The sequence below is a fragment of the Doryrhamphus excisus genome, chromosome 12, assembly GCF_030265055.1.
Source record: "Doryrhamphus excisus isolate RoL2022-K1 chromosome 12, RoL_Dexc_1.0, whole genome shotgun sequence".
NCBI lineage: Eukaryota > Metazoa > Chordata > Actinopteri > Syngnathiformes > Syngnathidae > Doryrhamphus > Doryrhamphus excisus.
This window is the reverse complement of record NC_080477.1, coordinates 8,161,533-8,305,711: the sequence shown is the minus strand read 5'-3', so window position 1 is coordinate 8,305,711 and position 144,179 is coordinate 8,161,533. Positions and strand designations below refer to the sequence as shown.

Below are 144,179 nucleotides of genomic sequence, written 5' to 3'. Positions count from 1 at the left end.
TCCTTATTCTATCAGCACCATTCTCCTCTACCCTGGCCTCATACTTTTGCTTCCTCTCCCAGGAGTCCCCTGTCGCTTTCGGTGCTCCCAGTGGTTTATCTCGGCACAAACAACTTGAAAGTGTCTGTAAAAAATGGACCAAGTTAAATATAAAAACTTTGGAGGATCTATTTTGTTATATAGCCGGTTCAGTGATAAAGTATTTTGCCTAAAGATGTGTTTATTTTTAATCCCAGGCAAGTAAAAGAAGTGTGTACATTCATGTACCACAGTGATGCTCAATTATTTTCTGTCATGCGCCCCCCCCCACAATTTTAAATATAATAAAAATATAGAAACTGATAATATTTATTCATTTATCTGTACTTTATGGACTGAACTAGAAACTGAAACAGAGAGCATAACATTGACCCCCCCCCCACACACACAATTTGAGAAGTACAGATTGACTTGATAAAGCCACAATGAAGTCCACATTCGCCAAATACCTTATGACTGCCTCCCCAGGCTCAATCCTCGCCTACTTTTTCAGTTGACCTCTGGGTAGTCCCGACATGGGAGGATCCAATATTTTCCCCATTTGAGTCTACACAAAGTCTGGGTCTCTCATCACAGAACTGGCTCCCTGACAGCTCATCCATTCAGTCCAGCCCCGCTAGGCTTTGCCCCAGTGCTGACTGCTTTAACTGGGCCTCCATAACAAACCTCTTTGCTGTGGTGACTGTGGGAAGTGTGGGAGCATGAGGCGGAAAGTTGAGCAGGCTGTATGGCACAATAGCCTCAAGGGCTGTACAACGGTTGGAGTGGAGGGGGTGGAGATGGCAGGGCAAAGAGGGTAGGAGAAAGAAAATGAAGTAAGGCAGAATGAAGAGAGATGTTACAGTCAATAAGCAACCTAATACAGCAGGGGTAGGCAGACCAGGCATTTCTCTTCCAAGTCCCCTGTGCTTTGCACAAAGAACAATTTTTCAAGCTAAGAGAAGGATTTGGGTTAGATGTAGAGGCCCATGAGAGTCAATGTGGCATTTGCACTGTGCATTGGGTTTTCACTAAAAGAAATGGGACTTGTTTTTTTCACCATTACAAAATGGCAAAGCTAAATATAACCTATGATAAAATTGGGAAAATACAAAAGATTCGATAAATATCCCATTATGAGGAAGTCAGAGTGCCGCTGTTATTGTTTAGTGGGATACATCAGACTCAAGAGACATTAACGCACCTTATCCGAGAGGAGTGTCACCGTGAGACACTCTTTTAATCACTTAGACCTAGTTACTGAAAAAGTCAACCAAAATAGCCTGGTGTTTCTCCCCTTCTTATTCCCTTACGTCTGAGTGGGTGCACCGTTACTGAATAACCTCCTCCACACTCAGATGGTGGCCAGCTTCCACTACAGACGGAGGGAAAATTGGAATGGGTAGAAAAGTTAAAGAAATAGGACAAGATAGGCCCGCAGCAAATAAAACAGGCATGGAAATCAATTTCATAATCCAATTATCAGTTTAGCCTGACCCCTGTGCACTCAATATTACTATGCTCAATCCAAATATTAAATGTGCTTCACCTACAGTACATACTAATTAGTAGTCCTATGTAAAAAATAAAAAAAAGATAAAATCACTAAAAATGAAGTTGCAGTGTGTTTTGTTAGGTTGCACAGTAAAGAACAACAACAATCTAATCTAAGTCCTTCCTCATCCAATTCTATGTTGGCTCAGGAGCCATCCATAGTATAATGCAGGCCATATCTTCACCATTCATATTCCTATATAATATCGTAGTTGAATAGCTGGTATAATGACTGATTTTACAGTTTGCCGCCCACTACATTAAAATGATTTTACCTATTGCTTTTAAGTGCCCTTCATTCATTATTCATTATCTACACTGCTCACCTTCCAAAGCGTAGCAGGGAACTGGAGACAATCTGAGATGATAATTGTGGAAGAGGCAGTTAAAAGCCGTGACAGGTCGGCACATCAATGTTAGAGGTGACATAACGACAACTTCGGTGGCTTTGAGTGGTTTCAAGTCACATATTTAGTAAACTGACATTTTGAAATAATGAGAAGAAGCACCACAGGAGTTGACCATAGAGTCAAATATGTATATTTGTACCTCACATGACTATGCAAGCGGGGTAAAGACATCTTACCTACAGTTTATTCCCAAATATTGCAACTGTTTATTTTCAACAAGTTGTTACTGATGTGTACTTAATAATTATAATTTTCAAAATATTGGAAAAGTGTGCTTTACAAATGTTATTAATAAATAGTATCAAGTGTTTTTAGTGAGTTAGCCTATTTGAAGACAGCAGGGAATCCACTGGAGTAAATGTATATACTATAGATCACTGAAACTGTCTTTTGAGAGCACATAAGCATTATTTACATCATTTAAAGTTAAACATTTTGTGTATTAGTCACCTCAGTGTTTGGTGTAATTGTATGGAAACAGTTACAATAACTTTTGTTGTCTTTTCATGTTTGGCAAATATTCAAGTTGACACTGTCTGTTTAAATAAACATCTGTGAGATTTATATCTTTTGTATGTTGTTTATTGATTATTTACCACAGGTTGAAGTAGGGCGATATATCGATAATTTTAAAATAGCAATATATATGTTAACCATGGGCGGCACGGCGGACGAGTGGTTAGCGCGCAGACCTCACAGCTTGGAGACCAGGGTTCAATTCCATCCTCGGCCATCTCTGTGTGGAGTTTGCATGTTCTCCCCGTGCATGCGTGGGTTTTCTCCGGGTACTCCGGTTTCCTCCCACATTCCAAAAACATGCTAGGTTAATTGGCGACTCCAAATTGCCCATAGGTATGAATGTGAGTGTGAATGGTTGTTTGTCTATATGTGCCCTGTGATTGGCTGGCGACCAGTCCAGGGTGTACCCTGCCTCTCGCCCAAAGACAGCTGGGATAGGCTCCAGCACCCCCGCAACCCTCGTGAGGAAAAAGCGATAGAAAATGAATGAATGAATGAATGTTAACCATGATGCCAAAAACAAGCATATCGTTCATATCGATATAGACTGGATTTCATGTGGAGATGTCATGTTTCAATATGCCGCCGCACGAGTGCAAGCTAGTGAAGGCAGCTCCGTATTTTCTGCTGCGGACCCAGAGCCTCCCCTACCAACAGGAAAGACCAAAACAGTCTGTGGCGGTTCTGGCTTGAATGACGCCCTGGGCGGATCAACGCTGTCCCAACCCCTGGGCAATTGCCCCATACCTAGATGATGTTGATCTATTCTATTTGGACACTTTTAGTAAAAAATGTTGGCAACATTAGTGAGCAGCTACTTCTAAAGACGAGTGAAATTAAACCTAAAGTTGTGTAAAATGAGTATTCGCTAATCTTTTGTGAGGTGAACTGATGTGTTTTCAATTACTGTTTTTTTTCCCAGTTGGGGGCAAGAGGACGCAATTGTGTGGGTTGTGTCAGATGGTTACATTTCTATCATTAAAATTGATCTAATTCTTTTAAGTGTGTTAGAGAAAGCATATTCCACAGGCGTAGGTCAAAACAATACAACTGAGCATTGTAATAATACTCAAAGTAATTGTTAGTTTCCACTGAGACTGCTCGTATTCAATGTCAGAACCTCCCAGACATTAAAGCTTTTAACCCCTGTACAGCTTCTACACATTTTACTCCAGAAGCTGTTCCATTTAGCCGCACACATGGCATTAGAAGGAAACTGTGGAGTTTTCTTTTCAGCTTGTACACATTGAACTCAGGACAGAGGATGTTCCATTTAGTTGCACACATTACACATAGAAGGGAAATGTAGAGCTTCTATTGAGCCCCTGAACATTTTACTCTGGACAGAAGATGTTACACCGCACACATTAGATTTAGACGGAAACTTTAGAGCTTCTTTCCAAAACACATCTTAGAGGGAAACTGCACTTCTTCAGGAATTTTGCCCATCATTCACAATCCTTATATGAAAAATGAATATTTATATATTTATTTCCCTTTTCTTTGCATTAAAACACGAGAAAACAAGGTAATATAACTTACCTTACAATGCACGTCATTGGGATGCACTTATTTCCACTCCAATGAAGCCCTCCAAAAAAAGCACAACAACATTCCATCATTTCATATACATGCTGTGATCATGAATTAACACATACAGTGATGATAACATGCAATAGTTGCAGTATCTGCTGTATTTTGATTATTTAAAACACTACTGAAACTTCTTTCCTCTTCTCTTTTCAGCACAAATGTCCATACAGTGACCGCATTACTGCAGATGCTACGCCGATCCGCCTGTCGACCTCACGCTTCCTCCTTCCCTCACTCCTGAACAAGACCTTGAGATACTTGAACTCCTCCACCTGGGGCAAGACCTCATTCCCAACCCGGAGAGAGCATTCCACCCTTTTCCGACAGAGAACCATGGCCTCTGATTTGGAGGTGCTGAGTCTCAATGCAGAAGCTTCACACTCGTCCCGGTAAACACTGAAGGTCACAGCCCGAAGAGGCCATCAGGAGAACATCGTCTGCAAATAGCAGAGATGATATACAAAGGCCCCTGAACCAGACTCCCTCGATGCCTTGGCTGTGAATTGTGAACAGAATCGATGACGAAGCGAAGCCTTGGCAGAGGCCAACGTTCACCAGAAATAGGCTGAACTGCTGGTAATGTGAACCAAGCTCCTGCTCCATTTGTACAAAGACCGAATGGCATGTAGTATCATGCCACCAATCCCGTACTCCCACAGCACCCCCCCCCCAAAGGATGCAGCGAGGGACACACACGAATGCCTTTTCCAAGCCCACAAAACACATGTAGACCGGTTGGGCAAACTCCCATGCACCCTCCAGCACCCATCGCACATTCCTTGACCAAGACCATGAAAACCACGCCTATAAACAGTTTGCAGGTGACACGTGCCTCTAATAAAAGCAATGCAAATTCTCATTACAAATTTGAAGTAAATATTATGAATAATAAACATATTTTTCATAGGGTGAGGAGCTCAGTCATCCGGGAGAGGCTCAGAGTAGACCCGCTTCTCATTCACATCGAGAGGAATCATTTGAGGTGGCTCGGGCATCTAGTCTGGATGCCTCCCGGACGGCTGCCTGGTGAGGTGTTCTGGGCATGCCCAGCCGGGAAAAATGCCGGAGCAGACCTAGGACACGCTGAAGGGATTATGTCTCATAGCTGACCTGGGAACATCTTGGTGTCCTCCCGGTGGAGCTGGAGGTGGTGGCCGAGGACCGGGAAGTCTGGCCTTCCCTACTGAGACTGCTTCCCCCGCGACCCGGACCCAGATAAAATGGATGGATAGATGGAACATGTTTTTCATCTTATATGACGAAATTGATAACATTGATAAACATTTAAATTCCATTGCTTTCAGGCCTTTCCAATGTTGTAATAATTTTCAATGCCATGTGTCCTCATTGGAGTCACGCTAGAGCTGACATCTGCCGAGAAGTGAGGTACACCCTGGACTGGTCACCTGTCAATTCACATTCTCAATCTCACTGACATACCTTTCATAGAGCAAGCAGAGTCTGAGGACACAAACGTAGACAGGTCCATTACAGTGGCTGAGGTATTGGAATTAGTTCAAAAACTCCTCAGTTGCAAAGGTCGCCCTGAATTCCTCGAAACTCTGGATGCTGTAGCACCATCTAGCAAACTTTGGTGGTGGGCCCCCTTTTCAGCTTCTGGGATGAAACTTCTGGGATTTGTACCTACAAATCCGAGGTCACGGTTCTCAGTCGGAAAAGGGTGGCTTGCACCCTCCTGTTTGGGAGTGAGGTCTTTGCCCCTGGTGGAGGACTTCAATCATCTCAGGGTCTTGTTCACGGGTGAGGTTGGAGCGCAAGGTCAACAGGCGGATTGGTGCAACGTGTGCAGTAATGCGGAATCTGGAAGACAAAGCTCTCAATTTCTCGGTTGTCGTTCCCACCTTCACCTATGGTCATGAGCTTTGGGTCATGTCCGAAATGACTAACACCGACTCATCTGAGGTAACTGAGGGTTTGTGTTGCAATGTCACAATTTGTCACCAATATGCCCAACATGCATGTTTCGGAATGTGAATGATACACCTCGCTTCTCCAGAGTTTTTGTTTTTGATTTAGTTAATGCAATGTATTTTTCTTCACAGAGGAAATGGTTCTATGAGTCGAAATGCCAGTTAAGATGAAAAGCAACTGACTTTTTCAAGGCAAATGTCTGTAATATTCTTCAGTCACCTTAGCTGAACCGATGCATCATATTTCTCAGTTATAAAACTGAAGCTGGCGAGACTTCCAGTGTATATATAGTGCATATCCAATGCACAGTTTACATTTTAGGACATCCTCAGTTGTCAGAGTCAGGTGTCAGATGTTGTATGAAAAAGCAATAGGTCTCAGGGATAAATCTGTCAAGTTCATGGAATTGCAGCATCATGTATCAGTTTAAAAGGCATCAGGTGCCAGGAAAAGGGTTGTTGATGGTATTCTTAGTCTCGGTCAAACTCAACCATTAACTGTCAGACAAAATGGTGTTATACAATGCAACTATATTGCAACAACACCTGGGCAATATTTACATTATTTGGAATAAGTAGCAGGTGCACACACAGTGGTGTTCTGTGAATAGTGACAGCATACATAGTTTCTGTTTGTTGCTCTGAAGTCTGGGGGGGGGGTTGTTTTACAAATTTGCACTGTTGCATCTTAAAGTTTTAACATTGTTTTAAGTCTGAAATTTACATGGATTTATCAGAAGTTGCTATATTTATTATTATCCCGCTATATGTGGGCTGTGTATATGTATAAGGGAGCTGTAGGACTTATAATTTCATAATTTTTTAATGATCTATTTGAAGTTGGTGCAGACAAAAAAAAAACACACACAGGCGGTGATGAGCCGTATTGAGCTCTTGTGAAACAAGTTTAAGATTGCAAAATCTTAGGACCAATTTACCTTTTGCACATTTGGATCTTAATGGGGTTTTAAGTAGAGCTACAATGTGCAAAAGCAAGAAGAAGGGGTAGCAAAAAACACTTTGAAAAAGTAATTTATTGAAAACAACAATTCAAGTGAAATGGGCTGTTCATCAGCTGATCAAAGGTTTAAGCTTGCTTGCCGATTGCTCAGAAAATTACAAAAATTCTCCCGACCAGTGGTGAAGATAGCTTCATGAAGGGCATCAACTGTCTGGATCTGATGGCCATTTTTATAAATCTGCAATAAGCAAGAGGCAGTAAACTAATTCAGGGTTACTGATTAGAAATGGAAGAGGAGTAGGATTAAATAAGCTTTGCTTCTCTCTACTCATTTTTTGAGATGCGGACCTGTAAATGTTCAAATGACCTGTGAATTGTTTCGGTGAAAATTGTGTGAGTGTTCAAAATAAATTAAACCAAACCAAACTTCCCTTGCCATCCACCCCCAAATGTTCCCATGGGATTTAAATTAGGGGAGCAGACAAGATGGTCAAAAGAGTGATGTTATTCTCCCTGAAAAAGTCCTTGGTCAAGGAGCATTGTGAACTGCAGTGTTGTCCTGTTGAAAAACCCAGCTGTTACCACACAGACGAGTGCCCTCAGTCATGATTGACGACCCTGCACAACCTGAAGCTCCACTGAAGTTCCACTAAATGAAAAAGCACCCCAGATCATAATGGACCCCCTCCACTGTGCCGGGTTGGAAACATCTCGGGTAGGATCTCCTTGTCATGCCAGTAACATTGGAAGCCATCTGGACCGTCGAGGTTACATTTATTCTAATCAGAGAGTACAACTTTTTTCCACCTTTCGATGTCGCACGTTTGATGCTCCCGGGCAAAGTCCAAATGGCCAGTTTTTTGGCGTTCAAGGAGACAAGGTCTTTGAATTTGTTTTGAGTTTTTTAAACCCTTTTCCCACATGGGCTGTCAAATGGTTATTGGGCTGCAGTATGCACCAGTAAGGGCCTTAATTTGGGTCAAGGACCACCCTGTGTCTTCATGGACAGCCAATCGGATTCTATGGCTCAGCACGGTTGTCATTTTTTTAGGTCTACCACTTGACTTTTTTGTTCAGTGCTCAGGATCATTCCAAAAATATAGAATGACTGTCCTATTGCGACCAACCTTGCTCATGCAGCTCCGCCATCCGACTACGTTCAAAAAAAGAAATCTTCTGAGATTTTGCCATCAGGAGGGATTGACTGTGTGAATGCCTGACAGAAAAATAATTAATTTGCATATTATGACATCACCAGGCTCAGTAATGGTCATATCCCTGTCTGCACGCTACCCAACAAGGTCGTCTACTTGCATGTCTCATGCAAACATATCCATCATCATCATTATCATCATAAATTAGACTGGGACCTTGAACACCACTGCTGCCTTCTCCGCTTTGGAAGTGGATTTCCTGCCGCCTATTGTTCCACGACTATCCCTATTTCTGTGTCTTTTTCAATCTACATACACAAGAAAAAAATCAAGTCTATAAAAACAGTCTGCAGTCTACTCATTATAAATCCCACCTGCAGTGAATTGTGCGCACAAGAACTCCACCCCAATGCCATCCCACTACTCCCCCCACGATCATCTAGAAATAGTCAATGCTAAATGGCTCATGGATATGGTGATGCTCGTAAGGATCATTTCTTGGGATTGTCAGTAAGGAAAAGATGGAGATTGTGACGCCAAAGAAGAAGACGAAGATTGCAGATTGTGAAATAGAGGTGGTTATTCCTTTAACCTCCATAAAAAGTTTATTTTGGAGGGCCGAGTACAAAAAATAAGTATCAAATAAATGAGTATTTCATAAAAGAAACAAATAGTTTTGGAATGACAATATTTGGACAGTCAATTTAATAATATCAACTCCACCATGGGGACATGTTTTGCATCTTAGTCTTCACTATGGATGAGCCAGATATTCATTATAAACGAGTTACAGAACATTACGGAAAATTCATTTTGGCCGGACATGAGTATGAAACAAGAACATATCGTCATTATCCGTGTTTATAGAAAATGCTTATTATGTATTGACTCTTCACGCTCTGTGATTGGCAAGTCACACACAGCGACCGCCTCTCCCCTGATGCCCTGCAGCCACAAAGTACCTGAGCGGTGCTTCACAAGGTGCAATTGGGAAGTTCAAAACAGCACAGCGTTTGCCATAATGCCTCCACTTTATTAGGTTTTCCTCAGTTTGTCGCTGTTTTGGTTCACTATATATCTAAAGTTACTTGGTAAACTTGTTCCGTAACACGCTGTGCAGCGCTGCCTGTAATGACAAGTTCAGGTTCTTCTTATCATTGTCTGAGTCAAGTCTCCCTGCGAGGATGGCAGCAATGATGCCAGCTTTTGTGAAAGCTTGGACAACAGTTAAAGTAGATAAATTCGCCGAAGCATCTACGATCCATTCACACATGGTGGCATAACTTGCTCGACGCTGCCCCTGTGTTCCCCGTCTTTCATCTGCTATTCACAACTTGCCCTGTTTACTTTAGTATGAAAAGTGTTTTAGCCCAAGTAAATCTTGGAGTGCTAAGGGGTTAATGATGACAAACTGACAGTGAAGTGGCTCATTATTCTCATGTTGTTCTTCTGGTTCTAAAATACCATTCTCGATGAACGTTGTGGCCATTCTGAAGTCCAACAAGCACATCAACTACCCCGAGAGCTATCGCCTAATGTCACTTCTGCTTGTCCACTTTGAGCTGTTTGGGGAGAATAATCTTGAACAAGGTAGAACATGTACCAAATGAGCAAGCAGGATTTAGCAAAGATGCAATCCTCACACCATGCAATTATTTTTTAATGCTACCTAAATTGTAATCAGCTTGAAGACAACTTCCTCTGTACACCACTTCAACAACAACAAAATGATACAGATCTGATGGAGCCTCCCCTCACTTTGGGGTGAGGGTTGACCACTTTCTTACCTTCAGCCACCGATTTAAAAACTTATAAAGATCTCAGACACAATTTACCAGTTGCACAGACTTAAACACAAGGCAAAATTTTTAAAAATGTAAAAAATAAATCCTTAACACAACTTTAGAATCATGTTGTGAAAAAACTAAACTCAACAAAATTTCAAAATGACTGATTAAACAAGACTGGAAAGTTTGCTTTTCTAGGAAACTACAGAAGCCCAGGAGGAACAGAAAGAAGTAAAGTAAAAACACAATAAAAACAGATACAACTAAATTAACAAAAATAACAAATTGAGATATAATTTACAAATACTTATTGATGAAAAAATTTCCATGGAAAGAATAAAGAAAATGCATTTTGTACCTGTTACATTTCTAACATATAATGGTTAGCTTTATACTAGTTGTCCCAGATCCCTGCCCTTCTCCCTGAGGGTGATAATAAAAAAGCTGAGAATAAAAAATCTTTCTGGAAATACACTATAAGAATTCAGTTTCTCTTTTTTTAGTTTCTTCGTGTTCACTAAAGTGCCAAGCAAGGAGGATTGCGTCACTTTCCTCTCAGTCAGTTCCAGGCATTGACAGGAGATCAATAAGACATGCTGCTCTCCTCATACTGCGTTTGGGGATCTTGTCAGGCTGGAGTGATGAATAGCTAGAGAACAAGCTTGGCACCGGAGGAAAATGAGCTGGACAAGGAACACGGAGGTCAGCCAGGTTAATGATGTTGGCTGTGATTATTTGCAGGTGAGAATGATCTGAGATTAATCATTTAGGAGCAAGGCTTGAATGACAGGAGGTGAGAAATGGCAGTCATCAAACTGGTGGAAGCAATCATGAGCGTGGAGGACATCGAGCTAGCCAAAAAACAATGGTGTAAACTGCATGATCACCAAAAATAGCCGGTACTCAGAAGGATGGCTTTTGAAAAATGGGTGGGATTTAATGAGTTAATACTGTATAAGACCACTACACAGCATCCCACTTCACTTCATAGGTCCCTGCAGGGGTTACAGGTGCTCATACATTGTCAATTTAATGTATTCATTAAAATAATTTGGAAAATGTGCCTAGAAATGTATTTCTTTGTAATTGTATATATTGAATGTTTTGAAAGCCGCTACTAGGGATGAGTGAGTACCCCCCATCTGTATCTGTTCACCCATCTAAATTATCTATATCCGTATCCCTACTCATATTGGGCCGGGCATAAACTGGAAGTGGGTGTGGTTTAACTGGAAATGGAGCAAAAAGCTGTACATTTTAATTCTGAAATTGATTTGGATTGACACATGATATATGATGCAGAGTGTTTGATCCAGCTACTGTGCAGGTGTACCTAATGTAGTGGCCAGTCAATCGCCGACTGTTACCACTGTCTGTGTAAATTAACAAAATACTTATATTGTAAGTAGCATGCCTGTTGTATGATGACAAAAATACATTTCAATGAAAAAAGCGGTCATGCTACCCTTGGTAACCAATAGGGATAAGCTGGATACTCGTGGCAAACAAATGCATTTTTGTCGGAAATGAGTATAAGACGAGTTCATTTTGTCATTATCTGTATTTATGTTGAAAGAAAATGCTCATTATGTATTCACGCTTCACGCTCTTTGATTGGACAGGCACACACAGCGACCGCCTCTCCCTAGACGATGGCAGCCACAGAGGAGCTGAGCGGTGCCTCATTCACGTACACGGTGCAATTGGCAAGTTAGAAACGGCTCATGTTGCATTGGTCACACCGCCTCCATCTCTATTTCGGTTTGTATCCAAAAGTTACTTGGTAGACTTGTCTCGTAACATATGCAGTGCATTGTGTTACGCCAGTCACTTATGTACACTGCAGGCAAACTAAGTCGCATATCCTCAAACTCTGCTGTCCATTTCCTCCTGCTCAGATTGAATTTGTTACATCCGCACATCAGTGCTGTGTACTGACTGTTCTGAAAGGATTGCTGTTGTTAAGAAGTCTACATCAGGAGGGTAGTAACCCAGAATACCAACATGCGAGTATGAGATTTAAATTCAACATCTAGCCATTCTATTAAGTTGTAGTGCTGAGCTGCTCCGCCGCACACATACAAAAATGTATGCAGAAAGTGATGTTTAGAGCTGCACTCCCAGTAGCCGACATCTCATGCCAATGTGCTGATATCTGTTTTGAATCTACATTAATAAATAGCATTTCAGAACATAATAATACATTCTGTTTTATGAAACACAGAGAAGACAGATGCAAATATATAGAGTCATGGTGGGGTGTCACTTGTTTCATATAAAATACGCGGCATTACGTTTTTCCCAGGCATACAGGCCCTGGGTGAATGTACAGCACCTTAATTAATGGGCTTAGTGAAGGATAACACATTTGTTTCCTGTGTTGCTGTTCCAAGGTGAACCCTTGCTCAGTGCTAGATGTTTACTGCAATAAAGTGGCACTTGCTCCTGGCAGAAGTCCAATGAACAGCTGGATACAAAACAATGAGGTGTGATGACAAATAAAAAAAAAAAAACACTTCCCAGTAAAAGAAAAAAGAAAAAGGGGATCCAGTTACTGTGGCAATGGCCAAACATGAAACTGTTGATTGTTAAAAAAAATTGTTACCATTTTTTGTTATAAAATTGTTGATCATATTAAAAGGCCCCACTTTTGATGAATAGGTATGAATTCACATGTATTATTATTGGGTTTTAATTTATGTTTTAATATTGTGCTTCTTCTTCAACTTAAAAAGATTGTTTCTTTTTTTGCAGTACCGTCTTGGTTTTTTGTGTACTCAAACCTCCCAAAGACACGACCATTATATTGTTTAGAGCAGGAATTCTCAATCTGAGGTAAATTCATTTGTTTATTTCCACGTCGTGGTGCCCTCAGTAATACATAAAATTCACTAGTCAGGGCTTTTGTAATTAGTTTTACAAATATACACTGACATATTGCTCAACTAACATCTAGCATGTGTTCTTAAATTGCTGATGTGAGGAATGGAATGAAGAAAATACCAACCTTTGTCACTTGAACATCAGGGGTGTTAATTCACCACCAGAAATGTACCACAGGATAGCAGCTGTATGAATACAAATCCTTGATTATTATCAATACCATCTGATGTTTCTATTTAGGGCTAAAATTAATTTGCTTTATTATATCACTGTTATTTATTAATACACAACATTGTAGTCAAAAGAGGGGGAAAAAACAACTTCAACCCATCACACTCTGACTATGTAACAGCGATTCTCTTATAGTTTATTTATATTCTACCCCTGTCCTTTCCCCTTGTGACCCACACAGGTAAGTGGAACCTATCAATAAATAAACACTAATATCGGCCGCTATTTGTCAGAAGGCCAGATACATTAAGATTATTGTGTATAAATGACACTACATAGGTTGTGTCATGATCTACTTGCAGAATCTACAACTCACCAAAAAAATAAACGGAATCATTGTAGCCACCCGTCACCTCTTCCACTTTAACCATACTCTAGTGGGCTTAAAATCAACAGGCCATCTGTGGTTCGATGGAAAGCAGCAATAATTCTCCACTCCAGATGTGACCCTACAGCAGCTTGGCAGGACAAGGGCAGTTATCCATGTGGGAGGGATCAGGGGGAAGGTTATGGGCTGGGACAACTGGGCCTGTGTAGAAACAAAATCAAGAGTGGTTCAGGGAATGACTACACTGCTGCATTTAGGTGCGATGTGGCAACATGATAAGCACTCTGAGGCGGCGCAATTTGGTTTAGAAAAACAAACTATGGGGACAAAGATGGGAAGGCAGATGGAGTTGAAGCCTGAGCTGGGACTGCCATATGTGAGAGGCAGCTGATGTGTGAAGCATTATACCGTGCAGTCACCCTCTCCACTCACTGCTGTGTCTGAGGGCACCTTGGCCCCCTCGAAGCAACATAGATAAACACTATCTGTACCTCCTTGTTTATAGCCTTTCATTAGTTAGAGTGGGGATAAGGGGGGTTCGGGAAAGGGGCTTCATGTACCCCCGGCACTCCCACCAAAATGAATTAGAATGTTTTATGCGAGGCTGGGTGTTAAGGTGATATTTAGTTGTAGAGCTTCCAGGATTTTCAATGACTGATTCAATAGCTTTCAGAATACTAGTGAATCATGTCATGTCTATCAATCTGCCTTATTAAAATTCACGCATTCTTCCACATGACTTTCCCATTCAACATCCCCTGAATAATTGAATGATACACAGTGATACCTTCACTTGTGCATGCAGGTCAAGGGTCAATGAGCTTACCCAACAAATGTGTTCCATTAATTAGTATTATTGCAGATAGTGGGCGTACAACGGAAGATTCTGTGTTGCTTCTTTGGACTGGGCCCAGTGGTGCCACATGGGTGAAGGCTTAACAACCAGGCGCTTGCCTGCGAGCCCTTCCCTTGGGCCTTGCTACCACGTCTGGACGAGGTGCGGTCCCTGCTCTTGTTTTTATTCCTACAGTATCACATCCATAGCGGGGTTCAGGGGAAGTAAAGAACTGATGACAGAAAAAAGGAAGGGGGGAAAAAGAAATGAAACCAGTGAAAACTAATGACAGTGACTAGACACTAGACCAGGGGTCTCAAACACGCGGCCCGCGGGCCAAATGTGGCCCACAGGACACTAGTTTGAGGCCCCCGCCTAATGTTAGTGCGGCCCGCGCAAGTTTGATATGGATGCTGTATGGTATCATGTACCCAGAAAAAAATATTACATTTGTTTAATGTTCATGTTAAAGGTTAAATAACTGTTAATAGTTATCCTCCCTATCTGCGTGGAAGTGGTAAGTTTTTGGCTATTTAAGTTTAAAGGAAATAACTTAAAGGCTACCGTTTAGGTCGCTAGCTCTCTAGTTTGCCAGTTAGCATGTGTCTCAAGACCCTGCAGTTGCGCAATATGTTGTAAATAAAAAGAGTATAAATGTGACTATAGTCGTGTTTTGTCATGTCTACAGGGCTCTAATAATGCTTTGTTAATTTTAATCTGTAAAAAAATAATTTGTCTACCCACAACCAAAGTTTTTATTATTTGCCGTTTTATTATTATTATTATTATATTTATTTATTACTGATTGATTGATTTTCTTTATTCTTGATGTGTTTATTTATTTTTCATCTTATTTTGTGCAGAAAGATATTTGAGAACAGTGGAATGTTTTATCAGAGCTTTTATTGTAGAAAATCAGAACCAAAGCACTGAAAAAGTTTATATATTTTTCTGAAAAATATGAGGGCAAACAGGACCGTGGTAGAGACCAATGCGTCATATCTAATGTCTACATAACATGGGTGAAACACTGTGAAGACCAAAACACTAGGCAAGAAGTTGTCACCAGAGAAGGCTGACAAAAATGCTGCTTTAGTGCGCAGGATTTATTTATTTTTTTAAAATCTGTGTAGAATACAATGAAATCGCAAGACTATCAAGGCAATTGGAAGTGAAGTGTGTTTCCTGGCGTAAGAAAGCTTGGTCTCAGTTGTAGGTCATTGGTCCTCCAATAAGACAATGAGCCAAAACACACAGACAAAAACACCCAAGAATGCCTAAGATGAAACCTTGGATTAATCTGAAGTGCCCTTCGATTGAACTGTTGAAAAAGATGAAACAGGAAATCTGGCACCCATCAAACCGAAAGAGCTGGAGCAGTTTGCTCATGAGGGGTGGGACAAAATACCTGTTGACAGGTTCAGGAGTCTCATTGAGAGTTGCATGGAGTGTTGGCGTTAGTAACCCTGTTATCGTTTTCCAGTAATGGGAACGAGTGGGTAGCTTGCCAAAATTATTGAAGTGAAAACTCCACCAGAAAAACAACAAGACGGCTCCACTAATCTCTCATCTCTGTGTCAGTGCTGCATGTCTTCACAGGCCATATCAGCTCCCCCACCCCTCCCTTGAGTAATGTCCATTGGTGTATGCTGAAAGAAGTTTGGGATGTCTCACAACGCTCGGTTTCAGAAGGCGTGGTAAAACTTCCCCTTTGTGATGTCACAGAGGACTTCTTTATATGGGTGTGGCTGTAAGCCAGATAAGCTCTTGACATTAAAATGCTATCATTGAGAGACGTGTTGAAGTAACCTCTTTTCTTGAGAAACTGTAGACTTTCCGGTCTCTACTCCCGGATCGGATTCAGGATCCAACATATTTGGCTGTATATGAAAAGCGGACATTTTAAGAAGATGTTATACAGAGTTTTACAGTTCCACCTCTATAACGTTAATCAACTCCTATAAAGTTAGGGGCACAAACCAGAAGTCCTTCTATGCACTCATGAGTGTGACCAACCACAGCAGAGTGGGTGTGCTTGGAGGCAGGCCCTGAGTGGAATACATTAAAATAAGCCGTTTTCGTAGGAAGTACAAAATCGAAAAAAATACAGCTTACGTGCAGATTCTGGAAGAACTAGAAAGTTTTCTGTGCTGGTTATTGTGTGTAGCTGCTCTATGGGGGTCCACAACTCAATATAAAGGGCTGAAAAATTAGCACAATGGGTCCTCTTTAATATAAAGTTGGTTGGTTGTTACAACCCGGATGTTGGATTTTACTTTACTTTTTAGTTTTATGTTACAGTTTCCCCTCTGTAGGGTTGTATGCCTCAGAGACCCTTATAGCAGGAGCTCTATATATGTTGGTATAAGTCATTTTCTGATCATTGGCAGAATCAATGCCGGTAAAAAATATCAGCTAACCCTAGTATGTATAAATCCTTAACATTTTTGACTGCGCTCAAATATGTGCAAGACTAGAATCAGCCCTGTACACAACGCTTCCTCAATCTCCACCAATCACACCATGTACATTCAAGTAGTATTTTGCCCAACACTTCTTACACGAATAAATATTGAACTATATAATTGTTTATTTCCAAAACAGTACACTTCCAGAGGATGTTTATTTTTGAAAACGTCATGTGTGAGTGCTGCTTGAGCTTGGCCAAATGCAGGCAGTTATGCAGTGAATGCAGACGAATGGAGGGAGGAAAAGGAGCCTCCAGCAGCCCAGGAATGGTGCCTGGAGGTTGACCAGAGTGTTGAGGTGTTCTGTCTATAGCACATCCAGCAAGGCTCCAGGGGAGATGGGGAAGTGCAGTGAGGGAAGGGGCTTGATGTGTGGAGCCTAGCCATAATAGCAAGGTGTTCCACCAGTTAGTGCGTGTAGCATGGCCAGAATGTCGGCCATTTCTTTTGGTCTGCCGACTGAGTTGGACTGACAGATAGAAAATGAAAGAAAAAAACCCTCACCGGATTGTAATGTTAATCCCGGTTTCCATTGATACTCAGGAGTCAAATTTTGTCCAGGCTATTTGATTGTTTTAAAGTCTTTTGAGTCACAATTCGAAAGCAATGTCTAGTTGAGCAGCTCAATACAAATACACATATAGAGCAGCTGCACAGAAAGCATAGAAAGCTTTCTAGATCTTCCAAAATCTGTAGCTGTATTTCTTTGGATTCCGTGCTTCCAGTGAAAACGGTCCGTTTTAAATTTATTCCACTCCATGGCCCGCCTCCAGGCCCACCCACTCCACTGTGGTTGGTCACACTTCCAAGTGCTCAGGAGGACTTGGACCCAACCCAACTTTATAGGAGTTGACAATAAATGGCGATTTACCTTTTTTAAACGTCCGCTTTTAATACAGCCATATGTGTTGTTTCCCGAATCAGATCTGGAAGTAGAGACTGGACAGTCCAAGTTTCTCAAGAAAATAAGTTACTTCAAGACGTCTCTAAATGGTAAGTAGCTTTAGCATTTTAGCAGTAGGTTTTCTACAGCATCGGTAACATATATTGGCTAGTCTAGCTGCATATTGGCCCATGTTCACAAACAGTCCAGTGTGAAATGCTGTTGACAGATTAAAATATTAAAATTTTCTTTTGCTGGTACAGAATCAGGAACTCCAACCACTTGTGCCTGATGGTGGCATCTTTAGGAATTGCAAAAAATGTAGCTTTCCCTTACACCTGGAAAAAAAATACTTCCTGGGAGACATTCCTAACACGGCAAATAGAAAAGCAGAGGTTGGGAGAGGGCAGAGAGCCTATCTGGCCTATAGCCCATATGAGGAAGCCCGGCAATCTGCGACATCACAAATCGCCAGTGTTAGCACATCCTCTGAAACCGAGCGTCCAGACCCATCCCAAATGTCTTTCAGGGCTCACTTCCAAATGCGAAAACCTCATTATCTGAAACTTTGGCACCGTTTAACTCGAGAATACAACATTCTAACTATAAGTAATCTGTAAGACTTATTTCAATTTCTCTTTGGCTCTCAACGAAAGTGGTCGCATCTTTCCCCTCTCCTCCCTATCCCTTATCTTCCCTGCTTGACTTGCTTCTTATGTCTTGTCTAGTCTCGTCTTATACTTTTTCAAGTCTCTCTGCACTGCTCTCCAAAAACCTAAATAATGGAATTGATCAACTGGTCTCTCCACACAATTGACACAATCTTCTCGACGAGAAGCTCAGGTTCGGGGGAACCTGCCTGCCCTGACGGAACATACACCGCCGGGTACGTGATGGACAGTTCGGGAGCGTGGAAGGTCATGAGCCTGGCGATTCTTTCAAAGGAGGACATCAACGACATCTACCTATTCGGAACCATGATAACAGGTCTGTTTCACATTGGATTGGGCACTTTCCTGGTGTATCGCAAAATTCGTATGATGAAGGCAGCGGATCAAGTTGGCCCACAGCTGCCCATCGTGAATGATTTGGTGGGCAAAGCCGTTCACACTCTGACTGTGACAAGTCATCACAAGATTTCGGCATTGCAAAAGCAGTTGGATCAATTGGGAGGCCAGAATGGACAGGAGGGTGGTCCGGTCTATTGCAATGTGGATGCCTGAACCAACCCAACAATATTCTTAATCTGGATTTCGGCGTCCCCACCACGGCTAACCAAGGTCGTGTTGTGAAAACAACTTCTCCCAAGAGATTGCTGCAGCGGGACGCTCTGACCCGCCTTTATTTCTTCATGGACACCTGTTGTTTCTCTTCTCTTGGCCCACCACAGACTTCTCCATGGCAACTGCTATGTATCGCAATGACTGCGAACTGAGCTCCAGGTTGGGCGGGGGAAGCGTCGCAGGCACTCACCACCATACATTGTATATGTATGGACAGATGATTATTAGACTATTTCGCTTGAACTTCTGAATAAGTGACAAGAATAAAGGGCTACATTATCATCATCGTCATTATTTTATTATTATGATCTGTGTGAAGTTGGTGATTCATGCAAACATGTAATGATGAAGGAAATAATCTGTCAGTTTTGTTCCCTGTATTTTTCTCAAAAGACACAGTCTTCAGAAAGTTCAAAACTTAAAGCAAAGTTTTCCAAGTGACTTTACTTTATCTCACCAGTCAAATTAGACGAGAGCAGACAGGGGGGAAAAAATTCTGGCAGTGATGAACAAGTTTAAGATTACAATGTGCATACTGCAGCATATTGAGAGGTGTCTAATATTTGACTACAGCCATACAGGCTGGAGTGTCCGATGCAGGACCAATCAATTCGGCAGTCAATCAGTTCATGTTACCACTGTAACTGAAGGCAAACAACATTATTCTATTGTAAGTAGTACACCTGTTTAATGATGACTTCATGCAATAAGACAAAAATACATTCATTCATTTTCTACCGCTTATCCTCACGAGGGTTGCGGGGGGTGCCGGAGCCTATCCCAGCTGTCTTCGGGCGAGACGCGGGGTACACCCTGGACTGGTCACCAGCCAATAACAGGGCACATATAGACAAACAACCATTCACACTCACATTCATACCTATGGACAATTTGGAGTCGTCAATTAACCTAGCATGTTTTTGGAATGTGGGAGGAAACCGGAGTACCCCGAGAAAACCCACGCATGCACGGGGACAACATACAAACTCCACACAGAGATGGCCGAGGGTGGGATTGAACTCTGGTGTCCTAGCTGTGAGGTCTGCGCGCTAACCACTCGCACAGCCCGCACAAAAATACATATCAAGGAAAATAGTGCTCATGCTCCTCCTGATGCATAAGCAACTGACACACAAGCCTGGCCGAGCCTCTATGTGAATGAGGCGCCGCTCAGCTCCTCTGTGACTGCCGCTTGCAGAGTCCGTCTCAGGAGCGGTGGTCGCTGTGTGTGACTGGCCAATTACAGAGCATGAAAAGTTAATACATAATGAGCATTTTCTTTAAACACGGATACGGATGATGAATGATGAAATGTATCCGTTTCACACTGGAATCTGGCAAAAATACATTATGGATCCTCATGAATCCATCATGGATTCTCGAGTTTGTTGAGGCTGCACAGCGGACCAATGGTTAGCATGCAGGCCACACAGCTAGGAGACCCAAGTTCAATTCCACCCTCGGCCATCTCTGTGTGTAGTTTGCATGTTGTCCCTTTGCATGCGTGGGTTTTCTCCGGGTACTCTGGTTTCCTCCCACATTCCAAAAACATGCTAGGTTAATTGGCGATTCCAAATTGTCCATAGGTATGAATGTGAGTGTGAATGGTTGTTTGTCTATATGTCTATATTGGCTAGTGACCAGTCCAGGGTGTACCCCGGCTCTCGCCCGAAGACAGCTGGGGTAGGCTCCAGCACCCTTGTGAGGATAAGCAATAGAAAATGAATAAATGAATGAATAGCGAGTTTGTTTATTTTCAGTCTGCAATACTTGCTGATTGGTTTAGGTTCACTTGTGCAGTAACAACATAAACACGTCAAATATTACACCCCGCTCAATATGTTGCAGTATGCACGTAACAATCTTATATTTGTTTTGTAAGTGATAAAAGTGATGTTAAATGTTCATTTAATTTGTCATTTATATTATTTTGCATTACTTTCTGCATGTAAATCTAGTTATTCTATGCCAAATATGTTTTATATTAATATCTTTGAGTGTCTAGAATAAATTATTTGCATTATTTCTGGGAAAAAATATTTTTTTCTATGACCTTTTGGAACAGATTAATGACAAAAACCGAGGTTCCACTGTTTCAATAAAAACATGACACAATGTTAAAAAGCGAACAAAGTTTTTCAGGACAGCTTGGTCTACTCAAGTTGGTGACCTGATCTTCTATTACTTGGCACCCTAAAGTGGTTTTCAAAACAAAGTGTGATAGTTTTCATGGATTTGCTCTCTTGACTTGAGTGGCAACATAAAGTTTAAAGAACGAACATTCAGGGCAAACATTCTCCAGTTGTAAACGGACAACAAAACGGTGTGTGAATAACAATCTATGATCAGGAGAACAGTTGAGTAAAGCGCTGAACTACCATTTGTTTCAGGATCATAGTACTGTTGCCAACAAACTGTGCAAATGTGAAGAATCTAAAACCTTGTGTGGGTGTCTCGCTTTCAACAGGAAACAATAACTGGCATAAGAACAAAAATATTCTGATGCCGCACAAATCAGTGTTATTATATTGAGGTATCACAAAATAATACTACATGTGGATCTGCTCATGAAAATATATGGTAACCATGGAAGCATGATTTATTATTCATATAATGCGAATGGAAGGACGTTGCGAATGCGAATGGAGGACGATGTGAGCAGACTACTGATTTAGCTACATTTTTCATTTGAAAGTCACAACGGTTCGTGTTATTACGGCTCTGTGAGGTTGATGGAGGGGGGTTGATGGGGTTCATGGATGCTTGTATAAGAATAGACACAACAGACTTTTCATCAGCACATGTGAGTGGAATCTCGTACCTTTGACTGACAACAAAATGTGGAGGCTTGCCACATTCTTATGTTTGCAAGCTAGGTGGCATGTAATTTGGCTTAGAAAACAGCAATCCATGAAGCACAGGTGTAGTACGTGGTTACTGAGTTGTGTCAGGAAAGAAAAATTATGTAAAGGAAAATGGTAGTGTGGGGGGAGAAAAGAATGGAAAAAAGGGAAAAATGGTAACATGAACCAGGGTCCGGCGTAGAAAATGGTAATAAATTATCGCTAAGCCTACTACATTGTGGGCTATCAGGTGCCAATGGATGTATAATAGATGTAGGTCACTTTATAATTTGGTAATACATATAATTGACAGCCAGTGAAAGGAGTTCTGCACGTGTGTGTGTGATGCAGAGAGAATGGTGACTGCTAATGTACATTTTAGGCTTTTCCATTCAATATTTCAACAAGACCCACTTCATCTTGTGATATTTTTTGAACTGAATCCATTCACCCTTGAGTATTGGACAAATACAGTCGAAAAAAGACCCGCAACACCAATGTCTGACTGATTAAATTAGCTGATGAAGAAAAATATGTTTTTAATGTTTTTGTTTGTTTATTTACACTTGTGGCACATATATTTGTGGGAATGTGTAATCAACCTTTAAGGAACAGATGTGGACAGTATGAGACGATGACGTATGGTGAAATTCATGGCTGATGTCTGTCTTAAATGGCTTATTTATCTGATTATACAGTATCTCCTATATTGGACAAAACTGATGCAAAGGTGACTACAGGGGTGTTATTTTATGTCCTGTAAGACTGTAAACTGATTTTCCACACCCATAACTACTGACATATTCATTAAATAACATTTATAAAGATGGAATCCTACTTTGTTGAAATTAATATCAATATTATTTTATTTAGTTATTATCAATAACTAGAATAAACCACAAGGAATTACTGCAGAAGAAAATTAAAATCCAAGACCAAGAAGCCAATAATTTTTTGGCATGAGGATGCTGAAAACAATTTTTTTGAGGATCTGAGTTCATGTGTAAATGAAATGTTAATCAGTGGCAACTCTTTATTAACAACTCGATAAAATAAGTAATTGAACCCATGTGAAAGACGTGCCGATTACATGGTTGAAATATGATGTTTGTGATTTTGGTTTGTTAGAGAATAAAACAGCCAGTCACTTGAAGGCATACAGAAAGTGTATGTTTCCCCATGACTGTGCCATACATTTTCTCTTTTTATCTCTTTCTTTTGGCTTTTACTTGTAATTTAGTCTTTTTCTAAGAGTGCCTGTATCACAGATCACGGCCCCCTCAAAAGAAGCCATCAGTTGGCAGTGTATCCAATTCCACAGTCCTACTTAGTCACAACAGACCTCCAGCTGTCAGTAGATACTTCCAGCTAGTGATCTAAAGGAAGAAAGGGTTCAGCCCAACAGAGCTACTTGGCCTTCCCTTGGTGCAGCAATCCCCTACTGTAAGGATAAAAAGGAGCATATTTTTTTCAGTGTCATGTCTCACTGTGCCTGGTTATTACTGCTAGGAGGGGTGGTAACCAGATACATGCATTCGCACTTCATCGCATTACATTATGGGGGAATAAGGTGCCATTTGAATCCTCACATCTTTTATTTTTTGTTTTGTCATTACACACGCTGGAGTGTTTGGCCTTTCCTCTCTGCATGCTTCAGACTCTTCTCAAATCCCTCTGAAATGACACCACTTTGCTAATTCTGACTAATGGGACAAATAAATTCCTCTAATCTCAACACGGAGCCTGGTGCTTTCTCTTAAAATGAAAGGTTTTATGCAAATAAAGGTTGTTATGGGCTCTTAGCGTCATCCGAATAAGAAGCTAGATCAGGTGGTAAGCTGGACAGCTTTGAGCGTATGATGTAAACAAGTGTCAGGCCGTGTGCTGTTTGCTGAGACCTCAGCGACAATTTCCTGTCATAAACAGGCTTCTTTTTTTTTTTTTTTTTTTTGGAAAGTATGACTTTTCTAATGAAGATTCATCTTCTAAAGGGGTTTAGTTTTTAATCAGGTGTGTCTGGTGAGTGAGTCACCTGCTGTACTTGTTGAAAATGGGACCTTAAAGCGCTTAGCACAGAGCCATCCCTTCCCATGCAGAGCCCTACTTTACTGTACAAAGTTCTCACACCCTAAGCTTTAGAGATTAGACATATTTCTAAATTGCTATATGCTGCAATGTAACACAAATATGTCACATTTGTTCATTTTTGCATTCTGGTCATAAAATGAATATGCCTAAAACACTTAAATGCCATCTTGCATGTGTGGAAGAACATCATTGTGTTTTTATTGGCAGTAAAAGCATTTAAACATTAACAACAATATACCCGAATATATGGGAGTTGTCATGGTAGGTCTTAGGGAACGCATCACCAAAGCACAGCTGTCTTGTAAGCTAGAGTAGGTTCAATGCAGCAGAAAGACAAAGCATCGCTTTGCAGTATTTATGAACATTTTTTTAGAGTGGTGGCACTGAGTGCTCTCCTTTGTATTTGCCAGTCTGCATATCCTGGCCTACATAACTTATATGTGACAAGCAGTTGTCTGTTGAGTCTGCTCTCCAAAGGGAAGTCCTGTTTTCCTCTAACAGTACTTTTGTCTTTAAATACCTCATAGTTGATTCACTGTACACACAGTACACACTCACTAAATGACGAAAACCAGGCAAATGTACACTAATTACAAGTATACATTTACTATCTGCATTTTGTGATATATTACAATATACCACATCTATCAATCCATTGAGACTGTGACCAGGTAAAATTCTGCTGGTGCCAATGTGTAATGGGATTTCCTGTCAACGCCTCAATTTCTTTTGGAAAGGTTTAGTCGTCTGCTGAATGTTTCTTCTTCCTAAATCATTAAAAAAAAACACACACACACACACACACACATCCCCATAACTAATCGCCATGGGATGTGTGATGATAATCCACTGGGCTACAGAAGTGCTTGAAGACCTCAACACTGAATATAGGTCAACACATTTGCATAAGTAAGATACCCAGAGGAGTAAACATATTGTTCTACTCCTTTTCTTTATTACAATGACAAATGAGAATAGTAAAAGGATTTTGTGGAATTTGAAATAAATGAAGTTATTAAATAATAGTATTAATTTTTAAGATTGTTGCCGTAAACTATAAATATTTACTCTATTAATAACGAAACTGAAATCTTTCTCAATGTTGTCTAGACCAACAATGCTTTATAAATATAGGAATGTGGAAAGAGAGAGAAAATTGTGTCACTTATTATTTATTAACTTATTGTCCATTATTGAATTTCATGTGATGAATTCTGTATTTCTTTATTCTTATTCTATTTTCTTATTGTTCGTATCTTGCCTGTTTGTTTATTTTTAAGTGATTAGGTTTTTTTTATGGCACTTTTGCAGAGCCACTTTAAATAGGAATTGCTATCATATCATTTGCTTGTAGCATTTAATTCAGGGATTGCGGGAGCAATGTTTAAACCGTGATGCAGCGAGGGATGACTGTAAAAAGAAAAGAAAAAGCCAACAGGAAACTCAGATAAACATGTTGAGTGTTCAACAACAGTACCTTTATTTAGTGACACAAACATGAACAAAACTGAAATATGGTCACTATATGGCTTGCTGCTCCGCTGCCGCTATTTTTTTTTCCATCGGAGTTGAGCAGCTGCTGCTGTATTAATATCCAAGCAGAAGCAGATAACAGTGAGTATTGTTCAGCCACAATGTGGAGCTATTAATGCTGACACCCATATTGAAAAAACAGGATTTCAAGAAATGCATTTGACAGACAGTATGAATTGCCCATCCATCCATCCATCCATCTTCGATACCGCTTATCCTCAAGTCTGTATTTTCTCACAGGCAATTTGTATTTGGTGCCGCGTGGTGGATGAGTGGTTTGTGATGATGGCCGAGTGGTTAGCCACACATTCAGGAGATCGGGAAGACCTTGGTTCAATTCCATGCTTGGGAATCTCTGTATGGAGTTTGCATGCATTGGTGGATTTTTTTTCCCCAGGTACTCCGGTTTCCTCCCATATTCCAAAAACATGTTACGTGTATTGACGGTCCATAAGTATGAATGTGAGTGTAAATGACAGTATGTGCCCTGTGATGAATCCATAGTGAGGATAAGTGGTATAGAAAATGGATGGATGGAATCACTCAACTCCAAGGGGAAAAAATTGAATTACCCATCAATTTGTTTTCCCACCTGAATCATGGCTCCAACACGAGAGATGTCAATTGAAACTAAGGAAATAATTGTGAAACTTCTTAAAGAGGGAATTACATCCCACAATGTTGCAAAAGATGTTGGTTGTTCACATTCTGCTGTGTCTAAAATCTGGACCAAGTACAAATATTATGGCAAGATTGTTAAAAGGCAAGCGTACTGGTAGACCAAAGAAGACATCAAAATGACAAGCTAGAAAACTTGCCAACATGTCTTTAAAAAGCAAGAGGCGTCCACAGCAAAACAAAGTAAACTCAAGTCTGTGATGGAATTGGGAGAAATCGCCTCAAGGAAATGGGATTTACTTTCAGAAAAGCCAAAGCAAAAAACATCATTACCACCTATACAGTCACATTCCAATGAGATTTATTAAGGCAACTGCATGAAGAAAATGTGCAAATTTTCAGTCGATGATATGGAGCTGCATGTCAGGTAAAGGCATTGGAGAGATGGCGATCATTACATCTTCAATAAATGCAGAAGTTTATATTGACATTTTGGACACATTTCTTATCCCATCAATTGAAAAAATGTTTGGGGATGACATAATTTTTCAAAATGATAATGCATCATATCATAGAACAAAAACTGCCAAAATATTCCTTCAGGAAAGAATAGTCCGGATCTAAATGCGATTGAAAATCAGTGGTGGAAGCTGAAGAAAATGGCCCATCACAAGGCTCCAACCTGCAAAGCTGATCTGGGAACTGCACATCCACCTTAATACCTCCACACCACAGACATAGTTGTGCGCCCAGCTTCAAGCTGCTTTTTGTGCTTTGCTTGATGGCATTCAACCGATAGTGTCACTGCAGCAAAATGATGTATGGAGTGAAGAGGTCTCACTCTGTACCACCACATAACTATAAGTCTACTAAAAAGTAATGAGAATAATTATACGTATATATCCAAGTCCTGATTGGGAGATAACGAGCGATTCTGATTGAGTTTGAAACCATGTGATCGAGCCAGATTTCCAATATATTTTATTCATTGTAATTTCTTAAAATGAATGTTAAAATCTGGTCTTGTCTTGTTCGGGTAGAGCCAATATTGTGCATCATCTCATCTCATGAGTGTCTCATGTCATATAGCAGTAGTAAGTATAGGTATTCTGTTTAACATTTAACATATGTCGTTTTCAATTATTTACTAACAAATTATGCTGACAAATGGCATTGTCATATGACTCAACTGCAAGATTCATAGTTGAGTCAGACTCCCCGAATCGAATCATCGAAGACACCCCTATTAGACAACCATTATAGAGTATATTGGGAAAAACATCATAAGGGGTTATTGTACATGAAAAAAGATCAAACACCATTCCATCAAATTCCATAAAACCACCTTTTGATTCTGTAAGTTTATCTACTTACAGGGAAGAAGAGTCCAGAATTTCTTCCATCCATCTTCTATACTGCTTGTCCTCACTAATTGCAGGTATGTTAGAGCCTATTAAAGCTGTCTTTGGGCAAGAGGCGGGGTAAACACTCGACTGGTCTCCAACTAATTGTATGGCATGCGTTACATATACTGTACAGAAAACAACCTTTCACACTTGAACAAATAAATTGTAACTGATGTGAAATGGATGAGTAGAATTAAATAAGCTTTGCTTCTTCCTACTCCCTTTTGAACATATGGAACTATGAACTGTTTTATGTGATGTGCTTTGGTGTAACTTGTATACCTGCTCAAAACAAATTAAAACAAACAAAGCGTGCAGCGCCGGAATTCAAGCGGAGTTACGATGCATACAAAAAAAAAAAAAAAAGGATTTTCAGCAAATGAGTGGGACAGTCTTTCCTGTAGAGTCTGCTTAAATCCAGTATAGTGTATCCATCTGATAACAAACACTCCACAAGCAACTGCTTGCCTGCACGCAGCAAAATTTCCTCCTTCACTAAAAGTGTGGCGATGTGCTCGCCTGCTACCAAATCCACACTAGGATTATAATCAGCACATACAGGACCCCTAATTTTGCAAGTAAACTGCACACACTTACAAGTAAACCTTATTACAACTACAGAACAACAATTCACAGTGACATGAAACATTAGTCTTTGAAACAGGTGACAAGGGTACCAGTACAGTCAACTGCTTAATGTGTTGAGTGGGAAAGAGATCACTAAATTGGTGAATAAATATATCAGAGCATGTATCATTCCCCGACAAAGGCTGTGTGACTGAGTCCGACTTCACATTCTTTCATGGCAAAACTGAAAGCTTATTGTCAAATGGTGTCAGGCACATGATCTGACACAGCACCGTCACTGTCCCTCTGCCACGGAACTGACACTTGGAAAGGGTGTTCAGATGTTCACTGGGCTGTGATATACTCTATGACACGGGCCAAGATGCACAACACGCTCACACACTTGTGTGCTGATAGGCTGGGTGGTCCGGAAGAAAGGGGAGGAGAGGCAGAACGAGAGCAAGATGTCTGAAGGGCAGAAACATGAAAAGAGAGACAGAAAGAGACATAAATGGAAATGGAACACCATTATTCTCCTGTATAACCTCAGGCCAACATGATTTCACAGTGACTCCAAAAGCTCATCTACGGTGTTAAAGTTAATACATTCCATTTGTACAGGTTAGAGTCAAACTGAAGGTCTTCTGTGTAGTATATACTCAGAAATGTTATGTGAAGTGGTTAATCGTATAGAAAAATAAAAGAGATTGTTAAATAATGATAGTAAATAATACAAATATGATTCAAACTGAGGAAACTGTTATATAGCACACATCTCAAGGGAATTTCTGTTATTTGCACCCCCTCGTCTATGTCAGAGGTGTGCAGATATGTGAAGCTCGCTTTGTTGTCAGTCCCAGATTGTGCTAACTGCCAAACAAACCTTTTAAAATCCCTTAAGGTCCACTGTATTTGCACTCACCATTAGCAAAAGGAAAGGGGCCTTCATTTTGTCGAACTCTGATATTCCCTTGCAATTGCTGTTTGATCATTCTCACTCTTGAATGGAATGACTTTTTTCTTAAGGGAGGGGGGTTCAAAGCTCTAAAGGATTATCTAATCATGTGCGATCACCCAGTCACAGGCTTTAATTGCCTTTGTCAGCCATGTCTGTGTTCAGAGCAGAACTGACGTCCCTGCATTCTATGCCTAGAGTAGAAGTGTATAAGACAAATGCGCCACACTTTGATCCAACTAAAAGTTAGCGGTAACCATTGATGTACATGCAACAATTTACAAAATTCCACAGTTTGACCAAGGCTGTGTCTTTGAACTGCTGCCAAAGGACAAATAGCGCACAGATATTCTGTGTGACCAACAAACACACATGCCATCAGCCATTAAAGTGACTCATTATCCTAGTGGAAGAATTCTCCAAGAAACAAGCATCTCGGTGTGCTGTGATTACTAGAGATGACAAAAACAAAACATGACTAGATAGGAATGTTTTAATACAGAACAAGACTGCATGTAAATGGTGTACCTAAAGATCTATATACAATATATACTTCCGAAAAAAAAAATTGTAAGACCACGTGAAAAACCAAAAAAAAAAAAAAAATCACATTTTTCACTGTTGGAGATTAAGAAGGTTCTAACTAAAGCTTGAAAATGCAAAAAAGAAGAAATGAGTGAAAAAAAAGTAATCAATTTATTGCAACCAACAACTAGATGTGATTGCTGTAAGATTGATTTTACTATTTTACTGTTGTTTTACAATAGTACTTACTATTTTACCAATATAATGCCCCATATTTTCATATACTTAGTCATACAGTTCTGCCTAGCTTGAACAAATCGGGACAGGGGGCCTGCGCTGATCAACCAATAGAAAATCTGGGAACCTGCATGCTGGCTTTGTTGCGCTCACAGAGAACGAAAAACAAAGTACAACAAAAGACACCAGTGACAGTAGGTCACTGGGAAGCTAAAAATACAAACAAAAGAGTACAAAGTAGCAAATAAGGATTACATGGTGGCTGAACTACTTCCAGACAGTGGGCAGCAAAAATACGAGTTACAGGGCAGAGAGACAAAAGGTCAGGAGCAAAAATGAAACGTGCGGGCAGGACCAGGCATGACAAGGCACGCGATCTGACAATAGGAACAATGGAAGTGGAGTGGTATATAAAGGCCTAATGGCCAACAGGTGTGCAAACCAGGAGAGCAAGGCAGGAGTCTGCCGCAGGACAGAAAAGAGACAACAGGGGGCAGCAGACCAAAACAAGTCATGAGGTCAGGTGAAGGTTGACTGCCCAAACAACTACAGCCCCATTGCTAATAGTGTGCATGTGACAGTGACCTCACTGTCCAGGACCCTGAATCTGAAGGCTGTGGTCGAATTACATTGATATGGCAACACAGTGAAGCTGAAATCTTCTTGGACTAAAAAAAAAAAACACCATCCAAAATCAAATGAGAAGCACTGCAGCCACTACACACAGTACAAAATGTAGCGTGTACAATGCATTTAACATTAGCTTTAGACACAACCCAATGGTAATTGCAAGATCTAGGCTAGAATCAGAAAATCCAGATTTCGGCTCTGGGAGTGAGGAAAAGAGGCAAGGCACACAATTTGAAGCTGTGGCGGTACCATATATTATAAAGTGCAAAAACAGAACAGTACAAATTCACAACATTAATTTACAATACACATTTCAATGAGCCCAATTTACAAAATGCATTCATCTAATGTGCTGAGAGTCCCAAAGCATACAACTGTCCAATGGCCCAGTAATCGAGTGTCCAGAGGGTCAGGGGTGGAGGAAAGGAGTGAAGTTTGTATGAAGGCCAATGAGGGCCAAAAGGAAAAGAACGGCTGCAAAGCCTCCTACCGGCCCGATCAGAGCAGAGCAGGTGGATGACAGCTCATCAGTTAATCTGGGCTTCAAGCTTCCAGGCGGGTTGCCTTAATGCAGGGTTCCTAGCTCGCCATCTAAACCTGGCCTATGTAAAATAGGACCAGCATAAATCAAATCATGTGCACACAAACATTCTAATTACATATAATACAAGTCGTATCCTAACTTCAATATATTATCATTTACAATAAATAATTGCACTATGGTATTATTCATTATAATCAAAATAGTCTCAATCTTACAATTCAATTAATCAACTTAAAGTGCGTTCAGTGCATCTGTAAAATGGCACCAACTATTATAGAAAAGATGGCTTTACAATGCCTCAGACCACAATAAGTTTTAAATAATTCCATGTACCGTTGAGAGAACAGGCTGATATACAAAGGTACTAATAAAACGCTGCTAATGCCGTTAGCAACGAGATGCCAAACACTCACCAATTCCATAGTTGTGATCGAACACTGCTCTTTTTAGTTCAGCATTGCGCCGGTGGACGGCCCCTATACTCCGACCACGTATGTAAAATGTTTAGACTTTCTCCATTTGTAAACTTCAACAACGACAACTTTTACATACCTGCAGCGACTCTTCCCATGCGTCCCTCACCGCTACCGGTGTGTAGTCACGTGACTTGGTGAGACACGGTCACGTGACCCAATGACGTTGCACCCCGAAACATTGTACGCACGGTAAATTTAATTAATATTTATATTATTTATATAACTTTATTTTGCATCTTAAATTAATATTTTTATATTATTATTTATATAACTTTATTTTACATCTGGGTTACAAAAATGAAGATAATACACTGTTGGATATACATTAATATAATTTAATAGAACAAATACTACAATATAAGTTTAAAATGTATGTGCTTTGAGTAATGGTTAGACCAGTAGGAGGTTTGTTTGCCCTAACTACACACCACTGATTTTAGCCTAATTAACGCATATGCATCATTCATTGCAAGCCACATCTCATTGTTACAATGACAGACGGAGGCACAATGCCGCATCACAAGAGAGTCACACAGAGTCTGAAGCCTTTAATTATTTTATTCTGACCTGTACACTTCAACAGCAAATGTAGCCTCAATGGGGTACAAGCCAATGCCTTGTTGTGCCAGTCCCAAGCCTGGATAAAGAGTTCAAGTTGGAGGTGGGACTGCATCAGGGTTCTGCTCTGAGTCCCTTCTTGTTTGCTATGGGGATGGACTTTATTTAGATTAGATTAGGTTAGCTTAGGTTATGTTATTTAGATTAGGTTTGCAGATGACATTGTGATTTGTAGCGAGAGTAGGGACCAAGTGGAGGAGATGCTAGAAGAGTGGAGGTTTATCCTGGAAAGGAGAGGAATGAAGCCGCAGCAAGACGGAGTATATGTGTGTGAATGAGAGGGACCCAAGTGGAAGAGTGAGGTTACAGGGAGAAGAGATACAGGAGGTGGACAATTTTAAGTACTTGGGGTCAACAATTCAGAACAACAGAGTTTGTGAAAAGAACACGAAGAAGCGTGTGCAGGCAGGATGGAGAAAAATGTCAGGCATGATGTGTGATAGAAGAGTTTCAGCTAAAATGAAAGGAAAGGTATACAAAACTGTGATGAGACCAGCCATGTTGTTTGGTCTAGAGACAGTGCCACTGAGGAAAAGACAGGAAGTAAAACCGGAGGTAGCAGAGATGAGGACGCTGAGGTTCACATTGGGAGTGACCAGGATGGATAGGATCAGGAACGAATCCATCAGAGGGACATTACATGTTAGAGACCTTAGAGATAAAGTCATAGAGACCAGACTGAGAAGGTTTGGACATGTCCAGAGAAGATAGTGAATATATTGGTAGAAGGATGCTGCGTTTAGAGCAGCCAGGAAGGAGGCGTAGAGGAAGACCAAAGAGGAGGTTTATGGATGTAGTGAAAGAGGGTAGTTGGTGTGAGAGAGACAGATGCAGAAGACAGGGTTGGGTGTAAGCGGGTGATTTGCTGTGAAGAGAAAGAAGAAGAAGACACTTCAACAGCAGTATATTCACATATCACATATACGTATATCACATTTTGTACTTCAGAATGCATATATTCCTAGTGAACGGGTGACTGCGGACACAATGTAACATCTTGGACTAGTCATGTCTAAGTTATCAGACTGACACACCCCAACTTGATTAGAAAGTTCACTGATAACAGCAAGCATAGCAAGTGCATTGGTTTAAATGTCTTGTTGGCATTTAGTGAAATGTCGTTTTAGCTCTTATGTGTCCAACCACTCAGACAATGGCGATTATTAATTGATTTTGTAGCGTCAGTCATTCTTGCACTTTGCCAGGGGCACTAATCCATACTAAGGAATTCATGCATCAACTTCATATTAAGTCCCCATCTTGCTTATTGACCTTTTCATGTAGCATTTTCCCTCACTGTTGTGAGCTGGCCCTTCACACGTGGTGCCGAGATAGGCTACATTATTTTTCTTCTTTTTATTCCGCTTCGGGTGAGAAACACATGAGAAGTGACACTGCTGCTCATGGAGGTAACTGGCAGGAAGAGTTTGACTCATGAGAACTCCGAGTCTGAAGTCATAAGTGCTGCCATAAATGTCACAGCCACTGTAATTGGGTACAATTCATACATGATTAGTGCTGTTTTGGTCTTTTATAGTATAAATATTATCAACCAGGAAACCAGGCTGATTACAAGTTTTAAAAAAAAAGTGACCGAAAACATGTTTACTCAATTGTTTACAAATATGTATGAAACTATACATTTTATATATTTTTTTAATTATATTTGCATTTCCAGAAGTTGTGTTTGCAAATCTTGAACTTTTGTTTGCAGATCTCAAAGTTTAGTTCATTTTCGTTTATAGTGTGATTAATTAATTTACTTTCATCCCGGGCCCAGTGCCCATGAGTCTTTTTTTTCAACGAGAAATCACATTTAATTGTGCAATTTTGTCACACGAGATCTTGTCACATGTACAACTACTTTAATTGGTCCCAGAACTTGCTCCACTGAATTACTTTATTACTTTACTTAAGTACAATTCAATATTTTCCATATATATGAGGAAAATGTTTGTAGCTAGAACATAGAAAACTTGATAATGACTTTCTAAAGACAACCTTAATCATTAGAGCCCTGAATTAACACCCGTGTAGTGACCTTAACATTCCTATGATACACCACATTGTTCAACTGTAATGCACAAGCTATGAAATCACTGCAGGGACACAAGAGATGGACATGGCTTCATCATTAGCAATGTAGCCAGCAAAGTAGTTAAACTCCCATTATTTACAGTATTCTAAACCGGTTAAGAGTTTTTCTCCATTGGTTTGGCTCATTTCTTGCATTTCTTGGAAGAGAAATTACATTCTTAATACTTAAGATAATTTGGCCAGTCTTGTGGTTGAGCACAACGGCATAGCTCACTTGCAAAAGCTCCTATCTATCCCCAAACTGTTCATTCATGCTTCAAAGCTAATTCCTTTCCCATATAAATAGTCAGTGCCACCAAAATGCAAAGAGACGTCTCAATTGCTTTGGCTCATTTCCTGAAACATAATGGACTTTCTCAACATTCTTTCTTCTAGCAAAAAAACAAAAAAATGGTTGAGCACAACACCATGGTTCACTTGCAAAAGCTCATACAGTATCTCTCCCAAAACACTTCAATCATCAGTCAAAACTAAATTGTGGCGTTGTGTAAGCGCAGCAAGTCAAAATGTTTCGATGTTTTGTCACTGTTGTCATGTTCTGTGTTGTTGCTCTCTTGCAGTTCAAGGCTGCCCTGCAGAAGGCGGAGTTCCCGGATCACACCCATGTGATTTACAAATATAAGGCATTGTAGTATTCTACACTGGTCACTATGTGTCATATACTCCTTGGATGTCATTGTTACCATAAATGTCAAATCCAATTTTTTTTCTTCATTCATTCATTCATTCATTTTCTACCACTTTTCCACAAGAGGGTCGCGGGGGGTGCTGGAGCCTATCCCAGCTGTCTTTGGGCGAGAGGCGGGGTACACCCTGGACTGGTCGCCAGCTAATCACAGGGCACATATAGACAAACAACCATTCACACTCACATTCATACCTATGGATAATTTGGAGTCACCAATTAACCTAGCATGTTTTTGGAATGTGGGAGAAAACCGGAGTACCCGAAGAAAACCCACTCATGCACGGGGAGAACATGCAAACTCCACACAGAGATGGCCGAGGGTGGAATTGAACCCTGGTCCCCTAGCTGTGAGGTCTGTGCGCGAACCACTCGACCGCTGTGCAGCCCAATTTTATTTCCTGTATTACATTATTCATTCACTCAATTTCTACTGCTTATCCTCACAAGGGTATGCTGGAGCCTATCCCTGCTGTATTCAGGCGAGAGGCGAGGTATACCCTGGACTGGTCGCCAGCCAATCACAGGGCTCATATAGACAAACAACCATTCACACTCACATTCATACACACTCCCTCTCCTGGCTACCATCCTCACTCATGGCACCCACACTGTCTGTCTGGTCACAGATTAATAATAATAATACATTTTATTTGTATAGCGCTTTTCAAAATACTCAAAGACATTTTACAGAAGAATGGAGTTGAATAAAAGCAAGTAAACAGAGTGAAAGATACATTAAAATACAACATTCATTCGTTAATACACAGTTAAAACATGAGAAAAAGCAGTCATCTACATCACAGCACAAGTTGTAGTTTCACCTGACTGCAATTATTGTGTATGTGGTGACTTATACAACAATGGAATGGTGCTGACATGTTTGGAGAGAACAACCAATAATATACATGAACAGGAGCTATTCAATTTGAAATTGTGTTAACTGTACATTAACTGTAACTACTTAATCATTTGCCAAGATGGCCATGTACCTGGTGGAATGAATGCAAAGGTTGTTTGAAGGTTTGTCCATGTTATTTTGATAATGTCATTTCTGTTTCAGTACAAAGAAGCAACTTCCACACGGAATCGGAGTACAACTCATTTTCAATCATTTATGTAGGTACATGCCATGGCCGACTCTATACAGTGTGATGGTAATCTAATGTCATATCTCAATTGTGCAGTGCCTCTCAAATAGCGGGGTGGGCCCCCCTGGGGACACAGTGAACAGTCGGGGGGTTTGTAAGGGAGGACTTTCAATATCAGTGCAGACCTGCGAACATGCATGAATTTGTCACACACAGCATGCAATTTGACTTTTGAATAAGCTTGTATGCTTCACTGCTCTCCATGTTGTTACATTTCGCTGGTTTTGGGTTTGAGTTCAGTCTGTACAGTACAGATAAATAAATAGATATTATGAATTTATCAATAGTATTTAAAATCAGGGGATTGCGAAAACATTTCTATACCCCATCGGGGGCATGACAAAACAATGAGAACCACTGCAATAATGGAATATTACCTAGTGGCCAGAATACTGCATAAACCTTTCTCTTTAAATATTTGTTGACTAATATATGCTATAGTCAACCACAAAACAGCGATCATTTATGAATTAATTTCGGAAAAAAACATAATAGAGTGAGGGAGCGATAATCAAACCTCAAGATAGCGAGGGACAATTGTGCATATTTAAAGCAGCCCCTTCTCTGAGAAATAGAAACAAAAAATTTAAAACTACATACACAAATATTTAGAATATGAAATAAAGTAATAGTTTAAGAAAGATAAACATGATGAAGTGATATCTTGTTTGGTATGATCCATGTTGTCATATTGCACAGTACATCAATCAGTATTGCAATCATATCAGATATTGCACATATTGTGGATGGAGGGAAGTACGAGAAGCTGTTCTCGAGTCCTGCTGTTCCTGGTTATGATGCCCTTAGAGCACTTTTTCCTGAGGGCAAGAAGTCAACAGCTTAAATCCGGTGTGTGAGTTCAATGTTCCTTGCTCTGCTGAGGGCAGGAGGTGTAGATGTCCATCAGGGAGGGGAGAGGACAGCTGATGATCTTCTGTGCTGCTTTTACCACTCTCAGAAGAATTCTAAACTATTTATAACCTGAAATTATTATTAAGGTACATTGTTACACGTATTTCTGTGTGGAGTTTGCATGTTCTCCCAATTAACATGCTATATTAATTGTCAACTAAATTGTCCATATGTATGAATGTGAGTGTGAATGGTTGTTTGTCTATATGTGCCCTATGATTGGCTGGAGACCAGTCCAGGGTGTACCCTGCCTCTCGCCCGAAGACAGCTGGGATAGGCGACCCTCTTGAGCAAGGGTGCTCATTAAGTCGATCGCGATCTACCTGTCGATCGCGGAGGTGGGACTGGTCGATCGCTGGTCGATCGCGGCGTGACATTAAAAGAATATCATCCTCGCATCAATGCCGTCACTTGATTGATATACAGGGCAGCCATTCAGATGACAACTGAATGTTGCCATTCTACCATCGCAGTACCAAAGAAGGGAAATGTGGAGTAATGTGGAGGTAATTACAAAAAATGTTAATAGTTAATTATGTGTGTTTTGCAATATTGGCTCATTTGATTATGTAAGGTACATCAACATACATTGTACGTACAAATAATCCTCAATACATTTGAAAATAAATAGATGTTTTGCATTTTTGTAGTGGGTAGATCATTTTGACTCGGTCATTTTAAAAGTAGCTCGCATGCTGAAAAAGTGTGAGCACCCCTGCTCTTGAGGATAAGCGGTATAGAAAATGGATGGATGGATTATTACAGATGTAAATGGTTTACATCAGTATTGTGAATGTGATCTTTGCATACTTTGCTTTTTTGGTTTAAAACACTCCAGGAGTAAATTGACAGTTTGAAGCACAACTCATTCATTTCCTCTCCCTTAATTGAAAAGATTCAAGAGGATGATCTGCTATTCAAATTCGCACGAGGTAGAACGGCTGTCTGCTAACCCCATGTTTCTTGGTTTGAATCCCATCACCTCCATCCCAGTCATTGTTGTATTGTCCTTCACACTTCACCCACAAATGTCTCCAAGGTTGTCCACACATGGGACTATTCATTTATCCATTTCAATCATCATTTATTCATGCATTTTGAATTTTTTTTCTGCATGATGCCAGTCCGACAAGTAGTACTTTTCAACTATTATTAATGCTGACATTTTTCAGTTTAATTACACAACATGAGAACATTTTTTAAATTAATTAAGTATTAATCTTTTGTGTCACCATTTCTGTCATTTTATTAAAATGGAGGAGTGCACAGATGAGTTCGCAGATGAGGTGGATGTACTTGAGTGAGTAAAAACACCTTAGTTACGTTTAGAACTACACATACATAAACTTGACTTTTGCTTTGTTAATTTAAAAATGGCCATTACTTTATCGCAATAAAATTTTATCTCGGTCTACACAGTGAAATAATTAGATCTAGACCTACTCGCCTCCTGCCTCCATCTTTATCTGTCACTTAGGCCTACTTGTTTAAAAAGCAATCACACCTTCTGACATACTCACAGGTAAGTGACCAAGTTTGGCTATAGTCTATAGCAGGGGTCTCAAACTCAATTTACTTGGGGGCCACTGGAGCTAGGGTCCGGGTGAGACGCCGCATCAGGTTTTCCAAAAAAAAAAAAAAAAATGCATTTATTAAAAACAAAAAAATAAAAAAAAACTTTGCTTTGGTTCCAATTTTCTACAATAAAAGCTCTGATAAAACATTCCACTGTTCTCAAATATCTTAATTTTTATTTTTCTACACAAAATAAGATCAACACATCAAGAATAAAGAAAATCAATCAATCAGTAATAAATAAATAAATAAATAAGTATAATAATAATAATAAAACGGCAAATAACAAAAAATTAAGAAACCACATATAGTTGGTGGGTAGACAAATTATTTTTTTCAGATTAAAATTAACAAAGCATTATTAGAGCCCTGTAGACATGACAAAACACGACTATAGTCACATTTATACTATTATTTTTATTTACAACATATTGCGCAACTGCAGGGTCTTGAGACACATGCTAACTCGCAAACGAGAGAGCTAGCGACCTAAACGGTAGCCTTCAAGTTATTTCCTTTAAACTTAAATAGCCAAAAACTTACCACTTCCACACGGATAGGGAGGATAACTATTAACAGTTATTTAACCTTTAACATGAACATTAATCAAACGTAATAATTTTTTCTGGGTACATGATACCATACAGCATCCATATCAAACTTGTGCGGGCCGCACTAACATTAAACTTTCATATCAAGGTGGGGGTCTCAAACTAGTGTCCTGCGGGCCACGTTTGAGACCCCTGGTCTATAGTGTATAATAAGCATAAGCATAAGCACAAGCACATGCATATTAAGCCATAAATGTTCTAAAAATGAATCATATATAAAAAGACCGATGTCCTTCATGTTGAATAGATTTCTCCAATTGCCCTTCTAACAAAACAAAATGTTTATAAATCCCTTTAGGTTTAATATTTGGATCAAGGACCCTCATTAAAAGGCATGTGTTGTATTGCATTAGCCATTGTTACTGTAAATTCTCCAATCCGATTACAGATGATAGAACCATCCAACCAAAATGTATTTCAACTGTCTAATTCATTCTATCAATGTATTCAGTATAAATCGGAGTTCTTCCATTGTGAATCATTTGGTTTTGTTTTGGCTTTCATTTCAAAGAATGCTGCACCCAATTACCACAAAAAATATATTGTTTAATATGTCATAATATGATTGAAGATAACTACAAGGGGACATGTGGTTATTTGCCAAAAAGGCCTACTGTGGATGTTTGTTTTTTTTTTTTATCCTCTTGCCTACTTGTGCAAATGAGCTTGTAATGCAGCATTTCCTGCCATGCTCTTGCAGAGTAATGTTGTAGTCTTGGTTGAGAGAATACAGTCTTGATAAATATCATCACTTGTAAAACTAATGATGGGTACAACAGTTCGATTGCCCCTTGCCACATCACGCTTTGAATTTATTAATGAATAAATCATTGCTGTTTTGTTGTTGACTATGAGCCATTATTAGTAAAAAAAAAATGCATATTGAAGCAAATGTAATGTATTTTTGCATAAAATAAGCATTTTAAAACAAAATAATGACTAAATGAATGAAAACACAAATATAACTCATTCAGAAGATACATTCAAAGACGTGATATGTGGTACTATACAATGGTCACTAGGTGTCAGTAATGTTCGGTGAGTCACACAAGCCCCAGAATCGATCAACTTTTATTGCAGATTTGAATTATCTCTTAAACAGGCATGATAACACCTGATAAGAACCCGGGCCACTGTTGCTGTCATAACACACGACAAGTTGAAACTCAGCTCTGAAACGCCTACGTCACTTCCTGTCCATCTCTCACTCACTCGTCATATTTAGAGTACTTTTTAAATGGCTTTACTCTTATTACACTCTCAGTCAAAAGTTTTAAAACACCCCAATTGTTTTGTAAGAAAAAACTAAATTTTAAGTCGTAAAAGATGGTCGGTCTCGCTTCCATTGTCTAGTGCCTTTTTCTTGCCATTTTTGTAGAAAAAACATAACTTTATAATAATAATAATAAATTTTATTTGTATAGCGCTTTTCAAAATACTCAAAGACACTTTACAGAAGAATGGAGTTGAATAAAAGCAAGTAAATGTGCAGTACAAGTAATTATGCAGTACAATACCACTCAGATAATGCTTACAAGGGTATAGTACCACAGTATGCTCCAAACACTGCTATTATTTACACAGAGGAGGTTCTAAGTACTCCAGAAAAGTAGGAACAGCTGTAGGAATCAGTCACGCCAACTGTCAAGGCTTGAGCAATGTGCAGAACAGCTTTAAATTGTTTACCAATTTTCCGGTCCCTGAAAGAGGCCTTCTTGTATAATTCTGAAATCTTTTTAGCTTTGGGTAACTTTTTTTTTTTTTTAAACCTCTGGCAGTTCATCACTTACCTTTCTACTATTTCAATTTATTCATTGGACTTGCATTGCAATGAATGACTGGAAAAATTGGGGTGTTTGTTTACTATATTGAGTAATACTAATGTAAAGGGAGCTATAGGGGTGTTATTTCATGTCTAGAGGGCTATAGTAATGTTAACAATTATGAAAATAGCTATATTAATGTTATAGCTATATTATAAAATTGGAATCCTACTTTGCTGATATATCATGGCCGGGTCTGGAACCAATGACTTACTGTATTGTCTTTTGTGTGCTGATACTGTATGTGGCCATATGCAAAGACGGAATTATAATCATCTAAAAAATGTACAGTATACATCAGTAAAAACAAGAATTATGTACGGTATTTTAAAATGTGTAAAACAGCTAATTTAGATCGATTGATCAACTGATAAAGAGACAAGAGAACATTTTTAGTAATGTATTTTTTATTTGAACTTTTCATCTTTTTTCCAGATAAAGATCACAATGAGCAAAGCCTTTTGACAATAGCAGTTGAAATAATCCATATAAATTATTTTCTCTGGTCTTCACCAGTTGCCTGTTAGTGTGAGCCCTGTGCTGTGCAGTGTAAGTCGAAGGGAGGGGAGGGAGGGGGGTGCTGAAGCTGACAAACGTGATGCTTGTGGTACTGTTGCAAGTATATTTTTGTAAATGTGTGTGTGTGTGTGTGTGTCAGTGTGAGTCAGAGACAATGGTGGTGAGCCACATTCAACAAGGCCTCCTCCTCGAATCTTGGTAATACCGGAAACAGTTTCCAAAAATAGCTCATCTTAGATTAGAGCAATGCACTGCCGGCTGTGAATGATAGCATATTATGAAAGATATTTCACATTATGCTCCATCTACAACTATGTGTTGACCTCAGCATCAGGCTTTGCTCTATTAGACAGCAAATAGGCCGAGAGAGCTGGGGCCATGGCTTTAAAGAGTACCTTTCATGCACACGAACCAGCTCCTTTTCAACCTGCAGTTTGCACATGAACAGACGTGGCCGGCTAAGTGAACACCATTAGAGGGGACAGCACTCAGCAGTGACCGTGGCAGCGGGACTAAGACGAAAAAAAAAAAAAAAATCTTTCAATGTGCTCAAATAAAACACGACTTGCAGAAAAACACATTTATTTGCATTAAAATAAAATCTATAGCACACGTGTGAAATAAGCAGAACAGCAAGAAAGATGTCAAAAAAATGTGGAAGTAAATAAAGCATATGATTATGGTGAAGTGAATACTTGATCCTGCAAGAAGAAGAGGCTTTATTTATAAAAAGAAGTATGAACATGAAGTTCAGAAGTGTCACAGTTGTCTAGGTGGTGCTTTGCTCTCCTTTTCACCCTTTAGTTTACCTTTAAGGGTCTTTAAATGAAAGGCAGTGTTTTGCTGAAATGGTGGCTTTCTGTGGGTGGGGTATTTTGAGCAGCACATTTGAACAATTTCTACTGTATGTATGCTGCGCGTGTCAGCCTTAACTTGATTTATCCAGAGAGGTGACAAAAACTCCCATTTAAAAATAACCATAAATACTTTCTTCTTAAGTCAAATCCTCCAAGCCTTCTCTAAAAACAGTCGCTGCCATCTCAGAGGAAAAAAGAGTAAGGTAAATCAGAAATCAAATACTTCACAGACAAAAATGAGTGGGGAAGGCAAACTGTTACTTTGCTCCTCGGAGGCGACAAAGCAAACACAGGAAGATGAAGAAAAAGTAGGCAAGCAAAGAAAGAAATAACAAATAATGGGAGCTTGGCAGAGTGACAGGAGGATGTCCAATACCAGTAACTCGATTAAGAATGTGACACACACAGAATTATACTCAGATGTGACATGTCTGCAGGATGGAATGTATTATTCTTGCTGTCAAAACCTACATGACACGTTTTTCTGCAAAAAAACACAAAGAGCCATAATGAATGTGTAGTAAGTCACTGTTCCCTCTCATGGATGCATCATATGATCACATTTTCCAGACACATCTCATCTAAATCTCATCTGTTTGGCTGATTCTGACTGTTTTGCTGCAGTCAAAGAATATTAGAAAAAGCACCTCCTTGTATTGTTTCACAGAGTGGCCAAAATGTGCCAAGAATTGAAAAAATAAATGTCTATGTCAATATTTTAAGAAAGCCTCAATGCGAATATACTATGGTGGACCTAAACAGCGAGGACATCAAGTTCAAAGCAGATAGAATTTTCAGATGTCCAGTTTTGAGGAGGATTCTACGTAGCATGAGTTGAGAAGCAGTACATACATAAATAACAGGGACTGCTGAAAGGGGACCTCCTTTGGTCCTTTATAGAAAATGCACATTCTGGTGGACCGGGGTCTCATAAGCAGTCACAAGCTCCACAGATACAGTAAGCTCTCCGCAGAGACAGTAAGGCAGTTTGATGATCACCAAGAAAACCACTCCACTTTCCATATGGCAAGTTTTTTTTTTCTTTTGGAACAAAAGTAAAAACATAATGAACAAAATATGTGCATACTAGCTCTTGTAAAAGAAAATAGCTGCCCTGTAAAAATCGGCTCTGTAAAAATACCCAAACTGATATCTTGCAGTTCTTGCTTTTTTTTTTTTTTTTTGGGAGGTGGTGGTTTTTTGAGTTGCATTGTAAATCAGCTAGCTGGCTCATTAAGCTTTCAACAGTTATTGTGTTAGATCCAGCTGGATCTCAGGGAAAACGTCTCAAAAGCATTGAAGCCACTCGACATAGATGCAGAAAATAAAGGAAAACAAAACACCAAAAAAAAAACCAAAACAAAAAAAACTAAAGCAAACTCACAGAGTTCGACAGCTACTAAGGCAACTGTTGCCAAATACAATATAAGCCCATGTATATTGCAACACAACAATATATTAATTTAATAAAATACACAATATAGCTTTTGTACACATAACAATTTGGCTCAAATGCACAGAAATTGCAGTAAATAAAAAAAAAAAAGTATTTTTATGTGGACACGTCTAAATTCAATACATTTACACACATAATGATAATATGTATCGTGATAATGTGAAGGGACATTTTCTTTAACATTTTTGGATATTTGTCATGAAAACAGAGGCAGTGTCCTTTGTAGTTCTTTGAGTTATTACCCTACTCTTGGTATTAACTCAAGGACACTTTTCACTGAGATTCCTCATTTCCTCAATTTTTTTTTTAATATAAAAAGGTATAAATAGTTTATTACATGGATTCTTACATATAGGCATCTATATAATTATATAGATATAATTCTTTTTCACAGTTGAGGAAAAATGTCCCTTTTTATACAACTTGTGATTGCCTTAAGGCATTACCACACACAGAAATTCACTGTACACAAGAGACCGAAAGCTGATGATGTACATGTATACGACAATTACACAGATGGCCAGTAGTGTATATGCATTAGTGTGTGTAGTGCAGAAAGGTCATCAGTGCTCGTGAGTGTGTTGCCGTGTTGTGCCCGTGTAGAAGTGGTGCGTGTGGCAGCACTGGTTCGCATCATGAATGTTTGAATAGAAGCGTGAGACAGACACAGCTTTCACATGTGGCTACAAACGACAGGTGAAAAACATTAAAATTCTCCTTCTCTGGCACATTAGTCCGTTCTGTTACCAACCAATCAAAAAATATCAACTCCCATCAAAGACCTGATTACCAATTCCTTCCAGTTCACACACATAATGCATCACATGTTCAACACCGACATCAAAGTCACCAAACGCAAGGTTGTTTTTTTTCTGTAATCGTCCCGTTTCTGTCCCAATAGATTCAGTTTGACTGTCAATTTATAGATTGTCATGCCTGACCATAAAAAGTCCTCTCGTTCATCGTCTATGGCCATCACACATAACAGAAATCCCCCTACACACATTTGGATATGCAGGATTCCACAAGAGACCATGAAAAACAAACTCATGAGCTGGTGGGCACTTAGATAAACAGCTTACGAGGTGTTTGGTTGAAAATCCAAAACACAGGCAATTTATAAATTCGACAGAATAAAGACGTCCTGGTATCTTTGTTGATAGTGATTTTGCCATTGCAACTGCCGCTAAATGTTCTCATAGTCAGCCCCGGTGTTGGTATGTTTGAATACCTTGAGAAGAGCTCCTTCTAACAAGCAATTGAAATGGTTGTTACTTTTGGTGACAAGTTTTGGCATGAGAGTTTTTGGAATAGATTTCCTATTCCTCACTCAACGTCCTTTCTTCTTTTGAAGTCCTCTGCATCACTTCCTGAGTGTGCCGGTGGCCTCTCCTCCTCTGCAGTCCTGCAAAAGCTTGTCGATGTCTCTAACCACCTGGTCAGCATCCATTCCATCGCGGCTCTCGTCAGGCTCGGCCTGCTCTAGCACACACTCCATTTCTCCTCTTGTCTCTTGGCTGATTCTGGAGCGTGCCTCGGCAAGCACCTTGGCCACCGGGTCTGATGGAGGCAACAGTGGATAGACCCCTTGCTCTCTGGTTTGTTTGGTGGGTGACAGGTACTGACCATCAGGAGGTCCATAGTAGCCAGAGCAGGTTGCTGGAGGAGGCTTGCCTTCAGCCCCGTCAGCCGGACTCTTGAGTGAGGAGCAAGGAGATGCGGTGGAACAGCCCTTTACGGGACTGCCTGATGCTGAGGGAACCTCTTGGAGCAGTGGGCTGAGGGCCCGTTTTGCTTTTAAGTAGGGCTTGACGTTTGCTATGAGAATAGTGTGATCACGGCGCTCCTTGCCAAATGTACAGAATGTTTTTTTGCCATTGGGATTGACCGTCTCGTAGGTCTCTGTCTCAGGCACGCTCTCCATCCCTGCTGGCACGAACATATTGCTGCGGTAATCAACACCCTCTGCTTGGTTTCCTCCAGCTGGGAATTGGGGCATCCAGCAGCGGTCAGAATGACCCAGGACTCGGCACTCCTCCGTACAATTCAAACAGTCCTCGTCTGCAAAAAGAAAGTGGAGAAAATGAATGAATTGGTGTTGCCTTTAAAAAATGACACAGACATTGTGACTGTCTTTAGGTAATTGAAATGGACACAAACTGTTGGAGGCTAAATTTATTATTTTTTAAAAGTTTTAGCAACAATGTCGTCATAAAAGCTTTTCCAAAAGCTCAACGAGATGGCATTGCATTCACACGAGACAGCGATGGAGTGAGAGAAAAATAACAACAGTTGAGGTTTGGCAAAAGGCATCGTAGCGTTATCATATATTTATGTCAGTGGGCTTTGAAGCCTTCCCTTGACAAACACTCTATGCCAAATGGCTTGGGTTTCTTTTTCCCTTTGAGTTTGCCTGTTTATTTATCTGCTTCTCATTGGTAGTGGAGGTGTGTATGAGTGTGTATTCTCCTCTTTCATCTCTATCAGAAGGATGCACACTTTGGCTGATTATAGGATTGTTCATGCCAGTGTCAAACGAATCCAATACTTGAAAAATATGTCATGAAAAAGAAACATTATTTCTCCTCACAGGCATAAAGTGACAAATACAAAAAAAATAAGTAAAATAAAAAAATGGTAATGGTTTTATTTCATTTGAACATGCATCAGATTACAATTGAGTGCATCCCATAATCAGTTCACAGTTCCACATGTCCAAAAGGAGTAGGAAGAAGCAAAGCTTATTAATTCCTACCCCTCCATCTGGTACTTTTACAATCAGTAACTGTTACATTTGTTCACTTCCTGCTTTCTATAATACAGTTTAAGGTTTTTTTTATTTTTATTTTTTAATAATGTACCTTGTACTGAAGTACAAGGTGATATGAGCATCCAATGACATAATGGGTACCATAGTAAGTGTCAATATAGTGATATATATAGCACATCATGACTGGTTCAAGACTCTTCATCCTTGTATTTAGCAAACATCAACTGCTTGTATTGTTTCTTGAATTGGCTCATCGTTGTGCATTGTTTGAGGTCCTTACTCAATCCATTCCATAGTTTGATTCCACATACTGAAATGCTATGGCTTTTTAACGTAGTCCTAGCATATAAGTGTTTCAAATGTAGTTCTTCCCTGGGATCATATTTCTCCTCTCTTGTAGAGAAGTATTGGATTACATTTTTAGGTAATTGGTTGTTTTTAGCCTTATGCATTATTTTTGCTGTTTGAAGATTAACTATATCAGCAAGTTTAAGTATTTGTGATGTTAGAAATAAGGAGTTAGTATGTTCTCTGTAGGGGGCATTATGAATTATCTTTACTGACCTTTTTTGCAGTACATTTGCCAAGTGAAGATTGCTTTTGTAGTTATTACCTCATATTTCCCCACATAAAATAAAAATATAAATATATATTTTTTTACAACACCATCAACCAAGTTGGATAAACAAACGAGAGGTAGACAACCAGAAACAATAATGAATAAATAAATCTGTGTATCATCAAATTAGACTGTAAAATTCTGTAATTTTTCATTCTGTTACAGAGACAAACATCCTACTGTCATTATTAGGCCTCGATCAACTTTTCTATGATCATACTAGTCCCCCTCATTACTGGGGGTCAGGCATAAACCAAAAATCTACGTTTGGAGTGGATCCAGATCAGTGTACATAACAAATTTTCTACTTTCCAACGAAGGATGGAGCTTATTCATTTTATTTTTTTTCCATTTCAACAAAGCCGGATTACTGAGAAGCTGTATAATTTGCTGTTTGTCACCGCCACACTTGCATAGAATTTTTGAAGGAAACCATCCTGAAACAATCATGAATGCAACAAATCAATTTCCACCACCCAACAGAACAGCTACTTGACAAAATCAACCCCTCTATGATATGCATATTGGTTTAGAGGTTTGTTTCCTGGTCCATTAGTATTATCCATCTCAATGAAAACATGTTTGGGTCCCTCATGAGTGCGAAATGTCCTCAAGAGCCAATACCAATATGGTTATTCCGAGCCAAATATTGTTTTCTCTATTAGCCTGAAACACATGTAAAACACGACTGTATTGCTCAGCAATCACAATTAAATTATGCAATGTATGGGCATTTGTAGCACAAGGAGAATGCTGCCTGAACAAACGCATACGTGGGACTAATACAATCTTTTATTGGCACGATGCCAATGAACGTGCTTGAGAGCACTTGGTAGGCTTGTCTTTGCAGCGGAGCGGGTCAGCAGTCTACAGTCCTGGGAGACTGGCTTCCTAAGCTAGAGATGAGCTTAACACTTTGCAAATGTTTGAAGAAGCCAAACAGCCCTGGCAAAGGGAGCCTGACATTTCCCATGTTGAGGCAGTCATCTGAGGAGGAAACAAGGTGGGCTGAAAAGTAAAGGTCAGGGCAGTTTGAGATGGCTACATTTAAATGTTATGGGGGTGAGCACATGTATCTGCACATGCTGCTCATATGTGTGTGTCTATGCACGCGCACCTGTGTTTAAGAGCACTTGATTTCAGCCAGAACATAATAACTTGTAAAATAAATAATACACAATGCTGTAAACGCTTGCCGGTAATACAATCCAAACCAGAAAACACTATTACTGTAAATCCCTCAGGTCACCACAAAATAGAGAAGAAAAACTAGACCTGGAGCAGCAAGACAATACAATGCAAATATGTCACAAAAAAGCTCACACACATTGCAGTCACAGATAATTAACTTTGCCCCGAACAAAACCCTCATGTGCTTGGAGGAGACTGTCCATTCACCAAGTGCATATTAAATCATAAATAATCCATAGAGACATATTTCACTCTATTTAGTGGGGGAAAAGCCTAGAGTGGACTATTAATGTCTCAGGTACATGCTCAACATTGAGATATCATATACACATAACAAATAACACAGCATATGAGCACTATTTTTCAGTCCTGCAGGATTTTAAAGAACACACAGGAGCCATGTTGTGGCTTTTATATCACACTTTTCTAGTGCATATGCATATGCAGCTGCATCAGAAAAAAGAGGGGAATGGTGATGCTAAACTAAAGGCACACATGCATAAACACAATGGCCTGTGTGCCTTTTCATGGTGAGATGCAGCCTACCCCAGCTGACCACATTCACACAGAAGGACATGGCCAAATGAAAAGCAAAGACATCAGGTGAGAAACACAAATTAATTCAGGAAAAAAGAATGACATTTTTGTCTTTCAGATTAATCTGATTTACATTATTTCTTATGAGAATTCACTGTAACATGCATCTTTTTGTACTGTGGACAGAAATCCGAGTACACCCCAGAAAAGCTGAATCTCGAACCCAAAACCTCCTGGCTGTGAGACACAGTTGCTAACCACAATTCCACTTCCCTGCCCCCATGAAAAGTAGTTTACTGTTAAATCATACTGTATACAAATACACACAACTTAGATGCAGATACTGCAGAGATTTTCATTAAGATTATCTGAATCAGGGGTAAAACTATGTCAGTATCACAGCTATTCTTCCACTGAGCCATATAATGCCTCTTATCTCTCTCCAAATTATACCAAATGTCCCTTCCAGAAAATATCTTTTGAAATCAAAGCTTAATTAACAAGCGCTACAGGCCATATTCCCTCAACGAATAGTGAAATTTCGCCTCATCCCAAGAAGTTTTTCTTTTCTTCTTTCCTTAATTCAAAATCGTAAACTTTGATAGCCAAAGCTGTCAGTGTAATGCAGGGAGGTTGTGCACATCGAACAGTGAAGGTATCAATCTGTTTGTGTATCAGTGTGTGTCATAAAGCAACGTGTGATTTCCCTAACCACACTTTTTGCCCCCATGGCCCTTCCTACCCAAACCTCCTCGCGTTATTACCCATCCCTATGATTAATGTCCCTCTGTCACACACTGCTTCTTGTGCAGGGAGGTAGAAGGAAACTGTTTACACTGTGTTGCTACAGTCTGAGCATGGGGTGAGCTGATGTTCTCACAAGAATTTAGTGTAGGAAATTGTATGAAAGGTTAATATTTTAATAACTTCAAACTGACTGTTTTTCAGCACTATGGGCTACAGTATGAGTTATATCTGTACAGGCTTCGAGCTGTTTATGCAATCACACACTGTGAATTTTACCAATTCAGTCAGCCCTTGTTTACTGCAGTTAATTGGTTCCAGACATTGGTTTCCCTCCGTGAATCACCACCTTATCGTGGTGGAGGGGTTTGAGTGCCCAAGTGATCCGAGGAACTATGTTATCTGGGGCTATATGCCCCTGGTAGGGTCTCCCAAGGCAAACAGGTCCGAGGTGACGGGACAGACCAAGAGTGATTCAGAAGACCCTTATGAAGAAAAACAAGAGGAGGAACCGTATCTCGCCCGGATGTGGGATACCGGGGCCTCACCCTGGAGCGAGGCCCAGGAGAGGGGCGCCTGGTGAACGGGCCCAGCCCGAAGAAGCCACACGGGATCTCCCCCTCGTAGACCCACCACCTACGGGGGCAAGCATAAGGGTCCGGTGCATTGTGTGTTGGGTGACGGTCAAGGGCGGGTGTCTGGGCAACCTGGTCTTCAGCGGCCAAATCTGGTTCTTGGGACATGGACCCGGACACCTCCCTGGTGAGGTGTTCCGGGCATGCCCAGCCGGGAAAAGGCCCCGGGCCAGACCTACGACACGCTGGAGGAATTATGTCTCACAGCTGGCCTGGGAACGCCTTGGTGTCCTCCCGGTGGAGCTGGAGGAGGTGGCCGGGGACCGGGAATTCTGGGCTTCCCTACTAAGACTGCTGCCCCCGCGACCCGGACCCGGATAAGCAGAGGAAAATGGATGGATGGTTCCAGACATGACTGTTCTAAGTGAATTTCCATAAAGTAGTAGTCCTTTACAAAAAAAAAAGCCGACTGCATCTGTTCAAGAGGCTGCTGTCTTTTAGAGTACATGTGGCACTCCTGAAGACCTTTTATGAGTCAGTGATGGCTTCTGCCATCTTCTATGGCGTGGCCTGCTGGGGGAGCAGCATCAGAGCAGCTGACAGGAAGAGGCTGATCAGGAAGGCCAGCTCTGTCCTGGGGTGTCCTCTGGAACAGGTGGAGGAGGTGGGCAAGTGGAGGATGACAGCCAAACTGTCTTCCATGATGAACATGCCCTCCCACCATCTCCAAAACACATTCAGTGCACTAAGAAGCTGCATTAACAATGGGATGATGCATCAGTGTGTAAAGGAGGGATATCGCAGGTATTTCCTTCCTGTAGCTGTCAGGCTCAATCATAAAAAGTGCTCCAAAAATTCAGTACAATAACGTTGCAGTAAACAGTGCAATAACAGTGGCAGACACTTGTGACCGGATCAACTTGTATATAACTGTATATAGCAGGGATAAGCCTGATACTCGTTTATAACAAGTATCCGGTTATGGATAATGCATTTTCGCTGGAGACGAGTATGAAGACAATGCTCATTATGTATTCGCTCTTCACGCTCAGTGATTGGCCAGTCGCACACAGCGACCGCCTCTCCCCAGACGTGCTGCACAAGGTGCAATTGGGAAGTTGAAAATGGCACGTTTCTCACAGTGCCTCCACTTTATTAATTTTTCGTCAGTTCATCTCTATTTTGGTTTATATCTAAAGTGGCAAACTTGTTCAGTAAAACGCTGTACAGCGCTGTGTAGACCTGCATTGACTGGCCACGACATTAGGTACACGCACAAGGGCGGCATCAAGCATTCTGCATTTACGGCTGGCATTAAATATTACTACCCTCACAATATGTTGCAGTATGCACCTTGCAATTTTAAACTTGTTTCATAAAATATAAAATGTGCTTTTAACAGGACAGCGGGCACAATTGCACATCAGTCACTGATGGTGTTTTTGTTTTTGTCTCTTGTTTCAGTGGGGTGGCTGGTGATCTGAAGTCAGTTGGAAAACTTGTTTGTAGTACTGAACATGGTTCTTTTGAGAAAAATACAATTACATGATTATGTTTATTGCCATGTTTGCAACTTCAAAAACTGCATATACTATATATGAAATAATTGTAATATATATAAATATTTAAACAAAGTATCAATACACATATAGCTGAATCATAAATACTTCTGATTTGTTTGTTGTTTTCTTTTAGTTAGTACTCTTATAGTAAAGTCATGTTTGAAAATGGAGGACGTGCCCACACGAACACGTTGCCTTGTCTTCCGTAAATCCCACATCCAACAATCCGAGGTGGACAGGAGGAGTGGCAGCTGACAAATTGCACAGAGCATCTGTGACAGACCACGGATGCACCTGCTCACCTGAGGGAGCCCACGGTGCGTGTGTGTTATTGTGTTTTTAATCTCTTCGCCTACTGCTGTTTAACACAGCTGAGCCATGCAGCCCAAGTGTGACCACCAATCAGATTGGCTAAATATTTGAATTGCACAGATGAACGAGTCTCCACTCTAAATAAGCCAACATTCAGTAAATAACAGCTCTTAGGTCACTAGTTGATGGAATTGAACATTTGAAATGGTGCATTGCAAACTGTATTTAAGGGCTCAAATAGGTAAATATTAGTGTCTTATAGAGTGTGTTTACTTTCTTATATCCATGTTCATTCAATATATCATGCATTTAAGAAAACAGTATCCATAAACATGTTGTGTCCAAACTGAAAAGGCCTATCATATTCATTGTTGAGGTGGGTTCTTGCAATTGCTGACACAAACTACTTCAATTCCATTCAACGTACATACACTGACTTCAGTGTAGGTGTTTCAAATATTTCATAACCATATTTCTAGTTAATAGAGGTGAAAGTCAGGACATTATTCAAAAGGTGTTTACCACATTGTTGGTGCCATTATTTTTCAGCACCAGACTCTAAATAAGGGCTGTTCTCTTCTTTTGTTTGTGGCTATACAAATATATTTCAATGGATTTGCAGTTTTGGTGTTTTCGTCTGACACCTGTCTTTTATAATAAAAAAGGAACCTATGAAGCAAGTAAATCTTTAATAATACTGTTCGATATATCAATTTTAAGACATAACCTGTTTCAAGACCAAGATGAATAATTGCTGAGTTGCAACCATGTAACCTAGAAAAAGTCTGTCTCTATTATAGCTTTCATATGAGAAGCAAACATTTCAATGTGGCCACTGTCCACCGGCTGTGCAGATGTGAATTTAAGGTGATATTTTAAAGGTTTGGCGCTGAATAAAAGACCAGATATCATACAAAATCGTGGGAGTGCATGAATGAATACACTCTTAAGAAATACTTTTCTCAATGTCACCAAAGTTGACCTTTGAAACTATCTGATGGGCTACCCTTCAAGAACTAAGAACTCAACTCAACTAGGAATTCAAAAAGTAAAAAGCATGAAGGCACAACATTTCTTTACATCTGGTATTAAGTCCATGAAAAGCAATGCTAGGCTTTTTCTTGCAGGGTTAATCCCATATTTGGTAGATGTTGGTGCATGCGTGCAATATTGGGTTGGTTGGTTTCTGTGTTGTCATACAATTCGCTTACGACTTTCTGTATTTTTCTCCTCAATATGTCCTCAGCTGTCATCTACAATTTGGCTTTTGCAGTTACTTTAATGGTGTGATGTGAAGTTAATGTTTTACCTTAGGGTTTTGTTTGATTTTACAGTTATTTCCATCTTGTCCAGGAACCGGGTTTATGGTATTTTGTCATGTTTTTTCTTTGGCTTTTTGGCTATAGTTTGAACTGTTTTCCTGTATGCTGGACTACCCTAGGAATGCTGTAATATCCTTTCTCTGAAATTTATATTTGAATGAATTTATATTGTAGTTTCACTCTGATTTGACTTGACATCTCACAACCACTACACTCGTTTGCCCCCCTATGCTTGAGCCTGTGTCGACTGCAACCAAACATTATGTCAAATGCAACCATGCAATTACTGTAGCCATTTGGAGTGCCCTTTAGCCTTCAACCAGCAGAGGGGGTGTTGATTTACCATAGCCTCAGCTAGTTTGGGAGCTGTAGAGTTAGGAAATCGAGAAAACCTAATCTAGCAAAAATATCACCAATCAGCATTACTGTGCCTGAAATAGGAGGGCACAATTGCACTTTTAATATGCACAACAGTGGATTTTATTTTGGTTTTACTTTTTAGAAGTGCAAGAAAATGCAGGGAATGCAGCTGTATCAAAACCATAACTGTAATGCATCATGATGAATTGGTGGTTAACATGGTATAATTGCTAATTCCAATGTCCTCAAGAGTGCGGTCACGTACTGGGAGAATAAGACTTTGGGTGGCTTAGAAAGGATCCATTTTTTCAGTTTAATAGCTTTTATCACAGTGGGAGGCAAGATAATGGCAATGCATAGCAGGGAATGCTTGGCAGCAGCAGTAGGGGAGCCTGGTGGTTGGTGATACTGAGATTCCACCTAGGACATATATCTCAGGATCAAACATGTCCTCTCCTCAGGCGTTCCATCACAAACCACAGGGCTCTCCATCAGCTAATGCCCGGTGAAGTTGTTCAAAGAACACCCCGAGGAGAGAGCATTTATGCAGAGCAGAAAAAGGGATACAAACTCAAGAGGAGGAGAACAGGGAGCGCGAGCTCATATTCAAACACAACAAACACACAAAACCTAATCAATGATGAGCAAGCAGTGCTGTGTGCTGTGGGTAGCGAGAAAGGGCTGTGGGCTGTGGAGATGAGGGGGTGTATTGCCATACAACAGCACCTTCCCTTTTTCAAAAACCACAAATGGCAGCCCTCAAAGCACAATGTAGCCTTTGTAAATAAAATACTGTTTCCGTGTGACCTACTACATTGTATAAAAGCTGGAGCAGGTGTAAGTCTGTGTGTGTATGTGTGTGTGTGTGTCGTCTGAATAGAGATGTGAGGTTTCCCTGTCATTACTGTGTTCACAAAAAAACACAGAACACATTTACATTATTATAAGTCCCACAACAGGTCCACATGTCCTTCAGTTGACTTAGAGGAAGACGGTCTTATATTGGTCAAACGATGAATTGGGAGTGAGCTTGTCCCGCAGTGAAAAGAGCAAGGGCGTTGCAAGACAAAAATCTAACTAAAGATAAGGAACATGTCACTAGTAAGTAAACACATATCGGGCAACTACGAATACAATGTGGAATAACTACATGAGCTACATTAACACTGTGTGAGAAGTACTGCCTGTCATATTCTGAACTGTTACTAATACTTGAAACAATTCTTTGAGGACTACTTGGTCCAGCCTCCCCCAGACCGCCTCTAGTCTCTCGTTAAGTTCAGAATTCATTATTATTTATAAGTTGAGAAATTCACGTTTTTGTAATTACATATAATAATTAAATATATTTTGTTAAATAATATTTAATTTACATGCATTTGTTTATTGCATTTATTGTGAACGAACCTGAAGTTCAAACGCATCCTTAATGCAACCTAAATCATAACAACTGCTAAAATAGTATTTATCCAAAATTTTCTGTTTGCATTTCACATGCATGACGAGCCTTGAAACAAGTGGATGCAAGAAGCGGGGAACATGTGGTTGTTGGTTTCTTATCTGTTGACGATCAAACGAGGACAAACAGAAATCTTAATAAACTGGTTTGACAGTTACGAATGGCCATGGGAAAGCATCCAAGGTTAAACGAGGGCTGAGAAAAGGCAAACGATCTGTTTTTAACCAAAACCATGTCAGTGATGTGTGACAACACGTTGGAAATTTCCGACACTTTTATGTGAACAAGGGAAAAAAAAAACCTTGACAGAATAAAAATTAACTATTGAAGCACAGGCAGCATTTTATTACTTTCACCAGTAACAGTGAGGTATAGTATAGTTAAGGGCTGCTGCAAGGTCAAACAAGGTTGTTATTTCAGCCAATCCAATAGATTTTTTCCCCTATTTTGTGACTGAATACTTTCTATTATTCACATTTCCTCAGGCTGCAGCTCACTTTTCAACTCATCTTTGCCTCAATGCTTGAGTGTTTTAATGATGGAGCAATTTCTGCAGAGAGGCCACAGGCAAGCCGTTACTGATAGATATCTAAAAGGACCAAAGGTTTCTCCTGCAGTCATATGAAAAATGATCAAATTATATATGTTGAAATGCAAAGATACAATTGCAAAAAAGTCAGTTGTCTCTAGAATGGGAAATGTGAATGAGAAGGCATTATAGCCCCATATGGGATTTTTGGAGCCATTGCTGGATATTGGAGGCTGAAAAAAGGCAATATTATATATGAAAAAAGACCATTGTTATATACAGGATATTTACTGTAAATGAACATAATTATACCCAAAATACGATTGAACACAAAGAAGTAGAAGACAACAAAATTACAGTAATTTTTGGGCGTATAAGGCCTTCAGTGTGCCGGCCAGAATTTTTTTTGGCAGACACAGAGAGCCAGTAACAAAAAACAGTACTGATAGTAATTATATGCCACTGCAAGGTTACAAACCACAGTCACCAGCGTAGAGTAATAGCCTCGCTAGCGATGTGCCATACAGGCCTTCAGAGTGTGTGTGTGTGTGTGTGGGGGGGGGGGCCTCCGGCACATTAAGCGTTAAGATTGCCTTGACTACAAAATTTTACCATTATAATTCTCCATACCTTTGTGTAAATAGTCACTGTAACGCCTGACTTACTTACTGCTGGCAGCGTCGAGTCAGTGACTAATTTCGACTGTGATCGGCAGTACACAGTTCCTTGTAAACTTGGCACTCAGCCTAAATAAATGAGCGTAAATAGAATATCTCTGTGATTGAAGGTTCAGACATCTACATACATCTACACTACAACATCATCTAAAGCCATTCACAATAAATATTGTTCAGACGTGGAAGAAATACGAGAAGGATGTCAGTTGGTCAAACGATAGCCAACAATTGGAGTTGCATGGGTGACTACATCTTCCTTAATCACAAGCACAGTTAGTTTGCTGAAGATGTTGTAGCAATGTGTCAAGAGGCTGACATCCCATTAGAAATTTTAGCCAATAAATAAATGTGCTTTGCAATTTCAGACAAGTGTATTTCATTATGTCTTAAAATTTTTAGCTTTTTATACAAGACTCTGCTGAATTTAAATTTTATGACATTTTATATCGTCATATCATGATACATCGGAAAAATATCATAATATACAGTATGCTAAGCTCCATATCACCATATCATTATTTTTGTTTTCATTATTTCTAACAGGAAAAACGGCAAACAAGCTCGTCGACCAGCATGTTCTGCATGGAGCAGCATGTTCCACTATCTTCCAAAAGGTAAGCAGCTATTTGGGTAAATGTTACTCTTGGTGATTATTTCTCTACTCCTATTATAAAATATGTTGACAAGACATTTTGTTTTTATACTTAGGTCTTTGGAGGTCAGTCCATGCAGAAATAGGCATGTGTAAACATTATACAGAAGGACGTTGATAAAAATGAACACAGGTCAAGAGTAACTTGAGACTGTACCTGCGGAGAGACATGGAGGGTGGCACAAATGGTTGCAAAGAGAGGACAAGAAGGGAACTTATTAAAAGATGAGGCGAGAAGTGTGTCGAATCAGTAGCTAATCCTCCACTTCCTCTAAGCCTGTGTAATTAGGACATGGGGGATTGCACCATGACAGGGGACGATTCTGGACCGCCTTGCTCTTTTTTTTTTTTTCAACCTTTGTGTATTTGTCACCCCTTCACCGTGGGTTTATGGCTGTTCTGTTTGTTATCTAAATTTACTAAGCATGTGTGTGGCTTTCGCAGCACGTTCACCTGTAAGCAACATAAACAGACACAACTCTCATGCATCAGGTCTTATTTCTTCCCACAACTACTGACTGTTTACAGGTGTTAATGAGAGAGCGTGTTCTTTTGCTGCCATGTCATACTCTGTGTATATGCATATATTTTACAAAATTAATATGTTGTCAGTGTGCTGCAATTGGCAGGCGACGAGTCAAGGGTGCACATCGACTCTCGCCCAAATTCAGCTGGGATAGGCTCCAGCATATCCATGCGACCCTAGTGAGGATAAGCAGCATAGAAAATGGATGGATGGCTTGCAGCCTTTTTCCATCAGACAGAGTCACACAACTAAAAAGTAGAAATACTCCAGCGAGACAGCTCAGTTTGGACCAGAACAGGCATGATCAGCTGTCCTACAATCTGCATGGGCCTTTATTCAGTCGACACATACAAAATCAAGCTCCACCAAATGACATTCAATCCAGTCACATTTAGTGAAATAAATTATTTTCTTTTATGCACGCTCCCTGTCTGCCTGTTTTTCGCTCTGTTTTGAACAAAAGGATTTGAACAACTCGGGGTGCCGTGGCTTTGTGCAAGTAATCATCCCCATGTGTACTGCTTTAGCAGGATTAGGAGGAGTGCTTCACATTCTCAGTCTCACTAGAAGCATCACTGTAATGCAACATCACATACATGCAATACAGTATAGAGTGGCTCTGTATCATAAATGACTTAAAGTATTCTGTGTGATAGTCAGAATTTTTAAAACCATCAACTGAACGAAAACATTACACAAACGATTCCATGCTTATACCTGCCTTAAACATTTAAAATCATCAACTGAACGAAAACATTACACAAACGATTCCATGCTTATACCTGCCTTAAACACCATCAAGAATTCCAAACATGCCCCTGTAAGTCAATTTAAGCGCATACCTGATTTGACCAGCCGAACATGACTGCGTGTTTATCAGTACATGCAGATATTAGAGTATTACATTTTTTTAATTACTTTACAGCCACTTTGTCAAATATCCAAAAGTTGAAAGAATAACGATAAGCTCAGATATCTTTAACAAAATTAGTATTCCGAACATGATGAAAAGCAACTGTATGGCTGTGCCATAACGTATAGAAGAACCAGAATACATGAATTGACGTTTTCCTTCCCCCAAATCTTAGCAAAGACGGTAAGAAAGTAGAAGTAGACGTATAAGCAATCAACTGACATCACACTCTACTATAAATCAACAGGTCACTGGCACAGACAGCTACAACAATATGTAAATAAAAAGAACAACTTTAGGGGCAGGCTTTGAGTTTGGCATCTGTTCATCTGCTCTGAGGGGGAGGGCAGTTACTTGTTTGATGATCAAGTTGTGAAGCATTTAGCATGATGATATGGCCTGCGGTGGACAGGCACAGTCATAGCGATTTGCAGTTTCACTGTTCTAACATGAGGCTTTGTGTGTACGCATGGTAAGGGTTTTGCATAAATGTTTGCATTTTCCGACACACAAGTACACAAGTGGACAAATCACATACTTTGTGTGAGTATGTTCTTACTACGCACACATCTCTGCATTGGTTTGCTTTCAGAGAGTGGCAAAAATGTTATTTGCTCTTGTTCAAATTCAAAGATGATGAGTGTGACTGTCTTGTTCTGCCTGAAACACAAAAGGTAATAAGTCTGCTATCATGGATAACTAAGGAAATTAAAGTCACATTCGAGATGATGAAATGTTATTTACAGTACATTTTTAAATGAAACGATTAATTTATTAATATAAATAATTGTTGATTAACTGGATATTTGATTAATCATTGAGTCATCGATTAATGATTGCAGCTCTACCTCTTTTACTGTGATCCCACTGGACACATAACACACATAAACACTTCCATACAAAAATTAAATCAAATACTGCAATGTACATTATAGTAAAAATGCCATATTTGTTATAAATATTTCATCTCAACAAAAGCCATAAAAATCATAACCATAACCATCATTTATTGAAGTTATTTTTCTATTTCTTTTCCTATTTTGTCAGATGCTGTCTGGCAGGCGGTAGGTAGCATGCAGATTTTTTTTAATTGTGAAGCCCGGAAGTCTGCTCCTTTGTCTTTTGACGGTCGTGTGGTGTGATGATAACGTGAAGCTGCATGATAATAAAAAGAGTCTCCCGAGTTTCATGGCTGCTGTGCTTTCTCGTGTTGGACTTGCACAACGTCAACAGACATCTGATTAAGATCCTTGGTTAAACATATTTACCATCCAAAGGCTAAACTAACAATAGCACAATTAACTGATATGCAATATTGGCAAATAATATAGTACTAATTGCATTCCCTGAAGATAAATTTAATGTGCACCTTAAATTTATATGCCCCATCGTGCCCTAGTGTTGGCCACACAGTCAGGAGTTTGAATCTCTGTTTGGGTATCTCTGTGTGAAGTTTGCATGTTTGCACCGCGCATGCGTTTTCTCAGGTATGTAGGTAGATATGAATGTGAGTATGGATGGTTGTTTGTCTATATGTGCCCTGTGATTGGTCCAGGGTGTACCCAGCCTCTCTCCCGAAAGTCAGCTGGGATAGGCTCCAGCATACCCCTGTGACACTAGTGTGGACATGCTTCATAGAACATTGATAGACCCTGCTGTATATTCATCAATGTATTTATCATTTGAGGTAATACACCACCCTGAAAAGCTGACCTGCTACACAGCATAGTAAAACAAATGTATAATAAATATTCAGCCCACATGTTCCTGAGATCACTATGAGCAATAAGGAAACGGTACACTTTAACATGTTGGCATCTGATCAATTGTGCCGATGTGCCGAAAGGCAGTGTAGCTCCCTTAAGGCTATTGGCTGATTTAGAACAGAGGCTAAGTGGAAAGGTGAAGAGAGGAAGGTTGAGTCGATGGTGTTGGCTTTCTCAACCCCGGGGCCTAACACATTTAGAGAGCTAACTGACACACTTTGGATGTATTAGCCACAGTGAGCTCTGCCAACCTGTCTTTTTTTTCTGCTCTTCATCCGCCTTTCGCCATCTGTCTGTCACCGCACTCTCCACGCTGTGCAAGACAGTGGAACATGCTTTGTATTTTAGTAACATTGCTTTAGCATTGATGTTGTTCTGTGCCCCAGCCAAATTGGCGTTTGCTGTCTAGACACTGGTTGCTTGTGTCTTAGATGGGTAAACATAAAACACTTACACACTTACACTCATCTGCTTAGAAGTGTGATTAGGTTAAAATAAACGCATAGGAATGCAATAATGGTCTATTAGTCTACCCAGGAGAGGGTATAATCATTTCAAATAGAGATGTATTTTCCATCTCAATATCTAATATACTGTATACTTTCTTTGCCTCTCCACTTGCTTGACTCCCTAGAGTAGTGCCTTTAAAATAGGCAGGGTTCAAGTCCCGACTCCTGCAATAAAAATACGAATATACATAACAGGAGTTACTTCTCAGATCTGCAATATAAAAAGAAAAAGCTCACAGAACCTCATCTCCTATGATGTAATATATGCATGGAATCTGAAGGTGAGAAAAACAACCCTCCTCCTTTCAAGCTGCCCAATTCTATGTGGTGGTTTAAGATTAGGGTCAAAGATTATAAGGCTTACACGAGATAAGAATAGGATTAAAAGAGATCAGTGATGTAAAATTACAGATCACAGAAACAGTGGCAAAAACACACCTGGATTGTGAACCACAACATGGCGGATGCATGTCCTGCCTGCTGGACAATCAAAGCATTATTGGGCAGGTGGGAAGATCAATGCATTCCAAACATGAGAAAGGGAAGTGAATATTCCAGAATCCACAGCCGATATTCCAGAGAGGGGTTCGACACACAAAGGATGCCTATGCAGTAAATCTGTTAGATTTGGGATTAATGGACTCCAAAGGGGCCTGGGACACACACACACACACACACACACACACACACAATCCACTATCACAACTCTGTCCGAGTAAATGCATTCTAGCTTTGCTTTTAGAAACACAGGGTAATACATAATACGCCATGATACTATGTTAAAGTTCACTATAAATAAGGCAACCTTGTAGCTTCTTCAGACAGAGAAGCATTGCCTTCATCTAGCCATTCCATTGTCGACTGTTTAACCCGCTTTGCATTGGGAGACATATCCAAGTTGGTTTAAGGCAACAGGTGACCACATACTATACTGCCTGTCAATCACAATAGTGATAGTAATTGGGCCCTCATCAGCTAAATTATCTTTTTAACCGCTATAGTACCAATAATCCACATGGCCTACTTCCAGCCAATGATACAGTAGACTCACATGCATGCACACACTATTGAGGTTTGCCTCGAAGATCAAACAAGTTGATACAAATAACTAAAAGTATCACCAAATGTATTAATTAATAGAATGCATAAACATTATATGGCAGGGAAATTGAGATTTGATGAGCTCTTTGGGCAAGGCAAGTTTTTTTTATAGAGCACCATTCACACACATGACAACTGCTTTTCAAAAAAGGATAAAATCATTTGAAGATTATTACATCAAATTCGATTGATAATTCCAACAAACAACAATATGAGACGCAATTTGGTTATGAAAAGAAAAGTACACAAGCAAGACTGTTTTAAAGTCTATTCTCTGAGTAACAGGAAGCCAGTTCAGACACCTGAGTACTAGACTAATATGGTCATATTTCCTGGTTCTAGTCAGGACTCGAACAGCAGCATTGTGGATGTGCTGCATCTGTTTTACAGCTCGTTTAGAGAGCCCGGTGAGACGGCCGTTAAAGTCGTCTAGCCAGTTGAAATGGAATTGTCTCTCTAAATCTGTCTTAGAGACGAGTCCTTTGATTTTAGCATTTTTGTAGGTGGTGAAAGCTGCTGTTATTGATTTAATGTGGCTGTTAAAGTTCAGATTTGAGTCCATTAGTACCCCTAGATCTCTCACCTGATGATAGGTTTTAGATAAATAGTCCCTTTAGCCAATACAGCCATCCACAACGTTTCTGGGTTGTTTCTAAGAACATATAACCTTGTGGAGGCAATAACACATATTCTGCAGCTGTCATGTGATTGGATTTTGCACAAATAAGGAAAACTCAAAGTGACTCTTCCATTTAATTTCCAATACACTTGGAGAGACGGCCTAATCCCAATGATGACTTCCTTTCCACTCCAACACCCATACCCCATCCTGCGTCACATACCCAAACCACAGGTGTGGACAAATGCAAACCACTGGGTGGAAAATGCCTGTTGACAGCATTCTGGTGTATTTGCAATTGGTCAATGAGCAATGAGGGATTTTCCTGAGCTACTTGTCGTGTTGATGGAACAGCTGGATACCAACACCAGACAAAGTTCAGAGTGGGACTAGACCACGAGGAACAGCAGACACATAAAAAAACTAAAATGACATTTTTAAGATTGTCATTTATGGAACTTTCAGTGACAAAGAACATAGAAAGGCATTTTACTGGGCATATATTCTGAATTGTAAGTGTGGATGTTATGACTGAACGTCCAAATTATGCCACCTGAGGCATCAGTGTATATGCCAGTGTTTTTCCAAATGTACTTTAAATTGATATTTATGAATTAATAATCCATAGTTTTACAGCTGCAAGTGATCAAGAAGATGGAGGCAATTACCTGTTCTTTATGTATCCTGAATTCTCATCTGGTTGCCTGGATACAGCAAGCATAAGAGTGCATGTGCTCTCCATCCCATTTTAATACTAATTCATGCTCTCAACTACGGTATTTTTTGTCTTTTCACCAACTTGCAAGCATCAAGGCTAATGCTTCTATGGGCATGTGTGACACTTCAGCCAATACACCCAAACCCAATCTCATCCTCCTGATCATCCTGAGCAGCATTATCACAATCCAGGGAACTAGATTATCCCTTGGCTCAAAACTTCATCCTGGTTGATCCCCACTTGGGAGCTGATACGAGGCAAGGGCACCATCACCCAGATTTCTTACATGTTAATCAAGACAGATTTCGATCACCTTTGGGGGCAGATGGACAACTGTTTAGAAAACCCCCTCACAGATGATGCCATCAAGGATGCAGACTCCAGGAACAACAACAATACTGGATTTTCAAGAACCAATTGAAATCTCAGCATCTTTTGAAATACTGTTGACTACACATGTCATCACAACATTTTTAAATATGTCTTCTGAGTGACTAATAGGCTGTATTCAACCACAAAACAGCATTTTAATAATTTATTCATTAATATTTTTGGAAAAAAAGTATGCAAAATTGGGGCACATATTATTGATTAAAATGCCTTTACATGCTAAATAGATTGCTCTGCCAGTCAAACATATTACTTGTAATAGTAGTAATGAAAATATTAACCATGATAGTTAACAAAATGACAATAACACACAATTGTAATAACTATAATCTTATTGCTGACATCATCATGACTGTAATGAAAACAATAGCGTAATGATATGTACTGTGAGTGTGTATATGTAAGCGTGTACAGGCATCTCTGTACACAGGTATCGCAGGTATCTCTGCAAAATTCAAAGTGTGAAGCTGCAAGAGATCACTATACTTCTGAAAAAAGGAACTGCCTGCGTCACATGTTAATGCAATTGAGAATTTGAAGGATTTTACAAAAACATAACCAAATGCATAACACGAGGATCCCTTGCACATGGCAGCGAGTCTTCTTAATCTCCATAACAGATCTGAATTGTGGTTTGAGGTTGGGTGGTGAGGTCATGTTTTAATTGGATGCTGGTAATTACAGATGCATCTTAAATTGGCTAACAATGTCCAAGGGGCTTTGGAGACCTATCCTGCAACTAATGCACTACAGAGATTACTTGAATGTACAAAAATAAATACACATTAAATCTTATTCAGGAATGAAGCACCAATGCCATCAGGATTTTGGCCTTAGCCTTCTCTGTTCGAAATGTTCACAACTGACATTCCGTTCAATATTTGACAGTAACAATGACTGTGTCTTTCCCCCTCTCTGGGGCTGCTACCCTGAGAAAGGAGGCAGCACAGGGACAATAGGAGTCACCCAATTAAAGTTGTGTTGGCCTCGCAATTTCTCAAGGGATTGCCTTGTGACAGTCTAATTAACCAAGTCCCTTATCTTAATTTAGCAGGATCAAAAAGTAACCAACTGAGGTTATCAGAGAAAAACATTCCCTGTTGATATCTTTGCATCCTCCATAATACAAGCACACATTATTCCTTATAATATTGCCTTGATGGAGTGTGTAGTGTACAGTATACAGCCATGTACAGTACATCACTGGTGTTAATAACATCAGTTAATCAGCATCTGCAATGTATAATCCTCCCATATTGTATATTAGGAAAATGCAAAATGCTCCTTAAACCCAGCTTCAGGGGGTAGCTTATTTTGTCTTTTTATGCCAGTGAGCATTACACTGGGTGTCTTCGTAGCCTACATATTTACATTGGCAGGTTTTTCTACTGAACTTGTACTGGTTGCTGAGGGACAGCAGGGAGCCTTACACCATGCTGCATAAAATACCTCATCATGGAACAATGCCTGCTGTCTCTCCATCCATCCAGCCATTATTGTTATTATAAACATTTGCTTATAATATATACTATATTGTCATTTAACTTCCTTTACCCACTTTTAAAATTAATTTTTCTTTGCCATGTACGGTATACCACTTCGAACTGTAGATAAAAGAACTTGTTATGTTACTTGTTATGGTTGAACAGAAAAATCCTGATTTTTTTGGACAGCCCAGGCCCATTGATCTCACTGATTCTTGATGGAGTGTAACAAGGGGAAACAACGCCCTAGGGCACCAAAGATAATCATTTGCATTCCAATGAAATCACAAGACAAAGGGCCCCTTCACCTACTGTACATCTTAATGATTCAGTGGAAGTATCTTTATATTGTGCGTCCACATAATCAAGCCAAACAATGCGGCTAGTTTATAACTGTCGGCACAGAATTGATCAAATAATCAGTCTTGGTAATTACAAGTGTTACCCAATTTATTATAGTTTCATTTAGCTCAAAACCTGCCCGAACCAAATTAAACTCCAAATAGAAAGACTTAACACTACCATATCAAAAGAAATCCCTAAGCACACTCTTCTTTTATGAACATAGAGGGCTCTAAGTTGTGAGCAATCACCGAATTGTGCAACTTTCCACATTTTGAATTCCTCAGTTCACTGATCAATAAGCGGTGTAACTAAAGCATTGTTGCAACTCCAACAATCCCAAAGCAGTGTCTCATGTTTTATACGATATATAAGCTGCTTAAACAACCAAGATAAAAAAAAGTCTCTTAAAATGTATAATTATTTGACAGAAACAGGAAAACAAATCTAAAAATGACAAAACAATAGCTTATTACAATATTAAATTAAAAAAAATAAATAGCAAATACATAGAGTACATGTGAAACATTGTGGCAAATATCTAGAATAACCTCGAAAATTCACACGACACACACACAACCATGCACTTGCACAAATGCCCAGCTGTCTTTGGACAGAGGACAGATGGCGATGGAGTGGCCCGAGTCCAGGAAGTGACGATGTTCTGTATCATTATAATCTCTCCCATAGCATCCCTACTGCTGAGCTGGACAACATGTTTCACCCACAGAGAGCAGAAACTAGAACAGCTCTTCTGCTGTTCTGTTTTTTTTTTTTTTTTTTTGGTGAAGACCTGTAACCAACCAACCCGGAGAAAACTGAAATAGAAAATGATTGCATCGGACATGAAATGCAGAAGGGCATTGCACTTTAATCCAAACCATTCAGCCCTTTACAGATCATGGATGCTTAACATTGCTGCTTCAGTCAGTTTTATATGTTGTTTAGAGTTTTAGTAAGTTTGTACAAAACATTTAAAGGGAACATAAAATCTTTTTTATTGAATATTTTCATTGCAATGTACAATACAATGTACTACTGTTACTGTACAATTGTACAATTATTCCAAGAAATACCCACTATAGCAGCAACATTTTGGCACAATGTAGATACAGTAGTACAGCATGGGCATGGATAACTGTAAATTTGCTGTCGCCGCAAAATAACTTGACACACAATGATTAATACCGAAACAGCTGGTAGCAAAAGTGAGTACACCCTTATGTTAAACTGTGCTAATTGGGCTAAATTACCCATTTTCTCTCCCCTGTGCCACGTGACTCAGTGTTACAAGGTGTGTTTAAGCCGATGTTATCGTTCTCACATTCTCTCATACTGGGAATTGGCAGTTCAACATGGCACCTCCTGGCAAAGTACTTTCTCAGGATGTGAAAAAAGTAATTGGAGATCTACATGAAGATGTTCTCAGCTAACACTTTGAAACTGAGCTGCAACAAGGTGGCCAAGAACATACAGTACATTAACAGGACAAGTTCCCTTCAAAACAGGTCTCGCCACAGTTGACGAAGGAACTTGAGTGCATGTGGTCAGCGTCACATCCAGAGGTTGTGTTGGTTGACATAAATTTCTATGTCTTAAGTTATTTTGCGGAGACAGCAACTGTTATGCAATCCTTACCACTTTACGTTGTATCAAAGTGTCCTGTCTTTGATGTTGTTCAATGAAAATATATTATTAGATACTTGCAGAAACGTGAGGGGTGTACGCACTTTATGAGACACTATGGGTGAGAAATGCAATCATGCAATGTGATGAAACTAATGACGCATACGGTGAAATAATACATAATTCTTATATTTTTGACTCATCGTTTCCATAGGAGGAATAACGCCAGAGATTTATAGTCCAAGTAGTCAGAGTCTGAGAGATCCATTAATTGCTCCTAACACTGCAATACCACAGTATTTGAGGGTGAGCCTGTTTGGAAGTGAGCCTCCAAAGGTTAAAATAGCACCCCCACCACCAGCAAAGCCCAAAAATATCCACACACACAGTTCAAAAGAAATAAATGCACAAGACTGGACTTTAACCTTCATGGAACACAATCACAACAATGGATTTAAAACATATTTTTGTATTTAATAAAAGTAGACTAATCCATCTAAATCTTCCATAATGAGAGAGAAGGAATCCTAAGTCTGTGATATCTCCCATCCCTTCACCCCACAAGATTTTAGGCTTTCCACAGGATTCAACGAGCTTAGCCGCAAATCGCCTCACTGCGGCGTGATACCACCCTATCCTCTAAGAGAGGGGTGAGCACATGATCTGGCACGTGTGTGTGTGTGGACAGACATTTGACTATGACAGACGGATCTTGTGGAAGTCAAGTTTGCAGGTGGTTCCCATTTTCCCCACCCAGGAAAGACGGTGGTGATCGGTCTAGCCAGGGACAGGCTATAGATGGCTGAGAGGATAAGGACCAACACGGACAGATGAACGGCTCAGAGACAAATCCTCAGTCCAATGACTCGCACAAACTGCAAGAAGAAACTGAGCATCTGGCTGCTGTTTTTTAGAAGTTGATTGTTTTTCTCATCTACTCTCCAAAGCACTTCAGCTGAGTTTTACACTGATTCTTCAGCAAAGTCAGAGATTTCAATATAAACGATTTCCAAAAACCATAACTGTCACAAAAAAATAAATAAAATCACTACACAGCAGTTAGTACTTTTGTGCTAAGTGACTGCAAAGGCATCTCTGCAACAACACTCCTCAATTAATCATGTTTTAAACTGACAGATGCAATAGAATCTCATAAAAGCTTGACAACTCCATATGCTACCTGTTTAAAGCAATGTTTGTAAACTGACTAATTATGGCAATCTCCTGGCAGATGTTTCCCCATTAACATAAATGACGACTTCGCAATAATCACACGTCAACAATATCCTCTGTTCGTCGTGTGTCGGTCATGAACGAACGGGTCAAAAGAACTAGTTATTTTTTGTGAACGGAATGAACGAGGTCACTGCCCCTAAAATACCCGTTAAGTCCGTTCAGTTGCAAATGATGATAGTCAGTTCACCGTTCCTTTTGCAGGGCGGGACTATCTGCGTGCTTGCCTGTCTTATCCTATCGCCGTGCCTCGCTCTGTGGGTTCGGTTAGCTGACTAAAAGACCAAGAAATTGACCGACACTATCGGTGACCTTGTTCATTCCGTTCACAAAAAAGAACTAGTTCTTTTGACCCGTTCGTTCATGACCGACACACCACTAGTCATCACGTGTTGTTGCGTTGTTGAGTCGGAACGAACGTGAATATGAGTGAACGGACTGACCGGGTCTATGCACGAGGGAGCTCACAGGCTAATGACCAATTGACCAAAATGAACGAAATGAACGGATCTTTTTACTGAATGAACCGGAATGATCCGGTTCACTGAAAGGAACGTTTTTTTTGCCCAACACTATCCTCTATGCACTCTAATGGGCTATTTTATTTTTAAAACCTTTTATTATATCGGTGTTTCAAACCTATATATTTCAAATAAATATAAATCAGTTGTTGTTGTTACACATCATACACTGCCTGGCCAGAAAAAGGTCACACATTAATATTTGTGATGGGCCACTATTAGCTGTGATTACGGCACACATTTGCCATGGCACAGAAATAGTGCCATGCCAATAATGTCAAAATAGGTACCTCATAGCTAGCTCAGGATTTTGGCTGATGGGCCAAATAGAGCTTTTGTAATTGTTAATTTTTTTCCAGTTAAATTATGCAAAGTCATTTCCCCACCCCACAAGACATTTGTTGAGTCACTGTGGCTCCATCACAACTTCAATGCTGAGGGAAAGTGTTGCAGCCTGTCTTTCACTGGCAAGATTTTGTTCTGCTTTGTTCATTTGTTGAGCATCCATTATGTTCAGGCTGACTCACTTGTTTATCTGTCCTTCACATAATAAGCGATACAATTGTTGAGGAAGCGAGAGTATAATGATAAAAAAAAAAGAAACAAACAAGGTACTTGCAACTGTAGCGCTGACAAGGTAAGATTGGAGGGATAAGAACTTGATTTTGACGCCGGTTTTCAGCTCTTGGGAGGTGAAACTAATTCAGAAAAAATAATAATTTATACATGCAATCCACATACAAAAAAAAAAAAAACTGTACTTGTCCATGAAATGCTAATGATGATGAATGTTATTGAATGGAATGTCCTTTTTTTCCCAACAGATAAGAGCAGAAAGCAGGGAAGAGGTTGCCATGACTACCTCAGTAATAGGAGCATCTGATCCAACTTCGTACAATGCAATTAATCAGGAAATTACATTTTTATGAAAGGTTCACTCAGTTAAAATTTAAAAAGCAAAACATAAATGGAAAAAACAGAGAGGGGGTGGAGTGCTATTTGAAATTGCTCACTGCATGAATAAAGGGTTAACGGTATATTTGGGGCTGCACAGGCCACATTTCATACCTTATTATAAACAAACATTACTGTATACATTCCATACATACTTATTTTGTTATTTTATATTATTATGTGTAGTCACAAATTGTAACGATGTGGAAGACATTGCACAATGAAACGAAATGGGTAAAAAAAAAAAATGAATAAAAAGACGTTTGGAGCTGTACACGAACAGTTCGGTTTACACATTCAGCAAATTAAAAGGACCACTCCAAATACTCTACCATTACCCAACACCCCCAAAAACTGGTATCTCGTTGTGGCATCTGACGTCATGTTACCGTCAAGTTAAGCGGTGTTTCTATTTAGCAGTGTTGCATCCAGCATGTAGACCCCCCGATCACAACAACATAGTGTACTAGCGTGTTTAGCAAGGAGCAGACGTGATCTCGGTTGTGTGAAACAATTTTTCGTGGACGTTCGAAAAAGACACGGCACAGTACAAAACGTATCATGCCCATTTTTCCCCGACGTGGGGGCACAGAACTAGTGAGTTTTGAGGACTTTGACAAGGCCACGGCTGCCTTACACAAACATTTGGTAAGTGTGAAAAACTCCAAAGGGATAGAAAAAAAGTCATAAGCTATAATAGAAAGCCCTTGTCAGTGGTTAGTAATGTCAGGTTTAAATGCTTCATTGAGCATCTTGAGCCTCACCACATTATGCCTAGTCGCCACTACATTGTGGGTAAAACTACATCCCAGATGCATACAAAAGTACTGGAATTTCTGGTGTATAAGTCTCACTGGTCTTTAAGGCACACCCACTAAATTTTAGAGAAAAACATATATAAGCCGCACAGGACTATAAGCTGCAGCCTATTTGTCACATACAGTATGTGACTTATTGACTGGGTTTATTCACTCTACTCCACCTGACAGTGTATGCTAATGCGGGCTTCTTGAGGGAACATATTTTCATTTGCATCACTGAGTCAGTGCTCGTAGTTCTATCTTTATAATGTGGAAACACTGACACACCATTTCTGTCTAGTGTCTGATACATCCCAGCAATGACATTGAAAGCAACCACTCATTCAGTGCAAAATAAGGTTTCAATGGAATTGCAATGTTGCTAACTAGTAGATGTATGCCTTGCAAACGTGACTGCATTGTCATCAGCCTCACTGTCCCTTTATTGACTTGCTCCTCATACCACATTCTACCGCACAACAGTCATGCGTTATGATAGTCAAATTTAACTCATGCTAAGGGGGCTTATATTCACAGGCTTATGCTTGTCTTCTTGCGACATGCTTTAAGATGTTCACACATTACAATGAACGTTATATACAGTATGTCACACATGCATCAAGCTTCAGAGAACTTCACACCATAAATTACTAACGCCTCACAAGATGGCTTGCAGCAAATCAAAAATAAAATAGAATCTGTGCATCTAAAATTACAATATGACAAACTTTTTTTTCCCATCTACAGCATGTATTCAATTCTGTGTGTGCCATTACATAATTGTGTACTGATGCACAAACGAGCAAACGGTAAAGCATGACTCAGAACAAAAGTCAATTTCATTGCACTTCCTTTGCACTGTTATAGGCATCACAATGTCTCTCCTGACTGTATTCAGGAAGTCCTTCCCATCCTCCATTCTCCTACTCAGACACGCTTTTAAAACAAAGCCATAGGCAGTGTGATTATCATACTCCGATCATGGCTAATTAAGATAGGTCATCTGCTACAGTCACGCCTCCTCTGAACCTCCTTACTCTTCTTCCCTCATCTCTCTCTCTCATCATTTCCTTGAAGAGCACTATCAGCGGGTAACATCTCGCTAAACCACTGCTGCCTGTCTGTTTGCGATAGCGTCTTAGGCAGACATTTCCACAGAGGCGAGCAAAATGCTGGCAGCCACTCCATTGGAGCCAGACTAGCCTCTATCCATGTCTGTTGCAAGCATGTTGGATCATCAATTATCCGCTGATTATTACTGGCAAAATTTTTTTTATCTGATATAGTTAGGCTTAATTAATACATTGCTTCCAATTTTACAGGGCTAATTAATCAATTTTGAAAATGAGCCGTGATGTGAAGATCTCCAGATTATAAGGGAATGCCTGGAAGAAAATGACGAGACATAGTCATCAAAGGCAATGTAATGGCTATGGCTAAAAGCAAAAATCTGCTTGGATATTTCAACAAGGTTTGGCATACCTGCAGTTCTGTTCATACTAGGAAGTTGAACAAGACCACCGTATACTGGCTGGCAAGATATCACACAACAAGACGGTGTATAACACAGAGAGAAAAGTGTGTCAAAAGAAAAACATTCTGTCCAGCTTTCTAGGAGTTACAGTTTGACAAACCCAGTGCACAAAACAAAGACCATGAATGCATGGTCGACATAAGAAGTAGTATTGTGAGGAACAGGGATGTTCAAACATTTGCCACCAAGGGCTGCAGCCTGAAAATCAAAGATTGCGGGAGGCCAATTTCATAATTTTATTCATTCATTTTCTACCACTTATTCTCATGAGGGTCGCGGGGGGAGCCTATCTCAGCTGCCTTTGCGCGAGAGGCGGGGTACACCCTGGACTGGTCGCCAGCCAATCACAGGGCACATATAGACAAACAACCATTCACACTCACATTCATACCTATGGACAATTTGGAGTCGCCAATTAACCTAGCATGATTTTGGAATGTGGGAGGTAACCGGAGTGCCCGGAGAAAATCCATGCATGCACAGGGAGAACATGCAAACTCAACACAGAGATGGCCGAGGGTGGAATTGAACTCTGGTGACCTAGCTGTGAGGTCTGCGCGCTAACCACTTGTCTGCCGTGCAGCCTTGATAATTTTATGTATCTTTTAATTTTGTAAAAGGCTGTGAAAAGGCCTTTATGGTATATTTAAAGAAAGAGTTTTGTGTTATGAGTATCAACATTTGAGCTTCTTCTCTTTACATTTGGCCTTTTTGTTCCATTTCCGCTGGGTTATTGGTTTAATTTTATTTCTACAATGTGCCGCAGGCTAATGGAAAACAAATTTAAGTCTTGAGACTACCCTGATGTGTAGAAACTTCAGGGAAGAGGTGTGTGGGTTGGTTGTGGTCATGACTAGTGGTTCTAGTCAACGTCCCATTTTTACGTTCTGTAGGTGCAATGGCCAAGTGCCCTGATATTGTTATTCACTTAGTGCAGGGTTACTGGTCGATCTTTGAGAGTTTCCGAGTCGAATGTGAGGATAGTAGAAAAATAAAAAGTTTTATTACATGAGTGCCCTACGCTACTGGAGAGTGACCACCAGGCACGCATTTTGACCACTGAACACACGCGTATGCCTCGCCTCCCTTAATGTACTCGACCGGAAGTAATGGTAATGGTTTAACTTTATTTGACCAGGTTACAATGGAATGCATTACATATGTACTATGAGGTCTTGATGTACCAGATCACACATCAGTAGTTATTGCATGTTAATATAGCACAAAATCTGCCTTTGCTACCTCAAAATTATGGCACAAATATGCCTCAATAGACGTGCACCTCCCAAAAAATATTCCCGCTTCAGCTCGTTAGGACTTTCCAAACCATCGTATGCCCATGACACTGAACCAAGAAGCCGAGTTGTAGTTTGAACAGAGTGCCCAGCCACGAGCACGGCTCTGACAAAGAGCCACAAAAGTGGGGATGGCAAAGTGAAGCCCGGGGGCCATCCTCGAACCTTGGCTCACTTGTCATTGCATCACTACAGAAACAAAATACAATTTACAACAATTAAAAATAGAGCAAAAAGACAATGAGTAAAAAATCTGAATTGTATAACACTGTGGTGCGAATGGTTTGTCTATATGTGCCCTGCGATTGGCTGGCAACCAGTCCGGGGTGTACCCTGCCTCTCGCCCGAAGACAGCTGGGATAGGCTCCAGCGCACCCGTGACCCTCGTGAGGATAAGCACATAATGAATAACACAAAAGCTTGTATTTAAAGACAAGGCTTTAAATATGTATCACTTTACTTTGTACAAAACAAATAAATACAATTACAAGCACCCTTTTTCTATTTTCCATAACTCACAGTTGATGCACCTGTACCTGTGGGCATGTTACTGTTTTCACTGCTGCTGAATGCATAACATGTAACACCGCTTTGGTTTTGGTGGCTCATGTTGCTAAGTCATTCTCCTCTCATGCAGCCTCATTAATTAGATATTCATGTGTGGTCACTGTGTGTGTTAACACATTCCCTGTACGTGAGTGGGTCTGTTTAAAAAATATATTTAACCGAACAAGGCCGAGGTGATCATTCTGGTATTCGATGGAAACAGAAAGGCAGACTACTCTCAAAAAATTATACTGTTGATTAAATCATTAAATAAAATGCACTGAAACATTGTGTAGTTTGCCGCACCTTGCTGCTCACAACTCCTTCTGCACCTTTCTTTCGTGCTTCTACCCTCCCCCATAGATTGAATCAGCCCTCGTGTTGTTGGCTAAACAGAGCTAGCTGCAGCAGGTTAACCGTCTAATCTCACATCAAGCAATTTCCCTAAACAAGGGAAGAAAGTCATATAGAGGCTGGCGAAGGCACAGCAGAGGAGGAGAATAAAAGAGGAGCGAAGTGAATAGTAAAAAGCAGGTTACAGAAGGCAGGTTATAGACTTGTAGTGTGTGTGTGTTTGATTGGTGCATTGGCGTAGCAATGTCTTATTTCAGCAGCCCAAGACGATTCACTACAACACAAAAAAAAGTTGGATGAGCAAGCCGCAATTGGCACTTGCATGCAGTCGCATCAGCCTGGAACAGATTTTATTGACCGACTACTCAAGTACTTTCTGAAACACTCATTTTGTCATATGTGCTATGTGTATAAATCTGACTGTTTTGGTTCCTCATCAACAACCAAATCGGAACACACTGACTATGTTAAACATATGGAGCTTTTTAATTGGCCAATTTCTCTTGCCAGCATGTTGGTTTTGATTTTAATTGTGAAACCAATGGAAAGGATGAAAAAAGTGCTATCGAGGCAAGCATACATATTGCAAAACAGAGTGTTACACAAATTGTCATTGTCCTTCTGCATGGAGTAAAACGGCCCTTCTGTTCCTTGGATTAATAGCACCATTAAAGAGAATCCACGTTCACTATGCTGTGCTGTACTTTGGGATCCAGTTAGTAAGATAACGGCTTGCCATAAAGACATTAGCAAATTTTCTGGAAATATCCATTCTGCAGAGAAGGTAATGACTTACACTGAGGTCCAGACTTTAACATACAGTAACAACTGTGCTATTTAGGCTCTTTGTTGAACTCTGCCCCCCATTGCCCACCCCTTCCACTACTTACATCCCCCCGCTGATCTATGCCCCCCCACTTCATTGCACTACTTCATTGCACTATTGTACATATTGCACATATTACTGTAATATCTAGTTGCATTCATAGATCATATTGTTTATAATTTATATAATCTGCAATAGCCATACTCTAGTCACTTCATTGCAATACTGTACATATTACTGTTATTATATATTGTCACATCCATACTGTGCATACTGTTTATAATCTGTCTAATCTACAATAGCCATATTATAGTCATTTATATCCCTGTACATATCCTCACTGTATTATAGTCATAGCCTGTTATAGTTTTTTACATACTAGATCTGTCCATTTTTTTCTACATTTACTTACTACTAAGGTACTTATAAAATTGCACTTCTGGTTGGATGCTAACTGCATTTTGTTGCCCTGTACCAGTGACATGAGAAATAACAATAAAGTTGAATCTAATCTAATCTAATCTAATCTAATCTAATCTAATCTTATTTCCTTTTTACCCCGAGTTTCCAAGCTAGGCTGGCTTGGGTGAGGACTGCGACAACTCATATCTAGGGAGTTATTGTTAAACACATGTCATGTGTAATCTGCCCGACCCACAGCGCTTGGAATAATTATTCATATTTCATCACCACACCACAGTGCCATATTCCTCGCAGCTCACTAAGTTATTTTCCATGTTCCATTATCAAAATTTCAGAGACAAGCGCTCAGGGTAGAAGGACTAAATGGAGAGGCTGAAGTAGTTGGGCTTATAAAAACATAATGGGCTTGTCGTCTTTGATAAAACAGAGATGTGTATAGAACACTCACATCACACATACTTAATGGGAAAAGTGCAAAAAAAAAAGGAGAAAATTATGAAGCTGAGTCTTCAGAGACTGTGGAAGCCCCGTTATTACAATGTGTTATAAGTCATTGGTTGTAGGGAATCTTAAATTTAAGAAGAATTTGGGAAGAAAATTAATTCCACAAACGCTCACCTTGCTCCAACGGAGGCGGCCTAACACCCGAAGCCTTTAACTTGAGCGCTTCCTTTGCAGACATGTCACAGCAGGAGCCTTTGTTGGTGTCCTGGTCACTGTCGGCCTGGTCGCTGTCACCATGGCCACTGTCTCTGAGGCTTGCTCGCTCTGGGTCTTTGAATGTCGAACTGCTGCAGAAATAAAAATGACAAGCATGAGTACTTCTAGGGTACATATTTGTTTGACCTGCATTAATTGGTGAAAATTACAGTCCCATTTATGACTCAAAACAAGACATTCTATGTTTGTAGTGCTGTGGTGTTGAAAAGAGAGAGAGGGAAACTAAGGTCTGCAGTGCAGTCAGAGTTACAGAACAAAAACACCTACCTTTGAACAAACTGTTGTCTGCTTCCCATGTAATTTGGCTCAGTTGGGAAACTGTCCGTCTGTTGAAGAAAGAGAGAATAAAAAGTATGTATTGAACACTACAGAAAATATGCCTACTATGGAGCAAGATCTCTAGGTGATTAATTACGCAGGAAAACAGGGTAAAAAAAAAAACAATAATGACAATTTATTCAGGGTTGAACAATTCATTACCCCAATCTTGGGCAGATTAGCATTAATACGTTACACTGCTGTGTACAACATCAAATGTAGCAGGCAGCATGATATCAAAAATTGGTAGGCTGTTGATCTTATTCACCCCAAATAATGACCACAGTACAATCTGACAAAAACTGGTCACATACCATGTTTTGAATTCATAAATGGAACATCTGGTACATGTGACTTGTATGTTGAGAATCGTGCAGCGTTTTGATTTGTTGGATACAAGGCTACCCGATCATTTCCAACGGAATCTTGCTGCAGGAATGAACATGCACACCCATACAATAAGCCCTTACTATACTGGATACATTCACACATAGAAAGACAGCATGAAGCAGTACACTATAGACATGATCTCAGCAGTAGCTGCTCTCAGTCTTCGTCCTTAATTACAAGAAAGTGTGCTATGCAAATATTTTAATCATGTCAATTGACATAAAAAGGTCACTATCATCATAGAATGGTGAATGACCTTTACAGCCATATTCAAATCAAATGAAAACAACTATGGTTTAGAGCAGTCAAGACACACAATGCATATCTCACTTGCATGAGAACATGGGGAAAGAGAATGTAAGGTTTTGTTTTTGTTTTTTTTCCAAAAGGGTGTAATTATTTGAGTATAGTAAATGCACAGTAACATAAATAGCTACAACTCTGCATTGATAGTAATGAATGTCTCTGCTGCTAAGGTTTTTCATATGCACAGCTCGGCTCACACTCGAAAGAGTATTTCAATGTCATCTCTGCTCTGCGGTGGCTCCATATGAAAAAGAGCAGGTGAAGGTCAAAAAGTAAACCTCAATACTTTTAATTTTCCATGCGCACTGTAGCACCTTTACTGTTACCCTGAACTCTCCATTCCTTCACAGGCATTAGTCAAAGAAAACGCTCATACAATATATGAAAGGTAGGACACAAAGGGAAAAATGGGTATTTGAAATTATTTGGCATTGAAATGACAACAGTGGTAGGCTTTGGAAAAAAAAACTGAGATGAAATTCTTTTTGTAGCCGTCCAGGGACTCATCCTTGGACAGTGTTTTCAATCAGTGTGACACTGCTCAACTAGAATATGAACAGGATGGAAGGACATTGACAGAAATTGGATGCCCGTGGTTTGTAAATTATATATATTATATATATATATATATATAAATTCAGGAGATCAGGAAGACCTGGGTTCAAATCTCTGCCTGGGGATCTCCGTATAGATTTTGCATATTCCTCCGGTTTGTGTGTGTGTGTGGTTTTCTCTAGGTACTCCGGTTTCCTCCCGCATTTCAAAACATGAATGTTGGATTAATTAGTGACTCCAAATTGTCCATACGCATAAATGTGAGTGTCTATATATGCCCTACAATTGGCTGGAAACCAGTCCAGGGCACACCCCGCCTCTCGCCCGAAGTCAGCTGGGATAGGCTCCAGCACACCCCTGCGATCCTAACATGGACATGCAGCATATGAAATGGATGGATGAAGATTTCAATGGATTTCAAGCTTCCAAAGAACCAAATTTAAAAGCATCTGGTGCTACTGATCTAAGCTTTTGAAAACACAAAATGAAAAACATACCCTCTCCATCTGTTAATGACCTGCTTTTCTTCCAACGTAAGCCAGTAAAAACACACATCATCACATACATACATAGAAGCCGATTTCCTGCTAAATAGAGCCCAGGTTGATCTGAAGCCTCAGTCTCTTACTGTCGGTCTACCCTGGCCAACCTTTTCACTGCAATAGGTCATTTTCCAATGAATTGATCAATATCAAAACAAGCTGCTTTGGACTACTGTCCAATACAGTGGTGAATTTCTGTCTTCTGTCTTAAGCATTTTTGAGTGTATAATCTTGCATCCATGCCGCATATACGTAAATATGTATTTTAAAATTTTAAATCTATTTAGTTCAAGAAAAAATATTCTGCTTACTTCTTGTTTCGTGGGTTCTTGTACTTCACATGGGTATCAGGAGAGCTTAAGTTTCTTAGCAGCCATGGTTGAGAATTGCAAAAGCGTGTTGCCTTGAATGGTGTGTGGTGTCTAGTGTATGCAGCAAGGGCACATAGGTCAGAGAGATACTGAGTACAGTGAGGCTTAGTAAGTGTAAAAAGCTGCACTCCATTCTCTATTCCCATTGAGGCTCTAAGACTGACCAAGCAGACAGTGGACCAATTGAGACAAATGGGACAAGTACATCAGGCTGTTATTTCACTCACAGGCCTTGTTGCTGCATTCTGTTCATTTTCACAGGGCTATTTGAGTGTATACAGGAGTGTATGTGTTTTAGCTATCAGAGGAAAGGCAGCTTCTCTTTCACCCAACTGGACCGCAGTTTTTATTCACAGAAATAAAAAGTATGCCTTCACCCATTATCAACTCTATAGGGTATGATATTGTACATCTGTTTGTTCTTTCTTGGCAACAGGAGAACATTTGGAAGTCGATGCAAATCAAACCATAACGGTGGCATTTAGCTAAACAAAAATTTATGTGTGTCTGTGATGTTTCTACCAAGGGAACAGTTGTTTATTCCTTTTGGAAAACTGTCAAAGTAAGCAAACAAGCCAAATGAGGAAGACTTGGTAAAAGATAAAACACAGAGAAATTGAGGTTAGCAGAGAGAAACCACAGTGGTGAAGAAAAAAGCAGAATTAAAAAAAAAATAAAATAATGAGAAGGAAACAGCAAAGCGAGAGGATACCAAATGATTTAGTGAAAAACAATGTGGAGACACTGACCAATAATTAGACTACATTGACTGCCTGGTGACTTTTTGTAAGTGATCAAATCTAATTAGCTGGTTGTATACATCTTCCAGGAGATAAAAGAAATATCAATCAATACGCTTAAGTACCGTATTTTTCGCACTATAAGGCGCACCTAAAATCTGATTTTTTTTTAAAAAGCTGACTATGCGCCTTATAATCCGGTGCGCCTTATATATGGCTCAATATTGAGCCGCGACAGGTCTCGCAACTTACGGTAAGCAGCCACCGACTCCATTTTTCCCGTAGAAGAAGAAGTGCGCTGTGCATACTGGGAAATATTAAACAACGATTCACTTTCATTTGTGCGTTTGTATAAAGACCCTGAAATGGCTCCTATTAAGAGACACGCTTACAACGCAGAGTTTAAACTCAAGGCGATCAGTCACGCAGTAGAACACGGAAATAGAGCAGCAGCAAGAGAGTTTAACATTAATGAATCGATGGTGCGGAAGTGGAGGAAGCATGCGGATGAGCTGCGCCGAGAAAATAATAAAACAGCTGTTTATTCATTTTGGGAGTGAATGGAGTTGTGGAAAGCTTGTTTGTTATCTATTAATAAAGTTTGACTGACCTATCTGACTGTTTTGTTGACATTCCCTTTCGCGCGGCACCATCTAATGGTTGCATAACGTAACTACAGCCTCTACTGTAGCGCCTTATAATGCGGTGCGCCTTATGTATGGAAAAAGTTTTAAAATATATCATTCATTGAAGGTGCGCCTTATAACACGGTGCGCCGTATAGTGCGGAAAATACGGTAAACCAAAAGGCATCAGAGTCTACTGTCTGCCTAGCTTCCAAAATAAGCTCATGGAAGTCCGGCCCAATAATTTCACACTGAATTAGCTCACGTTGCTGATAAAAGGAAAACAGTCTATAATCCAGATGGAATCATAGCAAATCATCATAATGTTTAATCATACAAGACGGCTTTAAACTAATATACTACTATATATGGTCACATATTAATATATGTACATGTTAATGCATGATCATGGCATGTATATCAAACAATGCAACATTGTTAAAGGTTTTTAGAGGGCTTCATATAGCTCAAATTAAGTCATTTTCTCGTGTTATAATGCACAGAAAAGGGAAAAAAATATGTGTTCATGTTTCACATGGGGATTGTGAATGATGGGCAAAATTCATAATGATGATGGGCAGTGCCCCTTTACGTATGCATCGTGTGAATGCACAACACTTACATGCTGGCAGGTCTGCTATAGATTGGATGAGGGGACAACTGGAGTATGATCATGTAGCATCCACACAAACAGTATGCAAATGAAAGTTTACAAAACATTATCAGACACTGACTTGGCAAATCTTCCACCCATATGTTGAAAGATGAGGAGGATATCCAGTCAGTCATCGACCTGTGGATATTTGCATGATTTCCACCAGCATTAATAAGGGTTCCAAAGCATGCCTTACTTATTTCAAGACACATTTATTGCTAAATAAATAGTCCCTTTGAGGAATACTCATGGTGAAAAATCTGATAGTCTTTTTCCCTATGATGATAAACTACTACTTTGGTCATATTTAAAGGTATCTTGAAGCAAAAAAGACAGTAATAGCTATGTTTGATTTTAAGTGCTGCAAAAGACTCCATTATTGAACTTTTTTTTTCCTGAGAGATGCTTTTGTAGAGTGCATCCATCTTTAATAATAATGTTTGTCATTTAATTTTGCAGCCTAAAGGATCTTTCAAGTACATGAAAAGAAAACACTTAAGGGATAAACAGCACTGAACCTGAGAGTTGGTCAACAAAGCCTGTCATTATTATCTTGAGAATCAACTCATGTAGAAATAATGAAATGCAAACCTTCTGAGAGTACATATCCTTGAATTCGTTCTTTGCCTCTAGATTGTTCTCTTCCACTCATGCAGTAAAAACGCACATATAGGCAAATGTGTCGATTTTACGTTCCATGAAAAATCAAATGATGGGCTAAACTGAATTTTATATAAAACAAAATGGCTCAGAAGGCTTGACTTAATAAGCATTCAATGTATTTAAATGTGTTTACCAGAAATGACAACATTACATTTGAATAATCTGTTTTAACTCTAAGGCATTTATTGAAGGGCTAAATAATGAATCATGCTAATCTGCCCGACAAAAACCAACTGTGCCAACTGAGATGATCAACGCATCCTCAGTTCAAGATTGTAATTCACTGTCAAATTGAAACCACAAAAGACAGTTCCTGCTGTGAGACATTTGCAGTCATAAATTTTCTTTTTGAATGAATATTTTTATATTCAAGTTTTTCCATTTCTTTCTTGCAGGAGAAAATAAGCAAAGGGAATTCATTATTGTAACTTTACACTAGTGTCAGCTCATCTGTTGCTGTAACATGTCCTTGGGCAAATTTGAACCCAACCAACAATTTGTATTTCTTTCAAAAGTGTGGAGGTGGTGCAAATCATGTAACACGGTTTTAAAGGGGACCTGGTATGCTAATTTTCCGCCCTTTGAATTGAGAGCTCAAAAAACAGTCTGGCGTGAAATGCCTTTTTTCTTTTACTGGTAGGGAATCACAAGCTCCAATCACTTGTGCTTGTTTGCTTCTTTAGAAATTGTAAACAAATGTAGCTTTCCCTTACACCATTTGTTATTAGCCATTGCTAACAACAAACAACACAGAAACAGAGCTTGGGGGAGGGGCAGAGAGCACGCCCATATAAGGAAGCCCACATATGTGACATCACAAACCTTCAGTTTTACAACGCCCTCTGAAATCGAGTGTTTTGAGCCATTACAAACTTATTTTCCAGGGCTCACTTCCAAATGTGCAATCTGAAACTTTGCCATCATTTAACATGAGAATACAACAGGTCAGAAAAATAGAAAATCATAATAGGTCCCCTTTAAAAAAAAATTCTGAGACTACTTCCAACTGTCAATATATTTGAATACAGTGCCGTGAAAAAAATGTTTGCCTCTTGTTTGTCACACTTAAATGTTTTAGATCATGAAACAAATTTAAATAATAATCAATAACAACACAACTGAACAGAAATTGCAGTTATTAACTCATTCCCTGCCAAAGACATCTATAGACATCTTTCCAAAAAGTAACGTTGACTGCCAAAGACGTCTATGTACGGAATTTGCTTTTATTTATAGGAGCTACAGATCAACGTCTTATGCATCATTCATTCATTTTCTACCGCTTATCGTCACGAGGGTCGCGGGGGTGTTGGAGCCTATCCCAACTGTCTTCGGGCGAGAGGCGGGGTACACTCTGGACTGGTCACTAGCCAATCACAGGGCACATACTATAGACAAATAAACCATTCACACCAAAGTAACATTCATCTTGTGTGTGAATTTCAGACTTATAGGCAATGTATTTCTGTCCCAGTCGCGGGCAACTATTCTATTTCTTTCGGATCGGCAGCAACAGCTTGAATATGAAGAAGACAGAAGTTGCTAAATTGCACGCTGACGAAGGGAAATGGCAACAAATCCAGCAGAGACAAAAATACAGGCAGCTTAAACTGGCACAGAGTTTGTCTGGCTGTAGATCTGTTGTGACGTTGGTGACGCTGTTCTTGAGCATCTATGAAGTGTGCAGGCGTACACACATGCACATGTCTGTAAATAGTTCAAAAACATGCAAATGTCTGTAAATAGATTATTATTTTGTGTTTGGTTTTGTGTTATGTGAATAAATGTAGTTATTTTGTCATTAAAATCTTTTTTTTCCTGTGTTGTTTGAGAAAAGTAAACGGTTCAGATGTTGATTGCACACCGTACAATTTATTTTTTAGATGGAAAGACTTGAAGTGCAGTATTGATACACATAATTTCCAGGTTTTTGCCAGCCACATGAAATTATGTGCAGCCCACATCTGGCCCTCTGGCCACGAGTTTGACATTGCTCTAACCAGACCATTATATCAACATTTTCTTGCTCTGATGACACAACCCTCATACCAGCTCACATCCACAGCACTATATGCCTTCTGGGTAATGTACTATAAAGCATTTACCAAGTCCCCAAGTCCTCACTTCCTTGCTTACATGTGATGTTGACATCATTTACCAAAAAAAAAAAAAAAAAAACCTATGGATCACTCTCAATGCTTCCCAAATGTTCATAACTAAAGCGGGGGCAAACTACTGCAATGTGTCAAAACACAGATGCAACTTATAGACGATGCGGAAACGCATATTGTGTTGAAGTTGTTGAAATCCTTTGCTTTTTTATGTTAAAGATACAAAGAAAAAATAAATTCATGAAATCTAAATCTGATACAATGTTATTGAAAAAAATAGGCCCCAAACCATTGCAATTGTTGCCGCCATTTTGAAAAAGCTGCTGTGAAAATCTGGGAATTCAGGTTGAAACAATGCCATTAATAAAATCCTAGAGGGACTGATAATATAGATACTGTATCTGGGTTGGTTATTGAAGAGACTCCCCCTTCATGAAGATTGTTTTGGTGCACCTGAGCAAGGCACAGAACCAGTAGATTATATGTATAATGTAATTAGAAATTATGTAAAGCTGAATTTTACCACAGGGTTTATTATTGCCATATCATTATACACTACTGGTAGTAGTAGTAGTAGTAGTAGCAACGATAACAGTACCAGTAGTATTAAGGGTCAAACATATCAACAACTACAAAGATTAATCAAAAGAAGCCTTTGATGCTGTTCTTTGCTCTTTTTTCATGAAGAAATGTTGTCCAGTTCTGATAAAGTTGCTGCTGTGGCATCATTCTCAGTAATCTCTTTCAGTGGGCAACCATTGTTTACAAGATTATCCTCATAGCTCACATTCATCACATCAATATCGCGCCCAGGTAAATCAGAGCAGCTGTTTTTCCCTGAAAGAACGCTGACGTTTTTTTTGTTGTTGTTTATTTATCGGCTCGGCTTGAGGCTTGTTCACCATGTAATATGAAGTGTTAAGTTGCCTCCAGAATAACAACTCACATAAGGAGATGCATGGATATGCTGCGATTTTTTTCTTTCAAATAACACAAAAAAAATGTTACAGACAAAAAGCATAGAAATCTTTTAAATAGGCCATTCTTCCTTTAATTATCATTACATCCGTACACGAGCATAGTCAGACAAAAGGAACGAGGCAGATTTATCTGATCCCCTCTTTCATTTCTTTCAAACATGTTCCCTTCTACACGTTCTGCATGTGCACACCTTCTGGCATCATTTTGGTTAACAGCAATATGAGGACAAGAACACAGCAGCCAACATTGCTCAGAGGAAATATTTCTGCTCAGAGCAGGTGTTTGTATACTTATCAACACAATCCACATCTGTGTCAGTTTTGCCGCGGGAGTAAATGATGAATATAGCTTTTGGCATCAATGTTTACTCAATACCAAACATAGCAGTTGGCAGTTCAACTAAATAGCAGAGGTGTTGCATTTTGTTATTAAGGCACTTTTCTGACATATTTAGATTGGACGCAAGGAATGGTTAAATGGCTTCTGATAAAGTCAAGTGTACAAGACGATTTAAAGACAAAAACAAACAAACAATTATTACATGTGTTAAGAAAGGTAGTAACGGGGGTACTTTACAGTCTTGGTGTCAAGGCTACTAATCATTCTCGACTTCCTCATCAATACTTAGTGCACCTTTGCCGTTAACTTAAGTCTTGAGTCAGCACTGTCCTTGCTTTGCCCTCATTAAACCATCGCTAACTCAGCCCAAAAAATCCAAAGCTGCCTGTGAAGGAACAAAACGATCAAGTTCTTCATACATCAATGACTGCAACCATTCAGCAAAGAATAATAAACATACAAATCATGTAGTAAATATACATTTCTTAAAATTGTTTTAGTAAAGTTAAATACTGAACCTACAATGTCTCTAGTATACATATCTCTATTGGGGTGTTGAATTTGGATCGTTAATTTAAACATTATATATTAAAATTGCAGGCCACACAGCTAGGAGACCCGCCTTCGATTCCACCCTCCAAACTGTGTAGTTTGCATGTTCTCCCCTTGCGCATGTGGGTTTTCTCCGGGTACTCCGGTTTCTTCCCACATTCCAAAATCATGTTTTAATTGGCAACTCCAAATTGTCCATAGGTATGAATGTGAGTGTGAATGGTTGTTTGTCTATATGTGCCCTGTGATTGGCAACCAGTCCAGGGTGTACCCCGCCTCTCACCCGAAGACAGCTGAGATAGGCTCCAGCACGCCGGCGACCATCATGAGGATAAGCAGTAAAACATGAACAAATTAAAAATATTAAAATTGGCCTTGGTTTGAAAATGAAACACTGTCAATCAGTTTAACATGGATACAGAATTACTAACCTAATCACAGCTGACATTAAAAAGAAAGCTTTTTAATGTTCACCAAATATGGGCCAGTTGGCATGTTAACAAAAAAACAACAACAACATAAAAATAAACATTATTCCCTTTGAAACAATGGTAGGAACCATTCTGCGATGAAAGGATTTTTTTTCCCATCTCCCCAAAGCCCTCAGCCAAGGCCAAATACAGCTATGACCACACAATGTGCACACACATTTAATATGAATAAATGCACATGAGCTTATACACACATGCATCATCCACCTGGGTTCTTCCAAATAACCACACATATCCACCGAATGTCCTGTTTGAATGCAAGGTGACCTTTCCAGTGTATCTGTATTGGGTCAGCAGTGATGAGGTATCTCCGCAAATGGGAACTACAATAACACAGGGTGGCGGTTCTGTTCTTTCAAAGAAGGTTCAGGGGGCAATGCTTTGTTGTCTAACTGTTATATGGCACATTCCTCCCTGACTCTTTTAAGTATGTCTATGGTGCATTAAGAATCTGTCAGAGCAGCTTTAGCATTAATCGGTAAGCCCACAGAAGAAACAATCATAGATAATCTCAGGCTCTAAACCCTGGTGACCTTCTCTTGAAATTCACAAATATCCTGCCCTCAAACCTCATTTGTCATTTTAAGACACACACAAGCCTAGGCGGCCTGTCTCATATTCGTGCCCCTCTTTGCACTCCCACACAAGCACTCATGTCTCTCCACCTGAGAGTACACAGACTCAAGATGTCAGTGTGACACATTTCCGACAATGTGTGAAGGAGCAGTTTTAGCCCACTAATCTGTAAAGGAAAGGAAAGGAGAGTTGCAGCGAGGAGAAAGAAAGGAGAAACAGGCATACGACAATCCAGTCATCACTGCAGTGTTGAGAGTGTAAAGTAAAAATAGAAAGATGTGCTCTGAGTTATCATTGAGCCAGAGGTTCCACCGTAGCACTTTATTCATTAAGACTGTGTGCAGAGATCAATATGGCAGACGTATACACACTGTACTGTTGACAAGATAATCTCATCATTATGAATTTGGCTCCGGTCGTCAGTAACATGAGCAATTGCAACGCTTATCAGCAATGGCAAGCATATAGGGAGAGAAAGGGAAAAGGTTCGGCAAGAGGTGGGAAATTAGAGATTTTTTTTTTTTTTTTGCTCTGAGCAATATGTAATAAAATGCTGTATTTTAGTACAAACCACATAAAAAAATCAATACAAAAAATACCATATGAGAAATCGATCGGAATGTTAAAAGCCGCTAAAAGATTTCTCTCCAAGACATAAACCGAGGGTGGGACCAATTGAGCGCATCCATATAATACAATAGAAAACAATGAGACTTATATAGCATTTTCATACACCATTAACACTCACCATCATTACCCCAACCTTCAAGAGAAAAACGTTAGGCAACAAATTCTGCATAGCCACCACACTTCCATGGCCTTTTCTTTTGGCAATAACATCTTGGATTGCTGACTCAGCTGTCTTTGTTGCCACAAACACAAAACAGACACCGCAAAGCACGGTGGCTGTCAGTTCCCTTCAGCCATGGACAGGAATTGAAACGCGGGAGTCAGATTTCAAACAGGGCTCCAAATGTAAAAGAAAACACCAATGCTGACGTAGACAAACGAGGAAAAATACACTGGCAAGATTCAAATACTATTCAAATAGCAGTTAATAGCAGTTAATTGCAACATTGTTTGAATATAATTGAGTCCAGTGGTTTTATGAGGCCGAAACCGTCTGTTTAACAGCCGTTTGTTGTGACGTGTACTTAGCTGAAATTAGAGCAAATGGGGATGGTTTTCATGGTATATCCATCCAATCAATTAATTACATTACTGATGAAGCTGAAGAAGTGCTTAGCAGTAAAAGACAAGGACAAGGAAGGAGAGATAGAGTGAGAGCGTGATAAATCACTTCCTTTAAACTAATGAGAGAGAAAGTGAGAACACATCGACATAATTCCTTCTTCTTCGAGCTGCATGTTGTTTCGGTAGCACATGTCTAGAGGGCACACTGAAGCTCCCTCATGTTGGGCCGATGCCAAAGCACTGCAGAGCGAGATCCACTTTGTTTGACTTTGAAAGTGTTTGATTTACAGCTCACCGCACTACTGCCAGTTCAAAGAATACATCACCACACAGTGTATGCTTATGTTGGCTTTCTGTGTGCTGTACACCTCATTGCACAATTACTGCAAGTTTAGTCGGTCTATGCCAATCTAGAGTGTAATTGTGCACCACAAGCACCCTGGTGCAGAGGAATCTAAGAATGCTCAGGGGAGCAGGTGGTCCCTAATGGGAAGTTCATTCCGATCACAGGATCCGGCAAGATGGACACTTCAAAGGATATCGTGTGATAGCATGCGTGCACGTGTGTGCAGTTGCATGTTGACACATTTAAAAATTCTTGTGCAGTGTATGTTATATTTTGTTCTCTTGAGTTATGTGACCTTTGTTGGTGCTATTGACTTCTTGGCTGACTTATTCGAGCAAAATGCCAGCTGTAAATGCCTCAGGTCTACTGGGGACATGAACGGATTTCATTTGGTCACAATCTTGTACTTTTTGTATGAAATAGCAGAAATAGAATGGGCTGGGGGGTGTTTGTATTAAATAAGAAAACACAGTGAAAGATCAGCAGGTACAAAGTACACAGACACACCAGGTATAGGATTGTGCTTGCAACGCAGCAAAAAAAAAAAAAAAAAGTTGACGGGTCACAAAAACAAGTAATATCTTTAAAGAAAACCACTGCAAACAGAAATGGCATGATTTGCACCTCTGTGAAAAAAGAAACATTTCTAATCACACATTTGAAGCCAACTAAAAGTGACTCGTTATCATTGATGATGACTTTGATTAGAAGCTCTGGTCTTAATAAATTAGGCAGAATAGCCCTGACTCTCCACTTCCCCTCCGCCACTGATGCACTGCCAATGCAGTTAGTATCATGGCCATGTCATCTCCAATAGGCTGCTTCCCTTTGAACCAAGCTAATTGCTCTAATGCGTCCGGCCTGTCTGACTAACACAGAGGCCAAGTTGTGTTCTCATATCCTGTGTGTTTCTTGACAATTGCAGGACACAAAATGCCATTGTTTCCACTCTTTGCCAGACTAGGAATTACAAAACTAAAAAATGGCAGTCGGAAGACAGAATTTTACAAAGTGATCTCAAAACAGAAGATAAAGGGACATAGGGATTCATTCAAGTTGCTGCCTTCTGGGTGACTGAAAATGTGTGAAATGTGTTATATAACAGCAAAGATTGTCCACCAGTGCATATGAATTAACACCCCTCATCAACAAAAAGAATTGGAATCCCATTATTATATAATATTTCATTGATCAAATATCTATGTCATAGTCAATCAACATACAGTTCACAAGGTATTAATTATGTTATGTTTAATTTACTCATTTTGTGATTAGTGATTAGCAGGGATATGCAAAAAATTAATTGCTCATTCACGTCAACATTTTCAGACCTGCAGATTATTCTCATTTCCAGCCATTTGTATTGCATTATGGACTCCTATAGAGCAGCAACACACAATAACCCGCACAGAACGTGTTCTACACCTTCCAGAATCTGCTCCTATTCCAGCTGTATTTCCTTGGATTTCCTAAACTGTCTGTTTCAATTTATTCTACTCACAGCCCACCTCCGGCCACGCCCACTCCGCTGTGATTGGTCGTACTCCCAAGACAAAACAGTGCAGCAGAATGGGGACACCATTGTGTTTATTGATCCTTGCACTGCCATTCATCAGGTTTGCGTGCATGATGTAACATCAACTCAGTGAGCAACCCCAACTTTTTAGCCTGTCAGATCCCTCCTTCCCTATCAAAATATGGCAATAGATGGTTTTTATATATATAAAAAAATAAATAAAATAAAAAACACCTCTGCTTTACAACATTAATTTTTAGTCAAAATGTTGATCCAGCATGCATGGAAATGGGCTGTAAGCCCCTTTTACTAGTCGTATACGCACAGGAAATGTACTACAAGCCAACCAATGACAGCCTTTTGCAGTCCACAATGTTAGAGTGGACGCAAGTGAGCATTATTCAGCTTTAATATTAATACCTTACAAACTGGTCCACCTGTAGACATAATCACCAATTTAATTGAAATATGTAAGATGTATAATTATTCAAGTTCAATTTATTTTCATGAAGGCAAAAAAAAATCCAACTCAAAACACAAAATTGCGGCTTTGTATGAATTCTAAAGCCATCCGATCTCCCATTCCCACAGTTCTCTGGTTAAGATGGACACTAATTGTGTTTAGTGCTGTTTTATTTAGCTTGTGTTCTTTCACACTGCTACTGTCTTTTGTTGCCTTCTGAATTTTCACAAATATTTAGTCAGAGGCTTCCGATGTTTATCCTGACATCCACTGCTTTCCCCTGATTTGTTAAACGCCATGACTTATTAATGAAGGACGATGTAAATATAGAGCTCTGCTGTTTTGTGCTGTGAATTATGCTGCTGTTACAGTCGCCTAATATGCTCTGAAACAAGCTTGTGTGGTACTGTGAAAAAAAAAGCCAGTAATGGCACATAATAAACAAAACATGAACTGAAGAAATTATGTTGTTTTGTTGTATTACCAATGGGGTAAGTTTTCATCTGCTCCCTAAAGTAAAATTTCAGCAATGTCACTAAAATGTATGTTAGATCCATCCTAAAGACTTGGTGAACATCAAGACAAGAAAAACAAAGTTGTACAAATTCATACAGCAATGGAGTTACATAAAAGGGACCATATAGAGGATAGTATTTTGAGAATTGTGAGAACATACACGGAGAAATGCATTAATTCATTCGCTATGCCACTTGTCTTCACTAGGTTCACGAGCATGCTGAAGCCTATCCCAGCTGACTTTGGCCGAGAGGCCAGCCAATCGCAGTATACCGAGACAACCAGTCAAAAGAAACACATTGGCGCCGTAGTTATGAACAGCTCAATAGTGGGAGTACACAAGTGACTTTGAAAGAGTTGCTCAGTCTGTTCTAAAAATGGACTTAGTTTTACCAGGTACAACCCCACTTCCATCCCACCACATCCAATCCCACAGAAGGCTACAGAGCGGCTATCTTAAGATGAGGAGGAAAAGAGAAATTAAATAAAGAGTGTTTTTCTAATCCATTGCCTCAGTGGTCTCTCAAGTGTGGGAGCAGTTTCAATATAATATACGGCAGAGGATGTGATAAGACACAGACAGCCCTGTTGCGGGCATCAGTGTGTTTGCATGCTTGAGTGTGTGTGTGCCTATCTTGGAGGAAGGGTGTTTCAAGGTTCGGACAAATGCAAGATTGTCACGCTCATAAAAAAGAAGAGGCTCTGCCTCGAAAAGACTAAATCCTATGCTTGGAATACACAATGAAATTACACCCACCCACCAACACACATAAATCTGCCTGAATTATGCAGGCTGAGACCATTCCTGGAAGAAGTCATTTTAAACATCCGCTCACTACATTGTTGGTATGCATATGTGCAACTTTAACAGATCAAGGGGGGTGCAAATAATAATGCAAATCCACACTGCTCAGATGGTTATATGCTCACATCTTGATGGCATTTTCTTTTAAAGATGTATTTAAATGCACCACCATTACTGCTACTAAAAAAAAAAAAATAAGAAGAAACATCGCATCACAATCCTGGAGTCATGTTGACTGATGATTTAGTTGACTAGTGGCATGATTATGTCAGGTATATTTAAAACTAAAATAGGCCTTTGCCAAGCTGCAAGTGACAAATGAGATGAGAACCCCCTTTATTCTTGACACCCTCACTTCAACTGAAGGCAGACTGCTGCCACCTAAAGGCAGCGTTTAGTGCCTTTAAGTGGCAGCTGTCATAGTCTCCCACTTGGCTTCCATACCCTGCACACCCCATTTCTGACTCATTTTTATAGTGAATTAAAATGTACTTAAACAACTACGGTAAATTATTGGTCACTTAAAAGAAGCCGCTTTATCTATAGACCTTTGGTGAAAATGAGGGAAACAGTCCCAAAGAGCCAGCCCATGCTGAAACTTAATGTGCAACACAATTTTAAAACTGTATTGTACCGGACAGAGGACATAAAAATCCTTCTGAGCATTGAGGAATTTCGCAACAGATTGGGTTTAACCTTCATTCTCTAGTAAGTAATTCCATTCACTGCCTTAAGCAGAATTAAGCGTCATTACGTATCATCCATCTCCTTATCCCAGGAATTCCCCTTGCAAATAAAATGAAGCTCTCCACTGGGCTGGTTGCTGGCACAGTGGTGACAATGATAAGGCCAGCCGAGCTCTGCTGATATGTTCATGTTATTCCTCTCGCTCAGCAGTAGACCGAGCTGTGTCCATATGCCAATACGCTGCTATAAAGCATCATTAGAGGCCAAGAGAAGTGTGAAGAGAGCTTTGCAGACCTGCAGGCTGATAGTAGCCATGCAGGTGCATGTGAAAGCAACACCACTAAGGTGCCCTTGTGAAACTGATAGAGTGGAAGGGCATACCACCAGCTCCATCTCTTTATTTGTTCTTTCTATTTAGCCTCTCTTTCACTGGACGACTGTAGTGACAGATGGACTGAGGGGCCTTTGGATCGATGGACAGGGAATTTTGTCTTTGTTTCCTGACATCTTTCCCCATAGCCACTTTCCTCTGACTCGGGTTACTTACTGTCCACATAAAGAGAGAGCAGTGGCAGGGTGGAATGGAAAATGATATGCTTCTGTACAGCTTCTGAAGAAACGTAATGCCTCAAGACAACTACTTCTACATTGGTTTCTGTTGAATAATACAATAGAGCACCCTACATGCCTCCCACTTCCATGGGACCCACTTAAAACAGGACACTAAGGAGTGCCTTGTTGCTGCCCCTGCTAGCTTTTTCTTTGACAGTCGGAAGATAGTAGAGAAAAGAGAGCGAACACAATGAGTGTGCAGGAGTGTCATGCAGCGTAATTCATCATCGCTACATTAGCAAAGAAACAGCCTGCAAAACCGACCAGCAATTATCATGTTCCTCTGATTAAGAAGTCCTGGCGCTCTTTGTGCTGGCCTCTGCCCTTTGCAGCTGGCTCATAATAGAAGCACGGTTGAGAATGAGAACTAAGGACAGTGGCTTTCTTCCCTGGTGGGAATGCGTCACATCTGATCATATTCTTCATCACATGAATGTCCACCTCAAATAGGGGGTACAATTACAAAGGATAGCTTAACTAAGAGACCAACATGGTTAACTGGATATAATTCAAAGAATGTAATCATCATGTCCGGCTAACTCCAAGTAAGTTAGAACAAACAGTAATACCAGTAATACAGTAGTTTCTGGTAAAAAAAAATAAAAAAAAATAAAAAAAACTACACATCAACAACATAAAATATACCAATACTAGACAAGAAAAAGGTAAACATCAGAAAGACTTGATCAGCTTCAATTGACCATTGTCGTATAATTATGGACTGCTGCAGTCCTTAATCCTAGTCTGGCACGACAGACCTTTAATGAGCTTAAGGCTAAAGACACAGAAAAGTTATCACATTAGAGACTTATATACCCAAGTACTCTTCACAAAGATGCTTAACTAGCTGTAAAAATACCTTCAATCTGCTAATCTATTGGAATTAAAATAGATAGAATTAAAAATTATTTTTGCATAGAAAACCTGTTTGACCATCAAAATTATTAGAGTCCTTCATACATGAAATAACACATTTATAGTCACCTTCATATTCATATCACCTGCTGTAATATACAAGAAATGACAAACACATTAAGACATAATAACGCACATGTTAGCATTGTCAAAGTTCCAAGTTGTTGTAGTGTAATGTGTGCCGATTGCAAAGGATTAAAAAAAGGATTGACATCAGCATATCATCCATCCTCACTATCCTCATACCCGTAAAATTGGGCGGAAGTCAAACAAGAATAAGGGAAAAACAAATGCCCTGTTTTGGCAGACAGTGACATTAAACTAAAAGTTGCACCTACAGTATCGAAATCAAAAACGTGGACTCGCTTTGGTTTTTATAGCGTGGACGGGACAACGCTGGACTTTTCATAATGTAAGGCGTGTTCCACGAAAATATAACACACAAGTGGCACAACAAACATGCATCTACCTTGTTCATCACTGCGGTTGCGGACAGAACTGTGTCCAGTAAGGGACATATAGATTTTTCTATTCAAAAGTTAAATGTATTATTTAATCAAGACACGTGTGGTTAGTTTTTTGTCAACATTGTACTTGTGCTCTTTCCGGTGATTACATCACTATTATATTACCCTATTTTTGTTATGCTTTCACATTATAGATTTTGTCTATGAGCTATTGTGTTTATTTCACAGCAATGCAGATTCCAGGAATGGATTGATTATTGATAAACAACTCAGGGTGAAAACTGCTTTGAGAAGCTCGCCGTGACATATTTCAAATACAAATAATTTGTTCAGACGTCACTAGACCTGCTCTAAGAGGACACAAAAATATTTAATCCTTCTAATGCTCTCTACTTCCTTCCGTCTTTTGCTTCTGTGCTCCAGTGCCTTCTGCCTTTCCCTGCTCTTCGTGTCTTTCATTTTACAGGACAAATCATGTAGACATTGGACGTGGATACCTCATGAAGGTGCTCACATGGGGGTGCACATAACAGTGTAGGAGAGTAGGGCAATTCCCCTTACCTGTATGATGGACATGCGGTTAGTAGGTGTGTCTGTTGTGCTGGTGACTGGGCCTGTGAAGCTGGTGTGGCATCCCACGTGGCCTTGGGGCACGCTGAGGTTATTGGCAGTGGGCTTAAGGTACATGACCTCTGATCTTGGTGAGCTGAGTGGCAGGCGTGTCTGGTAGTCAAAGTACATGGGAGAGGTGGCCAAGGAAGGACTGCTTACCACATTCATCACATTCATGGCATCCCGTTCCTCCACCTCGCTCTGCACCAGCATGATGTCGTTCTTGTTAATCTTCTTTTTCTTTCCTTTCCCGAGCTGAGGATGCGAGTATTCTGCGATTCGACAATTATAAGTTCGTATCTCCTTGTTTTCCCTCTTGCACTTGACTGCTATGGTGACCATAGCAGCCAGAAGCATGATTGAGATTATACTCAGAGTCACAATGAGAGGCAGGGACATGTCCCAGTTCTGATTGTCGTCTATATGCAGCAGTCCATCAGCAGGATGTCCATTGGAGGCCTTGATGATAAGCCGAGCAGCAGCAGTGAGGGTTGGCTTGCCGTGGTCTGAAACACGGATAATCAGCTCGACAATGGGACTGACATTGTCCCAGAAAGGGTGGGCTGTTCTCACCTCACCAGTCACTGGATCTATATCAAAAAGATGTTCCTCGTTCCCATCAGAGATCTCGTAGGTGAGCCTCCCGCTCTCACCATAGTCATTGTCAACTGCTCTCACTGTGGTGACAATGTAGCCCACACCAACATTCCGGGGCACATGGATTTCAGCAGTGTCATTTTGTAGAAGGGGTAGAACAATGACAGGGATGTTATCATTAACATCCAGAACACTGATGCGCACCGTAGCATTGCTCTCCAGGTGTGGTGATCCAGCATCTCGAGCAAGAACCTTGAAATCAAAATACTTTATCTGCTCATAGTTGAATGATCTGACTGCATATATGGCTCCATTGGCAGCATTCACATTTACATACGTGTTGACATCACCCCCACTCACATTGGAGTTAATAATGCTGTAGTACACGGTACCATTCTGTCCAAGATCCGGGTCGTGAGCAAGGACTGAACCCAGGAATTCTCCTGGGATGTTGTTCTCTGGTATCTGCAGAAGGTAAACTGACTTTGTAAAGCGGGGGACATTGTCGTTCTCATCCAGAATCTTTACAGTGAAGGATTTTGTGGAGTTTAGAGGGGGAACGCCATTGTCTTTCGCCACGATGGTGACATTGTACTCATCTTGTGCCTCTCTGTCCAATGGTCTGTCAGTCACCACTGTGTAGAAGTTATCATAGTTCTCTTCTAGTTTAAAAGGGACATTACCCAGTACTCTGCATTGAAGCTGCCCATTCCTGCCGGAGTCCTTGTCTGTGACACGAACCAGCGCAATAACAGTGCCTGGAGGTGCTGCCTCGCTGATGGCTCCCTGTCTTACGGACACAAAACCAATAGAGGGCCAGTTATCATTCCTGTCAAGCACTTTAACGGTGACTTTACAATGGCCTGGGATCGGGTTGGGGCCGAGGTCTTTTGCCTGTACGTCAATCTCAATAACTGGGCTCTCTTCGTAGTCAATTTCACCCTGAATCTTTATGACCCCTGTTCTGGAATCTATGGAGAACAGCTCCCGGATTCTCTCTGGGGCATAGCCACTAAAAGAATAGACTACTTGTCCATTGTTGCCCTCATCGGGATCAGTGGCATTTAAATCGATCAACACTTTACCAGGAGGTGAATTTTCAGGAATTTCAACAACATAAGAAGGCTGGTCAAACACAGGGCTGTTATCATTTGAGTCAATAACTTTAACATTTATCTGCATGGTACCAGACCTTGGATATTCCCCGCCATCAGTGGCCGACAAAATAAGAGTGTGATGGTTTCTTTCTTCCCTGTCAAGCGGCCTTTGAATAACCAATTCCGGGAACTTAGTTCCATCCCCACGTGACTTTACCTCCAAGGAAAATAGATTGTAGTCGTCACGTGTTATCTGATAGGTTTTCAAACCATTTTCCCCTGCATCTGGATCATGTGCGCTTGTCAATGGAAAACGTGTCCCTGGAACTGCATTTTCAGATATGTCAATATCAATCTGATCTGAGGGGAAAATAGGTGAGTTGTCATTAATATCTTGGATGTCTATTTTAATCATGCAGATCTCCTTGTCATTGGCAAACACCTCCATAGAGAGCTGGCACTTGGGGTTTCTCTTACACAATGTTTCTCTGTCAATGCGTTGCTTTGTATAGAGCAGTCCACTCTGGGGGTCCACGTCAATGAGATGCGGTGCTGAATTCTCCAACACCCTGAAGTTGGCTTTCTTCCCCTGCCCTCCCTGCCCGATCTGTTCCAAGCCAAGTCTGGCATCTTTGGCGATGTTTCCAATTACTGTCCCCGGTCCTTGTTCCTCCGGGACAGAGTAATTCAAGTTTTTCAATGTCAGGGCTTGAGCCCATAAGAGGAGGAAAAAGAAAATAGACAGATACATCCCCTCTCTCTGTAAGTGGCTACAAGCTGTCTTGTCGTTGCGTTGCCTTTGACCTGTTGATATTTTGTTACAACTCACTTAGCATCAGAAGAAAAATGTTCATCATGTGAGTTCTTGATATTTGCCTTAGTGGACTGTATTTTATCTGCCGCACTCCTCTGCTTCTCCCAGCAATCTGTGGTGCTGAACACCTAATTTATATTCAGCAGCGCACTCAAAGTCATCTGAGCAATAATCGTGATCCACTCTCCGAACTGAATAGTCATTGTGAATGCAAATTGATATCACCTAAAAGAGAGCACAAAAAAGACATACATTATTTGTTTGTCATATTGTTAGCTTATCCAAGACATCAGACACAAATTCTACCAGAAGAAATAAGATGCACCACTGAGCCAAAATTGAAATAAGGCTCATGTGAAATTCATCTAAAAAATTATGGGGGAGCTTGTCATCAATTAAGTTGACAATGTGAGTATACAGCACAGTCTTCTGCTACACTGGCAAAAATGGTATTGTCTTTACCATTTGCATCATGATAAACATAACATTCATAAAGATGCTTCTCTCATATGCAAATCAGAGGTTGATAGTGAAAGGTCTCATTCTCATATGATGAGAATGCGTGATGAACCTGTCTAACTTTAATGCTAAGGCATACAACAGGAGATGGACTATTGTGACACTATTTGAATAAGTGCGTATAAAATGAGCCTCTTACACGCATTTTCCCAATCCACATAATCCGGATATTTAAAATGAGCCTTATAAAAATTCAAGAATGCGCTGCCAACATCACAGTAGAAGCATGTAATTCTCTCCACTGGTGCTCTCTCTGTCTTCCCTTGTAAGACTCAACTATAAAAGCTGTTGCATCTACAGCGCTCCCTCTGAAATACATTTAAAAAGCTAAAGAAAACATACAAGAGATAAACAAAACAAGAGTGAACTTACCTATACAGATGGCATAATAGTCCAAAAAATAGTTCCAATGGGGATTCTGATGAATTTAAAAACGTAAAAGGTGCATCCCTTTTTCTTTGCAGGCTACAATGCAGCGCAGTGGAAATACATACATAAATAAAAAGGCTCCAGAAAAGTCTGACTGTAATGTCAATGAGCTGAAGTCCTCTCCTCTGTGTGATTAGGATGCAGACGCTCGCCCTCTGCTTTGCAGTGAGTCACCCTTGTTCAAGCAAAGAGAAACATCCGAGATGCGTGACAAGATAAGAAGATCCAAAGTGGCCGTTTAAAAAAAGGGCGACCGGTCGGTGGGGTTCTATCCCGTTCGAATCAGCAGCAGTGGCGTGGTGTCCTTGCCGGCGTCCTTATCCAAAGTGTCACGGAGGAGAGGAGTGGCAACAGTGTGCCAGCATTCTGGATCAACTCTTTTCAGCTCCGTTATAACCGGTGAGCTTTTTGGTTGTCAAAAAACACGCTTTTTAAAAAGTGTTGTGCACATTTGGACAGGCCCTGAGTGTCAGCGCTTCCTCGTACAGAATGAACTCTGAGCACGAACACGCTGCATTAAAACATTGTCTGCGCTCCTGTGACAGCCAATCGCTTTGAGGAGGTGGGGAAAAAAAGGAGGGATTCAAAAGCAACAACCGACTCTGACTACAAATGATGGGCGGCACTCGTTGGCCACCAAGACTGCGTGTTATTTTTCAAAAAAAAAAAAAAAAATCACACTTCATTGTTGTTTACATCACAGGAAGCCAGCAGATGTGTGGCCCCAAAAGGACACGTCCGTTAGGTCGTTACTCAGCAAGCTTACATTTCTGGATTCAAAAGACACCCCCCCTCCACCCCCATTTAAAAACATTTAAATGCAAACCATGATTAAATGCAATGCAGTTGTATTCATGTCACGCATTCTGCAGGATTTATGTTATTCTAATTCAATTCTTGCATTAAAAAAAAAACACTCATGATTCCAAAAAGTGAAATTACTTTATGTTTTGTATTGCAGTTATTATGGGTTAATCTGTGACTGTTATATTCACCTACATAGAGTGAAATGTGGAACAGTAAGTGCAATTGATGTGAAATGATTGTGACATGTAATGAGTGTTCTCGTAATTCTGAATGGACCATGAGTGTGTGACTTTACCTTGCTGAAATGAAAGAAACTGAATCTTGGGGGAGAGCTGTTCATTTTACTATAATACCAGCATTTGCACACCTGAACAATCACCATCCAAGTGGCAAGAACTTAAAAAACACAGAAAGAAATATATTTTATACAAACATATCCTGTGAAAACTATTCATAAGGAGGTGCAATGCTACAAACTTGCACCTGGAACTTGCACAAATAGTAAAAGGGTGTGGGGGATCCATTAATTTGTGGAAACATGACGAAAATGGACATATATCTTCCAACATTTTGGTAGTATTCTATCATAGATTACGCATTATTGTGTGCAATATAACAAGAAACAAGTCATGTTTCTTTCTTTGCATATTTTGTAATCTATACTAATTACAGCATTGCAGACTGATCTTTTAGCAAAAGCTAATTACCCAAAAATACTCATTCACATTTGAAAGCTAAAGTACAAACACACCCGACAAAACAAAAAAAACTAAATTGTGATTTAATCGCTTTGCATAATGAGCAGTGCTTAGACATCCAATGCTTATTTCTAAAAAAAACAACACAATAATGTTTGTAAACTATATTAATTTTTAAATATATATTTAACTTTCACTTTTGTATACCGCTTTTCCTTGTTAGGGTCACAGGTGAGATGGAATCTATCCCAACTGACTTTGGGTGAGAGGCGGGGTACACCCTGGACTGTTCGCCAGCCAATCACAGGGCACATATTGACAAACAACCATTCACACTCACATTCATACCTATGGACAATTTGGAATGTGGGAGGAAGCCTGCATCTGTTCTCTGAAACTACTGTTGGTGGAGATGTTCTTATCTTTGGGAGGTAAGAATGTATAATTTGGAACCAAGTAGTGATAGTGATAACACTTTAAAGCATAGTTAGATGACCCTGATTACATTCTCTCCGCTTAATTAACACACATCTCAATTTAGGGGTGCAACTGAGATTTCTGTTTTGCACCATATTTCAATATTATCACCAAAGCCACGCAAACTGTGTGGCCTACAGATAACTTCAGTCCAAAGCTTGATTGGTAGACACCAGATGAATGATGTTACGTTGCTGTCATGTAATCTTGTCACACAGATTGAGAGCAAAATGGGAGGTAGTGACTGCAACCAGGGCCGTGCCTGATTTATGAGAAGTCAGTTGATGAATTTCTTCTTGACACATGATGACTGGTCAAATCCTCAGTTTGCGGCTTCTTTTAGCATTTAATCCGGGCTGCCCTTTTCTTTCCTTCTGTGCATTAGTATGAGCTAGCTCACAATGCACATCATTGGGAAGTCCCTATTCCATCTACAAAGCTCTTTAAAAATATTGTTTTGATACGCAGGCTGTGATAATGCAGTGAAAAGTACATTGACAGTAACATGTAACACTTACAGTATCTTGCTGGATTTTGATGACTTAAAACATGAAATAAACTTTTTTCCCAGCACATTGATTTAGCCCAGGAGCTTACGCTACTTCCATCAACAACAGCAGCATAGAAACAACACAACACTTACAATGTCCGCTCTCATTACGATGGCTGTGTCTTCCAGCACAAGACTTATGCTCCAGTTCTCGGGTAAAAAAAAAATGCTGGCAGCATCTTGTGAGTCTTCGAAGGGAAATTGAGAGCTAGTTAGCCACTCTTCTCTTCGTGTTACTCCACCAGATAGATATAGTTTTTCTTGGTAGCTGCTACAGCAAAAATATTGTTAATAAATATTATTAATATAAAAGGCAGTTATGTAAATGGAACACTTTAGCTGTTTTTTTTTAGCTTTTTTTGTCAGAGCTTTAACATCAAAATAGTTACCTCTCATGACAAGTTTGTTAGCCAGCTCATACTAACTTATTTTCTCTCAGTAGAATACAAAAACAGGGAAAAGCAATATGTGTTCATGTTTCACATAACAATTGTGAATGATGGGCAAAATAAAATAAAAATGGGCAGTTTTCCTTTAAGCTAGAAACTGTGCTTTCCGGTGCTATAGGATTCTTTTTGGTCATCACAGGTACTCCACAAAAAGGAGGCTTTGACAGAAAGCTGAGTGGGTGGGCGTTTGCTTACAGAACTGCACAAGCCTGTGTAATGGAAAGGCACAGAAAGGCAATCGTTGTGTGACAAAATTTGGCAGAAAATGTACATGTTTGACTGTTTTTTGCAGTGTTCTTTGTCACATTTGTGCTGTAATTTTGCTTGATTGCAAAACATGTCTAGGAAAGACATATATTCAAAGTTTACATATTCAGTGTATTATATTGTATTAGGGCTGTCAAAAATAATGCATGAACTAATTTTTTGTGAAATTAAAACATGCACACCAGAGCAAGCGCACCTCGGGTCCGACGGGTTTGTCGTCATTGCACAGTGGAGTGTCGTCACGGTCACACAGAGCCTGACACTGTTGTATAACTTCATTCTGATATACTTCATACTTCATGAAGTGATATACTTCATACTGTATGCATCTCCATCCCACACGTCTCTAGTTCCTTCTTCCTTTTGTCCACATTCTTAGTACAAGAGTGTGAGATGCGTTCAGGCACACTCTGAACATCATAAAACGGGTTAATAATGCGTGTGTTTGTGTGTAAATAAAGAGGAAGATAAAGAAAAACATGAATTGGATATTCTTATCACTTACTTCCTAACTCTTAAGCAGTTTAATGAGATTCAAGTGCCGCTACACTGATGCGCACTGCTTCTATTAGCAGCAGCACGGCTGCCTCAATGCTTCACCGTGCTCTGGATCGCAGGAAAGGGACAACCCAGAGCATTCATATGTTTCCCCTAAAAGTCAACATACGTACAGTGCGTGTAGTACTGGCAGTGGTGGTAGTGGTGGAGGTGGTGAGGGAACGTAAAAAAAGGTGGAGTGGTGTTCAAGACCCCACTGTAAATGATGATGATAATGATGATGGCGGTGTTGGCGTGAGAGATGACAGAGAGTAGATGAGCTTGTCAGGTATGGTGGAGACAGGGAACCGACCATTTCTGAGACTCATTATATGCACATTAGATGAGTGAATGTACTCCCATCACACAATTAGTGGCTCTACTGCAGATTTTTAAACACTGGTAGTACCACAAAACACATTACACGTTACAGATGCTGTAGCCAATCACAAATCACAGGGCACATATAGACAAACAACCATTCCCACCCACATTCATACCTATGGACAATTTGGAATCGCCAATTAACCTAACATGTTTTTGGAATGTGGGAGGAAACCGGAGTACCCGGAGAAAACCCACGTATGCACGGGGAGAACATGCAAACTCCACACAGAAATGGCTGAGGGTGGTCTCCTAGCTGTGAGGCCTGCACGCTAACCACTCATCCACTGTGCAGCTTGAAATAATTATAATATATATAAATATTGAAAGAATTTTAAAAAAGCCTAATCGGTCATTCAAAATAATACATCATAATAAAGATAAAAAATATTTTTTTCAAAATTATCATTATTATTATTACTCATTTGCAGTCAATCTCCTAAATGTTTTCATAAAAATACAGAAATATATTACAATGTGAAGTGCTTAACAGACTCATTGATTCCATTGTGTATAATGGTCACATCTGTGTTTTTCTGTATTGGTGCATACATATTTAGACAAAAGTTTTGGGACACCTGGCCATTACACACTTCAGAAAGTAAAATGACAACTGCCACTCTTCTGAGTGGATTTTCTAGAAGATTTTGGTATGTCTGAGTGTATATGTATTTTATGTCCACTCATGCAAAAGAACATTTGTGAAGTCAGAGGTCACTGATGATGGACATGCCTGCCTCACAATCTCTGTTCTAGTTCATCCCAAAGGAGTAAGATTCCACAACAAACTCAGTATGCCTTTATGAACATTTCTTTGTCCACTGGGGTACAGTCAGGCTAGAATAGAAAGGCTTCCTCAAATTTGAGAAGAAGGAATAAAATCCACTCATGCATCCATTCATTTTCTACTGGTTGTCCTGTTCAGAAAATGCAGAGTACACCCCGAATTGGTCGCCAGTCAATCACAGGGAATACAGTATATAGAGGTGAGTCAACCACTAACTCAGGGGTGTTAAACTCATTTTAGCTTCAGGGGCCGAAAATCTGCTTCCAAGTGGGTCGGATCTGTAAAATCATGGTACATATTATATACCATGATTTTAATAAAACAAATAAATAACATGAAAGTAGAGTTGGGCCATATGGGCCTTAATATATGTCATGATAATTTTTAGGATGTATCACAATATGACAATATAAAATGTAAATTCAGCAGAGTCTTGTATAAAAATCTGCCAACCTTAACCCATATAATGAAATTGAAAAGCACATTTATTTATTTATAACTTTATTTATTATAACTTTTCTAATGGGATGTCAGCCTCTGCACATATCAAATCTTCAACTAACTGTAATGTCTGTGCTTCTGATTAAGGAATATGTAGTCACCAATGCAATTCCAACTGCATCTGGAAGATATCTATGACACTCTTGTGTCATAGGAGTGTCTTCCGTGTGTGAAGAATGTGCATTTACGGCAAAGAGTACGGCTACGTTAAAAAATAAACATGCCTCTGTATATTTTTTCACTCAGAACTCCCACGTCATCACCAGGCACTGTAAAACCTTCCTTACATTAAAGCCATAAAATAAAACCTAATGAAATTACACTCATCGAGCCACGGTCACACAAACACAACCACACAAGCAAACTCCTGCTAGCTTCCACTCATGCGCTGATGTCTCAGTTGTGAGTGAACACAGAACCTGCTGTTTCTTCAGATCAGCCAGCAGTTCATTCACCTTCTCTCTTCGTTGTCAATGAAAGCGACTAAGGTTATAGTCCTTCAGCACTGCAACATGCTGTGAACACATCAAACATACAGCTTTCTGTGAATAGATAGGAGGATGACCATTTTTCTTGGAACACTCTGCACTGTGCATCCATTTTTCTCTTTTTTGACAAGCATATTGGGGTAGTGAGGGTGCCAAAGCACATAATGTTAAATATGGAAGCCGTAATAGTTGAAGTAAAACACAAGGTGACTGGCTGCACTTTACTTGCTCTGCGCTGGTATAAACAATTTGCTTGCTTAACACAATTACTATGCAGTGGCCATCCAGTGGTTGTAATTTGAACAGCAGTTCATTTTCTAGAAAAATCCATCTTATTTTTATACTGCATGTTCTCCCCGTGCGTATTTGGATTGTCTCCAGGTACTTCAGTTTCCTCCCACATTCCAAAAACATGCATGTTGGGTGAATTGCCGACCCCAAATTGTCCATAATTATGAATGTGAGTGTGAATGGTTGTTTGTCTATATGTGCCCTGCCATTGGCTGGCGACCAGTCCAGGATGTACCCTGCCTCTCGCCCAAAGACTCCACCATATAGTCTCCACCATACCCGCAATATGAGGATATGCAGCATTGATAATGCATGGCTATTATTACATTTTCCATCTACATAATAAGATGTGCTTTAAAACGGGTTTACCAACACCCTTCATTTGATATTGCTCTTCCATCAAGATTTACAGTGTTAATCTTGTAGTCTTCCCATATATATATATATACATGGGCCTCAACCTTTTTGACCTCTCAGTCTGACATGAGCCAGTGACAAGTGTCAGAAGCATTCATTAGTGTGATGGTGACTCCAGCTCATTATTAAACAGCATGTCTGATGTACAAATGTCAAGATGTTGATAAGTGATGAAGGTAAATGTCACATCACTGTCTCCATCTGCATATAATGTGGGTGTTTTGTCTTGCCTGTATGTGAATCTGTTAAAAAAATGATGCATAATGGTATGTTCACCGCATGTACCTGATGCCCTTTGCAAGTCTTTTGGGAATTTCCAGAATAGCATAAGCAAAAATGAGATGCAAAGCTGGTTTTAAAATATGATTAGCATCACGTATGGGAAATCAGTCAATTTAACCTTGAATGTAGTCCAATTTCCTCTTAACCACATTCTTGCAAAAATATGTCTAGATAACCTGTTTGCCTTATTAAAAAAATAATGTGGAATATGTTTCAACAAGGATTGGAACATCAAAGAAATGTCTCTGGTGCAAACATTTCAGTCAATATTGCTTCTCCGGGAATGCTTCTGTTTATGTGCCCACTTTATAGACATGTGCATGACGCAGCCATGAATGACAGCCATGAATACTAATCATCTTTTTCAGGAAAAAAAAAGACAATTGAAAAATACCAACTTTTGTTCCAATATGTTCTTTTAAACCACTTATAGTAACATATGCTTGCTGGTGATGTTCTTGTTATGTATTTTCTTTTAAAACATGTAATTTTAAAAGAGTTGCAATGGGTACCTTTAACAACTTAAAACACCGTTTTGCTGTTTAGTTCTGGTACAAATTCTATGGATTTGCTTCAGGTGTTATGGAAGACTTCCTTTTACTGTGTGCACAAGTAAGTATCCTATAGTATCTTATTCTCCTTCAGGTTGTGCCATTCCAATAAGTCATTCCAATTGGCCCAACAATGCCAAGTAATCAAAATGAATAGTTTACTGTAATATAAAAGATATGTTTTCAAATAAATGTAAATAAATGAAGAAATATTTGACTTGAAAAAAATGAAACATTCAACTGCTATGTACAGCTTTTTTTTTTATTCCAAATTGGATAAGATACCTGGCGCTGCATTCTATCACCATTGCTGCCTGCTATTCCCTTAATATCATGATAAGGTTCAAGGGGACCTATCATACTCTCTGTGATGTCACAGAGTCTCGGGCTTCCTTAGCTACGCTCTTTGCCCTCCCCCAAGCTCTGGTCCTCTGTTTACGGTGTTAGCAATGTCTCCCAGGAAGTGTTTCTGCGGGTGTAAGGAAAGCTACATTTTCTTTACAATTTCAAACAAGGCAAACATCAGGCCAAAGTGGTTGGAGTTCCTGATTCACTACTGGTAAAGAAAATCATATTTTAAAGGGGACCTATTATGCTCATTTTCCGACCCCTTGTATTGAGTTGTGGTGTCCTATAGAGCAGCTCCACACAATAACCTGCACAGACAACATTGTAGATTTTGCTAAATCTGCACCTATTCCAGTTGTATTTCCTTTGATTTGTGCTTCGTGCCAAAATGGTCTGTTTTAATTAATTAATTTATTTATTTTTATCCACCCAAGGCCCAGCTCCAGGCACGGATACTCCGCTGTAATTGGTCACACTCCCAAAGTGTTTCCTAACTATGAACCATATAAGGAAGTCCACCCCTCTGTGACATGATGTTGGGCAGTCTTACTGCAACTTTTGAAACAGAGCGTTTTGAACCATCACAAAATTCTTTTGTGGCTCACTTCCACATACACAAACCTCATTGTCTGAAACTTTGGCATCGTTTAACATGAGAACATTATAACTACCTATTACTAGCATAATAGTTCCCCTTTAATACTATGTCAATTGCATTTCATACTAGATTGTTTTGTAAACATGGGCCAGTATGCAGCTGGATGAGCTGAGTGTTGCTGAAGTCCGACGCCTTTCCAATGTTACTTGGTTGTGTCGAAGAGTTAGAAGAGTAAGCAGTAACAATTTATCAGTGTCCTAACTGGCCATTACACACTTCAGAAAGTCAAATGGCTTTGTGTACTCTTCTGTGAAGACTTTCTATAATATTTTGGTATGTCTGAGTCTGTATGTTTTTAAGTCCATTCAGGCAAAAGAACATTTGTGAAGTCAAAGGTCACTGATGCTGTATGTGCCTGGCTCACAATCTCTGTTCTAGTTTATCCCAAAGGAATTTCATAAAATTTCACAACTCATCCAAGTATACCTTTATGAACATTTCTTTGTCCACTGGGGTACAGTCAGGTTACAACAGAAAGAGTCTTCTTCAATTTTTAGAAGCAAGCATAAAATCCATTCATGCATCCATTAATTTTCTACCACTTGTCCTGTTCACTGTCACATCTGTCTATAGACAAAAGGCAGACTACACCCCGAATTGGATGCCAGTCAATCACAGGGAAGACAGTATATAGAGGTGAGTCAACCACTAACTCATCAGTGAACAGCAGAATCCAAAATGTTTTCATAAGACTTACAAAAAGAACAAGAGGAATCAATGGCTTCTAGCCCAACCACTGAGGGGGTGCCCCAAAACTGTTGTTGATATGGTGTGTCATCTCCCGCATGGTCTTTGTTAATGCCACTCGTAGGCTTTGTCATTAAATTTGAAGTTGTTTCAGAGATCATATATTACACTTTTTAGCATTTAAGTCACAAAGTCAGGAGATCGGGAAGACTTAGGATCGACTCTCGGCTTGGGAGAAGCGGAGTGTAGTTCGAATGTTCTCCCTGTTCATGCGTGGGTTTTCTCCAGGTATTCCGTTTTTTTCTCACATTCCAAAAACGTGCATGCTAGGTTAATTGATGACTCCAAATTGTCCATCGGTATGAATGTGAGTGTGAATGGTTGTTTGTCTATATGTGCCCTGTGATTGACTGGCGACCGTTCTGTTGCCGGAAGACAGCTGTGATAGCATACCGGCGGCCCTATTGAGGATACGTGCTACAGAAAATGGATGGATAATTGGTGGATGATTGGTTAGTAATTGAGTAACTACAGGGTTGTCTGTGTAGCAATATAGAGTGTGCATACAGGGAGTGAGGTGCGGTGAGTCTTGAGTTGCTAATAACCTTTTCCCACCACAATGGGTGAGTCTCCCCAAGTTTTTTAAACACTAGTAGTCCTGCAAAAAGTAGGACTACTACTACTTCATCTGACTGCCCAATATCTACTTCCTGATTAGATTCGGGGTCCAACACATATTGCTTTCAAAAGCGAAAATTTTAAATAAGACAAGATAAATTGCTGTTTATGATCAAGTCCTATACCGTTTATCAACTCCTATAAGGTTGGGTTTGGTAGCTATCCAGAAGTCCTCCTGAGCATTTAGGAGTGTCACCAACCACAGTGGAGTGGGCATACCTGGAAGGAAGGAACAGAATCCAAGAAATACATCTGGAATAGGTATTCTTATTCATCCAGGATATTGTATTCAGGGCTTTGAATCGAACCTGGACTATTCAGGTTGAAGACTCTTTGAGCGGGCGTCATCAATTTATGCTCAATGGATTCAGATGTAATGTTCATCATGGACCCACCTGACACTAAGGCGGCTGGGCCTTATTTGTCAGAGGCTAAATGACTGAAAGTTTTGGTAAAAATGAAGGACATCATTGTATGTGGAGGAACGATGGTGCTGGAGACAATGTTCAGAGATGTTTTTTTTTTTTTTTTACTTTGACTTAGATGGCCTCTCTTACTTCTATTTTAAACCATCTGTCTTTTCTGTCCAGAATGTGCACATTCTTGTCCTCAAAAGAGGTGCAGGTAGACAGCTCTGTCTTGATCTCAAGAGTTGCCCATCGGTGATGTGACATGCACCTGCTTAGTGACTGCTTGGATTTCCCAATATAAAAATTGGTGCATTCCTTACTGCAGTGAACACATATGCCATGTTGTTCTTCTGGGTAGGGGGTGTCCTGTCATTTGTCTCAAAGTGTTATCAGGTTTGAAGTGTACTGGTTTGTTGTTGTTAAAAATCTTTTTGAGCTTCTCAGATAGTCATACATACAGGATGACAACGTTATTGTCTCAGCTTATCTTTTTTTTTTCCTCATCCACCTTGCTTTTGTTCTCTCTGGAACTAGATGCACTTTTTACAAACGACCAGCTGGGTTAACCCATCCCCCAGACGCTTGTGTTCTTCTTCTTTGGCCTTTGGGAACATTATCAGCTCTGTGTTGTAGGGTTCTGATAAGTTTATGTTCAGTTTGTGTTCCAGTGGGTGGTGTGAGTCAAAAAGTAGGTATTGGTCAGCATGTGTGGGTTATCTGTAAACACTAACATGAGCCCCCTGTTGTCTCCAATTTGGACATCACAGTCCCAAAAAGCCAACATACCCCCCATGCAGCGCTGCTCTTTCATCCCTTCCTAAAAGATTCAATCATGTAGCTCTAACAAATAAACAATGCACAGCCATCTTGGTTTCAGTTGCATCCATCACCATCATCACGTCTGATTGGATACGACACAAACAGTTGTCATTAGCTGGCAGAGGCCCTGCTCCATTGTATCCTAACTACTCATTTAACACCACAAAAGGGTGAAACCATTTTAGTGTGGTCATTCCTTCTATTAGCGGATAAATATTTTAGATCCTTCATAAAACTCCTCAGACCAGAGCTGTCCTATCCTCAGGGTGTATACTGGAATGGACATACATACATGTGAATTGGACTCGAGTGAAGCTCAAGTCACAATTTTGATGACTATGACAACGTTGACAATATCATAAAAGGCTTGCAAATTGACTATTCAACTAATATCTAATTGTTATTATGTCATATCCAACAAAACAACACATTTCCCCACACAATCAGTCCCATTAAATGAATCAATTAATATCCAAGCAGGTTTAAGAACAAGCAATGAGGGTGAGGTTTGAAGTGGCTAAATTATGTTTGCTATGTGTATTTTTTTGTTTTGTTTTCTGTGACTATGTTCTGTCACAGTGGTTTTATTGAAACACTAAATAGTTCAAAATACATTTATTGCAGTTCAAATTTCCGCTTGGGCATCTCTGTGTGGAGTTTGCATGTTATCCCTGTGCATGCGTGGGTTTTCTCCGGGTACTCCAGTTTTCTCCCACATTTCAAAAACATGCTAGGTTAATTGATGACTCCAAATTGTCCATAGGTATGAATGTGAGTGTGAATGGTTGTTTGTCTATATGTGCCTTGTGATTGGCTGGTGGACCTGCCTCTTGCCCAAAGACAGCTGGGGGCTTCAGCATAGCCACAACCCTTGTGAGAATAAGCGGTAGAAAATGGATGGATGGACATTTATTGCACTTGTCAAATTAAATAATATCTTACTGTAGCTGCATTGTGTTCTGGTGTGAAAAGACGAGGTGGGAGACTGCAATTCCTTCGCCAACCGGAGGGGGGCGTTTATTTCCTCTGCGCACTGTGTACAACCTGTGCACAACATATAAAATGTACAGCAGCGTCAACACACTTGCACATGTTTCCTACAAAAAGAAAAACCCCATAAAAAAAACAAACTCCTTAAAACTAACTTATCTAACAACAGTAACATTTACAGGGTGTCTTTACATGCTGTACATAATAAAAACACATACTGGGATGAAATGCGTAACATATTCACACTTTATATAATTAACCATTGCTGTCACCGACTACCAGACCTCCTCCTCAGATGTCTAAAAGGCGACTGAAGAGGAGCGCGCCAGAAAGGCAGGAAGTGACATCACCACGATGTCAAAGTTCACACAAGTGCAACAAAATAAAGTGGAGATAAAATAATTGACTGTGTAAAAAAATGCATTTTGCGACAAATACATACATGAAGTGAATTATTGGTGAAATTTAATTAACTAAATTAACACATCGGTTACATTACGTATGAAACTGGCATTTGTTTGGTAAACACTAAATAGTGTTAGGGACTTGAAAATGTCAAGCATTACTCCACCTATTCAGTGTTGCCAACTATATGATTTTATCGCTAGATCTGGCAACATTCAAACGCTCTTTGAAAACACATTTCCTCAAAAGTGACTAGCGAGAAATCTCGCGACTTTTTCTGGCATCGTTGGGGATTTCTCTGGTATTGCTCTGCATTTTGTGTTCTCATTGAGCCGCAGCAGATGCTATTGACAGGTCACGAGCGGTCACAAGCTGGCAGTATACAGTCAGCTTCCGTGGTACACTGAGTGCATGATGTGGAGTCCTGCGCATCAAAGTGCTGATGCTGCCATGCCACAGGAATGGAGCTCGCAGCATAATCTTCAGTAAGCCTGGATAAAAGAGGAGTGTTTGTTTATATTTTATTGTCAGTATATTACTCCTCTTTATTTGTAAACTCAAGTGGATTATCTTACATTTCTTTCAATTGACATTACATCTATTTACCATGGCTGAGATAAAATACAAAAGTTTGTTTACTTTGATGAATTTTAAATTAACAAGCCAAGAAATGAGTTTATTTGTATTTCTGAATGTAGTGAGTATTTTGTAATGTAAAAGTAACATACATAATTAATATTTTTACTCAATTTTGTTGTCTTCCCTTATTTTTCCGACAGCATTTTACAACAGAATATGCAAATGATGTAATTTAGATGCTATATCTTCTAGCGATTTCTAAGACAGCATATACAGGAGCTACTTTTCTTACTGAAAAGAAAAGACTTGACTGTTGACTTGCTGGGATAGGCTCCAGCACCCCTGTGACCCTTGTGAGGATAAGCGGTAGAAAATGAATGAATGAATAAATATTTTTCAGCAGCAAAATCTACTCACTACTTGTGTGGTGTTTGCCATAATTTGTCCAATCTGAATCTGTGTGTCTTCTAATATTGTTCAGCTCTATAAGGTAGATGGATATTTTTTGTAATTTTTCTATTTGTTTGTGGTTTGATGAAAGCTGAGACTTTGACACTAAGTATATTTCAAGCTGTCACACTTCTTGTTGTGTCATCACAAGCAGCTCCCTTGTACAACACAGCCTGATTTTTTTTTTTTTGCATGACATGGTTTACTTTACTCACAGTGATATTTTATACTGCATTTTACAGTAAATCTATGAATAAATCATAGATTTATTCGATAATCGAATAAGAACCTCTTTGCCTCCTCTCATTTGATACAAAAAGTGAAGAGGGTGGAAATAGTCTTGCACAAACATGTCTGTTGGCAAAAATGATCCTCTGTACAAGTTCAAAAATAAAATCCATCCTAAAGTATGGCACAAAACAGTATTTCTTACAGAAAGGCTATAAAAAATCATGAAATGTGGCTATCGCTGCTCCCATTGTGACAGTTTCTCTCAAAGACAGTGGCGGTGTTGCACTGTTCACATGAAAAGGTACGGAAGGGAAGTAGTTGCGTGTCGAATATAAATAGAGCTTGAAAGACAAGTCTATTTTTTTTAGGCAAGTGCCTTCAATGTCATTGCAATTTCAACCTCAATAGCATCTTTACCACTGTATTTACTACTGTATGTTTAATGTGTTTTACCGTGTCACTGAAAAAGCTTAAACAAAAAGAGAAGTAAGCTTAAATCACCAACCCAATTTACCATTATTATTCAGCTAATGGAACAATTTAAAAAAGTTTGACATCTTCAGAGCATATTGGTGTATTTTATTATTTATCTGGCTATGAATGTCTGTGGGTGGTCCCATTTAGTCATTACCGTGCCATTAATAAACAAGACTATATATTTACAGTAAGAATACTGCAACATTTTGTGTGTGGAGTTACTTGGGCTGCCTCCCATATTCCAAAAATATGCATGGAGAAGTTGTGAATGTGAGTGTGAATACGCTTTATATGTCCATATGTACCCTGTGATTGGCTCACAACCTGTCCAAGCTATACCCCGGCTCTCAATCAGCTGGGATAGGCTCCAGCTCACTCGTGACCCCAATGAGGATATATAGATATAGTGGTATAGTGGTAGTGGTATAGAAAATGGATGGATATACAATATATTATGCTCACATTCGAAAGTGGGAGTCGTATAGTGCCTGTCGCAGAGATAGTAGGCAGATATGTCAAATATGGGGATAATGACTTATATTTTTAGACAGTTCTTCCCAGAAAAGGCATTTATAGTTTTGACTGGCTGTGAAAATTAAATAATTCTGTAATGGGAAAAAAGGATGGAAAGAACATGTGAAGCCCAGTTTGTATTCCGCCCTCTTGAAAGAAATGGTAGCTTTTTTTAATTTTTATTCCTGGACCACTTTTTTATGACACATTTCACATGAAGAGCTGCAAAAAAAAAGGAATATTTTTTCTCAGAGTGAAAATATGCACTGCTATCTCTGTCTTGAAATGATATGAGAGCCTGTATCTGTATACAGTGTTGATGGCAATCCTTTATTCAGGGTGTTCACTCTTTTCCTGTCCAACATGGTGGAAGAGGCTATCGGCAGCCCTGCAAATGATAACAGGCGGAATAATTGTATGCATATCTGTGGCAATTATTAAAACATTTTTACCCTAACCCAGCAACGAGTCAAATACTCTCAGTCTCAATATACTCATGAGATGGTTTATAGTCACAGTTATGGAGTTAAATACCTTTGCACAATAGGGTTGGTGCGATATGGACCTTAGCATGCATGACAATATTTTTAGGATGTATCATGATATGACAATGATTGTTTGTCTATATGTGCCCTGTGATTGGCTGGCGACCAGTCCAGCGTGTACCCCGCCTCTTGCCTGAAGACAGCTGGGATAGGCCCGGATAGGTCACGTGGGGTGCTGGAGCTTATCCCAGCTGTCTTCAGGCGTGAGGCGGGGTACACCCTGGACTGGTCGCCAGCCAATCACAGGGCACATATACGTAGACAAACAACCATTCACACTCACGTTGACATGACAATATAAAATTTAAATTCAGCAGTGTCTTGTATAAAAACTACAAACCTTAAGCCACATAGATAAAGACATAGATAAAGTTGTCTAAAACTGGTTAATTTTTCTAATTGGATGTCAGCCTCTGCACACATTGCTAGTAAATTTTCAAACTGTAATACCTGTGCTTGTGATTAAGGAAGATGTAGTCACCCATGCAATTCATAGGGTTCTAAGGTCATAGAGTTGCGGGGTATGCTGGAGCCTATCCCAGTTAACTTTCGGCAAGACACTTTGGGTAAAAACACTGGATTAGTCGCCCGCCCATCACAGGGCACATCACGACAAACAACCATTCACACTCACATTCATACCTCTGAACAATTTACAATCGGCAATTAACCTAACATGCATGTTTTTGGAACGTGGGAGGAAACTGTAGTACCCAGAGAAAACCCCTGCACGCCCGGGGAGAACATGCAAACTCCACACAGACATGCCCAAGCAGAGAATCGAACCCTGGTCTTCCCATTCTCCTGACTGTGTGGCATACAGTGAAGAAAATAAGTATTTGAACACCCTGCTATTTTGCTATTTCTCCCACTTAGAAATCATGGAGGGGTCTGAAATTTTCATCGTAGGTGCATGTCCACTGTGAGAGAGATAAACTAAAAAGAAAAATCCAGAAATCACAATGCATGATTTTTTAACAATTTATTTGTGTGATACAGCTGCAAATAAGTATTTGAACACCTGTGTATCATCTAGAATTCTGACCCTGAAAGACCTGTTAGTCTGCCCATTAGAAGTCCACCTGCACTCCATGTATCATCCTGAATCAGATGCACCTGTTTGAGGTCGTTAGCTGCATAAAGACACCTGTCCACCCCATACAATCAGTAAGACTTTAACTTGTAACATGGCGAAGACCAAAGAGCTGTCCAAAGACACCAGAGACAAAATTGTACACCTCCACAAGGCTGGAAAGGGCTACGGAGCAATTACCAAGCAGCTTGGTGAAAAAAGGTCCACTGTTGGAGCTATCATTAGAAAATGGAAGAAGCTAAACATGACGGTCAATCTCAATCGGAGTGGAGCCCCATGCAAGATATCACCTCGTGGGGTCTCAATGATTCTAAGAAAGGTGAGGAATCAGCCCAGAACTACACGACAGGACTTGGTCAATGACCTGAAAAGAGCTGGGACCACCGTTTCCAAGGTTACTGTAGGTAATACACTAAGACGTCATGATGTGAAATCATGCATGGCACGAAAGGTTCCCCTGCTTAAACCAGCACATGTCAAGGCCCGTCTTAAGTTTGCATATGACCATTTGGATGATACAGAGGAGTCATGGGAGAAAGTTTTATGGTCAGATGAGACCAAAATAGAACTTTTTGGTCATAATTCCAATAAGCGTGTTTGGAGGAAGAAGAATGAAGAGTACAATCCGAAGAACACCATCCCTACTGTGAAGCATGGGGGTGGTAGCATCATGCTTTGGGGGTGTTTTTCTGCTCATGGGACAGGACGAGTGCACTGCATTAAAGAGAGGATGACTGGGGCCGTGTATTGTGAGATTTTGGGGAACAACCTCCTTCCCTCTGTCAGAGCATTGAAGATGGGTCGTGGCTGGGTCTTCCAACACGACAACGACCCGAAGCACACAGCCAGGAAAACCAAGGAGTGGCTCCGTAAGAAGCATATCAAGGTTCTAGCATGGCCCAGCCAGTCTCCAGACCTGAACCCAATCGAAAATCTTTGGAGGGAGCTCAAACTCCGTGTTTCTCAGCGACAGCCCAGAAACCTGACTGATCTAGAGAAGATCTGTGTGGAGGAGTGGGCCAAGATCCCTCCTGCAGTGTGTGCAAACCTGGTGAAAAACTACAGGAAACGTTTGACCTCTGTAATAGCAAACAAAGGCTACTGTACCAAATATTAACATTCATTTTCTCAGGTGTTCAAATACTTATTAGCAGCTGTATCACACAAATAAATTGTTAAAAAAATCATGCATTGTGATTTCTGGATTTTTCTTTTTAGTTTATCTCTCTCACAGTGGACATGCACCTACGATGAAAATTTCAGACCCCTCCATGATTTCTAAGTGGGAGAAATAGCAAAATAGCAGGGTGTTCAAATACTTATTTTCTTCACTGTACATGCTAACCAACTCATTCACAGTGCAGCCTTTGCTGTTTCTTTGTAAGATTAATTAAATGAATGACAATGTTTTTATTACATAGCAAAAATGACAACACAAAATGACAGAGGAGGCCCTTTGAAAAACAATATACAGATGGTGGATTTCATTGTTTATAAACCGAATAATACATTCATTATTAGACTGGATGAAAAACAATGTAAAACTATCTGCTCTATTAAACTTTAATATATCCATGTTAATTATGCTGTTTGATTTAATTCAAGCACCAAAGGTGGTTATAGCAATTGTAAAACAGTTGATGGAATATGACACAAATGAATGTCTTAGGACAGGAGTGTTTCTTTCCTATTGCTCTCAAAATTAAAGGATGCCTACCTGGACTGACTAGAAAGTTGATACTTTCAAAGAATGCATACATTTCTTGTTACTTGTTTTGTGTAATTAATTTGGTTACATAGAAAATAAGAATGTGAACCACTTTACGTTGAAATAAATCAGAACGATGAAATCATATAGGTCACTGTATTAGTTCTGGTAATTCAGAAACAGAGACGTTTTATGGGATTGTTAATACTTTTATATGGGTGACCTAGTAAAGTGTCTATATTTGACAGGAGCTATTGCTATATGTGGAGGGAGTTCATTTGTCTCCTCATTCCTTGTTTCACTCCCTTTGTACGTTTGTTCTACAGACCAGTCTCCTGTCTATTTCTTGACTCCCCTCTTTGTTGTGCCCTCTACCACAGTCACCCTGTAGAGAACAGGTGTATCTGTCTCTCCCCTGATGAGTTTATTACTCTGAAGTGTCTACATGGTCCCAGTCGACCCCCTGCCTCCTAATACGCTTAGACCTTACAGCTTATGTCAGCCCAAGTGGGTGGTCTGATCATGTTCTACTTGATCAAGCCATCCGCATCTGGTCAGTGGTGACTCTGGTCAGCTTGTATGTCATGAGACAGACAGATCTCAACCAAATCCCCGCCCATCCATCGCCACTGCTTTAATACTCTCGCTCACACACACACATTAAATGTGACAGTGCAGTGGTACTATCTATGCACACCTGGGATTCATTTTCTCAGTGAACCTGATATGAAATGTCAATAACAACGCTCACTTCATCACACACAAGTTGCAGTCCAAATAATTGGAATTAGTGTTAAATACATAGTATATACAGTCGCATTGCAGTTTTGAATTTCGGGGTTTCACACTATTACAGTTTGTCAAACATGTATTGATCAATAAATCATGCACACAAAGACAGCAAATTGCTTTAAATACATATGTATACAGTGTACTTTTTTCAGGACATCTGATACCGTTATAAAGGTGTAGGACAGGGGTCTCAAACACGTAGACACTAATTTGAGGCCCCCGTCTTGATATGAAGGTTTAATGTTAGTGCGTTTGATATGGATGCTGTATGGTATCATGTACCCAGAAAAAACTATTACGTTTGATTAATGTTCATGGTAAAGGTTAAATAACTGTTAATAGTTATCCTCCCTATCCGTGTGGAAGTGGTAAGTTTTTGGCTATTTAAGTTTAAAGGAAATAACTTGAAGGCTACCGTTTAGGTCGCTAGCTCTCTAGTTTGTGAGTTAGCATGTGTCTCAAGACCCTGCAGTTGCGCAATATGTTGTAAATAAAAAAAGTATAAATGTGACTATAGTCGTGTTTTGTCATGTCTACAGGGCTCTAATAATGCTTTGTTCATTTTAATCTGAAAAAAATAATTTGTCTACCCACCAACTATATGTGGTTTCTTAAGTTTTTATTATTTGCCGTTTTATTATTATTATTATTATATTTATTTATTACTGATTGATTGATTTTCTTTATTCTTGATTTGTTTATTTTTCATCTTATTTTGTGCAGAAAAATAAAAATTAAGATATTTGAGAACAGTGGAATGTTTTATCAGAGCTTTTATTGTAGAAAATCGGAACCAAAGCACTGAAAAAGTTTGTATATTTTTCTGATTTTAATAAATGCGTTTTTTTTTTGAAAACCTGATGTGGCCCAGCCTTGCCTAGACCCTAGCTCCAGTGGCCCCCAAGTAAATTGAGTTTGAGACCCCTGGTGTAGGGTTTCAGCAACTTTGCCGGCTCGTCCAGCTACATTGTGGCCCATGTTCACAAAACGGTGCAAAAATTCATTACTTTTGCTGGTAGGAAATCAGGAACTCCAACCACTAGTGCCTGATGGTGGCTTTCCCTTCCGAGTCATTTCTAGTAAGTAAACAGTGGAGCAGCGCTTGAGGGAGAGCAGGGGAAGCAGAGCTTGGAGGAGGGCAGAGAGTTTATATATCAGGAAGTCCACCCCTTTGTGATGTCAAACAGACAGTTTTACCACACCTTTTGAAACAAAGCATTTTGAGCCATCCAAAACCTCATTTAGGGCTTACTTACAAATGCGCAAACCTCATTATCTGAAACTTTGGCATTGTTTAACGTGAGAATACGATATTCAAACTACATTTATAGGTCAGAAAAGTGGAAAAAGCATAAGCAGTCCCCTTTAAGTTTAGAATAAATATATAGGAGGCTTGTAGACAAAGTATTGTAAACAAAGAATAATAGGTGACTACAGGGTTGTTTGTTTACATGGTGATAATGGTTAAAAAACATATTTAGAAAGTCAGCAACATATGTTCAATATTCCATTTATTGATATTGAATCCCACTTGGACTCTGACTCCTACTTCAAATTAACTTGCTGCGGCCGGGTCTGGAAGCGATTAACCGCGATAAACGACTGTATTCAAGATTTGATTTTGGGTGTGTGATGCAAGACGGCTGAATACAATGCTGCATCCATCCACATATTTACTAAAACCACAAGATTCGACATGCCAAAGGCTGAAATGCAACAATTTATTACAAAAATGTGATAACTTACATTTCTACAATTTGCTTCTCTTCAACTATGAAATAAACTGTTTTACTACATGTGTTCTGCACTCTTATTCTCAGCTTCAAGACTGTATTTTTATTTTCCACTTGAAGAATATGACCCCTACCCCACCGTCCCTCCAGGTGATATCAAAGGAGTTGAAGAAAAACAAACAGTCTTGAATCAGACGGAATGGAAACCCACCTTCATTAGAGCTGCACTCATGTTTGTAGGCTCTCAGATGCATGTACCCATGTGAGATGTGTTCATCATCAGTAAGTGTACATAACAGGAGGACACAATCCTTCCCGCTATGGGGACGTGCATGATGGTGTTACACTGATTTTTACATGGGGAATAACATTCATACTTATTTTATTCCTTATCTTTCCCAGAATTATTCTTGTTATTTACACTGTGTTACTTTTTTGTAGCAAAGCTGCTTTGAATTCTAGTAAACGAACAAACGAACCGAGACATAATTGCTTATTTACAGTGATAAGTATTATTCAATTCACACTATACCTATTCCCAGTGTTTGCAGATTTCCATGGGCACAATCAATTGTAGTAAAATGCCAGTGCTCTACCCTTTTGACCATATTCTACTTTGTTGTTGTCCATAGCAACAGCTGTTGTCCTTTGTGCAACTACAGAGACAGCGTATTGCTTTAATCACATATATACATATATACTTTTTTTTCTCAGGACATCTGATACTGTTATAAAAAAAAAACTGTTCAGGAATGCGCTAATAATTTTAAATGGTAAAATAAATCCAGTGGAATGTGGAATAGAGAGGAGACACATTAACAGCACCCAGTGGTGACTAAACTGTGTGTGTGTGTGTTAATATCGGTGCAGTAGACAATAACCACAAGGTACTGTACGGTTAACACCATTTATTTAACTTCCCACATTTTGACAACAAACATACATATCAAACCATCCAGCATAACCATAACCGTGCAAATTCATTTTCCTATGACATAGTCATAGTTATGCCAGTCCTGGTTGTGCCCTCATTTGCTGAGGTAACCCTGCCAACCAGGCTTAATTTTTAAAATTTTGATCATCATTGTCATCAACAACAATACTCATCAGCGAATAAAAAAAGAGATGAAAATATTGACAAAACTGAAATCCAATATTCAATTTTGTCTTGCAGATGGTAGGGACACGTTAGGAACAACTTGGGGTATGTCATGGATATGTGAGATAGGGCTGTTGGAGTTTCCGACTCAAAACTCAGGATGAGCCATTATAAACGAGTATCCGTTACGCATAATGCATTTTTGCCGGATATGAGTATGAAACAAGTACATTTCGTCATTATCCGTCTTTGTGTTTAAAGAAAATGCTCATTATGTATTCACTCTTCACACTCTGTGATTGGCTAGTTGCACAAAGCGACCACCTCTCCCAAGACGCACTGCAGCGTCAGCGCACAGAGAAGCTCAGCGGTGCTTCACAAGATTGGGAATCACAAAGTGCAATTGGGAAGTTTAAAATAGCACGCTGCTTGTCACCATGCCTCCACTTTATTAGGATGTTTTCAGTTCGTCTCTATTTTGGTTTATATCTAAAGTTACTTGGTAAACAACCGTCCAGTGCTGTCCCAGACCTGCATTGACTGGCCACAACATTAGGTACAGTTGAGGGTCGCATCAAGTATTCTGCACTTATGGCTGACATAAAATGTTTTTGTTTTTGACAGCTTGTTTCGGGTGGCGGCTGGTCATATAAAGTCAGTTGGAAAACTGTTTGTAATACTGAAGACTGTGCTTTTAAGAAAAACACAGTCAACAATATTTTATATATATATATATATATATATATATATACTTATATTAGATCACTTTGCCATTGTTATGCTTGAAAATGCTTAATTTGGGCTAAGAATAAGTACAATTTGATTAAATAGGCATTGTTTTGTTTTGTTTTGAACTAATGATAGGCCATAGTCAATCACAAATCAGTGATATTTCATTAATATCTTTAATAAAACTGTTGTGTTGTGGGTTGGGAACAGCCCATACGCCTGGCTATATATTTGTAGCTCAAACTGGTCTCTACCATACCCAGTGGCCGGAGACAATGTTCATGTGATAGACGTGGCATGATGCCATTAAAAAGACTAACAATGCTGGCCTAAAACGGCAAAAAAAAATCCCTAAATAAATTGCTTGTCCCCCAAATCAACATTTTAGAAGTGAAAAGCACAAAACATAGCATGTACATAGTCTAATAATCGGAATGCAATAGGCCAAAAATCAAACAACCATACCAAGACACAAACACATACGTTCATGCCAACCCCATTTACCTCCCTGGATTAGAAGATGAACATAAAGATTATTAAAAATTGATAGCTGCAATGTGACACATTTGACGTAAATGGCTATTGAAGTGGAAAAAAATGACAGTCACAGAATTTGTTCTCCTGTTTCATATACTGTACATTTATCTTTTGTGGAGAGTTTGGAAAATCCATGTTTTTTTTAATATTTTTTTTCTGTATGCCGTCTGTGTTGTGATGGTTTTTCTGACAGTTACTTAGCAACGGAACACAGTAGTCTACACATTACCGCCCCAGCCCACAAACAAACTTGCACCACGACACAACCTTTGTTTCCTCCCATCTCCTGTAAAAGAGACAGGAAAAAAAAAAGAGTCCTTTCTTTGATGTTCGAGGTAAATGCGGGTGCTGCTGTGAATACTGCACAACTATAGTAAAGGAGAGCAAAGCCCGAGCAAGTGAGCAGATTTATGCTGAACCCCCTCTTCTCCATCATAACAGCCCCACTGATAACCACCACTTTTAATTGAAGAGCACTTCATATGAATTTCCCTTTAAAAGAGATGCATTATTTCTCCCAAATCCCAGACTTCACTCATTATGACTTTTATAATCATTGTTGTTTGTCTGCAAAAGGTTGAATCAAGGCAGCTAGACTTATTTGAAGACTTGAAAGGCACTATCTGAACAGAGGAGAAGGGTTGCGCCATCATCAATTGTCTGCTTACAATCATGTCCTGACATCTCTCCCCCGAAGATTGTCATTTTTTTTTATGGGAACAGCAGTCACTAACAAGTTGTTTTGCCTCCAGCCAGGTGAACGAACTATTGCTATGCATAACCACAACCACAACAACAACCCATGATGGCCACCGCCAGAGTGCACACCCACCAGGGACATATAATGAGACACCTAGAACTTAATTGAATTGGATGACGAGCAGTCCAGGGCATACCCCGCCTCTTGCCCAAAGTCAGCTGGGATAGGCTCCAGCATACTCCAGTGACCCTAATATGATAAGTTGAATAGCAATTCAATGACAGAGAATCTATACAGAAAAAAATGTTGTTTCCCTGTGAATTCAGCCAAACACAACATCTGTAAGAATTCTGTGTTTTGGGAAGCTCGTCCAACTCAGTGCACACTGATCACAAGCTTTGGGTGGTTTTAGGGTGAATAAAGGTCACCTCAGTAGGGGGAAGCTGCTAGGAATGGAATATTCCACACCCCACTCTGTTTTAGACAAAGTAAGAGAAACATACTGATGTAACACACAGACATTGTACATTCAGACGACCTTTCAACCTGTGCTTTTTTTCACATGCACACACTTTGTTTCGAGATTTGCCACTTTTTTTAATCCCTGTTTGACGAGGGATTAGCTGTCCAAACTGACTGACTGGAGATACTTTCATGTCAAAGACAACCTTTTTTGGCTGCTAATCGCTCTCCTGCACTGACATAAATTAAAATGTAAACTCATCTTGAGACTCCTTGGCTACGTTCACACTGTAGGTCACTTTGAATGGTTTTTGCAAATGGTAATGGTAATGGTTTTATTTCATTTGAACATGCATCAGATTACAATTGAGTGCATCACATAATCAGTTCACAGTTCCACATGTCCAAAAGGAGTAGGAAGAAGCAAAGCTTATTAAATCCTACCCCTCCATCTGGTACTTTTATTATAAGTAACTGTTACATTTGTTCACTTCCTGCTTTCCCAATATAATTTAAGTATTTTTTAAACTTTAATTTATGAATTTATTTTTTTTTAATTTTTTTGTCACGTACCAAAGTATGAGGTGATATGAGCATCCAATGACATAATGGGTACCATAGTAAGTGTCAATATAGTGATATATATAGCACATCATGACTGGTTCAAGACTCTTCATCCTTGTATTTAGCAAACATCAACTGCTTGTATTGTTTCTTGAATTGGCTCATCGTTGTGCATTGTTTGAGGTCCTTACTCAATCCATTCCATAGTTTGATTCCACATACTGAAATGCTATGGCTTTTTAACGTAGTCCTAGCATATAAGTTTTTAAAAGATCATATTTCTCCTCTCTTGTAGAGAAGTATTGGATGACATTTTTAGGTAATTGGTTGTTTTTAGCCTTATGCATTATTTTAGCTGTTTGAAGATTTAACTATATCAGCTTTATCAAGTTTAAGTATTTGTGATTTTAAAAATAAGGAGTTAGTATGTTCTCTGCAGGCGGCATTATGAATTATCCTTACTGACCTTTTTTGCAGTACATTTAGCGAATGAGAACTAGAGTATAACTGATTTTTTCATGCGAGCATGAACAAAACAACTCAGATTTTAAAAAAAAATGTGACTCAGGTCTCTTTCATATATAGATATAAATCCCATATGTATCCGATGCTAATGCAGACTGAACATCTGGGTGTCGTACATCCAACCTATAGGTTGTACAATGTACAATGGAAAATGACAAAGGCAACAGACGTCACAATTTGGTAAAAAAAAAAAAAAAATAGAATTACTCACATTAATGTCCCTCGCTGCTCCTGTTGTCTACATCACCTACACTACTCACAAGACGTCACACCACAATGCAGAACTATTTGGTTAGGAAAATGTGGGCTGCACATGGATGGATGGATCCTTTACATATTGAATTGAGAGGAAAATATGTAAAATATGAACATTTTTTTGACTAGTAGTAGGCCCCATTCAACCAGACTAAATTCACATACCGTTGAAAAAACGTGTTAAGAGTGAAGCTGATTTTTTTTTTTCAAGTGTGAAGTGATTTTTTTTTCAGTGAATGGAAGTAGGACAATTCCATCCATCTATTTTCTATGCCGTTTATCCTCATTAGGGTCACGGGGGAATGCTGGAGCCTACTTGATAGAAATACACTGATATTTTGAGTCTCAACTCGCTCACCACAGCTGTTTTTAACACACACATGTTTTTCATGTTCTGTTTACAACTCACTACTGTTCAGAATCCTGGCACTTACCACATCATCTCAGACAACCCACCACTCCAATGCTTGTATTGACAGTTGGCAAGAAATGTATTTGATCATACTCAAAGACCAAAAGCATCTTTTAAAGTCCCACTGCACCAGCTGCCAATCTTCTCCCACTTCAAGGCTTTAGTGCAGTGGTTTTACTGTAGGTCTATCCCGCTGACTTTGTGGCTGTTTGTGTTTTTAACATCTTGACACTCAGCCACAATGTTAGAGCATGTAATGGATAAACAACATAAGCAAACTTAGCACGTAAGTACATTCTATCTTCAGAGATTCAATACAAGTACAAGGTATCAGTCTGAATGGCAAGGAAAACAAAAGGTAAATGTTCAAAATAAATTACTAATTTCTTATGTCTGAAGAAACGACTTGTTGAAAATATTATCCTCTGTTAGGTACACTATGCAACAGCATCAGTTTCATAACATCTTTCTCAGTGAGGTTGGTAGATTTATAAGAAACATTGAAAAACATAAGAACACGGACGTCATTTGTGATTGCACTTTAGGCTGTAACAAATTGAAGATGAGGGTAAAATTTATTCATAGCAGCTGTCATTGAATGTATAGCCTCATGTATGTAACAACAACAAACACCTTGTGGAATCCACAAGGTTATTTAGTCATAATATGGATCAGTAACAAATATAACCTTATGCTGTAAAAGCAAAATAATTTGGTGAAGTTTCTGATTCCAATGGTCTCCATGCTCCATATATAGCCCGAGATTGAGAGAGGGCGCTATTGAAAAATTACTTAAACCACTGTTAAAACAAGTGGAATCAAGATAACTTAAACCTATAAATAAACCTGTTACATGTGCACAGTAGAGTTGTGCAGTGCTCAAGCACATGTGATGAATCAATAAAGAAGATGGCTACCACCCGAAACTCACACATGTTGTGCAGTCTGTGGCTTTGCAAGCAAATATGGCTATTGTTTACAAGAACTTCCTGTATACAAGGTTAGTTATTGCGTGAACATCTGCTCTCCTGAGCGCAGTTTCCGCAGCCAGAGTGGACGCTTGCAGCAACACCTGGTTAGACCTTGTGGTTGCTTTAACAAATAAATAGCAAACTAAATATAACTCTCCTCTGTGCAGTTATTCATTACAATGTGTTACCAATAGAGCACAATCAGAATACTATTGTAACACAAGTTCAGACGTTGTGCTATTATGGTTTTTGGTTGAAAAAAGTGTCATTTGGAGCCAATAATGGATAGCACCTTTAATACGTAACAGTCAAATACTTTGTAACTCTAAACCTGTAATTCTACCACACAGAAATGTACTGCAGAAGGTGGTGAAAGCTACAAAGAAAACCATTGATTGTACCCTGCCATTCATGTGTGATATTTACACCAGCTAGTGCAGGAGCAGGGTTTCCACCATCATGAGGGATTTCTTATGTCCGTCTTTTTCCCTGACGCTATCAGACTCATACAGTTTATGCAAGAATATATTGATGTGTGCAATGAGTGTTTCATAATACTTCATTTTAGAATTTATTTACTTTGTGAAGATCATTGAAAAAAAAGCATGTTGCTCACCAGGACCAGAGTAACAGAATTAGTCCTTCATTTAACTTGTTTGGACAGACAAAGAAGAACCTTGACCATTGTGACTTTTAACTAGTTTGGTGTTGCAAATCAGTGTTATTGCATTAGATGTGTCCTTCGCCACTTTGCAGTTCAAATTGTGCAGCTTCACTCCATTATAGTTTTTCAAAATCTATTAATTAAGAAATAATGCTGTTTCTTGGTTGAGTGTGACCTATTATTTGTCAAAAGATATGCATATTGAAGTACATTTTACATTTTTTCCTAAAATTATGTATTTTCAAGTTTCCAAATGGCTATGTGAACTAAAATCGCCCCCACAGTTTGGGCCTGACCACCAGGCGATCACTTGTGCTCCCATCCCGTGGGACTGTGCAAGGTGTGAGAAATAAATGCAAAGCAAAGCAAAACGGAACAGAGCAACGCAAGAAGTCAATACAAAATAAAGGCATGGAACCAGGAACTAAGGCATGAAAGAAAACTAAACAAACTGTCACGCAGGCTAACACACAAAGCATAATGTTATATTGTACATCATTTACGATATAATGCAAATAATTTTGGCTGATCGATCTTCCACTTTAGTTTCTACTGTGCTTTCCCCATGATTGACTGATTAGCAGTCCATGGTGTGCCTCACTAAATATCAGCTTCCTCCAAAAGGAATGCTAATGGGTTTGTTTCAACTGAGTTACATGAACTGAAAGAGAGGCAAGAAAAGAATTAAATAAAAAGGTATGTAAAAAGTATCTGTAATTTTCACATATAATAAACTCAAAATAGTGTTGGTGTGGCTTTCAAAAAAAACATATGCACCATTATTAAAATGAGCGGTCTCCTATGGCAAAATAAAATATGAGAAAAATGTTGTTTGCAAATCTAGAGAGAGACGTAGGACCTGACTTTGCAAGGGCAAAGTTTCCAATCCTGTCAGATGCTGATTGGTTTAGATGCATCTGAATGACAGCCCTCACCTCACTAGGTGTGAGTTTATGCTTGTGTGGGCTTCTCTCAAATCTGAATTGCATTCGAAATAAATACTCACATTACCATTCCTTGTAGCCCAGGCAGTGGCATCCTGGTGATTTGCATGCAGCACACACTCTTGCCTCCCAATTCAACTGATAACTGACAAATCTAAACTGGAAGCAATTTTTCACTGGCACAGAAAAATATACAGATTTGTTCCTAATCCAAGAAGAAATTCTCCTTTTGTTAACTCATACACATTAAAGCCATTAGCTAGTCAGTTATATAGTTTATACACGCAGTACAGACTGCATGTTATTAACACAAGTTCTAAATGTCACACTGTAGAAAAATGGACTGATTTCACAGCGTATGTATGTACTACACCAATTCGGTGCATCTTGATCAAGTGTTTTAGCCAATAAGTCATCAGTATCAAATGTATTTGAATCAGTATTTGAGATCACTATTTTTATGGATCTATTGCGATAGCTTCTTCTTCATATGCGAGAAATTACCCACTAAATTTGTGGTATTATGCAAAAATCATCTACAAAACTGAATACGATTCCTCACAGACGCCAAAGATTAGACTATACATTGTTATCACATGTTTATAGGTTACTTGGCAACAAAAAGCAACAATTGATTAAATAATCACACTCTTAAAATATTAGTAGTATTTCGGGATTAAATGATTCATTAAGTAATTTGAGTATTTTGATACCAAAAAAAATGTTTTTGTTCCTCAAGGAATCACTTACGGTGCTTAAGTCATCCCACAGAGCAAGAAGAAGGAATGGAACATTTAATTGAAGCAGCAGAAAGATTGAAAAGGCAAGTGAAAACAACCAACAAAATGTTGAAACTCTGGAAACATTTCAAAAGGGAAATCCACTTCTTTAGGAATTTTGCCCATCATTCACAATCCTTATGTGAAATATGAACACACATTTCTTTCTCTTTTCTATAACACAAGAAAAATAGTTAATTCCAGCTATCTTAAAATACTGTCATTGGTATACACCTATTTCGACTATGAAGCCCTCTAACAATAACCGTCTGCATAAACGTTGCATGTTTGATATTAGGGATGAGTGCGTTCACAACTATCTGTATCCGTATCCGTACTCGTAGCGGGCGGGTCGTGGTTGGGATGATGGTTTCATCTGAAATGGATCAGAAGTTGCTATATATATTGTTTATTATTCAGCTACATGTTTATGTGTGTAAGTGATCCTAGAGACTTTGTTCTTTAATTATTTATATATGTTATAATTATTTCATATATATGAGCTGTGTGAAGTTGCAAACATGGCAATAAACATAACAATAATGGGTCAGCCTTGCTGACTGTATTTTTCAGCACCATGAAGCACCATGTAGTATCATGTTCAGTACTACAAGCAGTTTTCCAACTGACTTTATATCACCAGCCAAACCACCCAAAAGAAGCAGACTAAAACAAAAACCCTGTCAGTGACTAATGTATGATCGTGCCTGCTGTCCTGTTGTTTTTTTAAAATTGTATTTTATGAAACAAGTTTAAACTTGCACGGTGCATACTGCAACATATTGAGAGGGGAGCAATATTTTATGCCAGCTATGAATTGTGCGGCATCAAGCAGTGTTCAGTGTACAGTGCTGAACAGTGTGTTACGGGACAAGGAGGAGAAAGATAAAATAATCGAAGAGCTGAAAAATCACAATTGACGCTGTGAAACAGGACACAAGGATAAAACCCAGCTCTTATGCCAGGGCAGTTAGGAACAGGGATGAACTAAAGTAAATGGATGTCGATTCTACAGAGCAACAAGTGGTTGATTTTGCAACATCAAAAGAGGTAGATATGGACAGCCAATCCATCGACACTTGCATCCCACCGTATGGCAGGAACAGCACCACACCCGTTGTCACCGTCAAGTTTACTAACAGTAAATTGAAGACCGTTTTACTAAAACAGGGAAAGAAGCTGAAGGGTACAAACGTCTACATGAATGAGAACCTGACAAAGGTTAATACTGAAATTGATAAGAAAGCATGTGACCTGAGAAAGCAGGGAAAGATCCAAGCTACTTAGCGTGCCAACTGCAAAATATTCATCAAGGTAAAGGAGCGGAGGCCAGAGTGCTCGTTCTCAAAAACTTCAAGGATCTGGAAACAGACCAAATATTACTCCAACATGGAAATGGAAAAGGACTTAAACATCATCAGTATGCTACAAGAAGATCTGCAACTGGACACATTTTGCTCTACAAATCACAAACAACTGGAATTGGAAAAAGATATAGATCCGGACTTCATTATTGTGTTATTATTGATTACACAATAATAACGCTAAAATGCGAAAGCTGTTGAACTAACCTCTTTTCTTGAGAAACTTCGAACTGTCCAGTCTCTACTTCTGCATCAGATTCGGGATCTAACACATATGGCTGCATGTTAAAAGCAAGCATTTTAAAAAGATAAATCGACGTTTATTATCAACTCCTATACCGTTTATTAACTCCTACAAAGTTCGCAAACCGGAAGTCTTTCTATGCACATGGGAGTGTGACCAATCACAGCAGGCCGTGGGTAGAATACATTAAAACAGACCGTTTATGCGGGAATCACGAAATCCAAAGAAATATAGCTGGAATGGGTGCAGATTCTGGAAGAACCCTTTCTGTGCCCACATATTGTGTGTAACTGTACAACACAATACAAAGGGCCAAAAAAAGGAGCATAATAGGTCCCCTTTAAGGCAAAGGAACGACAGAACAGATAACTAAAATGACCCAAATACCAACAAATACAGATAGTGATGTACTCCCTCGTCCTTACTAATCATTCTCTCTTGAGTTAAAATACTGAATACAAATTCAGCTCCAGCATACCCCTACTAGCCTAATGGCGATAAGCAGCATAGAGAATGGGATGGATTGTCATTTGTCATGGATCTGTATGGGTCTGGGTTCGTATCTGGACCTTCTCTTTGGACCTATTTTTATCTTATTCAAAAATATTCATTCATTCATTCATTTTCTACCGCTTATCCTCACGAGGGTCTCGGGGGTGCTGGAGCAGATCCCAGCTGTCTTCAGGCGAGAGGCGGGGTACACCCTGGACTGGTCGCCAGCCAATCACAGGGCACATATAGACAAACCATTCACACCACAGTGTTATACAATTCAGATTTTTTTTTAGTCATTGTCTTTTGATCTATTTTTCATTGTTGTAAATTGTATTTTGTTTCTGTAGTGATGCAATGACAAGTGAGCCAAGGTCCGCGGATGGCCCCCGAGCTTCACTTTGCCATCCCCACTTTTGTGGCTCTTTGTAAGAGCCGTGCTCGTGGCGTGGGCAAACTACAAGCAGACTAAAACAAAAACTCTGTCAGTGACTAATGCATGATCGTGCATGTCGCCAGCCAATCACAGGGCACATATAGTCAAACAACCATTCACACTCACATTCATACCTATGGACAATTTGGAGTCGGCAATTAACCTTGCATGTTTTTGGAATATGGAAGGAGTACACAGAGAAAACCCACGCATGTATGGGGAAAACATGCAAACTCCACACAGAGATGGCAGAGGGTGGATGTTTGAAAATATATCATGAATAAAGCAGAAAGATGACTGACATAGTTCGCAATTTACCATTCACAATCTTTACCTTATTTCAATGCTGCTATTGAGAGATGACAGCAATGGTTGCATGCACATCTCCCTCTTGGGTTATTCACACAAACATAAAGTATGACCCTTTATCAATGCCTGAAAGACAGAATGTCATTGGAAAAGCACTACTGACAATATCAAGACAGAGTAGGAAGTATTGCAGCAAAATATAGCATCTGAAATGCTTCTGTTTTTTTATCAGGACAAAAACTACAGACAGTTTTGGTCTCAGTAGTTTCACTGTTGAGAACACATTTACATAAATATGGTATGCCATGTGTTCTCACTCTCATAGCTACGGTGATACCACCAAACTGAAATACCTGTTTACAGTATGTGTAACTGTTTAGACCTTTAAAAAAAAGCCTTTGCACAGCCAACCAAACCCCTCAAGTCAAATTGGTTGGCTGAGCTTGCACATGACTTGAATCACAACATAGTACAAGGTGCCTTTATTAAGCAGCTTGTAACTCAGTCAAAACAATTAGGACTCTGCGTTAGAGAAGTGGTATCCTGGCAACTGGGTATGGCAATGCTGGAACATGGTAGAGGAGAGAAGACAAGGGCTCCATGATAAACTTCCTCAGTTTTATTTCATGGCTGTTGAGTACTTATTTATTGAGGTAAAGAAATGATAAGTTTGTTGTGGAATATTGCTGCGACCAATGGTGAGTTTATTTCAACCCGGCACTATAGGGAGATCATTTTGACAGTAGCCGCAGGGCTTTTCACTATAGTGTATTTAGTATTCCCATCTCATATACACACATGCATGCTCATGTCCAGCTAATGGTTGCTTCTGTTGGTTCCTCTCCCAAACATGCACAAATGCATAGACTCTTAAGCAGGATTTGTAAACTCTCAACTGATTAGGGAAAAGTGAGAGACCACTAACGATAAACAAGAAACCATACTCTTGAAATCATGTGCTTTTATAATTCATATGATGTGTGTTACAAGATGACCAATATGGCACACCACACTTAACAGGCTGTCCACCGAAAATCACCGATCTGGTTTCCCAGACGTCTCACACAATGAAAAGCGATTTGATGTAGTAGCCGGACTGACCTGACCTCTTCTTTTTTATATTTTCTATTGTGGTGACACTAGGTGGGTGTATTTGGTAACCACTTAACATTTATGATTGTATGCCCCCATGATTTTCCTGTAAACACACCAGACACTCTGGATAATTGTTAGAACCATCATATCTGGCCTTTGCTCACCCTGGTTGACTCTCTATTCCTGTGGCATTACTCTACCTGAAGTGGTTCCAGTATTATATATATAGTAACTCGTTTACTTGTTTTTTGCAGTTAATTGTTTCCAGACCCAAACATGATGAGTAAATATCCATGAAGTATGATTACTTCTCTATGAACTGCATTTTTTCTAGTTATGGAATAGAAAATGTATTTACAATTTACTAAATATGTTTTAGAGGCCTCTAGACATGGAATAACTGTCACGATCAAGCTTGTCAGTGTTGCATTGCAAAAGCAGGTAAAACGAAACAACTGGCATGCATAAACACAAAAGCAACAATGATCCAACAAATTAAGGAGCACACCCTTGAACTAAATAGACATCACTCAAATAGGAAACAGGTGCGAGGGATAAATGAAAGGCAAGGGAAAACGGAACAGAGCAATACAGGAAATGAATACAAAATAAGGGCATGAATCAGAAACTAAGGCATGAAAGGAGACTAAATAAACTGCCACGCAGGCTAACTCCCACATCGTGACAATAACATCCACATAGTCACTTTTACATGTGTACAGCCATCCAGTCATTTACTGTAGTTAATTGGTTCCAGATCTGAATGAGAAAAGTTAAAGTAGAATTCAATATTAACATTTATGAATTAAATATTGAATATGCTCATAGTTAGAGCTTTGAAAACCTGTTTATGACATCCTAAAATGATTTTTTGAAACATTATTTGAGCCCTGTTAACATGAAATGACACCCCTAGAGACACCTTTATTCTTGTATTACCTAGTATAGAAGATATAATAAGCAATGAAAAAGACTATATGATTATTAAAGACTTTTCACCATCTAAATTATCCGTATTCGCTTGTGTAGGCGGGGTATAAACAGGAAGTGGGTGTGGTTCAATCAGAAATGGGTGGGGCTTACATCAGTACATGATGACAGAGCAGGAATGCAGGTGGATCACAAGCACGATGCCTGGATTTTTGGGCTGAATGCCAGGATATTACAACTGAAACAACCTTTGAAATCATACTGTTGCTCAGCAGGTTGTCTAGCTAGTGAGTATTTTTAGGTTTGCATTTTGTTTGCTATGGTTAAATTAACATACTGCTCATCTTCCTACGAACAAGTGAGAACTGCAGCTCAGTTAATGTTTGCATGTTAGCACAACCAAGCCAGACCAACAAGATAGAGAACGATGACATTATCGACCCACCGCTGCCTTGTCGGTGTCACGTGACCAGAAGTGAGCATAGACGATACTCTTTATGTGTAAATGCTGTGTTTTTATGGCACTACAAACAAAGGCTGGATGCAGGCTTCCACAGTGGTATACATATATACACATCCAGGTTGAGGGGGTGGACTCCAGCAGCAAGCCTCTCATGAGAGCCTGTTGATAACAGAGTAAATGCATGATGAATGAGACACTTCATAGATTTCTCTTTTAATGCCAGGACAGGAATTTGGAGTGGAGTTTTGATGCTTACAAACCAAAAAAAATATGTATAGCATTTACGTACGTCACAGACAGTAGTAATTTTTCCTGTAATGCTACGGTATCCATCTGTAGTTAGCTACGTCAGTGCATCTTGTGTGGCTGAGACGTCATTGCACATTGCCGGATAAAAAATGCTTTTATTGATGTTACATGAAACAAGTGACATGCACCCATAGAATTAGCATAATGCAGTTATATATAGTATGATAGCAGAGGGACACTCAGACTTTAGCATAACTTAATTTAACATCAATTATTTTGTGTTAAAAATTAATTAATTAACTAAATGTGTTAAATATGAAAAGAATATGAAATATTCTTAACACATTAGTATGTGATAAACTGCAATAGAGTGTTTCATAGAAGTAGAAGTGTTAACAATGTATTAATATAAGTAGATTTCAGAAGTGTTTAGGGATTCAGTAATCATATAAGTAAATCATTCTAAGTGCTTCAAAATAAATAAATGACTATTTGACCAAGGAATTTATCAAGTGAGTAATTAACAGTAGCCCATAAGTAATAATGCAGCTATTGAATAAAAAAGAACAACTGTTTAAGTGAGTTAAAGGTAATGACTCAAGACAAGCAGGCACAGCCAACCAGATAGGGACACATGCAAAGCTGGTCCTTGGGACAAGATATGCTGTTCGCATACAAAAAAAAAACATCTCATAAGCAGAAGGAACAAGGTATCACCTGTGGATGTCGCCACACAACTGTTATCACAGGATGCTGGAGACATCTTGGATTGTCTGAGACTACGCAAGGGGAACAGATATTGGTCGGGAGCGAACTCTCTTTCACTTTATCAGGACAAGGAAAGAATCTTGGCCATAAGGAGCCCTGGAAGCTGCTATTCTAGTCTGATTTATTGTTAATCCAATTATATTCTTCATTCATTCATTTTTTTACTACGTGCTGGAGCCTATCCCAGCTGCCTAGACGGTCGCCAGCCAATCACAGGGCACATATAGACAAACAACCATTCACACTCACATTCATACCTATGGACAATTTGGAGTCGCCAATTAACCTAGCATGTTTTTGGAATGTGGGAGGAAACCGGAGTACCCGGAGAAAACCCTTGCATGCGTGGGGAGAACATGCAAACTCTGCACAGAGATGCCCGATGGTGGAATCGAACTTGAGTTTCCTCGCTGTGTGGCCTGCGCGCAAACCACTCACGCGCCGTGCAGCCCCGCCAATTATTCTGCTTAATATAATTACAATACATTATGGAAAATCTAATACTAGTTTGTGAGTCTTTTTTTCTTTTTCATAACAGGAGCGTAAAGAACGCACAAGAGAGTGGAAAGGAAATTAGCTTAATTTAAATTTTGTAGTTTTGTCTTATGTAAGATTCTGTGATTATATGTGTGGAAAAAAAATCACATATTGAATTGGTAACTGCTATGGCGTGGAGAAGGGGTAGGATTTAATAAGCTTTGCTTCTTCCTGCTCCTTTTCAGACATGTAGTAATGAGGTGTTGTGTGTGTGCATGTATGTGTGTATGTATGTGTATATATATATATATATATATATATATATATATATATATATATATATATATATACATACACACACACACATATATATATAAATAGATATTGTAAGTGTATTGTATTGTAAGTGTATATGTGAGAAAGAATAATGTAACATAGTATGCATGTCTGAAATAAATTAAGAAAAGAAAGAAAAGAAAGAAAATTATTAAGGTGGCCCTTTTAGCCTTGTTGGGGGAGGAAAAATTAAATTTCCAAAAAACAAAACTTTTCATTTTCTCTAATCGCATAGTCTGGGCCCTTATGCAAATGCAATGCTTGCACTGTAGAGCCCTGACATACAGACTTGATACAGACAGCTGCAGTACCAGCGTCTATGGAGGGACAGTCGCTGTGTGTAACTGGCCAATCACAGAGCACGAGTGAATACATAATGAGGAGTTTCTGTCATCACGGTTACTGATAATGACGAGCTGTACTCGTTTCATCCTTACCCCGTAAAGAAAACTCATCTACACCGAGTATCTGGCTCGTCCCTAGTATTTGTGAAATATTAGGGGGTTTCTCTGGGGGTGAAGAAAACTTTTGAAAGTGTCGATGTAATTCCACTCCCAGAGTTCCCATTTTACTTGTGGTTCTCAGAATGTCATAAAGCATACTGTCAGACAGCTGTCTTCCTGTCGATCCATCTTACTGATTCTGTCAGGGCAGACACCCTCTCCATGTTCAAAAGTAGACTTCAAATCTTCCTTTTTGATGAAGCCTTTAGTTAGAGATGACTCAGGCATACCCTGGGTTATTCCTTAGTTGTGGTGCCATAGGTGTAAACTACTCAGGGTTGTCCCACAGAGGTATTTTTTCTACCTGTTCAAATTCCTTTGCTCTCTATGGATGTTAGGAATTCCCTCCTGTAGTTTGTACTCCTTTTCCCATAGCTCCATCAAAACTGCATCTCTGCATGTTTTGGGGATTCCAGAGGACCCAGACGCATGGGGAACTCTATTCACACTCCAGAGATGTCTGTTCTATTCCATAAAAAAGGTCTTGCAGACTACTCTCAAATCCTAATTGCCTTGGTACTTGACATCGAAAACTGGCATAACATGTACAGCAAAGAGTGCAGCCACTTCACCTTTATTAAAAATTGTGATTAAATGTCATTTGTCAAAGAGTGTTTAGTGTCGACATTCAGTCTAGTGGTATCACATGGAGCTCATGCTACATGATTTGGTCATTATGTTTTCTAGTCTTATATTTTGACCTTTACCAGAGGGGTTGGAATAGATTAAAATCATATTAGGAAGTTAATGGACAATGTCTCTCTTACTAAACTAAATGGATACACGTCAAAAACAACACACCAGATGCACTAGCCATGCAGACAATGTGTCTGTACACACACACACATACACACTTGCAACTTTTATCAACACATCATTAGCCACAGTAGATTTTAAAGCAGCACTTTAGAATGACATGTCATTCACTCTAATGATGCCTGCACTATACTAGAATTTAAGGTTGCCAGGCCAGGAGTGGGGAAACTCAACACACATTGCTAACAGCTAAGCAAAGCCTAAGGTTACATTGATGTCATCATTGCACAGTCAAGCTCTGCTTCTTACCATTACATCAGTGCCCTTGGACAGTGAGCACACAAGATACTGCATGTGCTAACTGAATCATGTGTCGGCGTTTTGATGTAGTGCACATGTCTTTACACTTGCTATGCTTAAAGAGACATCATCAAACCGAAAGAGACATGCACTGGGGCATTATTTTCTAGGTGCAACAGCATGAGTACATCTACTTACCAGCATCCATGACCGTCTTGAGTGACCTTAAAAGTCTCAGGGAATCACATTTGCTAATTTGTTCAATGGGTCCTCACAATGGTGCCCTTACACCAGGGGTAGTCAAACTATGGCCCGGGGACCACATGCGGCCCGCTAAGCATTTGAATCCGGCCCGCCAGTTGCTTCCAAAGTATTGAAACCTTTAACATTCAAGCTGGCAACATGACTTTCAAGTAGTCATGTTGTAGTCAGGGATGTTACGTATACACATACTCTTTAATAGTCAGTGTTTTACCATTAAAAAAAACTGTAAAATTCCATTTCGTTATTTGATAGGTTCTGATGTTTAAAGTTAAAAAAGACAGAATGTATGACACTTTTACGAATAAGTAATTCCAGGTGGACTGTTAGAATTATGAACATAAAACAATTTGCATGTATCAAATACTGACTCTTGGCCCCTGGATAATTTTGTTAACTGAATGCAGCCCGCCAGAATGCCTTACACCATATGAGTTATGATAACTGTGAAAATTCTCCCTGCTAAACAAAATAAAATGTGTAATGAAATATGATCTCACTGTAAATAAGTGATGACTAATAAAAAGCTTGACATTAAAATATAAAATATAATGTACATCAATAATTCTTTTGTCTTGAAATTTTGGATTTATTTGTATTTCACAGGGTTTCCAAAAAAGAGATGCGCATACTGACACTCAGATTGTTCCTGCTGTTCTTTCCTTTTTTATGTATTCATGAAGGCAAAGTCAATGTCAAACATAATTGAGTTGCAAACCTGATTTCACAAGCATTTGCAAACGGGGGCGAAGGCTGGAAACTGCAACGATGCTTGTCAATAAAACCCCATTAAAATGAACACATAATAATTACTGCCTCTATTATCCTTCAAGATCTAGGACACAGGCACCTGCTTGTAATTGGTTGACTAACTATCCCATATGTCCATGGCCAATAGAAATAATTGTCCTTGGCCCCATGTAAACAGAGTCAAATCACCATTTGTGCCCCAAACCATCAATTCCAAGGGATGTCTAACAATTGCCTCACAATTATTCACTGAGCACACTAAATTGTACACAATGTAGCAACTAAATGATTCAGTTACGTGTGGTTAAAGGAGGCCGGCCATCATGAAAAAAATTTAATTTAAATTGAAAATAATCTCGTCACACAAGCGTTTGTGAGATTAAAATGTGACGAGAGCTCTCGTTTGGAGAAAAGCTGTATCGTGACAACAGACAAGCCAGAAGCCAATCAAGACTTTCAACTATGGCATCGCTACTATGAATGATAATACAGTAATATGGAAGTGTGCAAGGCATTATTGGAAGTGCATATAAAGTAATTTAGGCACACCTTGCAATACCTCAGTGTTTACAACGTGTGGCTGCTTTTTCCATTTTGAACGGCTGCTTGCGACTTGCTGATAGCCAAGCGAAATCTGTAGGAAATCTACATTTGATTAAATTTTACTCAAGATTTGTCAGATCAACTCACGTAAATGTTTGGGATTGTCTGCACCCTTAATCATCAAGCGGTTCTATTGACGCACATTGCATCACCAGTTCCATTTCATAACACACTCCATACATAGAGATCTGTGTTGACAATATAGCCACATGATTGGTATATTTATAGAGTGTGCATTTATTTATTAACTTCAAACCATCAACAAAGGTCACAAATCCACCAAGAAGGCAAGTGAACGCCATTTCCGCAATGCTGTAAAAAAAAAACAAAAAACTCAGTAATGCAGCCCAGCCCCTGACCAACAGAGCCAAGAAAGTACACTTTGGAATCATCTGCCGCCTTGCTGCAACCATGCCTCTTTTGAAAAACATGCATCGGTGTCTAAAGTGTGGCACATGAGTCATCTGGATAAACAAATAAACAAAAACCCAGCAAAACCAGCAAGTGTTCTATTTCTCATCGAGCAAAAATGCATAATCAAAAAAAAAAAAAAGCTAAAATTCTGACACTAATGACTAATAAAAAGATTTGTCATTAAATGTGTATGCATGCATAACATGTGTATATTAGTCTGAACAGTCTGAATTGTTTGAGAAATGTGGAAGCGGTTTGAACTTTTTAGATCAAAGCATTTTGCATTGCAGAAGAAATATTCTGATGGTCTGTGGCTAATAGCCTCAATGTCCTGGGTTTCTTGAATGGTTGATGTTGGAATGGCAGGTAATTGGTTTTACGAATAAAGTGGAAATTTTGCAAAAATATATTTTTGTTAGTTTGAAAGTCCTGAAGGTATTGAACAGTGTGACATTAGAATGGCTTGAATGAGAAAGAACCTTGACCTCTCATTGAAAGAACTCACAGAACAGCATTAGGAAGTATGAGGAATTTTTTTGTTTGATTAAATGTTTGTTTGTTTTTTGTGCTGTGTCACATAGTATGTTTACCATGAGTGTCCTGAATCGGTTGGAGAAATGTGAAAGTCGTAGCAATGTTTGTTCAATTTTTTTATTTTTCAATATGAAAAATAGTAATAATTATTGGCCTTAAAGTTCTGAACAGTTTGATGTTGGAATGGCATGAATCGTTTGGACGGTGAAAACTTTATTAGAAATGCCAAAATTAGGGCTCCAGAAAATTGGGAATTTTTTTCGAATGTTCTAGATCAGGGGTCGGGAACCTTTTTGGCTACAAGAGCCATGAGGACCAGATATTTTAAAATGTGTATCTGTGAGAGCCATATACATTTTTTTAAACATTGAATGCAATAAAATGTGTGCATTTTTATGTAAGACCAACAGTTTTAGATATAATGGGCTCCAATTATGTAGACCAGGCACACTACCCCACGCCAAGGGGGTGTGGCCAGCACACTTTCGTGAGCAGCGCAGTGTCCAATAATAAATCAAATACTTGTTGCCATTAATGCAACTTCTGCTGCTGCATGGTTTTGCACCGTACTCCGTACACGTATTTCATTCTTTTGGCCATCTTCGTCAGAAGGCTTGGTTCTGCAGCTTTAGCTAGGTGACTATTTGACTAAAGGAGGAAAGTTTATATTTACATGTTGACATCTCAATGACCGAGGTAGACTACCGCATTACCCAGTAATAATCGAGTTTTGGTGTTTGACCTGGAAAATATCTTCAAGAAAGATGGATATGGTCGGCTGTATTGCAGTAGAAAATAGATGGACGGATTAAAATGCATAAGAAAGTTGTTAATTTTGAATATTATTTTTAACAGTCATTTCTGTGATGGTTTACTTTAAAACGTTATCAAAAATATTTTTTTATTGTGGTAAAAAATGCTTGAGAGCCAAATACAGTCATCAAAAGAGCCCTACCTGGCTCCCGAGCCATAGGTTCCCTACCTCTGTTCTAGATTGAAAATGTAGAAATTACGGATGCCTGAAAAATGGCCCATTAATTTTCAGTAAGAATTTTTGGGGGGTCGGGAGGGATTTAGGCAAATGTGAAAAATTTCAAAGGAGGAAAAAGCTGAGTCCCCTTTGTTTGAATACGTGGAACGTTTTTGCGTTGAAAGATTTGGAATAGTTTGGAACATGAAAAGAAGAATAGGAAGCAGTTGGAAGAATAAATAGATGAGAAGTGGTGAAGAATGCACCCAATGAATGCACATCATGAATCAATTGGACTAGGAAAAACAAAGTTGGCAACAAAAGTGAATTTCTTCTTTTTCTTGTTAGCCTCTTAATGAGGAACCTGTATTAACATAAAAAAAAAACAACAGTGTCTCACCAGCCATGAACCTCACCGCACGCCACTGAAGTGATTCATGCATAACTAAAACAGATTAAAACCATCAATATAAAAATAGTGGTTATTCTCTTTAATTGTAGAAAAGGCATAGAGTGACACCTGTTGTTTACTGCCAGTAAAAGAAAGCTTATCGTCACATCAGCAGGCTATGAATTAGTAAACACTGACAGTTGGTAATGGATTTACAAACCAAATTTCTACAATATCCATAAAACGTTATCCTTGATGAGACGCACTCTTGGTAAACAAGCAGGAGTGGACTCTTTCAGATGTAGCACGCACAGCAATCTTGCCACATCTATAAGCTGCTTGAGCAGATTTGATTTATTCACGATCTTCTCTTTGCAAGTATTTGTGGCTTAGTTGCACCACTCCTGTTGCCAGCAACAACAACAAAAAAAGAAAACGTAGAGATTAAAAGACTAATGCTTTTAGCATAAAAGTGGAGCTGGCGGTCTGCTGCGAGCCCTAACACTATGCTGCTTTAAATCTGCACAAATGAATTGCTCACAGAAGTAAGGAATAGTAATGCTCTCGTCTCCTAAAGGAATTAGCAGGCCTCATGATGAAAGGGAAAATGAATCATTGATTAATAGTTGGATAGCACCAAGCGCGGATGTAGATAACATCTTTCTAATCTTCCCCTCCAACACACACACACACACACACACCAAACACTTCCTTCTTCTGTGTAGAGAACATAATGAGTAGGCAAGATGGATTGTCCAGTGTTGGAAGATAGATTGTTTGGCAGCCAGCTGTGAAACTGAGATGACGTCTTGCATAACTTTCTCAAACCAAAAGCTTGGCAAACAGAAGTAGTCCAATCCCCATTCTTCTTTATCTTCTAAAGAGATTAGATAGTTGTGTCTTGATATTAAGCGCTCACGCTTTTCTTTACTTCAAACAACATCTTTATCTCCAAGCAGTGACTTTTCGACCTGAGATATTTCTTTGAATATTACTATTCTCTAATAGTGACATGGGTTTTGTCTGTTTTGCAGATAACAAAGAGGTACACATGTTGAATATTTTATACAAGTTTGGGTAAGATTTCAAATTTCAATCCTAATCCGTCCAATTATTAAATTATTATTTTATTGATTAGTAATTGTTTATTTTTTTAATGAAATATACATTGGTCTTTATGGAATAGACAACAATGATGCTCAGTTATAAAATGACCTTCTTTGCCACTATATTTACTTTTTGACCACTATATATATATTTCATTATTAACCCTTTCGGCACCAGAGTTGTTTTCAAGAAAATATTCAGTTTAGATGTTACTATTTCAAAAGCTTGGAGCTTGGAAATGATAATAAATAAAGGCATACTGTCAATGAGTAATCAAACATAATTTGATATCTCCTGAAGGGGGGCGCTGCAAAAAAAAGTTTGTGAACCACTGTTGGTTCACAAATGAAATAATTATATTCTTATAACGCTGCATTACAAATATCCTCACTTCTATCGTTTATTGATGTGAATATAATATTCTTTATAGGATTCAGAAATGCATGTGGGTGTATAGTTCATTAAATGGGCGACCATATGATAGAATCCCATCAACAGAGTGATAAAAGAGAATACTTTGTGGGATTGGAATTGTTCTGTAAAAAAAAAAAAATAATAATTTAGAGCCTCACATAAGACTTCAGTAAGGATGCATGTGTTGCATTCTATTGCATGGTAGCTACTCTTGACATATGGAGTATGTTTTGACAAAGTAGGAAAACACTTGGCTAGGTTTGTGTGACATATGCCTCACCTCCGAGTCAGGCTTAAGTTAATATGTTATGTGTTTTTTATACTTCCGGAGAGAGAGAGACAATGGCTCTAATTGAAGTGCAAATGAATGAATATGAATAAAAAATTGAATGTGTGTTAGAATGACGGTCAAGATGAAATCTCTGTTGCTGCTATCAAACAGAGAGATGATGGTAATTATACTCATGAGCTGACAGTATTGTTATAACCTGCGACCCTTGAAAATAGATAGCTGCATGTCTTCTTTTTCAGTTTTGCATCAAAGTCTGTCATCCGGAAAACTTAATGGTCTCATAACTGGATTCTCTACAATAAATTGCATCTCAGAAAGGTCATTTTAATCAATTCTTGTAACTAAGACTTACAAACTCTTGTGCATCAAGAGAGCCCAGTGACATTACTACTGTTTGTCATTTTCAAGGTCCAGAACAGCCCTATCACTCCTTTTCTGGGATAGGTGGTATTTTTATTTCATTATAATAGATATGGCTCATATTATAATTTTAATACGCAATAGGGCTATACAAGAGGCCACATCCAAATATCTGTCTAATATTATTGTGAACAGTAGTAACTATGGATGAGCGAGTACACCACCATCTGTATTTGTTCACCCATCTAAATTATTTGTATTCATTAAACTGGAAATGGGTGGAGCTTAAAACTGGTCTTAAAGCTGTACATTATTTTAAATCTTAAATTGATTTTCATTAATCAGAAGTTGCAATATGTATTATTTATCATTCAGCTTTTTGTGTATGTATGTAAGCGATCCTTGAGACTTTATCCTTTAATTATTTATATACATTGGAATTGTTTCATATATATGAGCTGTGTGATTCACGCAAACATGGCAATAAACATAACAATAATCTGTAATCTTGCTGACTGTATTTTTCTCAACGTTCAGCACTACAAGCAGTTTTCCAACTGACTTGATATCACCAGCCAAAACACCCGAAACAAGCACAATTGTGCCTGCTTTTTTGGAAGAAAATGCACCGTGCAGTTGAGAAACAAGTTTGAGATTGCAAGGTGCAAAATGTCAACATATCGGTATGCAACCATTTCCCTTCAAGATATAGGGACATATACCCGTCAACAAATATATCTGAAATGTTTTCTTCAGTCAAACTGCAATCGTTGGTGTTACAAGGCATATGAATGAACATTATTCAGTTGATTTATGATGTGTGCTATTGGCCATGGGTGCTGTATAGGTGGGAAAGGTTTGGACAATTCCAAAAAAAAAAATAAAAAGGGGGGTTACCAATAAATAAATTCATTCATTCATTCATTCATTTTCTACCGCTTATCCTCACGAGGGTCGCGGGGGTGCTGGAGCCTATCCCAGCTGTCTTCTGGCTAGAGGCGGGGTACACCCTGGAGCGGTGGCCAGCCAATCACAGGGCCAATAAATAAATATGCGTTCCAATTTAAGACACGTTTCTTTATATTAGAATTATTATTATATTATATTATTATATTATTATATGGCTTAGGGTTCGTAGCTTTTTACACAAGACAATGCTGAATATAAATTTTATATTGTTTTGTATCCTCATATCCTGATGCATTCCAAAAATATTTTGATGTATGCCATATCGCCCAACGCTACTGACAACCATATGAGAAATGTGTTTGTAGATACAATTTTCAAATGACACCCTGAAATTGACTGGTGACCATTCCACAGTGTACCCCACCAATTACAATAAGTAAACTAGGTAAACTCAAATGAGAGATTTAAGTTTTCGGAAGCTTACTATGAAGCAGCCAAATTTGACAAAATATATATATAAAAAAAACCCTCACACAGCTTCCACAAACATGAAAGGTGGCTGTGACATGCAAAGGTCAGGCAAACATGTGATTGCCTTAGAACTCAAGGTCGACAATTCATCTTTCAAATGATTTTCTGAGCACCTATTTGCTGTCTCGCTTGTCACTTGCTGCACTTATTTCTCCTGCAACACCCCAACATCCTACAATACTTGTTTTCTCCTTCAAGCATTTTTCATTCCCTTTTGTAGCCATTTTATACATTCCGTGGAATCAAATGGATTTTCTAAATATCATGTCGATGGGTTCAGAGAATTTGATTCCGATGAGGAGACAACTGCTCATCTGCTGTCCTTCTCGTAGACACTAGACATTTTCTCATCTTCCTTGCTACCGACTGCTGCTCAACTCTTCAATTTTGATGCTGCCAAACGCCCATTTTAGATGGAGTGTCCTTTTGCGTCACGTACCTTTCTCATCAGCAAGAACGAGTTTTCTCACACATATTTTAAGGCCCTTACTCGGATTTATTGTGGGTGTCGAGGCTGAACACTGCTTCCTCTGTGGGATGTATTTTCATTGATGCCTTGACACACTTCAGTGTGGAGATGAGCTTTTTCTCATTAATAAAATGTACTTTTGTTGACATAGACATACAGGCAAATGATAGGATGAAGCCAGAAGTCAATTTCAGACTTGCATAAAGAGCAACAGACAAACATTGCACACATTGGATATTTTTGTATTGTTAATGCTTCGCTATTATGTCAATCCTGCTGAAGGCAATCTTTTCATTCCTTCCTTTGCATGATGTTGGCTGTATTTCGCAATA

At 39.4% G+C, this 144,179-nt stretch overlaps 1 protein-coding gene and 1 long non-coding RNA gene across 3 annotated transcripts; both read right to left on the bottom strand.

Annotated features, from left to right (window-relative positions):
- Positions 1-29,492: 29,492 nt before the first annotated feature.
- On the bottom strand, positions 29,493-31,423 carry LOC131139481 (uncharacterized). Its single transcript, XR_009132248.1, has 3 exons — positions 31,337-31,423; positions 31,198-31,260; positions 29,493-30,842 (listed from the first exon to the last, which is right to left on the bottom strand). It is a non-coding gene; the product is annotated as an uncharacterized LOC131139481 (long non-coding RNA).
- An 11,845-nt stretch (positions 31,424-43,268) lies between these two features.
- On the bottom strand, positions 43,269-98,388 carry pcdh17 (protocadherin 17). Of its 2 annotated transcripts, none has more exons than XM_058088669.1 (5): positions 97,821-98,388; positions 94,581-97,154; positions 76,341-76,399; positions 75,972-76,144; positions 43,269-45,625 (listed from the first exon to the last, which is right to left on the bottom strand). In XM_058088669.1, the coding sequence occupies exons 2-5, from the start codon at positions 96,864-96,866 to the stop codon at positions 44,928-44,930; spliced, it is 3,216 nt and encodes a 1,071-aa protein (XP_057944652.1). In that variant the 5' UTR covers positions 96,867-97,154; positions 97,821-98,388; the 3' UTR covers positions 43,269-44,927. The 2 variants fall into 2 exon arrangements, with proteins under 2 accessions (XP_057944652.1, XP_057944651.1); XM_058088668.1 differs by having other exon boundaries at positions 94,371-97,154; positions 97,821-98,387.
- Positions 98,389-144,179: the final 45,791 nt, after the last annotated feature.

Coding starts and splice junctions, on each gene's coding strand:
- pcdh17 (XM_058088668.1), bottom strand. CDS start 96,866: ATGTATCTGTCTATTTTCTTTTTCCTCCTCTTATGGGCTCAAGCCCTG. Junction 76,400..94,370: donor ACCGCATGTCCATCATACAG/GTAAGGGGAATT, acceptor TTTCTTCAACAG/ACGGACAGTTTCCCAACTGA. Junction 76,145..76,340: donor AGACAACAGTTTGTTCAAAG/GTAGGTGTTTTT, acceptor TTATTTCTGCAG/CAGTTCGACATTCAAAGACC.